The 141938-nt window shown below is 39.8% G+C and overlaps 13 protein-coding genes and 2 long non-coding RNA genes across 22 annotated transcripts in view; 6 read left to right on the forward strand and 9 right to left on the reverse strand.

The window, feature by feature from the left end:
• Window positions 1-979: 979 nt before the first annotated feature.
• LOC108150696 (tubulin glycylase 3B) lies at window positions 980-5858 on the forward strand. 2 transcript variants are annotated; one of them, XM_017278958.2, is made up of 5 exons: window positions 980-2581; window positions 3706-4511; window positions 5184-5367; window positions 5440-5584; window positions 5638-5858. In XM_017278958.2, the coding sequence occupies exons 1-3, from the start codon at window positions 1297-1299 to the stop codon at window positions 5313-5315; spliced, it is 2223 nt and encodes a 740-aa protein (XP_017134447.1). In that variant the 5' UTR covers window positions 980-1296; the 3' UTR covers window positions 5316-5367; window positions 5440-5584; window positions 5638-5858. The 2 variants fall into 2 exon arrangements, with proteins under 2 accessions (XP_017134447.1, XP_017134446.1); XM_017278957.2 differs by having other exon boundaries at window positions 981-2581; window positions 5458-5584.
• Window positions 5859-6887: 1029 nt separating this feature from the next.
• On the reverse strand, window positions 6888-13157 carry LOC108150697 (tubulin glycylase 3A). The gene is made up of 4 exons (XM_017278960.2): window positions 11771-13157; window positions 9584-9651; window positions 9074-9518; window positions 6888-8231 (listed from the first exon to the last, which is right to left on the reverse strand). The coding sequence occupies exons 1-4, from the start codon at window positions 13155-13157 to the stop codon at window positions 7141-7143; spliced, it is 2991 nt and encodes a 996-aa protein (XP_017134449.1). The 3' UTR covers window positions 6888-7140.
• A 3882-nt stretch (window positions 13158-17039) lies between these two features.
• On the forward strand, window positions 17040-33342 carry LOC108150726 (serine/threonine-protein kinase meng-po). Its single transcript, XM_017279023.2, has 2 exons — window positions 17040-17528; window positions 31134-33342. The coding sequence occupies exons 1-2, from the start codon at window positions 17516-17518 to the stop codon at window positions 32489-32491; spliced, it is 1371 nt and encodes a 456-aa protein (XP_017134512.1). The 5' UTR covers window positions 17040-17515; the 3' UTR covers window positions 32492-33342.
• LOC108150727 lies at window positions 20557-21554 on the reverse strand. Its single transcript, XM_017279024.2, has 2 exons — window positions 21069-21554; window positions 20557-20997 (listed from the first exon to the last, which is right to left on the reverse strand). Exons 1-2 carry the CDS (start codon window positions 21446-21448, stop codon window positions 20589-20591), a joined length of 789 nt encoding a protein of 262 aa, XP_017134513.1. The 5' UTR covers window positions 21449-21554; the 3' UTR covers window positions 20557-20588.
• On the reverse strand, window positions 23467-24025 carry LOC108150728. The gene is made up of 3 exons (XR_001774686.2): window positions 23995-24025; window positions 23872-23937; window positions 23467-23818 (listed from the first exon to the last, which is right to left on the reverse strand). It is a non-coding gene; the product is annotated as an uncharacterized LOC108150728 (long non-coding RNA).
• A 1867-nt stretch (window positions 33343-35209) lies between the features above and the next one.
• LOC108150720 (E3 ubiquitin-protein ligase lubel) lies at window positions 35210-51755 on the reverse strand. Its single transcript, XM_017279014.2, is given in 19 exon segments — window positions 35210-35542; window positions 35885-36053; window positions 36141-36512; window positions 37248-37705; window positions 38589-38855; window positions 38928-42901; window positions 42987-43542; window positions 44341-44598; window positions 44657-44826; window positions 45078-46289; window positions 46349-46643; window positions 47127-47408; window positions 48096-48446; window positions 48660-48788; window positions 48850-48986; window positions 49542-49680; window positions 49682-49741; window positions 49805-49932; window positions 51583-51755. Coding segments are annotated over 18 exon segments (8919 nt in total). The 5' UTR covers window positions 49859-49932; window positions 51583-51755; the 3' UTR covers window positions 35210-35506.
• A 1522-nt stretch (window positions 51756-53277) lies between these two features.
• LOC108150733 (uncharacterized protein KIAA0513) lies at window positions 53278-60303 on the forward strand. 2 transcript variants are annotated; one of them, XM_017279033.1, is made up of 7 exons: window positions 53278-54144; window positions 55968-56031; window positions 56097-56210; window positions 56752-58075; window positions 59306-59400; window positions 59463-59540; window positions 59599-60303. In XM_017279033.1, exons 1-6 carry the CDS (start codon window positions 53950-53952, stop codon window positions 59537-59539), a joined length of 1869 nt encoding a protein of 622 aa, XP_017134522.1. In that variant the 5' UTR covers window positions 53278-53949; the 3' UTR covers window position 59540; window positions 59599-60303. The 2 variants fall into 2 exon arrangements, with proteins under 2 accessions (XP_017134522.1, XP_017134523.1); XM_017279034.1 differs by having other exon boundaries at window positions 53278-53602; window positions 53689-54144; window positions 59463-59623.
• Window positions 60304-62043: 1740 nt separating this feature from the next.
• Window positions 62044-72454, reverse strand: LOC108150721 (sodium/potassium-transporting ATPase subunit beta-1). The gene is made up of 4 exons (XM_017279018.2): window positions 71861-72454; window positions 63542-63799; window positions 63217-63476; window positions 62044-63119 (listed from the first exon to the last, which is right to left on the reverse strand). Exons 1-4 carry the CDS (start codon window positions 71991-71993, stop codon window positions 62841-62843), a joined length of 930 nt encoding a protein of 309 aa, XP_017134507.1. The 5' UTR covers window positions 71994-72454; the 3' UTR covers window positions 62044-62840.
• Window positions 72455-79125: 6671 nt separating this feature from the next.
• Window positions 79126-90885, reverse strand: LOC108150717 (sodium/potassium-transporting ATPase subunit beta-2). 4 transcript variants are annotated; one of them, XM_017279007.2, is made up of 8 exons: window positions 90736-90885; window positions 89823-90138; window positions 87783-88261; window positions 80923-81063; window positions 80738-80857; window positions 79770-80062; window positions 79538-79706; window positions 79126-79471 (listed from the first exon to the last, which is right to left on the reverse strand). In XM_017279007.2, exons 3-8 carry the CDS (start codon window positions 87925-87927, stop codon window positions 79368-79370), a joined length of 972 nt encoding a protein of 323 aa, XP_017134496.1. In that variant the 5' UTR covers window positions 87928-88261; window positions 89823-90138; window positions 90736-90885; the 3' UTR covers window positions 79126-79367. The 4 variants fall into 4 exon arrangements, with proteins under 4 accessions (XP_017134496.1, XP_017134495.1, XP_017134497.1 ...); XM_017279006.2 differs by lacking the exons at window positions 89823-90138; window positions 90736-90885 and adding an exon at window positions 89253-89469; XM_017279008.2 differs by lacking the exons at window positions 87783-88261; window positions 89823-90138; window positions 90736-90885 and adding exons at window positions 83734-83910; window positions 84968-85088.
• Window positions 90886-96005: 5120 nt separating this feature from the next.
• LOC108150701 lies at window positions 96006-96563 on the forward strand. 2 transcript variants are annotated; one of them, XR_001774684.2, is made up of 2 exons: window positions 96006-96110; window positions 96165-96563. It is a non-coding gene; the product is annotated as an uncharacterized LOC108150701 (long non-coding RNA). The 2 variants fall into 2 exon arrangements; XR_005977489.1 differs by having other exon boundaries at window positions 96011-96106.
• A 2057-nt stretch (window positions 96564-98620) lies between these two features.
• Window positions 98621-99593, reverse strand: LOC108150698. 2 transcript variants are annotated; one of them, XM_017278961.2, is made up of 4 exons: window positions 99469-99593; window positions 99361-99408; window positions 98880-99041; window positions 98621-98823 (listed from the first exon to the last, which is right to left on the reverse strand). In XM_017278961.2, the coding sequence occupies exons 2-3, from the start codon at window positions 99389-99391 to the stop codon at window positions 98935-98937; spliced, it is 138 nt and encodes a 45-aa protein (XP_017134450.1). In that variant the 5' UTR covers window positions 99392-99408; window positions 99469-99593; the 3' UTR covers window positions 98621-98823; window positions 98880-98934. The 2 variants fall into 2 exon arrangements, with proteins under 2 accessions (XP_017134450.1, XP_017134451.1); XM_017278962.2 differs by having other exon boundaries at window positions 99361-99411; window positions 99469-99574.
• Window positions 98621-102844, reverse strand: LOC108150699 (keratin-associated protein 5-7). Its single transcript, XM_017278963.2, is given in 5 exon segments — window positions 98621-98823; window positions 99199-99374; window positions 102221-102561; window positions 102618-102661; window positions 102711-102844. Coding segments are annotated over 4 exon segments (555 nt in total). The 5' UTR covers window positions 102645-102661; window positions 102711-102844; the 3' UTR covers window positions 98621-98812.
• A 5125-nt stretch (window positions 102845-107969) lies between these two features.
• Window positions 107970-109483, forward strand: LOC108135187 (D-aspartate oxidase). Its single transcript, XM_017255808.2, has 4 exons — window positions 107970-108202; window positions 108253-108465; window positions 108573-108869; window positions 108928-109483. The coding sequence occupies exons 1-4, from the start codon at window positions 108000-108002 to the stop codon at window positions 109238-109240; spliced, it is 1026 nt and encodes a 341-aa protein (XP_017111297.1). The 5' UTR covers window positions 107970-107999; the 3' UTR covers window positions 109241-109483.
• Window positions 109484-109631: 148 nt separating this feature from the next.
• On the reverse strand, window positions 109632-111213 carry LOC108135207. The gene is made up of 4 exons (XM_017255831.2): window positions 111043-111213; window positions 110874-110984; window positions 110440-110553; window positions 109632-110368 (listed from the first exon to the last, which is right to left on the reverse strand). Exons 1-4 carry the CDS (start codon window positions 111120-111122, stop codon window positions 109867-109869), a joined length of 807 nt encoding a protein of 268 aa, XP_017111320.1. The 5' UTR covers window positions 111123-111213; the 3' UTR covers window positions 109632-109866.
• A 24640-nt stretch (window positions 111214-135853) lies between these two features.
• LOC108135259 (zinc finger protein sens) overlaps window positions 135854-141938 on the forward strand; it is a 20250-nt gene continuing 14165 nt past the window's right edge. The window contains 1 exon segment of the mRNA XM_017255927.2: window positions 135854-136837. Within this exon segment, the coding sequence (XP_017111416.2) occupies window positions 136492-136837 (346 nt within the window). The 5' untranslated portion in view covers window positions 135854-136491.

Here is a 141938-nt window from a genome sequence, read left to right on the forward strand (position 1 = left end):
CACTGGTCTGTTTCATTACGTTAGTCGTTTTGTTTAAATGCTGACATCGTTCAGCTTATCGGATTGTGTATATCCCATTTCTTCTAAGTGTTAAGCAATTCATAGTAAAGGAAAATATTGGCGCATATATTGCCAATCCTTGAAACTAATTTACATGGCTATTTTAGCTATCAAACAATCACTATTAATTCACTAAGATACTCTAGCCCACCCAAGAAAATAAAATTGCCAGATTTATATAATTTTTTTTTACAAAACAAAAATTTACATAACCAAGTAAGTGCCTAAGAATTTCTTCCGAGATCTGTCAGCATTGAGTGCAGAAAATGTCATTTTTCGAAATGTAAATTTCAAAAAAATTCCGACAACTTATATTGTGTTTGCGACCCATATTGAGATCCTACACACCCGAAAGACGTACTGGAATGGTGCTTACGAAACTTTATTAACAATACCTAAGTTAAATTGAAGTTGTTGGCCCAGATCCTTAATTTAGTATAAATTATTATTAGGTGTACGAATAATATTCTTACAAAATTATAAAAATGATTTTAAAATAATAAGCATTTGGTATAAAATATCAGCTTTATTTGGGTTATAGATTGTACCTCTAGAGTCGTTTTATATGTCTATGACAAAATTTCGTTAAAACTCTGCACACAGAAGACGCCGTTCCAAAATAAGTTTTATTTTGATAAAAAAAAAATTTCTTAAATAATGATTATTTTTGAATTTTATTTTTTTGATCAAAAATAATCATTATTCTTGATCAATACAAATAAATCTAAAAAATAATCATTATGATGTGCTTTAAAAAAAAAATTATAATGACTACTTTCCCTGATTTTTAACAGAGTATCTGGTTTTAATCCGATCGAATGGGACTATTTCGATCGGTGAGGTTTGTGCCATTCGGTACCTGATTAAATATTTCCACAATTTTGTTTACAGAGCTGTAAAAACAGCAAGCTTTGACTAAGTGGGTTTGTTTCAAATTTTCTTCCGTTTCGTTTTTGGTCTGAATTTCATTGTCTATGCTAAGAAATGTATTTTAAGTCAATCAAGACTTTTAGTAGTTAGTACATGCGACACTGTTAAAAACTGTTTGGCTCCTGCTTCAAAATTCCACGTTGATTGCTCGAAGCAATCGTCTGCTTTTGGAATCTTTTCGGGAGAAAGACACTCCAGGACACCTCAGGACACGGACACTCGAAGCAAAAGGCCGCAAAAAAACACAACCAAAGGGGTCACAGGTCACAGGTCACAGGGCGAAGAACAGGAGCAGCAGCCAGCAGTATGACGCAGAGCACCACGCCCACCGGCTTCACCGGGAACCGCAACCGCTACTACAACCCCGTCTCCAAGATCCAGTCGCTTATCCACAACCTGGACGCGGAGCTGGTCCAGCTGTGCAAGCAGTGCTCCGTGCCCAAGCCCCTGAGCAGCCACAACAACAACAACTATGCCTCGACCCTCGGATCGCTGGGTGGTGGTGGCTCGACCTCCCTGGGCAGCAGCCACTTCCGTCCCGAGGTCATTGGCAACCTGCTGTCCCGCACGCGTGCGGCACACCCGATCCCAACCAGTTCGTCCCTGGCGCCGGAAGCCCAGAAGCGCCAGATGCGCAACGTCTACCGCACGCGGGTGATCGACGCGTACCGCAACCGGCGGATCTTCACCGTGTACGGGAACTACCACACGGTGCGGCGGGCCCTGATGCGCCGCGGCTGGCTGGAGAAGCTGCCGGCCTCCCGGCACGCCAAGCTGCAGAGCATGTCCGAGGATGCCCTGCTGGAGCACGCGCGGCGCGGCAACGACTACGAGGCGGTGGTCCTGTCCAAGATGATCAACCACTTTCCGGCCTTCTTCATCTGGCAGGGCAAGGGGCAGCGCGACCTGTGCGCCGAGGTGAGGCCCTTCCGCAACCGGGTGCGACGCAGCCAGTTCCTGGACTTCTCCACCAAGGTGGGCCTGGTGGGCTGCGCCGAGCAGGAGCGCTGGTACCGCGAGGACGGCGTCTGCGGGATGAGCTACCCGCGCTTCTACCGTCTGGGCGGCAACAACCTGGAGGAGCGCATGGCCTTCATCGAGGACTACCAGCAGACGCAGGCCCGGTCGCTGCTGCTCTACGTGAGGGAGCACCAGCCGGCGGAGATGGTCTGCGAGCACGGCACTGTGCAGTTCACCACCCTGGACTTCGCCCTCGGCAAGGTGAAGAAGATGGTGCGCCACGCGGAGCACTACTCTCTGGACGACGCCAGCATCAAGCCGCCGACTCCCGCAGAGATCGTCGAGAACCAGACCTTCATGGTGCAGTCCACCGACGTGATCAAGTCCGGCGCCAAGTTCAAGGGCAGCGAGAAGGTGATGGCGGAGTACGCTCGTCTGGCGGGGCTCTACCTCGACCAGATCGAGTCGCTGCGGCCGGACTACCGCTGGGACGGCAGCCGCAACCTGTGGATCCTCAAGCCCGGCTACCAGTCGCGCGGCATCGGCATCGTCATACGCAGTTCCCTCGACGACATTCTGCAGTGGACGTCGAACAATCAGAACAAGAAATACATCGTCCAGAAGTACATTGGTGAGTCAGTTGTCCGAATATAATACTTTTGGATATTTTTTGGAGCGCTACAGAAAACTCTTCCAACTGTAATCCAACCCATTCTATATGGTTGTTAGGTTTTCTGTAGCACCTCGGATAGTTGGTTGAGTTGGACAAGGTAATTGTTCAAGGAGCGACCAAAAAATAATACCCTTTTACCAGTGTTTTGGTAAAGGGTGCATCACTGCATGATTTTGTAGATTAAAAAAAAGCCCCCAGAAAATAATCGGGTGGCGCAATCTTACAAACTGCAGAATCTGCTAAAGCAACCAAAATTTTCAAAAATTAAATAAGTTCTGTATACCCTAGCAAAGGGTATTATTATAGTTTCGGTCAAAAGTTTACAACGCAGTGATTAAGACACTTCCAAGTCTATATGTATAATGAGCATCACTAGGTGAGTCGATCTGATCATGTTCGTCTGTGCGTTTCAACGCAAACTAGTCTCTCAGTTGAACGAGAAGCCTCGGATCCAAGCAAATTTTGTGTCCTTCGACGCGTATTTTGAATAAAATTTAAACTGTGTTAAAAGTGTTATATTTTACCAACGCTTGAGCTTGGGTTGGTAAAATATTAATAATTAAATTTATTCAAAATACGCGTCGAATGACACTTCAAAAATGTTTAGTATGTCACTTTGACCAGTTAATTTTCCTTGTATGCAATCCATATTAATTTATTACTCGTTACGACCGAACCAATCTACGGATGTATATGTAGTCTTTTGTGTTTTTTTTTAGTAGCTGGTAAAGTAATTTTGATTTGCTTGCCTCTCAGAGTGAATTGACTGAATTTCCGGTTTATGGCCGATATTTTAAAATAAACTTGCGCTGTGTACGCATAAATAAAATCGCATGTTTAATACCAAACCCGACGGACAGATCGACTCGGCTATTGATCCTGATCAATAATGTATATACTTTATTTAAACTGAAAGGGTCAGATATGCCTTCATCACTGCGTTGCAAACTTTGACTGAAATTTTAAAAGCCTTTTCAAGGGTATAAAAAGCCAGTTAGCATACTCCTTGATCGCTTGCTCTCTGAATAGCGACTGCAGTGCTAATAAGACTTGCTTGACTTAATATATTTCTGTCCTGATAGAGCGACCCTTGCTGATCTACCGCACCAAGTTCGACATCCGTCAGTACATGCTGCTGACCATCACGGACACAAAGGTGAGCGTCTGGACGTACCGCGACTGCTATCTGCGCTTCAGCTCGCAGGAGTTCACAATGGACGACCTGCGCGAGTGCATCCACCTGACCAACAACTCGGTGCAGAAGCGGTACAAGAACAAGAGCAACCGGGACCCGAGGCTGCCCAAGAGCAACATGTGGTCGCTGGACCAGTTCAAGGACTACCTCCGCCACATGGGTGCTGCGGAGGGGGCGTGGTCAAAGACCTACAACGGATTCAAGCAGAACCTGGTGGCGGTGGTGATGGCCAGCCTGGACGAGACGGAGCTGTTGCAGAACGCCTTCGAGCTCTACGGATGTGACTTCATGCTCGACGAGCACTACAACCCCATCCTGATCGAGATCAACTCGACGCCGGATCTCTCGCCCTCCACCGAAATCACGGCCAGGATCTGTCCCATGGTCCTGAAGGACTGCATCCGCGTGGTGGTCGACCTGCCCAAGAACCCCACCGCCGGCACTGGGCTCTTTGAGCTGGCCTTCGAGGTTAACTACAGCATCGACAAGGGCGCGGACGGCAAGCCGCTGGAGCTGAATGGCAAGCAGATGACCCTCTTCGAGAACGTGCCCAAGATGCGGAGCAGCCCGCGGTCGCGGCTCTTGCGTAAGATTCTGAACAACGTGAAGCCTTCCACCAGCAGGAAAGTCGAGAAGGTCAAGGAGGCCCAAGCTAAAAATGAGAAAGCCGCTGCTAAGATCTCCAAAAAGAAGGTACTGTAAAATATGTATGTAAAATCGCAATACTTTTTAATGGACGTTTATGCAACGTGACCAGTAAAAGCAGTTCCTCATAAAAACAATTTACGGACGTACGACTTATTCTAAAGACAAGCTAATAATACAAATACAGTTTTCGTATTAGGCACAATAACATTGAAGTTTTTAGGACTGACAAACGCGACCCTTATTGATAAATTCAATTATAGATGCTGGAAATAGTTTGATTTTTAACGATTTAAAACAATTGAAATAAAGTTTCACACAGAAGTGTAGTCAGAAAATGTACGAGTTAAAGTAATACCAAGCATTTTTGGAAAATTAATCAGAAACTCCTCCTACAAGAGTTGATGGTGATCCAGTTACCACCCCGTAGAACACACTTTATCCTGTCTATTCGATGCTCTTGCGAAATTATTAGTCTTGGTTACCATCTTTTAATTTCTTGAACTGCTTTAAATTTTTATGATTTTTTAATTGTGCCCTTTAGAATTTTAAAAGTTAACATATTAAATATTCTATCATCATCAGCTGAGGCAATCCATAAAACGTTATCAGCCTTGTAAATAAGGTAAACTTTTAACTAAAATGAAAAATGGAATATTTCATTATTATTTATTCCTCCTACTAATTTTGTAATATATATGTTCCACGTTATCTTTATAGAGAATGGTGACCTCTGCTGGGAGTTTAAGTGAGGCCTCGGCCCAGCCATCAACGCAGATCTTGGCAACCAAGACCACACTAAATCAAACAACTCGTGAAAACCTGGCACTCCAATATACTGCTCCCAAGTAAAGCTGAACAGAAGGACAAGTATACTTGTTACACCTTCTTCAGTAAGCAGTTCGTGAGTATTAAGCATTGCACGAAAATATGTTAATTATTTTAGCGCATATCGAAAAACAATCAATTTAAATAGTAACAACAAAATTTACAGAACTGTGTCAGTATCTACTAAATATTTAAGGAAATAGAAATCGGCAATCTTAGTGGGGAAATATATTGAGGAAGTTTTCATTACCCAGAATTGATTGATCCCCGCAAAGTGCTCGCAAATATAAGAGGTAAGCTAAACATTTATAATTATTATTAGTAACTCAATATATTGAAATTTCAGAAATTACTTCTCAATGTGGCAAAGTTCCTTTGAAAAACAGTTCCTGGTAGTGAAAACACATAACTCTTAAATAACTCATCAGTTCCCAAATCAAATCAAGTTTTATTGAATTTGGTAGTCAATAACATATGCAAGTTTTGATAACAATATTTCTAATAAACTCGTCTCAAGAATTAATAAACATGTACATATATCATTGATTAGTCAGATGCCATTAAAAACGGTTTTTTCTTAAATGCTAATACATTGTTTTCAGAAACTTGGAACTAACAATAAATTAATATATATATTTTTTTAATATTAGCTGAACCGTTGATAGAGAAACAAATACATTGGCATTATTTATAAGGAAACAAAATTAATAACTTTTATAATATATTTGTAGACTAGTGAATTCATTGTAAATTATGTAATTGTATATCATTGAATGTTCGTCCTTCCATCCATCCGTATGAAAGCAAAAGTTTAAAAGCTAAAGAAAAAATATAGTTTTTAAATTTTGCTCAGTTATCTGTCTTCTCGTGCGTGAACTTTAAAAGAAAAAGCTCTTGACTTTATTTCATTAACTATTTAGAACAGTTTAAACATTTTTAGTTCAAGGGCCTAGTATCGTCGACAAAAACATTAATTAAAAAGCATGATGCATAATAATTTTCAGCGATAATAAATTTACATCTGTAAATATATTTTTTTATAATACGATCTTTTGTGCAGCTTTTTCACAGTGTATGTTAAAATCTGTTTCTAGGTCAGGTATAAAGTATTAATTTATTCGCTTGCCTAGGCTGGGCAAAAAGAATTACCTACACTGAGAAAAAAAGATGGCTATTCAAATATAAAATTTTAATATTATTTAATATTAAAATATTTGAATTAATGTGATAATTATTATATTGTAACATTGTTTTAAATGATATATATTTATGATTAGTTTGTATTAAATATAAATTTATTTTTTCTACAATAAAATCTATTCCGAAAACAGTCAATTGAAATATTATAACAAAGTTAATTTTTACATATTTAATATAATTAAAATCAGCAATGCACTTTTTTTTATACCAGTGTAAAGGTATAGTACTAAGTAACTTCTTAAAACTTTAAATAATAAAACTTTATTTAGAGCAGGGGTGCTAACGCCTATGCATGCTAAGCACATTTGTTTTTGAAAGGAAACAGGGTATAAGAAGAAAAGTAAAAATATCTGACCAATTTAAATATTAAATCATAATATATAATGTAGAAAATGTTATATTTAAAATAGTTCGTTGTTGATTTTAAAGCATAAATGGATAAAAACAAGATACACAATATTTGGTTTTACCATGTTTTTTTTTACCTGTGTAAGCTTGCTTCGTTTCTGCATTGATTTTTTGTATATCGATAATCCAAGTGATACTTGCTTTTTGACTTTTCTACACTGGCATTTGTAATTGTGTTGGTAAATGCACTGCCATAAGCAAGTTTTGCGCACCCCTGATTTCGAGCAGTGTCTAAAGGAGCCTAGCCAACTGGAAGTGCTGGCGTGGGTACGGTCAGCGTGGAGCTGTTCAGCTTGTTGGCCAGCGCCGTGCGGGGACTCATCATCTCGGCCTGGGAGAGCTGCAGCTCGCTGGTGGCCTGCTTCAGAGCCGCCACGATGGGCTCTCCGCGATGCAGTGCCTGCACGGACACACTTATGGGGAGTCTGGGACCGTTCGACTTCCGGCCAAAGGTCCTGCCGATGGCATGCATGCTGACCGTGCTCTCGATCTCGGACTTGGTGCGGGCGAATCGGCGCGGCGGCAAACTGGGAGCAGGAGCCACCACAGGGGCTCCCTTGGAGCGGGACGCGGAGTTGGAGGAGCCGCCCGTTGTGGCCGCAATGTTGCGCAGACTGCGCCACTTCCGCTCGCTCATGGCCGGAGCCGTGGAGGAGTTTAGCGCCTGCGGGCGCGCCTCCTGCAGCGACTCGTTTCCGGCTGCCGAATAGTTTTTGATCAGGATCTTAAACTTCTTTTCCGCTCCCTCCGCAGGATTAGTGGAGCTGAGCCTGGGTCCGCAGCTACGCTGGCGCTTGGGCGGCAGGGCGGTGCTCGGCATGGGTTCACCCGAGATGGAGCCTGCCGTGTTCCGCTTGTGGGAGGCACTGAGCAGCTGGGTCACGGAGCGGCCCGCCTGCTTGAGGAAATAGGGACTCAGGGATGCCGACGGCGGAGCCGTGAGAACTGGAGCCACGGAGGGCGACTTCTGCAGGGACTGGCTGCACAGGCTACTGCGACTGCTGCTCAGCGGCTCCACCATGTACTTCTCCATGTATTCGGTGGCATTGAAGGTGGGCATGGCGCGGTGGATCCGCGAAATACTCGCCGCCGGGTGAATGAGGGCCGACCGCTGGCGGTAGACGCTGCTGGTGGCCAGGGACCGCTCCTTTCGCTGCTGCTGGTAGTGACCATAACCATGACCGCCGCCGTGACTCACCTTCTGCAGCACCTGCTTGCCCTTCACGAACAGGTTGAGGCCCATGTAGGCGGGCGTGGGCGGAACAACCTGGCGGTAGGCCAGCTCAAAGTTGCCCATGTCCGCCTTGGGATCCGTACGACGATCGATGACAACTGCAATGATAAAAGCATTCAATCTTAATAAGTTTAAAGTATCATAAGTTGTATATATATTTTTATAGCCTTGCAGAGGAAATAATAACTTTGGTCGAAATTTTGAAACGCAATAAAGAAGCCATTTCAGACTTTTTCAGAACAATCGGTAAAAAAGGCAAAATAAATAATAACTTTGCTGTTTTTATAGTTTTTTTGATTATGGATTATTATTTTGGAATTACGGTTTAAATTTTGTCAAAATTGGAAGACTATATCATATAGCTTTTCATAGAGAACTTAAAATCTTCATAGTTTCAATGGTTTCTAATGGGTAATCATATAATTTAGGTGTTTAATTTTTGAAGTCCACGATAGCCTTATAACTTTATTTCAGGCAATGCAGTCCATGATTACCTTAAATTTTTTTCTGAGTGTGGGTCCAAAAGGGCGGAAAGACCGATTTGTTGAAAAATATCGTTAAGTACCGTTTTTGTTTGTGTTTTTGTCATTTTCTTCCAAAATATGACATTTAAAAAATATTTCGGAAAAAAGAAGATCTAGTTAAAATATACATTTTTGATAAAGGTCAAGTGTTGTCCACGCGAACGACTAGCGAGTCAGCGTGTTATTCTGCCGGCTCTCTGCCGACACCGACAGAGTAAACGGTCGTGTGGCTTCGGCAAGCGTCTTCGGTTTAACGCACACAAACGCAAGAAAACATGTCATTGTATTTGTGTGGACATCACTGTCGCCATTATATGAATATAACGTTATACTTGTATGCTCAATATAGCAACTTCATAATAATTTTGAATGCTTAAGTTTTAGCTTTGGCTCTGGCTCACGAGACATGTACTCACCCTTGACAACATCCTCCAAACACTGCGGACACATGCGGGCGGTCACGCTGGTGGTGGCTCCCAGGTCCGGACTGGAGTTGATCTCGATCAGCCAAGGGTAGAAGTTCTCGCAGATCATGAAGTCGGCGCCGAAGAGCTCGAAGGTGTTGGGCCGCCGGTCCATGTTCTCCTGGGAAGCCAGCATGCAGCCAACGATGGCCTTGCGCATTCCGGGGAAGATCCTTTCCAGCCACATGTTGTACTTGCCAATTTGGCGCAGATACGCCTGGAAGGAGTAGCAGTCCCACATGTTCTCGCTCGGCAGCCGCTTGTCCCGCTTTCCGTTGGTGTACTTCTTCTGGATCGCGTAGTTGGTCAGGTGCACCGATTCGTGGTGGTTGCTCAGGCTGTACTCCTGCGAGCTGAACCGCAGATAGCTCTCCCGGTAGAACCACACCACCAGGGGCTACGGATCCGGATAGGACAGGTCGTATTGAGATGGGCTTTTGGAGCGGGAGCAATTGAACTCACCTGGGTGTTGGTTATCAGAAACCACTGGCGAATGTCGAATTTGGTTTGGAACAGGATCAACGGCCGCTCTACAAATGTAAGTGAAATAATAAGAACCTTAATAAGTTCCCACAAAGCCACAAGCCAAAGTTAAATTAAAATTATTAAAAGTGCGTTGTTATAAAATTAAAAATGTTATACAAATTTCTCATAAATTGAAAACTGAATCTATTTTAGCCAAACGGCTTTTAAAAATTGCTGAGTATGTCGAAATGTCTTCAGTTTGTTTCTTCGTAAACTAGCCTCACAGTTTTACATCTATTTGTATTAAACTTTCTTTAAATGGGTTTTTTCTTTGGAAATAGTATATAAGTTAGATCTAGCCGGATTGCTTCCACAGGAGCAAAAGCAAATGAAAAAAAAATACAATGAATATACTCCGAGATAAAGTTCTGGCTTACTATTTTAGAGCAAAAGTAAAGAAATAGATAAATGGTCGTTTTATATTACACTTTAATTTAAGCTTTTTTTAAACAATTGTTTTTACTTATATTTTTAATTTCCCTTTCCATGTTTTTGTTATCACTAAGCCTTCAAGTCAAAAAATCCGGGTTATAGTTTTTCATTTCTTCTCTGCGCCCAGAAAAATGCGGTTACCTCTAAAACTCCCAATAAACTATTAATTAAAGTTAAACTAACTTTTCCATCAATAGTAATACAAGTGAATTCCCTTTAACTACACTTACATTTTCATATTGACAAACTTAATTCTGGCCAAACAAAAACCATTTTAGTGTGGACTAAAATGCTCCGTTCTCCGGCAAACCTGTTGCAATTCACGGGACAGACAAAAACCGTAAAGCAAATTATGACTGCTGCCAGCAAACGAGCACGACTACGACGGCAAAAGCAATGGCTGCGTTTTTAGGCCAAATATTTATGCATTTATGCAGGCCTGGGACCCAAAGGCTCTTGCAGGATACAGGAGAACCAATGTTCGTGCGTGTGAGCGTGGTACTCAACCGACGGTTGGAGCTCCCCCCAAAAATGGGGGCTCACAGTGCGGAGCAAAAACAGCAGCTCGAACAGCAACTTTGGCACCGTCCTGATTTACGACCTAGTTTCCATGTGTTTGTTTATATCGTTTACTCGCAGGACTTGAAATGTTTTGGGTCTGCGCTAAGATGCTTTACACGATATCGATTGGTAAATGGAAATTTTGCCTTCAGCTCAAGACAACACGTTTGGCCAGCGGTGTTTAGATAGGCATCGGAGTTAACTTTATACACAAATATAGAAATATTTTAATTTTTATTCCGAGTTTCTTTATGATAAAATCGTTGCTGTTTTATTTCTCATGCAAGATGCCCAGGTGCCATGACAGAAAACCCTAAACTGGCTTTTCCTTGCTCTAAACCCAGAGACTACACATATTTTCACTTTAAAATAAATATTTTTGGTACGGATTAAGTCCCGAGGGGTGTTTCTTTTTTAAATCCAAGTATGTAACACTTTTATTTTTATTTTTAATTATGAAAAAATTAAGATTTAAAATGAAAAAAAATATTGAAATCTAAAATTTTCCTATTGGATAAACCAATTAAATATTTTATTTTTTAGTTTATATTAAGTACGATTTATTTTGAAAAACAATGTTGAATTCAAACAATTGAATGTTTGATGTTATTGTGCCGTTTTTTTCTGGCTCTGAGTAAGTTCAACTTTCCCTTGATATGTTCTTGATTATATCCTTAGCAATATGAGCTGACTTTGTAACTATTTTATTTGAGAACATAAGAACCTAAGGTAAGGTTAAAGTTACACAATTTGTCAAGTTTCTAGGTAAGGCAAAAGGTACAAAAAGGCTAATAAAAATATTTGTTCTATTCTGGCAATTAAGTCTAGTTGTAGAAGCATGTATTGCATATCCGGTGGAATTTAACATCAAGTTGCAGTGAAATTATACTGCTTTTAGTAGCATATTGGCGAAAATAAAAGAAAATGACATTTAGTTGTATCAAGCTAATTTGAAAACAAAAATAAATAAAATTATTTCAGTAGCTATATAGCTAACATAGAAAATGTATCTAGGTAAGGTAAAAGTTAGCTTCACATTTTTTTCCCAGGTAAGGTATTAGTATTACAAATTGTACCTAGATGCGTGCCTAGGTACAAATATCTAGGTACACCCGAACACTGCATACTCACCTATGTACTTCTGCACCACATAGCGGCTCTTGGAGGCTATCGACGGGTTGACTACGGACAGGATTTTCTTGAGGTTGTCCATGAGGATGATGCCCCTGCCGCGGCACTTGTTGGCCGGCTTGACGATCCACAGGTTCTGGTAGCCGTCGAGGCTGTACTGCGGCCAGTGCGCCTTCATCTTGTCGAGCAGCGAGAGGCAGCTCTTGACCATCGGGTCCAGCCGCTGGCCGCCGTCGTGCTGGATGCGCGCGTCCTCGTTGACCAGCTGGTGGTGCTGGAACAGGAAGGCGTCCCAGTCGTGCTCCCATATCCGGGGCGGGTCCTCGAAGTCAATGTCGTTGTGCTGGCAGCTGTCGAGGAACTCCACCAGACGCTTGTGGGCAAAGTCTATCGCGGAGTAGGGGATCTTGCCGCTGCAGGAGAACACCGCCTCGGCGCCCTGCTTGTGGTACCGACAGAGCAGGGCCCGCAGGAAGGCCACGCAGGCGGTCAGCTTGAAGTTCTCGACGAACTCGCCCAGCTCCTCGGGACTCCAAACGTTGTAGCAGCGCGGGAAGCACATCTCGGCGGTGCCCTCCTCGAAGAACCAGTGGAAGTCGCGCAGCTGGTTGCACAGACCCTCCTTCGAGGTGAACGGCGCCCGATGGAACTTGTTGATGGTCATGCCGGGGTTCTTGGCCTGGTCAATGTAGTCGCACTTCTCCTTCCGGTTCGTCCACAGGAAATCAACGGGCATGTGCTCCAGGAAACGCGACATGATGTTCCTCTCGCACTTCTGCACGTACTGGCGCCGCGTCTCGCCCGCCTTCCGCTTGGGCAGGCGCTGGGTGAGGTCCTCGTAGGTCATCTGGCCCGTCGGCATCACCTTCCGGTGCACGTCCAGCTTCTCCACCCAGCCCCGCGTCAGCAGGGCGTTCCGCACCGAGTTGAAGCAGCCGCGTATGGTGAAGATCTTGTTCTGCTTGGCCGCCTCCTGTGCCTTCCGCCGCAGCTCGTTCATGCGCTCGGTGGTGATCCAGGTCCGCCTGGCCACGTAGTTGGTGGGCGCGCCCAGGGGGCATGACTTGCTGGGTGGCTGAGCCCTGGCGGGCTCCTTGTTCTCCTTGTTGCCGCTGTCGGGTAACACCTTCGGAGGAGCGACTGGCAGTCCCAGCCCCAGTCCCAGTCCCACCCTCACGGGACTCTCGCTCTGGGCGGGCGTGAGCTGGATCACTGGCACCGTCAGAGGGGCAGCCACGCGATTGGCCGGAGTGGGCGGTGGAGCCGCCGGCGGACTTACTGCTGGCTTCTTGGCCAGCGTGGCACTGGCGCACTTCTGGGGCCGGTCCACCTGATCCCTCGCTTGCTCCTTTCCGCGCTGCGGCTCACTGCTCGGACGCGTCTGCATGGCGGAAGCCTCGCCAGCCGACTGAGTGGGGCACTTGCTGCTCCGACTAACCGACTATCCGACTGGGCGACTGGGCCACTGGGTGAGTGGGTTGTTAATTCGCGGCGCTGCCTGGCAACCATTGAGCCAGAAATAAGTTCACAAGTTCACATCGGCAACGACTCTATTAATAGGAACATGCTCAACTCGGTTGCTTCCTGGGCCAGGCTTTGCCTCCACTCCGGACTTCCGCACTCGCTGAGACACTCAAAGTCATGTTCCGGGCTTAGCATTCGTGAAATTGTTTGTTAAGCATTGTTTTCTAAAACCATTAAATTGGCTTTGGCTTAATTTAAGACTACACGATCTTGTTCCAATATAATATTTCCTATTCCAAGTTAACATTTATTATTATCTATTATGGCGGAAGGTATGTGCGACAATTAAAGAGAAACCTAAAACTCAGCGTTAGCTTGTAGTTTAACTATGAGAAAGCATGCAATAACAACAATATCTATACATGCAAAAAATGTGTGAAATATGAATAACAATTAATTAATTAAAGCTGACTAGACTGAACTTTTTGTTTTTAAGGAATAACCGAAATTCTTTTAAAATAATTTTTTACTGATTTTTTTTGCCAATAATTTGAGAAAACTTTCAAGACAAATACTTTGAAATTTTGTTTGTATGATTTTGAAATTCGAATTAGAAATTATGGAAACCAGAACTAACGAGATAGATACCTTCGTGCTGTATGTTTGAAGCATACCTTTTGCACTTTTCACGTTGGGTTAGGTCGAATGAAAATGGATGTTTGTGTCGGTTACCTGGCGATGTTGGGTGACATAAAAATGACCTTCAAAATCATGAATAAGCTTTTTTTTTGTTAAAGGTGTGATAAGTAATTGGAAAAATTGGAAATTTTCAAAGATGGGTATAAAAGCACACTGCTTAAAACTAAGTACATTTTAATAGTTAGCTATCAACCAGGAAAACTAAACTAACTAAAACTAAACTAACTAAACTAAAGGTTTAAAAAATGCGTCTCAACGTTTATCGCAGGTATTTAAAATTGTGTATTATATTTGAAACAAAAAAATGACTCAACTTCGCCTTGCCGAAGTTTTGTATACAAAAATTGTATCCCAATATTTAAATGTTTCATAAGCCGATATTCGACATGAATATATGTCGATTTTAAATGCATTTTGTGATAGTTTCTGTGCCTATGTGCGATATGAATGCGCTTGGTTGTTTTAATAAAAAAAAAATCGTATTTCTGAATTGGGAAACTTATATATAAGCATATTCTTAAAAATGGACTAGTTTGCGTAGAAAGGCATGGATGGGAATTGCCTCCTTCATTGCATTGCAAACTTTTGAGTGAAATTATATTACCCTCTGCAATAACAAATTGTACACAAGTGCGATCAACCCAGTGCTTTCCTTCGGTATCGCTACCTAAATGAAACATATGCTCCTCGGCACCGAATAATCCTCGTCATGTGAATGGTGCTTTTGCACGATACCAGTTTGTTTCCTCGGTTTCAAGGAGCGGTGGGTGTCGTCGTCATCGCTGTTGTTTGGTGTTGGTGTCATCGCCGGCGTTGTCGTCACCGGGAAAAGAGTTGCCTACGTCAGGGGAAGTGGATCTGGATCCAGGGACCGGAAAAGTCGACGGAGCGACGTTGGCTGGGTGGTGGAGTGACAGCCAACTGGTGATGGATGGACTGCTGTTTGCCACGGCGGTCTTGTCTGCGCAATTTGTGCAATTCTCGCAGGGGCGTGGAAAAGGGAAACTTTTCAATTATTTGTAAAATAATCAAGTTAACTGCCACCACAATCAGAGCGGGGGCTGAGCGATTACTGGGCCAAGCTGGGGTTACCCGGCCCTTACGTCAGTGCCATGTGCTGCCTTCTATGGGAATCTAGGGGCTATCTGGTTCAAGGACAATTCAGCCGCCAAACTTGATTCGCAGCGGTTTCGGCACGAGCTTCTGCCGGAGTTGCGGCAAAATTGTTGGCGGTGGGACGACGAGCACACGGCAACACCTTCGACAGGAGCCGGATTCCAACTCCGGTGTCCTTGCGTGTCGACCAAGTTGAGGGGCCGCCTCTCATTTGTCTGCTTTATTTGCATTGCATTAAAAAACTGCCTGGTATTTAGCCTCTCGTTTGGTCGGCTGGTTTACTTGCCAAGACGGTTGTTCTTGCAACTGGAGCGGTAATTAATTTCGGTCGGGGCGGGGTGATGTTCGGAATGGTAATTTGAGGTAATGCACCAGATTAAGTTTGTTTACATTGAAGGCGGAACCGGTTAAGACTTCCAGCTGATTTGGGTCAGGGAGCTCGACAAGACAGAAGTGATAAGTTTGAGTTGCCAGCTAATAGCTTTAAGGCCCGAGTAGAGGGGGTTATTATAGAAGGAAATATAAAATTATATGGATGAGAACGTTGTTTTTCTAGATTCGAAATTAAATTGAAATTCAATCTAGGCCTAACACCAAATTTGTCCCTAAAAAAAGCAAAAGACAAGCAAACAACAGGAGAGTAACCATGAAACGTATTAAATCCAAATATTTTGTACTTCATTTAAATATTTTCACATTGGCGTTTTTAGTTATTTAAAATATGAAAATGTTAAAACATTGTTTAATATTTTATTTGATTGTTTACGGATTTGATTTAAATATCTGAACATGTTATTTAAATACTAACCATGTAAAATGCATTTAAGACAAATAGGAACAATTTAAAGCTAATATTTTGCACATTTTTTTAAGATTTTTAATATTAAATCATGAAGTTTAATAGGCATTGTTTTTAATACTATGATTTAAATTTAATGTTTATATATAATATACAATTTTATAAGTGTAGGTTTTCTAACACAGCATACCATAGATAAGCAAAATTAACGCTGAGTCTATGCATCCCGTCAGACGCATACGGAGTTGGTATTGGTAGGTAATACTCATGCGAAAGACAGTTTAAGTGTTTAGAATATGCTCCCTGAAAATATTTCATGCCGGAGTTGTTGTTCTTAAGCTCATGCCCTACATGGGCACTTAGGTATTAAAAACTTCTATTACTCATAAAATTAGAATAAAATTAAACAGCTATTAGCTGCCTTAGATTCGATAGAAAAATATAGCGTCATCATTGTTTTAAAATTTAAAAGCATTTAAAAGTCCTTTTAAATGGTAATATTTTTCTGTTATACTATTGCTTTCAGAAGTTACAATCCTAAATTAAATAAAAATGTATATTAGCACAGTTTTTAAAATAAAAATGTTTAATTAAAATGTAAAAATATCGCTATTTTTTAAAGCACACATATCCGGTTCGGAGAAAAATCAAAGGAGGTTTGCCAGGATGCGTTGAACTCTAGACGGCATCATTCACTTCTTGCGCGCGAATGAAAACTACTATGCCAGCAACAAAGATGAAAGCTTTCCCCATCAGTCGAAGAAGCTTTTCTCCAACATGGAAACCGGAGCAAAAGTTTAAGAGAGAGCGTTAAGGGACAAAGGCATTCTTTAAATATTTAAGAGACTTGTAAAAATGTAATAGTTCTTTTAATTTTTAAAACCATTTTATTAAGAAACAAGTATAAATGTTAAACGTAAACATTTTTTAATTATTTTTATATATTTTTTTTTTAATTTAAAAAATACGTATATCTTACCTGTTTAATTTGAATAAAATTTAGAAGATAGAATTTAATTTCCATCAAACATACATTTTGCGCAACAGATCTATTCTTCAAGGTATAATTAATTTTTAAAAGTGCTCTTTTAAGAGCTTAAAAGCTAAAGTTGCCGACGAACGCCTTCGGTTGTCCATGCCAATATAAAAACCGAACCGTCTGGGAAATGGGAAATCATTCATAACGGAAAACTCCTGACGTGTGGACGTGAAAGTGCCGTGATTTCTGCCGTTGATTTTTGTCGCGTCTTTCGCTGCTTGTGTTTTGTGTATTTATATTGTTGCCATTATTCTTTGCGACCAAACTGCCGCTACTACGTATCCGTTCGCAAAAATAAAGAAAATAATACCTAAAATATCCCATTCATCTTGTTCTGCCAACTTATTTCTAATTGTGAAGCAACCTTGAAATTTCCACCTCACGCTGGAAATTGCGAAACAAAAGCATAGCGGAAAATATTTTGTTTACCAATAACTAGTCAACTATCAGCGAACTTGGCTATTTGCAATGTGACTTTCTAAGTGTGATCGCAGCTTTTTTGACGTTTTGTTTGGCAAGAAAACACGCTCTGAAATCGGTGAAATCAGTACACAAAACCGACACATTAAAAGTACAAAAAGGATTAGATTATTTTGGATTACTGTTGAAGCAAACCAAACTGACAAAAATGGGCACTATCGGTGAGTAGAATACTTGCTTCCTTCTTTAAGGGGTTTTATACAAAAAAAAAAACGTTTTTTTTTCTTTTATTTTTCAAGTGTACATATATTTAAAATACATGTCGTTCTGGTGATATTTTCGAAGTAACACGCAAATTTTAAATGGCGTTTTCGAGTGCCTAAAAGTACAATTACAATCTAAAGCGCTTTTCTCAAAATGGTGTTTTCAAAGGCGGGCGAGCTTCTTAAATATATTTTTTAGTTTTAATCGATGGTTTTTTCCCACCGACAAATATTTTTTTATAAACTAGTTTATGATGAAACTATGGTCATAAATAAAATTTTTTTTTGAGAAACCACCAAAATATTTTTAAAATGTTTCTGTTACTGAAGTTACACATGTTCTTAACAAATTATGTGTCTAATATATTCTTTGAAGGTTATTAAATTCGCCATTTGTCTAGCAGTCCAAAAGTTTAATATATTAACTATAATATAATGTTCTTATCACCGCCGTCCTGCAAGTGATTCCTGGGGCAATCCAACCTGAGTACGGCAAGTGGTTACCAAAGAGTTGCACAATTTGATTCTTTGATTGCTTGGTGTCCAATCCGATCCGATCATCCTTTGTTTGTCCAGGCCAGCTTGACACGAGCCAACCCTATATTTATGTAAATAATCCTCTTCAGAGAGCTCAAACAACACGGACGAGATTCTTTTCAATCAAATAGGATGTTCTATGTGGGAGTCCGTCCCCTTGTCAACGCCCCCTTCATTTCCATTTGGCTCCTGCTGTTTTCTCTGTTGCTTGCTTTTCAATTATCCTGGCTAAAAATAAACCCAGAAGCCCACAGACCCAAGAGAGCAATCAACCCACACAGAATACCGCTTGGAGCTGCTATCAACACCAGCCCAAAAAATGGGAAAGGAACAGCAAGCGACAAATGACAACGACGTCATTATCATAAACATGGTCGGTCTGCACGGCCTGCCCGCTAAAATGCCATGAATTTTGTTTATCCAAAATGTATAATATAAATTAGGCGCGAGCGGGGCGGGCCAGCGGTTGGGGATAGACCCTAAACTCATAATCGAATGACGCACGAGATTCTGATTTTCCCCGCTCATAATAATGTGTGTGTGTGCGTGGTGGGTGTAGCCACCGCAGTAGCCGGTCATTAGCCAGGTGGCTTTGGGCTTTGGTTTTGGGCATCAGGCCGGTGTCCTTGGGCCTTGGGGCCATTCAGATCCAGTGTCCTTTCGGGCGCGACCACAAATGCCGTCTGATTGCCATCTCTTCTGCCTCAATGGGTTCATTGTGGCAGGCCCCACACGACAGTTGCATTCTCAAGTGCCACCTGCGGCCAGAGCTTCCTTTTTGAATGCCATCCTCGGGATGTGACTTCTGCATGAGCGCAGACTGGGCCCGTACCCACACCCAGTCGCATTAAACACGCTTCAGCTGGTGTGACACGCTGCTCAGCACTGAAACATCCTCGAAGCACTTTTCTTGCTGGCGTTTGCTAAAAGTTCAGGGGTGAATAAAACCATAGATAAACGAAGTGACACTGCCTCCATGGTAATGCCGAGCACAAAAAGTAACGATTGAGATAAGGTCACTTTGACAATGTCTTTCAGCCCAGCCCCTGAGGCCTTTTCAATTTCAGATTGGTAAGAAACACAATTTTTCTGGATCTTGGTTTCACATCTAAAATCAGTCCTCTTAAAATTGTAACTAAAAATGCCTTAAAAAAAATGTATATTTTATTCATTATTATTCAAATAAAAATGAATATATTATTCATTATTATATGCACTAGCAGAATATTTTCTAGTCTCTGATATTACATTTTGTTATTATTTTAAGCGTTGTTGAAGCAGTTATAAACATAAAAAGTCGAATCATACTGTGTTTATTTTTAAGCTAATTACTTTTATACGACAACTTAAAATTGGCAATAAAATATTTGCTTTAGGCAGCATGAACTTGTGATTCGAATACAGACGTAACAAAAATTATCTTGCGAAAACAGCACTTTCATATTTTACGAGTACCGGAGTACGTAGAGCAAAAAAAGTTTGTAAAAATCGAAAAACAACTGCATGCATATTTAAATGAATATGTATCACGTTCGGCAAAAATAGAAAAAAAAAGTATATTATAAAAAGCATTAAAATCCCCTTTTTAAACTTTTTATTTGATTTTGTTTAGTTAAGCTTTGGCAGTATTAATTCCGAATTCTTACAAAAGTACATAAAAATTTAGTCTATTATTTCATAAATATATATATATATATATATATATATAAGTGCTTCTTTGAGATACTTTCGAAAAGTATCAAAACGTTTAAGTCTTACATTCAATGTCACTAAATACTTTCGAATATTAAATTTACTCAAATATTCTTTAATATTTGAAGTGTGTTGAGTATAACATTGTCAGCACATGACATTTGCGAAGTCGCAGTACAGCTAACTTTTTCAAGAGAAACACAGATGGATGCAAAGCAATAAGTAAATGTTTCTTCCCAAGGGCACCCCCAATCTAAGCTAATAAAATGCCTCGCAGAGATGAGACCCACCGCCACATGGCATCACCTGCAGCGGTCGCCAGCGACACAATTTTCCATGCCGCCGGTTCCACTTTTGCCTGCACTCAAAAAAAAAAAAATAATAATAAGTGTGTCTTGAAAACTAACTACAGACAGTATTTTTTATACCCACTGTTTTTTTGGTGTATGCAACGGCTGCTATGCCCTTGAGTGCATTCATCAAGAAGGAGCTCATGGCCCTACTGCACGACAAATAACTTCAGTTTGGAGGAACTCGAGCGCCTTTTGAACGAGCGGCATCCCAGCGTGGATCCCGATTGCTATACTGTCATGAGCTGAACGTTTAGGGGAACTTATGTAGTCAATAATTGGAAACAATGGCAGGTTTTAGGGCTTCTATATGTTGTTCATTTCATTTTGGTAATAGAGCCCCACAAATGTCAATGGGACACTCATTATCGCACTCAATAAAGCGAGGAAATTAAAGGAATACAAAGTAATGTTAAAGGGCTTCCATTTATTGTCCTAATTATATGCGACTCACATACTTCAAATTTACAAGGTTTTGGTGGGAGCACTTGAGCTTCAGGATCGGGCAAGTTGGATACGGTTGCAGGCACTTGCAGTAGACGAAGTGCACCTTAAGGTACTCGTCGAACTCCTCCATCACGGACTCGTTCTGCAGCAACTCACGGTAATCCTCAACACTCTCCAGGTTCACGGGGTCCAGCTGATGCATGTAGCACTTCAGCTTCAGCACCAGTGCGTACAAATAGTTGAATATGTCGACGGCCATGATCTTATGGTACTTGATGCTTCTGTGGTGGCTGTCACCCATTAAGAACGGTGTTTCCCGGCTCTTGTCCAGTCGCTCGTATGCGGCATAGAACTTCTTGCAGTGCTGGTTTACTTCCAGTAGGGAGTTTTTCAAGGTGTTGCTAAGCGAATAGTAGTATTAGAACTTCCATCTACTCACGGGTTGTTACTACTAGTAGTCTACGTGACTTACTTGGAGGCTCGCACCACTTCCAACTTCTCCTCGTACTCGTTGACAATGGCCTCTTCGGTCGACAATGTGTACACCTCGGGATACCTGGTCTGCTCCGAGCTGATCAGAATGAGATAGCGCTGGGTTAACAGCCAAATTCGTTCGATAAGTATCTTTTGGGCCTGCACTTCACACTGGTATAGATCGTAGTACTGCCGATACCGGGTTTCCAGGTCCACGAGGAACCCCAAGACCTCCGCCTCTGTCTCGTAGTGCTTCTTGAGCTGGAGCGTCAGATGGGGCTCGTCATTCTCCGATTTGTGGTCAGCACTGTGATCCGATCTTCGTGCCAATTTGTGTTCCTCCTCTTGTTGCAACAATAACTCAACTCTGTGTTCCATTGTGTTTATTGACTACGTGTACGTTTTAATGTAATCTAACTGGCAAACTGTGTGTGTGTATGGTGTGGTGCTGCCCTCAAGGCAGACTAGATGTGTGTTCATCCCAGTGGGGGTTCCGCCCATCGATTTCAATTCTCATCTCCTTCGTCAGTGGCCAATAAGGTATTTGAGGTTGAACTAAGTTGATGGCAACGGCAGAAGAATCTTCCAAGAATCGATGAAAAATCCCTTTTAATTAAGATCAGATAGAGATCAATGTCTTCTTATAAATTAGTCAATTTAAAATAGATTTGTCTGCCAAAAACAAGTACGTAAAATGGGATTTAGCTCCTCAATCAATGAATAACATGTGATATGCAAATACATTATTTATAGAGCGGACAGAGGAAGCGATTAATTTCAACCAAGCGGCAAAAAATGTTTTGATTGATTCGAATTTTGAGCATTTTTGGTTTTCGGGATTCACTGAAACGAAAATTAAAATAAACGAATATGGCATTGCTGCTGATATTTCTGAGAGCCACCTAACTTGACTTTGAATGCCACCATACAAACAACAAAAAAAAAACGTCAATATATAGTTCTTTATAAATGCGTAATTTTTATTTCGTGTTTTCGTTTTGGCCATTAATGAAGTGCGAAGCCAATTGCCGCCTTTAACGATTTTGGCTACAGACAGAAAATTCTCATGCTCGTTCAAATAATATTAAATACGTCTGTATTGATATGGGTGGAAATTTGAACTCGAGCGCGTCAAGCAGCAGCGCAAACATTGCTCATGCCCAAGCAAATTTTCAATATTGCTCGGATAAACAAAATAAAACATGTGAACGCCGAGTGTGTCTAGGCTCACAAATTTAATGCTCCCTAATTGAAAAAATGTGTTGAAAATATTGACGGCTGTCAAAAATATGTAAATGGTTGGGGCGGAGAGTAAAAGTTTGAAAATAATTTTTTATGAAATATAATACCTGTAAGGATATTTAAGGATTTTTTGCATTTATTTTAATACAACTATTACCAATAGAATTATATTTACAACCTCACACAATTGTGAAAGTCAAACAATCCTGAAATATGAAAATTTTTTTTATTAATATACACAAATTACCAAAAAAAAATCTTAAAAAAATACCCACATTTCGCACTTTGCCGTTCATCGTTGTTTACGATTTCGGATTTTTAATTACCCCAGCGGCACACGCGTCGTATGCGCGATGTCTTCTTTGGTGTAATGTGTTTGGGCTATTTTGGACCAGCCAAGTGCTACTTGTGTGCCCTCAAGATGTGTTTTCTCAACACCGCTAGGCTAATGTGCAAATAATTCTCTCGAGATGTTGCAAATGATTTTTGATTGTGTTCAAATTGTGAGAAGGTGCAATGAACCTGTCGAGACAATCGCGAACAGCAAATGGGCAAGAAGGCGATTGAAATATTATCGATAATTATAGTCAACTGATATGGGGAGTGCATAAAGATTATCCAAACCTGTTTAATACAATCACACAATACTTAAGGGGGTCAAATAAAAGGTAAGACCACTTGTATTCTTAACAATTATAATTAATGTATAATAATATGTAATTAAACTAAAATGTTTTATATCGCCAAGGTTATAATTCCCTTTTGTCCTTTTAATAATAATGTAGAGGTAGTTTTTCTTTCGCTTTCTACGCGTTGATCCGTGGGACAAGGTCGTGCCGTCGGCTGTCGGCTCGAGAAATATTGTGGCTGACCAAAAGATGAGATATATAAGTGTTCCCCGCAGAAGATACATCCATCAGAGTCGGTGCGAGAAGGCGGACTGCACAGAATTTCTGTGCTCCGTGCGTTTGTGACGCGCTTTTTGCCATTGACACGCAATAAAAATATGTACTTAAGCATTGTAAATACTCATAATAAGCACGTTAAAGATATATAAATAATTTCTCTACTGGCGCGACTCATTATGTTGTTTTAATTTGGCGTCTAGTGCAACGCCATACCGACCCAGCTAATAGAAGAAACAACATCATAACTTGGCGATTGTGGCATTTAATATCGGTGAGAAAACAATAAAAAATGTTTGAACCGAGTCAAATTTTGCAACAAAAAACGGTGCCTTGGAATTAGCACAATACACGTTGCACTCTGGTCACTTCTGTCTGGCAACGGGGGCACAAAGGGCTTTCTTGCAAGGCGTTGGTCAGACATCCCTGGCAAAACAAATGGCCGCAGTTGGTGGCCACTTTCTTCACCAGGGGCTTTTGGCAAATGGGGCATCTGCAGATTTTCCCGTTTTCATCGATAAGGTATTTCTCTTTGCGAGGCTCAAACCCGTCGTCTGCACGTTGTGGGAGTCCCATCTTTATTGGTTTCCAGCTTATTAGTCTGCGGCAGGAAATTTATAAATTAGTTGTATAACTAAAAAACCCTGTTCTTACATGAGAATACGATGACAGTACGACGACAGTACGATGACAGTATGATGACAGTACGATGACAGTACGCTGAAATGGTTTGAAACTTGATTCAAGGGTAACTTAGTTACATGAGGTTACACTTACTGTGTACAAATTTAATAGATTTACAGTGTTGAACTGGCTGGATAGTATAACAAAACACTGCAATTGCAGAATATAAAAAACGAAAGACAGAGGAAGATAATGGTTGTTTTTTTGAGGAGAAAGCTCAGTTAAATGCGTGGGAAGCACTGTGAATGCTTTTTCCTCTCATCTCCTGACGCTGAAGAAAGCATTTTTTTAATTTGTACGAATATACGTACGTATATAAGTGTGTAGTATTTAATAAATTATTAATTTTTGCTTCGCTTTAGCCGCTGAAACATCACATGAATCGTCTATTTGGTCTGGCCAATAAATGTCTATTATATAAATGGAATTTATTTTACGCAGATTGAACTTTATCAGTGTGTGTAGGTGTGATCGAGAAGGTAGTCTAACATCTTGATTGAACACACATACTATTTTTCTAATTAATTTTTCTTTTTAAAGAAAATGATTCAATCTTTTTTTATTTTGGAACTTGAACCAAGTATCATTATTTAACGATGAGAGAACATTTCGAAAGCAATGCAGTGGTCAATGGTTCCAAAAACACTTTCAAATAGGCCAGTTTAAACCAGTTTTTGGATATAGTCTAGACGCGGTGTTTTTGTTATACTAGACACACGTGATGATGTTTTTGCCATTGAGTTTTCTTTTAAATGTTTTGTTTTTGTCTCGTCCGTTTCGAAAATTTTTTTCTTTTATTTTATTTTACTTTTCTTGGATTTTTTACTTATATCATTGAAAACAACAATATATTGCGAGTGCATATTACATTGTCATGGTAAATGTTTACGGACTGTCTGAATGCGTTTTGTAGAATATCGATATTGAGTGTGACCACTCTTCTGTGTAATTATATTACGAAAATAAAGCAACTTAAGTGCATGGAAAAAATATTTGTTGAAAACCGGGAGGGTAAGCATTTGTACTTCTCTTAATATTACACAAATTACGTACACAATTACTTTTAACGACAAGTACATTTATCGATTTTGGTCATGTTAAATGTTTACCGACTGTCTGAATGCGTTTTGTAGAATATCGATATTGAGTGTGACCACTCTTCTGTCTAATTATATTACGAAAATTAAGCAATTTGATTGCATGGAAAGAATATTTGTTTGAAAACCGGGAGGGTAATTATGTTGACTTCTCTAAATGTTACGCAAATTACGTACACAATTACTTTTAACGACAGGACATGAGAACATTTATCAATTCCTTATAGGTGAAATTTAAATCCTTCTAATCAGTAAAATTGATTACTCTTCTTTTGGGTAAACAAGTCACCAATCAATTATCCAATCCAATTAATTTCCATTTTACATATCCGCATCCCCGCAACAAAACCGTTCTAATTATTTCACTCATCGCAACTTGAAGTTGACGTCAGGTCTCCATCCAAGTGAATTTCCCTCGTTCAGTTTGCCATGCAAATATTATTATTAGCATTACTTACAATTATTTACGAGCGTTTTGAGTGTTCCGCGAACACATATTACAAGCGCAGGACCACATGAGAGATATAGAACAGCAATTGTTTAGCCCAAAGCCACCTCCGCAAAATATTTCCGAAACGTATTTTTCCCATTTTCGCACTGCAGTGACCCCTCATGAATAGCCCACTTAATTTATCGGTTCAATCTATATTGCATCACCTTCGGCAGGGGCAAACTATTCAGATATTATTTATAGGGTTTGCTCAGTTGGACATTATTCATTTTCCAACATTTTTTCAAAATTTTTTTATCAACGAGAGGCTTGATAAATGATTTTACGTCGACACTTACCTTGACCTTACCTTGAAAATAGTCAGCTACATGATTTTTTTACAAGACACTCTCAGTTTTTCTTGGTGTCGATCTTCATTCACGTTCGCTTCACAGGAGGCTATTTATAAGCATTTATTTGCGCAAAAAATACATGCTTTCGGATATAGTATTAAATAAAGGCGAGCAAATTAAATAAATCGTAAAGGCGGAACTATTAAAATAAATTATGGAAACGGTGTCGTGGGCGGCGACTTTGGTCACTCACTGTGCAGCCAGAAAGGCCTCTACGGCTCGTGGGTTCCACTTTGTATTCGCGGTGGCCCTGGCATGCGAGCCCGTCAAGCGGCACTCAGAAGAAGGTATTATGGAGGACCGGCTTTCGTCCTGGCCAACCCCATTGGCATCCTCGATTGCCACCTGCCGGCTCGTGATGGTCATGTGTGCCATCTTCCAAGAGCAGCTGTTGGTAGTCTTTCTGAGTGCTGCCATATATCAATATTTCGGGGTCTGGGCAGGGGCAGGTACACGCCTACTATTCTATTAATATACTCCGTGGCCGAAAGATAGGGAAAGCAAATTGTACAGATCCAAACGTGTTTTATAAATACAACAAAAATATACAAAATTCGCATTTGGCCTGCCCTCATATCAAAACTCATCCGTTCTCTAAAACGTAGGATCAATGCATAAAAAGATCTCTTAATATTATTTATTTAAATTTGGTTTTGTTGTTTCGTGTATACCTACACCTAAAGACCCATATATATTTAATTTTATTTCTTTTTGTTTATTTTGGTTTTGGTTGCCTTAGCTCTGGTTTGTGAGCGCAGCGGAAATTTTCTTTCAAGTCGTTAATTTTTATTGAATTGTTGTATAATATGTTATATTCTGTTTACGAAAACTTGTTCGACAGGGAGTGAGCAACGCGATATAAAATGTTGGGCAAGCCTTGAAATAAAATGTACGAGAAATAACTAATTTCGATCCGAAAATGTTAAAATTATTCATTGAACAACAATAACTTTAGTAGATTACGATTTCCATTTCAGTTGGTCTATTTTTTTGTATTGTTTTCATCTTTGAGATAGTAAACAGGCAGGGGATATCCAAAACTTTTGTATTATAATTACCTTGTAAAAATAAAATCCAAGCACATCGTACACACTTCTTGTGCTAAAAAGCCATTACATTTTCCAAATCCTCCTAGAACTTATTGACCCAAATCCAATTTAATGTAAACAGTCACGGTGTATCCAAAAGTGTACTGCATACGCAGAATTATCGAGGAGTGTAATTTTCTTTCCATCGGAAATGAAGGCACGGCAACAGATTGTCGTAGGTCTCCATCCTACACGAGCAGCACGTAGAAGCCATTCCGACTTTTTCGAGTTGGCGTAGGTCCTGATAGCCAACTTAAGTTCCCCGCCCACATCAAAGAGTCGGACATCGAGTGAACCAGTGCCCCTGATTGGGCAATCAGAGCGGATCAATTGTTTAAAATACTCGACTGGTGCTGATGGTGCTCGATACTAGGGGGGATTGGACGGTCGATGGTCCCTGGACGATGGTCTCTGGTCTCCAGACTGCGGGTGACGGGTGGCGGAGCCCGGGCAATTCGTCTTGGCCGGGCTAAAAGTGTTTGCATTTGTTTTGTAATAATAGGAAACTTACAATGCGATGGAGACCCAGAGGCAGCATCGCTGGTTGGGTGAGTGGGGCCACAGCCGTAGCTATATCTGTGCCTGTATGTGGCACACCGACCGACAACGACTCGCCGATTGACGTCAGCAATGCCCCCAAAGTCGTGCACAGTGTCGGGCGGGTTGCCAAGCAGGCGGGAACCGGGACACAACGCTGGTGGAGACCCACCCGTGAGGCGACTGTGGAGGGCGGGCAGCGGCGGCTCTTTTTGTCAGTCACTCATACAAAAGTTGGACGGCCAGGGCGAGCGTATCGGTTCTTGGGAAATCTGCGAGTGCTCCCTGAGAGCTTTAGCCACTGGCTTATCAATAATCTTTAATTAATTAAAGATTCATTTAACTGTTTCCCAAGAATAAATGATGAATATGTACTTGTGTTTACTATAAGAATCAAGTTGGAAATCTGCGACATGATAAGTGCTAAGAAACCTGCACGTGCTGTTCAATGAAGCTTACACCGAATTTATTACTATAAACCTAAGAAATACACTAGATAATAATTACATTTATTCAATACAATTATTTTGCCCTAGATATTGACACAATTATTTCTTTTCAGATCTTTTCATTGGTAAAGCCTTTGTAATTTAATTCTCTTCGAAATTAACGAATATATTTAAGTTTTACTTTTTTTAAGCATCTAATAAAACAGTGTATTAAAGTAAAAACTGGAAAAATAAGTGTCTTTTACTACCAATCATAAGTTACGTATGTTTTTGCAAAAGAAAAGAAAATCAATAAATTTTAAATCTTTTAATATTATAACAGATAACTTTACCTAACCACATGCATTGGTAAAATATTTCAAGCGACTTTTTTATCACACAAATTTAACTATGTTTACGAAGGACAATAAAATCAACCAAATGTAACTGAAATCTCACCTTTCGAGTGCATCTGTAGGTCGCCCATTCATCAAAAGAATTTTTTTCCTTTGACAGGTCGTTTCTCCTGGCGCCTTTGTTGCAATTGCATTTCACATTTCACTTCGGGGTTTGTTTATTTTCACCCTCTGTTTACACGACCCAACTTGGCTGAGAGGGCATATGATTTTCACGGAAATTCAGACTTTCAATTTATATTTAGAGCGCCGCAATGCATCTTTGAGAATGCCTGCTGACCCTTTTTTGGCTCATTTGTTTGTTCTGCTATTTTTGGCATGCAAAGTGTTTCTGCCGCAATTGAGAATATCAAGATGAAATGGCCAAGATGAATTGAGTGTGGCAGGAGGGACTGATGGTTAGCTGAACGAGAGGAAAGTGAAAGTTTGATTTATGGCCACTTGCTGTTTGGTGTTCTAACGAGTCAAAATTAGTTTCCCTACGTTGTGTAGCAGGAGCTCTCCGTTTACTTAGCGGCTGGGCCCTGTTCACCTCTGGCCACACGCCAATATCTTCTGGAACGGAAATAGAAATGCTCGAAAGAATACGAGCAAAAACCGCAAGACTTGGACTTCATGATGACAAGTCCACCCCCCAAACTGATGGGACCTTTTTATCCGGGGTTAATGGGGTACAATTAAAATCACATTTGGCCTATCATAATGGTCTCTGTTTTGAGATTGAAGGCGCTGTGAATAACAAATAAAGAAAATAGAATGTGTAAGTAAAACACTAAAAAAAGAAAAAAAAATTATTGAGTACATATTAAAACAAGAGAAACATAACTATACAGACTCGAACGCTTATCGATTTAGAATATATATAGGTACTTAACTTAATTAAATACCTATTTTTAGCTGTAACTTAAATTTAAATCTACCATAGGTAAAGAGTAATTAAAATAATCTATAATTAGTAAGACAAACCAAAAAAAGGTAAACTATATAAACTATATGCTGTCCCTAACTATTTTAAGTATACTATATACATAGATACCTACCTTGGGGAGCATGCATGTATTGTATATGCTGTCCCTAACTATTTTAAGTATACTATATAGATACCTACCTTGGGGAGCATGCATGTATTGTACAAACTTGAATGCTTTTTTCGCTCGTTTAAACTTTATCTAATCAGAAAATATTTTTGAAAAGATGTAATTCGGTAGCCTTTGGTCTGCTTTCCAATACCATTAAATGAAATATGAGCACAAGATGATTGTGAAGTCTATCGCCAAAAATAAGTGTCAAAACCAATTCGCGGTAAAATCGTGAGAAAATCAGGAGAATCACATCACGCCCTATAAATGTTTTGCTAAAATTTTGTTTGCCTTGCGTTGGTGCGATTTTCCAGCTAACGCATTATATATACATCTGTCTAGCTGTGTCCCATTCGGCAGCAAATCAAATGATTTTCGCGATTTCCTAGGCTATAAATGAGACCGAATGTAGGAAGGGGTGTTGGGGCTGGCACTACGCAGATTGCGGATTCCCAAAATCGGAGCAATCGTCAGTCAGTGACTAAATGCTGACGTCTTTGCTGCGCGGCCCCTATATAATTCATGCTGAAGATGGCCCAGCACGCCCCGGGGATCTACGCAAATTCTGCACTAACTTTGGCACAGACAATTCGGCGACAACATAGTCTATTTCGCTGTCTTGGGCGTGGGCGGTTCTCCTCACGCCCATTTCGATATGGAGGGCTGTAAAACGCTTTTCTATGTTCGCCGCTGGCTGATAAATTAATAATTCGCATTGTGGAACAACAAATGGACACATAAAAGCAACCGAAGCAGCACATCAAACGCTGTCCATAAATCATAGCAAACAAAACCAAAAATACACCCAATTAAAGCCGCCCAGAGTGACACGAAATGGTGTTTGGCTTGTGGTCAGTCCGTGTGAGGTGTGAATAGGTGAAATCTATGTTGCCATGGGTTGCCAAGGGTCAATGCTAATGTTCTTTTTTTATTCAGGTTTAGATTTGTAATCGAAATTTCTTTCATAACCATAACCTTAACTTTTACTGAATACATTCGAACTGCTTTATAAGAAGCTTCATTGTTAGATTTATTAAAAAAGGCAACTCTGAAAAGTGCTCCCTTTGCTTTAACTTTGAATTGGGAAGGCTTTAAGTAACTTTAAAATAGTACAAGTTATTTAGTGTTTTACCAAGTTTCCTAAGATGGGAGACTCATTTAGGAAAAAATCTTTTTAAGTTAATGTTCCGAGGAAACAAAAAACAAATAATAGGTAACAATTTTATGTAAGCTAGTTTTTGATGTTACCTACACCCTTTCAACTTTCGCATTTACAAAAATATTATTGGTTTTTTGAGACGGTGAATGAGGTATTACTGACCCCATTATTATCATAGTTTTAAATTATATTTTCTTTATCACGATATTATATAGCTGCCCTAGGAATAATCGAATAATTAAGCTGAAAATCATCATAGCTTCAACAGTTTTAAATGTATACGTCTTTAAATCGAATGTTTAATATTTAATTTTTGAAATAGTTGCAAAGCTTTGAATACTTCGGCTGGCCGAAATTTATTTATTTTCAATAAAAAAAAAATTGTTGAAAAATATCCAAAAAATTTGGTTTACCATATTTTAAACTGAGCTTTAAGTGAATTGAAAATGGGACAAACGATGTGATTTAGCCGCCTAAGGAATAGGAATTCAGAGTTAAATCGCCATAGATAAATTTGTTTATATATTGCTTCATTTCTTGTTTGTTTTGTGTCGCCTAACCTGTGCCTCCTTCTGTGTCTTGCAGAGAAACGCTCGTTCTCCTTCCGACTGCGCCGCTCCTTCGGCGACGGCGGCAGCACGAACAGCCGGAACAGCAACAACAACAGCAGCACCTGCACCAACCACAACAACCAGAAGCGATGCAGCACGCCGCTGACGCCGACGAGCACCAGCACCGGGCGGTTGGAGGTGCCCGGGGCCGCCTCCGTGAGCCGCCGGAGCAGCATCTACAAGAAGCCGGACAAGAACGACGGCGGGCAGATCCACCTGATCCCGGACGTGGAGCTGCCGCTGATGACGTTCGCCGACCAGTACAACATCGAGAAGACGCTGGCCGAGGGCTGCTTCGCGAAGATCCTGCTGTGCCGGCACAAACCCACCAGCACACTGGTCGTCCTGAAGGCGGTGCACGCCGAGCTGACCACGATCAAGGAGTTCCAGAAGGAGTTCCACTACAACTACGAGCTGTCGCACCACCATCACATCCTGAGCGCCTACGCGGTGGCCTTCCAGACGATGGACTACTACGTGTTCGCCATGGAGCACGCCCCCTACGGCGACCTGGCCTCGAACATCGGACCCAACGGGCTGCACGAGAACGCCTGCAAACTGATCTCGGAGCAGCTGAGCTCGGCCCTCGGCTTCATGCACTCGAAGAGTCTGGTGCACCGCGACCTGAAGATCGAGAACATATTGGTCTTCACGCCGGACTTTGCGCGCGTCAAGCTCTGCGACTTCGGGGCCACCACCAAGAAGGGTCTGCTGGTGCACAAGGTGAAGCACACGTGGACCAGCTGCGTGCCGCCAGAGCAGCTGGAGCTGATCAAGAACGAGCGCTTCCAGTGCCTGCCCGTTAGCGACTCCTGGCAGTTCGGCATCCTGCTGTACAACATCCTCACAGGCAACCCGCCGTGGCAGTCGGCCGACTGGGTCAAGGACCAGTCCTATGCCAACTTCATGAAGTACGAGCAGCGCAAGACGACCAAGGTGCCGGACAACTTCCGGCGCTTCTCGCCGCGCCTGATGCGCTGCTTCCGCAAGTACCTCAGCCACGATCCCGAGGACCGCTGCAAGATCACCGAGGTGGCCAAGTACATGAAGGACCGCTGGGTGGAGTGCCGCATCTCCACCTCCAAGTCGGCCACGCTCATCTCGCCCACCAACCACGACCAGGACTCGTGCATCTACCTCAACCAGCGGGAGGGACGTCTATCCGGGGACGAGAACAAGCTGCGCTTCAAGCGCATGATGTCCACCTACGGCCTGGACATACCCATCGACCAGGCGATGGTGCGGCGGCGGGTCTGGGACTGGCTCTCCACCTGCGACGCCAACTTCGATCCGGACGTGGAGAGTCTGCACGCCCTGGACCTGATGCAGTAGGATGCAGCGGTTGTCCCCTGCTCCCTGAAATCAATTCCAACCCAGAAATCTATTGTAAGTCGTTAAGAGAAGTGAACCACCAACAGCAACTCGAGCCGAAATTTGGATTTATCGACTAAATCAACTTGTAAATAAGCCAATATCGCCCGATTTAATCACGTTTGATCACGTTTGAATTTGTGGATCTAAAAGATCGTTTATGTGACACAGCGCAGAGAAGACACTTCTCGGCGGTTCTTTTCTGTTGTTCTGCGAGTGCAAAATCCCAGAACTGAAATTTAGCATAGATTTTTATAGATCAAATTTGGTAAAGCTAAGTAGTAAGAATTTGTAGGATAATGAAACCCAGTTTGGGGAAAAACACTTCAACGGATAACTTTCCAGTAGTGTTACCTTTCTAGTCTTCCGCTACGATGATTTTCTATGTACTCTATACCCCATACATGTATGTAGTCCTATGATTAAGTTAATGAATGTACTATACATATAATGTGTGATTTACGCGTTACTTACTTTATGTGTACGGAATACAAAATAATGCAAATGTCTAGACCTAGACCTTAAAGAGATGTATATGTAAGGAGTGCCCCTGGTGCATTCACGACCAATTATATGACGACTAAGCTTGTTTTATATATATGAATAGACTATAAAAACATATTTATTTAGCTATCATTGATGAGAACCCATGGATGTGTGGATGCCATTGATGAGTATGAAACCTTTTTGTATATACTACTATTATTACAACTGACTTTTTAAAACATAATTTGCATGTAATCATGAGTTAATACCCTATGTAAACCTACAAAATGCAAAAATATAGAACCATAAACTGAGTTTACCTAAAACGGGAGTTCTTTTTATAAAAACTGTAGTCAAACAATCGTTTCATAGCCCCATACGAGATCTGCAAAGTAATAAGGGGAATAACATTTCTACAACCAAAGGTAAATGTTTATTATTTTGAATATAAATTATTTGTTGTTGTTCAGGTACACTGGTGTTATATACCGCATTGGTGCCTGGCTAATTGTTTTGTGTTGTTTCCGGAGGTCGCTCCGGTGATTTTCTGTAGTTGCTTCGACATTGGATGTCATGGCTTTCAGCGGCCAAATGGACGAAGAGCCGGCGAAAAACAATCTTGTTGTTTGCAGTGCACAGGATGTGACGCCGCTGCCCGTAATTCTGTCTCTAATAAACAATCGCTAAGGTTAATTCAACAAAGGTGAGGTTACGCCGTGTGTTCGGTGGGCGGACATATTGTTTGCATTACGCGTTCCCTCTTGCTCTACATAATGCTATTAAATTGTATAATTCTGGCAGCCATGAATCAAAGGACGGTCGGAGGCGATCGATTGGCAAAAGTGATTGATTAATGTCTTCGGTTAACCTGTAATTGACTGGCGCGGTAAGGTCAATGTCGCTTTACCTTGACTTTGTGTTATAAAACAACCGAATTGGACGCTTTGTTTTACGAGGCACGGGCCAACACACTTAAATGTGTTTAATGTCTAAGCCCATGGACAGCATGCCATAATGCCGGCTAGACGAAGAATGTGAAAGTTTTTTATAACACCTGAAAATACAACAAATTTATGTTGTTCTTAAAATTTGTATAGCGAGGCAGAGAGGATGTGGCACGTTTTTTATTAACTGTTTATTCTTCTATTGAAAATATATTTTAAATATAGCTTTTGCAATATCAATTTCTCACACTTTCCCATACGAAATAATAGCGACATTTCTAAATGAGAAAATGATTTCTTTTAAACAAACAAATAAAATTTATCTATTTAGCTAGTTGTTAATATTAATTTGATCTTTGAGTTTCTACGAGTTTGTAGAAAAGTGCTCCGGTAACGACCTTACTATTACTAACTATATATATTTATTTATATAATTTCGTTAGAAAAATGATTCCGAACCAAACAAAGTATTCGATGAATTCCGAAGTGACTTTGTCTTTGATATACGAAATAAATAACTTAACAACCAAACTGGCTGGATGATCATGACCAACATAGGCCATATGATCTGGTTATGTCCATGCCACACTCATATCTGCCGTGAACTAAAAGCGCGGCATGCAAGTTGTGCAGCTTGAGACTCAATGCCCATTGTTAATGGATCAATAAATATACAATTTATCCCATTTAATTAGTTGCTACTGGTGTAAAACTGTCCGAATATCAAAACATGTTGTGCCGCGCGCATAAATTCATTTCAATCGCTACGAAAATAGGTTTTTACGATGCCTCCCCCGGCGCCCCTCGTCTCATCTCGTTCCCTGGTGTCCACGAGTAACTTTGTCCCGTCGCGTCGGCGAATTTTGAATGTCCCCCACTTACTGTATGGGTCTATTTTCTGCTGATGTGGTTGCTGTTTTTGTGACTTTTCTTGTTGTCGCGGGACATAATTTATGGGTCGCATTTGCCTTTTTGGCAATATCGCAAACGGTCAAGGGGAAGAGTCCGTTTCTCTGTGGAATTACGACTTTCAAGGCATTCAAAGCTATCAATTTGTGCTTTGCTTTGATGGACTAGGCAAGCTCGAAAGTATACAATGGTATTGCAGGTTGCTCGGTACAATTTGTCTTGGGCACCGCCCACTTTTAGCCACTACTTACGCGCTTATTATTTATATTCCCCAACGGCACCACCTGCGCATTGTTACTCGGCGGCTCAAAATGAATAAATAATTTTAAAAACGATGGCATTGTATTTCACATGTTCGGTTTATTGATGCACTTTGTTACACGTGCGGATTGTTGGTCTGTTCTGGACTTTCATCTCTTAGTAACTAAACAAAGTGGGAAAGACTACTGGGCGATGAGTGGCTGTCGATGAAGGGGTGCAATGCCTAGTGTCTCAAGAACTGCCTAAGACTGGAGTTCGCTTCGTGGGCATGTAGGTGTATAAAAATGTCTATAAAAGTGTTTGCCATAAATCATGAAAACCAATGAAGAATTGCAACAGTCGACCGCTTTCCAGGCATCCCATCTTCTGCTGCCGCTTATGCCGACTTCAGGGGAATATGCTGTTTAATTACCTATAAGAAAGATCGAGATTGAGAGATATGGGTACAGCCATAAACATCTGCGGTTCGGCCGCCCGAACTGTTTACAATTAAATAATAATAAAGCGAATATCAATTAAGACGCGCGTGAAATACGTCAGACGGCACATCCAAATTTAGTTAGCGGCTAAACGATCTCATTTTCTTTATTTGCTTTTTTCCGCCTCGATCAATCGACGGGGGCGTAGACTGAATCACCCGGCGAAAACAAATCGCCCCGGCTGCAGGAAACTCGATTTCCTCGATTTTCTTGATTTCCTCGATTTCCTTGATTTCAGCAAAGCCATGCCAAACAAATAAAGGGAAAGAACGCACCTCGGAGCACATGGTCTTGTAGATCTCGTCGGTGTCCCAGGGTCCGCGCTCTGGCAGGGCGATGCCACGCCTACGCAACTCCTGGACGCAGTCCGTCAGATCGAAGATGGGCAGCGGATCGATGCCGGCCTTGGCAACCTTGCCAGCCAAATACTCTACGTAGTGAGTGCTGAAAAGTATGCAGGTTGAGGGGAAGAGACACTTGGTTTATATACATTCAATGACAACGGCCCTGCAATGCAATGCTTGAACCTACCGACACATGCCAGCGTGCTTATCCGGAACTTCGGTGTTGCACACCGTATCGACGAGGCCCTGCGGCGTCTCCTTCTGCAGCGGGATGGGGCAGCGGGCCTGGGCACGGGCCTTGGAGGAGCTGCTGGACTCGTCCTGGCTCTGAATGGGCTCCGTGTCGAATTTGACCTTCTGCTCCTTGAGCAGGAACTGCAGCTGCATGGGGATCTTGTCCCTCAGGTAGAAGAGGCAGTTGCGCGGGTGATGGGCATGCAGACCGAGTTTGGCGCAGTACGGGGACACCGTGCACTTGGCGCCCATCATGAAGGGTCGGGCGCAGCCGTAACAGAACTCGAACTTGCACTGGGTGCAGGTAAAATGCATGCAACCTCCCCTGGAAAAAAGGAATATTTAAATTATCTATGACAACAGTTTTTAAGCAATTCATAAATTAATAGTAAAAAGGAATAATTTATATATACCTTTTCGTAGGAATTTAAAAACATTAAGGGTTTATGGGTTTGCCTAAAATAAGTATGTCCTGTGTGTTTCAAAGTTCAAAGTTATGCTGCTCAACATATACATTTTGCTTTGCAACACGACATTTTTGTAATAGTTTTGACCCCATGAAATTTAACATCGAAAATAAGTCTATAGACAGTGAGGACTTTTTTAATTATATCAATGATTTTACGCTTAATATTAAACTCAACTGTACGTCCCGGCATCTGTTTTAGATTTTTTAGCCAAATTTATTTCTTATCCTTGTGTAAGGTTAAATATACCATTGAGGACTTTTGTTATTTTTTCTGCACAAAAAAAAAAATAGTTCAATTGTATATTTATATTTTATTTCGATCAGAATAAAACTTAAAAATTATTTGCGATATTATTATTCTAAGCAAAAAAATAAAAATCAGTTCATTATTTGGTTTGTTCAGATAAAAAACAACATTCCTTAAGTGCAAAAAGTGCTTCATAAATTTTCTCTATGCAGCAAAAATGACTATTGGAATAGTTTCATCCGAATTACTTTAAAACTTAGAGCATAGTTTGCGTAGAAACGGATAGACAAAGAGATGGACATGCCCAGATTTCTAGTGGCAAGGGACCAACTGCCTTTACATACCTGGCCAACGAGTAGCGGAACTTGCACTTGGGGCAGTCGATGCCGTTCTGGGCCAAATGCTCCTGGACGCCCTGGGCCTGCAGCTCGGGGTCGTTTTGGCGCTTCCACTCCAGGTACGCCTCGCAGCTGCTGCCCTCGTGCTGGCGCTCCCAGGGCTTCCGGCACTGGGCACACGTGACAGATCCGCAGTCCGGGCAGATCAGACGCTTCTGCTTGGGCCTGGCGAAGAACCCGGAGGAGCACTGGATGCACCACTTGAAGTTGGGGTCCTGCAGCAGGGTGCGGTCGCGCAGCTTGCGCTGGAAGAGCTCGTGCACGTCGCTGTCCAGGATGCTCTTTAGGAAGATGTCCAGGTTGGAGAAGTACTCCAGGTGCTCGTCCTCATGATGGGCCTCGTTACTCAGTTCGGGCAACTTGCAGAACGGGCAACTGCAGTCGTTGATACTGCGATCGGTTATCTGAGCAAAAAACAAAGTTTTGGAAACATTTAAAGGTTAAACTAGCTGAATTATTTCGGAAGACTACTCCTTAAATCTTTTAATCTGCGATCGGTTATCTGAGGAAAGAGGGATGCTTTCAGCGTTGAATAGGAAAATACTTTTAAAAGTAGATCTTGGCTAGTAGCTAGTACTAACAGAGTGCAACATGTAACTACAATTTGGATTTTACATTTTTAAAGTTACTCAAAGTTAATCTTCTTTTGAGGTCCTTCCGCTTTGAAATTATATCGAATTGTAGTAAAGCTAAAGACACAACGAAGAAAAAAGGTACAATCCTTTTTTCAAAATAGAGAATTACAAATGTAAAATGAAATTAGTATTCGGTATTACATTCATTCATTAAATACATTTTAAGACATAGTTCATGGTGGATGTACTTTATTATTTATAGATAGAAAATATTTAAAAATTTCCAAAAAATTGGTTTGGTAGATTTTGCGCTGGAATTTTCACCGCCTTCAGAAATGGCATTCGGGGAAAAATCAACGTGAAGTTTTTCTCACTCGAAAATCCGCTGTAACTTTGTCAGTTTTACTCGAATTTAATTGGGACATCCATTTCAAGATATTATAAATTAAACAAAAATTTGTTTGATAGCAATCCGAAATCCAAATTGCAGTTACACTCTAAAGCACATAATATTTAGCACAGTGAATTTTAATTGTATGAATTGTTGTGTAAAGGTAGAGAAGGTGAGGTTAAACTAAAATAACTGTTTCGTTAGCAAATCAACGTTTTGTTTTCTAATAGTAAAGTAGCCTTGAGGTTTAACAATAATAATTGTTACCAGATCAGCATTTTCTTGAGGCCTGCTCAACACACCCCCAAGGGTATAATTTACCTGCACGGTAAAGTAGCTCTTGGCACACTGTTTGCAGCACTTGTGGAGGCATTTGAGCATGGAGACGATCTGGTTCATGGGAAAACTGTTCATGCACAGCTCGCACTCCTGCTGGAGCATGGCGATGGCCTGGTCCAGGTCCGAGCACTCCCTGGCCGCCCACAGGGCCACGTCCTCCGTAAACTTCATGCTCACCAAGGTGGCGGCTATCTGGGCCTCAGCGATGTTGGCCACCAGTTCCTGGTCCACATACTTCCGTGCCAGGATCTAAAAAGAAAGTGAGCAAACGTACCGGAATGTTTACGGAACTAGCTTGGCTACTTCTCGGCTAGTACACACCGCTGGGTCCTCAATAACAGGCTCTTGAACACTAGGATATGCCCGGAAGACGGGCATACTCAGCTTACGCTTTAGCAGTTCTGCTTTCAGGGGTTCGTCGAGGCCGGTCTGGTCCTCCTGCTCCTCCTCCGTGGCCGAGGTCTCGTAGTCGTCGTCGGAGAAGCAGGTCTCGTGGTACTTCTTCTTGGGAATCCGGGGCTGGGATCGCGGCTTCAGCAAGGCCGCTGCAGCCGCCGCCGCCGCCGCTCCACTGGTGCTGGGTCCTTCGGCGTGGTTAGAGTTGAACCTGCTGATGGCATCGTTGATGGACTTCTTGGTGGTCGGACTGCTCTTCAGCGGCACTCGACTGGCCCCAATCGATGAGCTCTGCTTTTGCAGATAGACCTCCTGAATGCGCTTCACCGAGGAAATGCCCATGGGCGCCGAGAAGGACTTGGAGCGCATCGGAACCTTCTTGTTTGGGGTTGTGGTGCTACTCGAGCTGTTAGTGGGTTCGTTGGTGGGCTTGGGGATTTTACTGACTGTGGACTTTGCTGTTTTGGTTCCGTTGGCCCCAGTTTTGCCTTTCACGCTCGGGGTTACCTTTTTGGGCTCTTCCAGTACTGATTCGACGGGCAGTTCCACGGGTCGGGACTCGGAATCGACAATGGGGGGTCCGGGTGTTATGGGCAGGGCAGTAGGTTCTTCCACAGGTTCCAATTCAATGGGTTCTTCTACTTCTAAGGGAATTTCCAGCACAGGTTCAGTAGGTTGTTCCGCAGGTCGGCTTTCGGACTCAATCACGACAGGTGGTACTTCCACCTCCTCTTGACCAGTACGAGGGACAGGGCTCAGCTCCACTTCAGAAGTCTGCGACTGAGGAGCCTCCAGGCTCCTGCTTCCTGTGGAGGAAACAACCTCAGCGAGTGCGATCGAATCAGTTTCTGTGTTGGTGGGCGTGACTGATACAGTAGGCGATATGACTGGCTCAATGACTTGTGCGATTTGTGTGGATTGCGGCTCGACTTCATCCGGCTGATCCTCGTCCTCCTCCATGATGTCCTCGATCTCGGTGCCCTCGTCTCCGGTGGAGGCATCCTCTATATGGGAAGGGTGCTCGCCATAAGTATTGCCCCCCTCCCCATCGAAGTCGCCTTCCTCTTCGCCCTCGCTGTCGTACCACTCCTCCTCTTCGCCCTCGTCGTACTCATCCGAGTACTCGTCGGAGTACTCGTCTTCATCGGTGGACTCGAACTCATCCATGCTGATCTCATCGCGCATTTGTTTGATCAGCCGCTGAGTGTCTTCGACCAGTTCGCTGAGGTTTTGCTTGGCCGGATCTCCGGACGGAATAAACTCCTTGAGGACAACCTTGGACGTTTCCGATTGGGTTGACTGCGAACCAATGCTAGCGTCGCTGCTGGACTTGACAATTAGGGATTGCTCCTCCAGCAAGAGCAGCACTTCGTTCTCCGGGGACTTGGTATCTGCCCGCTGACCATCGCTGTCCAGGCTATAGAGCTCTGCATCAGAAGCGCCTTCGTCGTGGGGTCTGGTTCCTTCACTGCTGCTGAACTCGGGTGCATCCTCGAATACTTCATCGGAGTCTGTGGGAGTAAGGGCTATAGCTGTTGCACTTGGAGTAGGCACTTCTTGTTCTGAAGTTTTTGGTTGGACAGCACTTTCTGCGACTTCCTTTTCAGACTGATTATCCTGGCTGACAACAGAGTTGTCGCTTTCCTTAACGTGATCTTCACTGGTGGTCTCCTCCGATTCGATCTCATCAGTTGCTGTTGGAGTACGGTTGCTTGCTCTGCTCTCACTTCGCAGACTGTTGCTGCTCAAGGTTCTCACGGGAATCCTTGAAAAACGCTTCGGACTTCGCTTGTACTCGTTGGCTGTTGATGTGGTACTAGGTGCTATATCTACACTATCAGTTACTAGTGTTTCGTTTGTGGTAGAGGAGGAAAGGATTGTGGAAGCGAGAGTTTCTTCCACAGTAACTTCATTGGTCTTGACGGATTCAAATGAACTATCGTTTTCAGGTAAATTGCTTGATGAAGACACATTCTCTATACTTGATCCTTCTTGAGGTTGTGTAACAGCTTTAGTTACCTCCGTTATGTTGGTAGTCTCTACAGATTGTTCCGAAATGATAAGGTTGCTTGGCAGAGAAACGTGTTCAATACTGGATTCATTGGGTACCTGTACTTCATTCGGGCCTGAAGATCCAGCAATCCCTTGGTCCTTTTCTGGTTGTCCCTGAACAGTTGATACCTCACTTTGTATCAATATATTTTCGGACTCATCTGAGGGTGGTGGAGGTATGTTGTCTTGCGAGGAAATATCCAAAATGTGATTGGGAACCAATTCCTTTGCTATTTTTTCAGATTGAATGTCGTTTTTAGGGGACAAGAGAGCTTCAGCACTAGTTGCTGTCACAGCAGACTGAATATCAGTTAAACTAGGTTTTGTATCAGTGAATACATCATCTTCTTTGGATTCCTTTTTCTCAATTATTTCAGCTGACGTATGATGTTCTTTTTGCTCTTTTTTAGGTTCTGGTTCCTTCGGTTCCTTATCTTTTGGTAGTTTTACGCGGTTAGTTGGCTTTTGACTTTGATCCCGCGATCTGGCTTTTTTCGATTGCTGGGATCGGTTATTTCTTCTATTGGCTTCCCTACTTGTGCTGGGCCGTTCATCGATTTGGCTTTGTAATTCTGATTTATTTTCCCGAATTTGCAAATTATTTTTATCAGGTATCTGTTCACCGTTTTCTGTTGCTGGTTGTGTGATTGATTCATTAACAATCTTTTCTGCAGTTATAGATGATGTTTGTGTTTCTAGATTGGTGAGTTGTGCAAGGTTTTCACCAATCTGAGCTTGTGATTCTGACAAATTTAGCTCAACTTTCATGCTAGTTTCATTAGATTTATCATTTTTCTTTACTGGCTGTGCGGTTTCTTCTTTAACGATCATTTCTGCAGTTCCTGAAGGTGCTGAAGTTTCTAGATTTGTGTGTAGTGAAAGTTTTTCGTTAACCACCTCCTTTTCCAATTGTGGGGAAGCTTTAATTTGTGGGCTTGTTACTTCGCTAGTTTCAGTCTTTTGTGGGTTGATTAAGATTTCTGTAGCAGATTCCTCCTGTATTTTCGCAGCTGGCAGCAAGTTAGCTGATCCTTTTACAGCTACCTCTTGAACCTCATCTTTATTTGGCTCTTTTGGAGCCATATAGCTTTTGTATACTATACGTTCTGCATCCTTAAGATCCTTGCTTTCCCACTCCGCCTCGTGCCATCGTTCAGTGCCACGATCAAACTCCAACTTGAAGTTGGCTATCTCTGTGGCATAAATAAAACTTGGTGGGAGCTCTTCGCGTATGCTGGCTTCCCTTAAATTCGGCTTAATAAATTCCTCCATGATGTAGACCGCTGGATCTACACTGGGTGTGGGCTCCGTCTCCGTCTCCGGTTCAGGCTCAAGATCTGGTTCAGGCTCCACTAACTTTGGCCGGCTTTCCTGAACCGAAACAGTAACCTCCGGCTTCTCCATGAGCTCTTGTTCAACCTGCTGCACCAGATTGGGCACAATGTCCTGAATGTGCTGCCACACGAAGTTCTTCACGTCCTCGGTGGACTTATCCTCAAGAGGTCCAGCAGGCTTCAGCGTGCTGATGGGGCTCTTTGTGAGGATACGCATTATCTCCGGATCCGTTTCGTACTCCAGCTCCGGCTTGCCCTTGAAGGTGTCCAGCATGCTCTCGATTGATCGCAGCACCTCCTGGTTTTGCTTGGCCTGGTTCTGTTCCATGTTGCCGATGAGTATCTCCAAGTTTTTCAGGGTGCTGTCCTCCATTTGATAGGGACTGGGCGTGGCGTAGGTGGACTTGACAGGGCTGTCGTCAGGGCGCAGTGGGTCAAAGGGATTGGGACTCTCCCCGGCCAACGGGGGCTGCAGGCAGTCCAGGGCATGGGTGTTGAGGAAGTCATGGATATCTGTGTTGGCAAATGAATTCGGGGAGAGAGAGAAGATGGGACATTATGGCATGGCGACTGACTGATGCACGATCTACAAACTAACCCGACTTGGTGTCAATGGCCGCGCCACTCTCATTCTCAACGCCATTCGGAGAGCCCCAGATGCGCATTAGAAATGGCTTGAGTTGCGTGCGATTCAGCTCCACCAGCGCCTGATCCACATTACCTTGGTGCGCCGTCAGCGCATTTACGATGTCGTCCCGCAGGAAGTTGCCTTTGGCCGCCAGTTTCCTGTACTTCTGCTGTCGTTGCTGGATGCAGTCTGCCACCGCCTGCCACACATTGCCCCCGGAATTTCGCAGGGCCTCGCGGGCCTCCATTTGGGACACGCTCCCGATCGTGTTCTCGCCCCTTTCCTGACCGTACTTAGTGGACAGACTCTGCACCGTCTGCACCAGTTTCTGCCAGTTGTCGCGTAACCACTGAATGGGATGCGTGTCGGGGGAGCAGTACTTCAGGGCCGCCTCCAGTTCCTCCACCGAGAACTTGTACAGCTCCAGCTCCTTCAGTATGATGTGCATCTCCGTTTCCGGGTCTCTGGCCGGTTCGTGCTTTACGCCGAATGTCTCAAGGGGCATGTCGAAGGGTGAAGAGGTTTGCTGAAACAATTTTGTAAAGAATACAGAGATCAGCTTACCACTAGGATATCAATACATGCCTTAGCTTAATAACATATAAACCCAATCCCTGACAAACAAGTTTCTTTCCTGAAATCATCAAGAATTCAATTCATTTAAAATGTACTCGCTAAAGAGACAATGTTTATTTTTTAATGCTTGATTGTAGTTATTTGATATCATTCGACGGATACAACTGTTGATAGCACATAACTCTTTATAAAATTAAAAAAAAATCAGGAAAGGAAGCTAACTGTGGCAGGCCGAAGCTTGTATATCCTTGCAGTTATAGCATAAATTAAATGTTCTTTAAAGCATCTAAATTTCTATTCAAAATTTACAAATTACAATTTATCGTAGTTCTAAAATAATAAACCATTACTATAATTCGAAGAACTAAAACACAAATTTAAAATTAGTAAAGTTATAATTTTTGTTAACTTTGTAAAAATATATATATATATATTTTATAGGGCCGGAAATGCCCCTTCACTGCGTTGCAAGCTTTTGACTGAAATTATAAAACCTTCTGATAGTATATATAAAAATAACCTTAAACCTTAGCTAAAAAGGTTTTTTTTATGTCCACCAAGTTGACCAAAACACATTTTTCAAAATTGGCTAAAACAATTCAGTTTAAAAGTGCATAATAACACCATTTCAAAGCGTTCCAAGAAAATGTTGTAATAAGAGTCAGAAGAATGGTGATGCACACCTTTGATTTTTAAATTTTTTCATGCACGTATTTTATTGGTGAATTTGACCGATTTTCCAACTTACATGTTGCAGCATGCGCAGCTCGTTAATAAAATTGGGCCGTCTGGTGACAAGACCGGCACTGTAGGGATCCAAGCCAATGCCATCGTGGTACCTCAGGTCATTGGCACTGCGATACCGCTCGTTTTCCTGCGGTAGCTGGGAGTTGCTGCGATAGTGTGGGCGTGGCTCCATCTTACTCGGTTCTGGGGTCCTAAAGCGATCTAAGCCACCTGTCGAGGTCTCCTCGGGCTTTGAGTTAAAGGGCAGGGCGTCGTAGGTCTGCAATGAAGCAGTGGATTAAGCCGAAGCTTGTGTGAACATGAGAGCATTCATTTACTTGTGTGGAAATACTCTGAGGAGGCGGCGAGGTCCCCATTTCCACGCCTGCTATTTCCCGGGGCGGAGTTCCCCCGCACCCGGTGGAGACCTTCTGGGCCTTCTTGAGTACCTTCTCTGCCTGCGCCTGTATGCTCTCATCCAGAGTATTCCAAATGTTTTCAACGGACTCTGGAACGATACGGACGAGAGCATTAGCTTTGGGGGGTATGGGATCGATCGCCAGAGGATTTAAATTAAACAAACTGGGTGCGGCTTGGGTTGTGGTCATGTTCTGTATTTGGTTTCCATAAATGCGTTCATTGTAGGCTTTTTGATTACATTTGATTAGTGTACTAACTAGGTGTGCCTGGTCTTGGGTGGTGGTCTTGGGGTCTAGGCCTTGGTGCCCTCGAAAAATGAGATTCTCTTTTGTATCCTACCTTTGTGCAATAGGCTCTTGGCCAGTGAGTTATCAGATTCGTTCTCCGACGAAGTCTTCAGTGTTGACTTCGCGGGTGTCTTGACGGGAATACTCGAGGCGTTCTTGGAGTTAATAGTGGGTGATATTTTTGAGCTTCTGCTGGTGACGTGGTTCGACTTGGTCGCACTACTTGCGGTGCAATTAGGTTTTTCGCTGGACTGTTGGGTCTTCAGGACAGGCTTTTGCGTTTGCTTGACTTCCGGCTTGGAGACCACCCTAATGGCACTGGGTTTTGCAGCTTGCGGCTGTGGTTTTTCCTCCACCAGCTTGGCCTTGGTGGGTTGCACCGGAGGTTTGCTGGGGGTCTTGCAGCAAATGGAGCAGATCTTGATGTTGGGCTCGTTCACGAACGTGCAGAACTCGCATTCCCACTCGTGATCTGGCGTGGAAGGCGGCGGGCCCAGTTCGTCGGACTCAATCTCCTGCGGGACCTCTTGGGGATCGGGGGCTTGAGTTGGAGCCTCGACCTCACTCTCTGAGGCGGTCACCTCTTCGACCACTTCCTCGTATTCGGAGGCACTCTCCTCCTGCGCTGCGGTGGTCACCTTGTGCACCACCGCCGCGGCCTGTGTGTTCTCGTCCTTCATCTCGGGCTTTCGTCTTTGGTCGACCTTTTTGGCGGACCTGTGCTGATCGGCCTCCTGCAGCTTCTGCTGGATCTTGGCCTGCACCAGGGCACGGGCACCCGAGCCCTCCGACTCCAGGTCGGAGTAAATGCGACTGGTCCGGGCCGAGTCTGGCTGGGCTGGCTTGCTTCTGGTGAGGGTTCCGTCGTTGGTGTCACGTCTCTCCGGCAGCCACTCGCTCTGCACGGACTTGGCCACGGATCCCCGGCGGTCCCGCACCTTGTGCTGCCTCAGCCCGTGCCTCTGGTCGCCGTCCAACTCACCGCCGACCATCAACTGGGAGGCACTCGAGAGGCGCCGCTGACGGGGCTGGTGGCTCTGGTGGTGCTGCTGGGAGCGCGAGGCACTCGTCATGCCCGAACGATTGGAGACCAAGGACCTGCGGTCATCCTGGTCGGAGTCCTCGTCGTCCGTCAGCTCGTCATCCACGTAGCTGTTGCGCTTGCGTCGCAGGGACATGGACTTGCGGCTGGGCGTCGGGGAGGCGGCATACCGAGAACGGGAAGCGGCTCTGGAGGCGGCTGACGGCGGCATGCCCATGACACCTGAGGAGGAACACACTTCAAGTCACTGTTTATGCGTATTCGGGGGCACCTGATCTTACCTGGATGTATCATGGGGTAGCCGGGCCCACCCGGGTACATGTTGGGCATCATTCCCCGCTGGGTCATGAACACGGGCGGCGGGTAGTGCGGATGATGCTGCTGCGACATGTAGCCCGGTCCCACGTTGAGCGACAGGTTGGAGTTGTTGAACTGCTGCTGGGAGCCGAACTGTGAACCCCATTGGTCGGGATGCTGGTGCTGCGGATGATGGTGGTGCTGGTGGTGCTGGGCCCAGCCAGGATGCTGCTGGCTCTGCTGACAGCCGGCGCAGTTTAGCTGCGCCAACGATTGCGCCTGCAACGGGAGATGGAGACTTTTGTGTTTAATACTCAAAGAAAAACATATTAAAGCCTATTTCAGACTGACAATGTGGTTTTGTCAATAAATCGAATTAAATTATCTTGTAGGAAAATTCTTCTTTATTGCACTAGGCGATATTGCATGCACCTGCAGAAATGGTAAGATATATTCTATATTGAGCTCGTTGAAATTTGATAGATCTTGCATCAATATTAACAGTGAACTGTTTCTGCCGATGTCTCAAAATCAGACCCAATGCATTAAGTTTTGTTTATTACTCTATTGCTTTGCTATTGGTTTTTAATAAATTTTCCGAAATTTATCTAAATACAATATATTTTGATGTTTGTTCTCGAAGCGTAGAGCTTACAAATACTATGCCAAATTAGAAATGTAATTTATCCTAATTTATGTAAGCTACAAGTTAGCAAGCATTAATATATAAATTGCTTTAATAAGTCTTTTTCATCCACTCACCTGCTGGATGCGCTGGTTGGTGAGCCATGCGCTGCCGTTCTGGGTTTCGGCCAATGTTCGTCGGGGGTTGGTGTTCAGGTTGAACACTGAGGTGCTCATCTGCCGCCGCTGGGCGCCTGCTGCCTGTCGTTGTTGGAGCAGCAAGGAATTGTGAAATTGTGAGTCATCCGAGAGATCGAAATGGGATGAGTTCAAACCGGATGACATGCTGCCGGAACGAAAATGCGAGGGCGATGGTGAAATGTTTGACCAGTGCTCGAAGCCGGCTCCATTCGACAAATGCTGCGGTGGGGAAATGACCAACGAGAAACAGAGAAAGAGAGAGAGAGGGAAGGGAGAAACGACACATGACGAGACGAGACAGCGACGATACGAGGTGTACAGGAAAAATAACATCAAGGATCAAAATATTTTTTTACAATTTGTCAAATGAACCAATTTGCAAATACAATCCTTTAACTCGTTTAATACAAATTTTCTTGAAACAATAAACTCAATATAACAAAATTTACGAAACGAACATTTTGTTTGCCAGTCCGGAATTTTTTTGTCCGCTACTGTATTCCATATTTGAAATAAATTTATTTAAATTAATTACTAGGATTTCTTTCAGTGTAGTCAATGGTGTAAATACTTTATTTTAAATTTGACCACACAATTCGCTAATTGAATCGTCTAGAAAATTCTATAGGATACTGTAAAATCTAACTTATTATCTTGTTTAAAACGTGCTCTAAAATATGCAAAGTTTCATATAAATGTTAAAACTTGGATTGGATCAAATAGGCACTTGTCATGAGTGGCAAAAATAAAACTGAACAAGAAAGTCTGTCCATCCGCATAAGCTAGTTACATGAAAAGCCAAAGGACCTGATTCTTGATATCATTTTTCCCAAACAAAGACAATACGAGACACTCGATGATGAGGGAATTCGTTTTATTGTGAACTGGAGTCGGGCGGTTTCTCACCTGCTCGCTGTTGGCACTCAGGTCCTGTCGCGCCTTCTGCTGGCGGTACCGCTGCTGCAGGATGGCCATGCGGTCCAGGGTGGCGCTGGCCTTGCTCTTGATCTTCTCCAGCTGCACCGACGGCGGCCGCTGGATGGTGTCGAACACGGACTTGGGGGTACCAGACCTGGAAGATCCCCCGCCTTCGCTGCGTGGTGGATCCGGAAGCGGTCGGTTGTTCATCTGGTTGGTGATGGTGGTGGTAGTGGCGTTTGCAATTGGTGGTAATGGGGGCGTGGCTCCGCCCCCAAACGATCCCCGCCAGCCGCTCAGCGATTTGTGAGAGGGCGTGGGCGAGGGCGGTGGCAGCATCTGGAAAGAGTCGGGTTGGGTGCCATTGCGGTTTCGGTAGTCGAAAAAATAATGGAAAAAATGTATCTAGTTTTGGTACGACTCTGGGCGGGCGCTCTGCTTTCAAGGACTGTTTTTATTGAAGCATTCAAATAGAAGATTACAAAACTTGGTTTTCTAATGGCCCATCACGGGTCGTTTCTTACGGGTCTAGGAGATCGTGCAGTGGCGTACCTGATCCTTGCGGCCCAGGAACGGAGTCAGCAGGCCGCGTTTGCTGCGACGTGGTGGAGCCACAGGGGCAGGTGCCCCGCCACCCGGCTGCACCTTGGGGGGAATCGGAGGCGTTCCCTGTTCCACGGCCTGCAATGTCATCTTAACACATTAATCATACAGTCCTTCTGGATCGGAGAACAACACATACCTTTCGCACATGCTGCTTGCGCTTCGGGTGCTTATGGAACATGTCGTCGCAGGAGGCACAAAATATCTGACCCGCGCACTCGGCACAGGTCACCCAGGGATTCTGGGAACCACACAGCGTGCACTTAAGTTTGTTGTCTGCAAGTGAAGACACAAAATTTAGTATATAAACTAGACAACGTCCCCAAAAAGAATGACCAATACGGTAACTAATGACAGACATATTTAAAAATGAAAAGAATATTTTTTCTGCAAGCTTATCTAAAGCAGAATTTATGGAACGAGTTGACATTATAGAAATTAAGGGCTGTGTCTGAAGCCAAGAAAACCAATGTTTGTTTACATATTTCTTCTTTTTTAATTTTGAAAATTAGTTAAAGTTAAGTTCGTTCCATCAATAGATATGCAGAAGTAGTTTCGAGAAAATGTCCTGATGGAAGGCACTTTCTAATCTACAAAATGATTTATCCATTGAAATTTGGGGTATTTGCTTTTAGACATTAAACTGATTTAAAAATTATTACTTAAGTCAATTTATATTTCAGGATTACCAATTATAGACAAATTAATTTAATTTGGTCTTCTTGACTTCAAAAATGTTAAAACTATTCCGTCCATTTCAACTATATAAAATCTTAAATTCAAACGTTAAGCTTAACGTTGTATAAGCTGGCATGTTCTTTTTTAAGTCACCTGGTGTCTTGGTCCTAATCACTGTGGTCTTCATCGGTTCGTTGGAGTACTGCTGGTTTGAGAACTCGATGATCTCGTAATCGGGCTCGGGCGTGTTTTTTGCCTTGGGCGGCAGGACAGGAGCCTTGGGAAGACCCCCCAGCCACTCCGTTTGGAGGCGTGGGCGGTGGCTTCGGTCCAATGCGGTCATTCGCTTCGGTCTGAAATGGGTAATTAATGCCACTTGATATGAAGTGGGAGGGCGGGGCACGGTAGGTACTTACCACCCATGAGGGCATAGAGCGAACATTCTTGTTAAGCAAATGTGAGGTCGACATCTTTGTTTATTTTTTCGCAGTGTAGTTGCCGTCTCGTTGTAATTTCGATAATCCTTATTTGTTTCTTCTCTTATCTGAATACGTAAGTAATAAATCAAATTTTGTTTGTATAACTGCCGAAGTTGAGTTGCGTATTACGCTCAGAAACAAAACGGTTTTATACTATTTTCGTAGTTTTATTTTTGTTAAACTTATTCCCTGTTCTATATTTCCGCCCATTAACAGCCACTTTGAACGACTTCAAATTCAATTAAGCTGTCTGCCAAAAAATGCGAATTATGAATGTATATTTTTAGCGTTCTCACCCAAATTCCGGAGGCAACGAATGCGGAAGGTGCACAGAAAATGCAATTTCGTGGATGCTGTGCACACAACTAAACGCAGCCAGAGTTCCATCGAGAATAAAACTGCTAAATTTAGGCTAAAACATCTCTCTGTGCATAAAATAAGATCAAAAATATTTTTTGGCAAAACATTTTCGGGCTTGTTTATTTATGAAAAAATGCCAAAGAGGGATGCTGTCAACGCGGCAAAGTGGCTGAGATGCCATGCCAGGAATAAAAAGAGAAAATGAGAAAAGAGAACAGGTGCAATGTGAAGAGGTCGGATAAGAAATCGAATTTAAAATTTCTACTTGAAGAGAATTTTTCGTAAATTCTTAAAAATAAAAGCAAATAAGCAAAAGTAAAAGAGAGAGGAGGGAGAGAGAATAATGTTTTGTAATGACGCAGGTGGCCAAAGTTTAAATTTGAAATATGTCCATCTGTGATTAATCTTTATTTAATTTCAACACAACACAACGTCAGTTACAACAGGTAAAACATATGGTGTGTTTTGGTTCACTTGCGTTTCCCTTGTTTATGCTCTATTACTTGAATAAAAATTAATAAATATACATACAAAAAAATTTGATTAGCTCGGGTGAAAAGTCTTCTACCACTTTTATTAAAATAGTTTGCGATAATGCTTGTTCTTACATATTGTTTATACGCTCTAATTGTGGGCTTTACGCTCCATTGGAATTGACTATGCATTTAAGCTACGAAAGGTCTTTCACAAACAATACACATTTTTATCTCATTTATTGCGTATACGCAACGTGGTCTCTCTGTGCCTGAACTCCCGAGTCTCTCGTGCTATTTTTAAAAACCTTCTGCAACTATTCCATATTATTTGGCCCAAATTGTGTCACACTGCGCAGCAGAATTTATGAAAGCCGCCTGCAGTGGTTGGACGAGCATGAGCCAGTTCCACCTTACGAAGATCCGGCTCCGCCGTCATCTCCATCTCCAAGAGGCAAATGCCCTGGGAGGCAGCCACCGAGGCGAACGCAACGCTGACTCACAGACACAGTCTCACGCCGCGAAAGAAACAGCTTTTATTTTTACGGGAGAACGGTGGGAACTATTTTTAAACATTTCTTTGGCTTGCCTATTCTTGCGTTTATTTAATGCACGGTTTTTAATATTTTAATTTGGCGGATTGACTAAAACAAATTTATAATATTTGGCATGTTTGTATACTTGATTGCCCGTGTGATTGTTTACTCTGCGAAATGCCTTGAACTTTCACATGGAGCGTTCTGTGTTTAAATTTAGCCGAGGTTTATATTTAGAACACTTCAAATCGATTTAATTGCGATGCGAACTTATTTTTGTTGTTGAACTTTTTGGCTTGTTTGGATCGAACGGCGATCGGGCTGCGAGAATGCAGAGGTCACTTACATAATTCGATTTCACTTGACGCGTCTTGCCGCACTCAAAACTGCCACTGCCAGCTGGTAGCACATGAATATATATAGGAATATATATATTTCTTATGTCTGGCCACAGCGCGACATGAAAACTCAGCTACGGTCTCGTTCGGCGATCGTCTCCCAGCGAACTGAAATCTCAATCAGATTCTAAACAGCATTTTTACTGCAGTCCTCGGTCCCCAGTCGTCGCACGAGTAGGAAGAAGTCAACGCAGATCTACAAATATTCTCATTTTGCTGGCTTCCCTTCCATTTCCTTTAGTCTGCGCCTTGTCTCATCTCTATTTCCTATTTTCAGCATTTTCGCGTTGTTTTATAAATACATCGTTTTCGAACGGAGCGGTTTGACTGCGAGACGCCGTCGCGTGTGTGAATAACATTAATTATTGAATATTCTTTGTCATACACTTCTTGTTGTTAAACATTTTGCAGAACACCGTGTGTTATTCTCAATTTATTACTTGTTGCGTTTCCTGCATTTGGCTCGATTTAATGAATGAAAATAAGAAAAGTGTAAAGCTCATAATATAAAAGACCATTTTTGTTTACACTGGCCACTTTTTAATGTTTTTTAACATATTCGATTATTAAATAATTAATAAACATTAATAACATTAATAACTTTATAAAATCCTGAAAAACTAAAGAATTGGTTAGATTTATAATTATGTTTTCTTTAGAGAAAATATTTTGGAAGGCGTCTTTGGTTTTATCAAATCGTACCAATTGAATTGAAAGCTCTTACCATTAATATTTATATTAAACTTAATAAGGTTAAAGTTCCCTCAGGAAAGGAGCTTAAAAAGGTTTAACTTTTAGATATATTATTATTTGTAAGTTGTGAAAGTGTGATTGTTACTGTAAAAACTCAACTAATACCGGCATTAATTTTTAGAAACGTATTTATCCAAAGTCTTTGGCGCCCAGAAAAAACTGTGAATCGTTCATCGGGATAGCGAAAACAGCCAGGCAATAATTATGATTTATGACAAACAAATATAATTGGGGATCTCCTGCGAGCTAACCTTGAACAATTTCTGCACATTAAACGGGAGTAATAAAAAAGAACATCTATATCTTTCGGATCGGACAAATGGGATCAGCAATAAACGTATCGGCAGGGGCCACCTGCTGGCTGCCGGAGGTGCAAATCAAAAGGCAATTTCAATAGATGGGAGATATTGGGTACTGCGGGAATTATGGAATTAAAGCCACCCGTCGCTGGGTTCGCGTGGGGTCCGTTCGATAACCGCTAGCTGGTCCAAAAATAGCTGCAATGCATACTAAATTGGCTGCGACAGAGTCAAAGTTCGTTAACTGCAGACACGCACATTTTTGGGTGGTCCCACCCCCGAATCAGAACACCCACGTTTTGACCTTGCCTCAGCTGTTTGTCAGCTGAACGTAGGTAGGTGTGAAAGTGCCGGAACTCCTCTTAGGCCGTGGTCGAGCTTTCAAAAGCTTTCCTAAGAGTGCTTGTGTAGAAAGCTTGGAGGTTTTCGGTCAAAGCTTTTAGCGCGCAAAATTCGACTCAATCGAATGACATGTAGATAGTATGTAAATAACCTTGCAATCGATATCAGCTGCGAACGAAAAGCCCAACAAATGTTAACGGAACTTCGACTCTGGCCAGCATTTTCCGGCTGCATTCGCGCAATGTTCGCTGCAGGCAAAGGACGCGAGTGGGAAACTCAGAGGAAAATATATACCGCTAGCCGCCCGCCTCCCCATTGCGTGTACGTGTGCCAAAGGGGCGTGTGCCTGCGCTAGTGTGTGTGTGTGTGTGCCAGGGGGAATCGGAAATGTAGTATCCCACTTGGGCGCCCAAGGAGTACATGCAAAATACTACGAGTTGAAGAAGTGCCTTTATAGTTTACCGATTTTCCTGACAATACCGCGCCCAATATTAGTTTAGTCGTCCTCGGCCAACGGATTTAAGCTACCAATCTACTCAACTACCAGAAACACAAGGCTCAGGGCCAATAAAATGTGTGTTTCACATAAAATTACATAAATTTGCACTTAAAGTGCCCCATATGAAAATCATTATATTTAATAATGAAAAACTGTTGCAGACTGCGCCTTAAATAAATAAATGCTTGCAACTCTGAATAGTTTCTTTTGAGATTTGAGAAGAACACGGAATGCGCCAAAAAATTCTGCAGCTGAGTACGAAGTTCACCTTCACGCGCGGTGAACGACATGCAAGCATATGAAAAATCGATACCAGAAGCATCAGCAGTTGGCCGCTCCCACTTGTCCACGAAAGTCCGCAACACCCAGGGGGCCGAGCTATAGGCCCAGACCTCAGACAGCTCGAAAAGGGAGTCCGGGACATGGTGGATGCCAAGCCGCAGCCACCCACTCCGGGAGCGATGCCGGGAACGGGAACGCCGCCGGCTGGCTTCGCCGGCGAGCGGTCGAAAATCAAACTTTTCATGGAGCGGACGCCCAGCATCGGGGCCCTCAAGTCCAAGTTTCTCACAGTGCTGGGCAACAGCAACGAACTGCTCAACGGAATATCGAACAAGGTATGCAAACTAGGGCGGGTAGCGTGAGTGACTGCGTTCATGGCAGCCACATGTACCATTCTAATGAAAGTAGTTTGTTGGTAGTAAAAGCAGGTTATGGGAATGGGAATAGCCTTAGTGGCTTAGTTTTAGGTGGTCAGTTACTTAAAATACTGAATATTTAAATCATAAATTTCATTTCATTTCGAATTTCTTTATACGAAAGTGGTAATATAATCAGAGATGAAATCCATAAGAGAGAGTTTAAATATTTATTTTGTTCAATTTCGGTGTGCATTATGATTACTATAACATTTTCGCCTAAGCAGGCATTCAATTATGCTCATAATGAGACGTTGGCTTAGTGTTTAAATCACGACTGCAATGAATCACGCACTTCTCTAGGGTTGAGCTGGGTAGCCTTGGTAATGAACGCGAAAGGAGGTGTTTGGGGTGGTGCTGGGCTGACAGATTGTGTGTGGGTTGTGTCTATGCTGCAAAAGCAACTGACACTTTGATACTTTTGTTGTGCTGTTTGTTCTTGCTGTTTCCGCTTTGCTGCTGCACTCGTTTGACCTTCGCTTGGAGGCCCCAATCTGCGTTCGCGGGAGGAGGGTCAGGGGCTGGAATTGAAAATGAAAATGAAAATGGAAAAGGGGGTATATTCTGTGCTGTTCCCTTTGTACTTGACTTTCTTTAGCTTTGAGCGCTGCACTATCGTCCTTGATTGAAATTAATTATATTTGCACCAGCCGAGAAGAAAGAGGAGAGTGTACAATATTCGATTTTTCGTTAGCCTTCGTTGTTTTGGATTATCAATCATCGAGATTGTTTCCTTAACTGTTCATCGTTTGTTCATGTTTGTTTTATAAAGACAATTTATGTATCAACTAACTTTCTTTTTATTTTACAATAGCATTATATATAAGCAGGGACTGCAAATAATAATGTTTTTTAAATCATGGAATCAATCACTATAAATCGTCAAACAAAAAAAGAGAGAATCGCCATGTTGATCACATTTGGTCAATTTGTCTATTTCAAACGTTCTTTTAAAATAATAATTATTATACCCGTGTAGAGGATACTATAATTTCAGTCAGAAAATTGCAACTCAGTCAAAGGACATTTCAGATTCATAAAGTAAATTTATTATTGATCAAAGAATATTTAATTTTTGGCGAAGTTTGCTTCCCTTATTGTTTATATATTCTTTCATCACAAACAGAGCTTTAAAAAAGAGAATATAAAGGAAAACAAAATGTTCAATATAAATGTTCAAAACGTATCTGTCGCACTTATTCGACTTTTACTTTAAATATTTCAAAATGAGTTATGAGAAAATGTAAAACTAGCTTATATTACTAAAATTTTGAAGATTCCTTTGGAAATATGTTAATTTTACCCATATACTCTTAAAAGACTAAAGACGACAGTTTTTTTTAATGGTTTCTGAAATCGGGTTAAACATGTTGATCTAAAGTTTAACTTATATGCTAGCCCCGCGCTGCGGAACGAAATGTCTATATATAAATTCGTCCAAGAAACAATTTGTTCAAGATTTCATAATTCGTTGAACCGCTTAGGAAAAAATTTGTTATTGAAAATGGCAAATAGTGCAATGTATAGATAAACCGTACAAGCTAAGCCTCATATTCCCTCCATAAATATGTCTGTTCTTTAAAGTTAGGTGCTACTATGTGACTATGAGTTTGAAGTCAAAACAATAGTTCTTTAGTCTTAAAATACACCTACAAAGAAGGGTTCACCTATGAAGCATTTTCAGTACAACGCAGATGGTCGAGTTCCTTCTCAAATGTGCCTTTTACTTTGCTTACTTGCAGCTGACCTTGAGTAGCAGCAGCAGCGACTCCGACTACTGCGATGACGACGAGGACATACCCAAATGTGAGTACGCCAGAACACTAAATATACGGAATTGGTATATCATATATATATATATTACTCCGAAGTTGACGAGACCATTGATTACACCAAGATCGACTTCGAAGGGCGCCGTGTGAAAGCTCGACGCGCTCATGAAGAGATCATCTCCGGACGATACCGTCAGCCCAATTTGGCGCCACGTAAGTACTTTACAAAATATATTTTTTAAATATTTTAATTTTCAACTTGTTATACATTTGTTGTCGATAAGATGTTACTACATACATGGTACACTAGTATAAAAACTTAGTAAATCCAAATATTTTGTACTCAATTTAAATGTTTTCCTTTTGATTTTCATCCATTGCGGCTTTTAGTTATTTTAAATATGAAATTGTTAAAACTTTTTCAAATTTGTATTTTAAATTTATATTTAAAACATACTTATAAAATGTATTTAAACCAAATTAAAACTATTTTAAGGCTAATGATTGTATTTATGATTTAATATTTAATTTAACTATTAAGTTTACAATTTTAAATAGTCCACTTTTCCAATTTTCCATTTTTATCAGTGTAGAGTTATAGGCCAGTGACACTTTCAACCTAATGTTTTGGCGCGCCTTTTACCTGAGGCATACATATTTTAAAGGGAATGTAAAAGTCACACATATTGCACATATTTACCATGTCTAACTAAAGAAAACTCTTATAAATGTAATATTTGTGACCCTTTTTTAGGTCCTCGGTTGGAACCATCGCGTGGTCGACACACGGCCAGCAAGCTGGGCGGAGGAAATCTCCGCTCGAGTTCCGGCTCGTCGAGCAGCTCCACCAGCGACGACGACAGCAGCTCGATGTCCCTGCCCGAGCACATGGCCAACCGGTCGCACGAGGTGAGCAGCACCACCCACTCGGACTCCATTGAGTCGCGTCACTCCGGCGGATACGAGCGGGCCAGGGCCATAGCCGGAGCCCGGCGCAGCGAGATGGACATGCAGCGGGATGTGCAGAGGACAGGCGAGGGAGTGCCGGAGGCCTTGCCGCCGCACATCGACGTGCAGCCGCCCACGGAGGGCGGAGGGGGAGGGGGAGGGGGGTCCGGAGGAAGGCAGCAATGGGCCGCCGGGGGCAGCAATTCGATGCGCCTGCCGTCGCGCAGTCGGGCCTCCAACAGCAGCACTCTGACCAGCCTGCGGGACGAGCCGGACCAGCTGCTGGCCAGCCCCAGCATGGAGTCCACCGACTGGCGGCACTTCATCCGCTCGGAGTCGCAGAACTCCGTGCCGTCGTGGGCCTCCTCCATCAGCCTGGACTGCCGGGCGGGCGAGGAGCCGGTCAAGGAGTTCATGAAGCACTTTACCGCCCTGCTGTTCGGCGGATCCCCGGCGTCCGTCGACCTGGAGCTAAAGTCCGAATTCGGGGTGCTGCTGCGGCTGGAGATCGGACGTCTGTGGTTTACCCGCTTCCTCACCGAGCAGCGTCACAAGTCCAAGCGGCTGGACTCGGTCACCTTCGGCAGTCTGGCCCAGTACTTCGCCCTGGCCCTCTTCGAGTGCAGCGAGTGCGAGGACTACGGTCCGGCGGCGGTCCTCATGAACCTCTGTTTTCTCTTCTACCACGAGGTCGAGGTGCCCGGCTGTGATCCCTACCGCGAGTACCTGTTCTCCTCGCTGCGCCAGCAGCCCATTTGGCAGCAGGCACGCTTCTGGAACGCCATCTTCCACGACGCCCTGCAGGCGGAGCGGGAGCACAAGGGTCAGAGCCAGCTGAGGCGCCAGCAGCGCCGCCAGCAGAAGCAGCTAGCCCAGCAGAGCCAGCAGAACCAGCAAAACCAGCCAAACCAGCAGGGAGCGGAAGCACCAGCTTCCAAATCGCAGCGAAAGCACGGCGGCGGCGACTCCTCATCCAGCTCCTCGCACCAGGCGGTTCAACCTCAACCACCCACTCCGGGGACTCCGGCGACCACTGGCCCCATTGCGGCCAACCGGAGGCAGAGCAAGACCAGCCTCACCCAGCCACAGTCGGTCAGGGAGCAGGAGGACATTGCATTTCGACAACTCGGGTGAGTCCTTGCTGGCTAAAATTGCCCGATTCTCTACATTTCACAACTTTAGAAAGGTTTTTGTTCCCTAATCAAAAAAAAAATTTGCAAAGGAGGAGACCTTGCAGATAATACAAAATTTAAGTAAAACGAATTTATTTCGATTTTATAGGTTTTTGTCAATTGCGTATTTGATTAAAAATAATGCTTTGTCGATTTGTCGATGAACTTTAAGATCGTTGCCAATGCTTGTAAAATTAAGATCGTAGTTCATGAATAGTTATATTATTAAATTCAAACTATATTTATACCCTTGCAGTGAGCATTATACTTTCAGTCAGAAGAGACAAATCCGACCCTATAAAGTATATATATTCATGATCAGCATCACTAGGACAGTCGATCTAGCCATGTCCATCTGTCCGTCCTTTTCTACGCAAACTAGGCTCCCAGTTTAAAAGCTATCTGCATGAAACTTTCCCAAAAGTTGTCTTTCTATTGTAGTTAAATCAAACAGATTTCGTTAAAGTATTGTCTAATCAAGGATTTAATCGAAGGAATTAGCAAAACAAAGTTTTTTGACCAAAAATTGATTTTTGATCGAATTTTCGGCTTCAAATTGCATATAAAAAATGTATTTATCGTAAAAAAACCGGCTTTTAAAGATTGAGTGTAACTTCGGAAATATTCACCGGAAGAATATAACATTTTCAGTGTGTATTCTTTAATATACTTTACCAAAAATAAAATAAAATACATTTTTTTTTAATTCTAACTGTATATTCCCGCTTAAAAAGCCTTTCTCTAAAAAAAAGTTTTTAAATCAAAAAGAGCTTTAAAAAATTGTTTTTTCTTTTACGTTTTGAAGAATTACACAAATAACCACGGTTACGTCACAAATTGTATAAGTTTTTATATATAATGAGCATTTTTAAATACTCCAAACGTAGTTTCGAGAATAAATGACATTAAATTTTGTATACTGTAGTGCAAATATGGTGAGACTTCCATGTCTAAACAATTCGCATTTTTTTGTATCCCTATGTAATATATTCGCATTGACTAATAATATCTGTTTTATTTTTATAAAAAAGGCGTGTAAAACTGTTTTTATATTTATATTTCTTTAAATTACAAAATAATTTTAATACAAATTCAGTTGCAATTTGGTTGGAAAAGACTTCGCAAAAAATACCTACACAGATGACACAAAGACTTAATTCTTTTTCACCTAATATTTAATATTTACAGAGCCTTGACGTGCAATATGCACTCGCTGGGTACATCTCAAGAATTGTGCCTCGACTTCCTTAAAAAGAACGTGGTGGCCCTCAACCTACCCAAGGGTAAGAACCCACTTACCAAGTCTAGTTTACGAAAATTAATTCTTTATTTTAATACCTTAAAGATAAAGCCAAGCTGATAAGAGACAATATATATCGGATGTATCATGAGACACAACTTTGGGGAGCCCGACACGCCTGAGGTGATCTTTGCGGTCTTGTTTCGCAACTACTGTCTTAACTTAATCTTATTTTTAACAGCAGTAACAATTGAAAAAGTACCTAACGAAATCGTGTTTCAATCTTCGTCTCAACTAAAGTAAAACTTTTGTTTAAGTCAGCCGACAACTCCAAACTAATCTTTACCTAAAGTAGCAGATCAATGAATTTTTATGTGAAATCTGATGTTTTTACTCGCGTTGTTGTAACCTTAAAGATATTACTGAGTTAGACATTCTTGTAAGTGGGTTTGGTGTGCCCTGAAGTTACATAGAAACTTGCCGATCAATGAATCATAAAGCGTTATAATTAGAAGATATCATTTTAAAGATACAAATTTAATGCATAGAAAAAACATATTTTATTTTTAACCTAAATTGGAATTCATTGGCCAACTTATTGTTGAAGAGACTTAAAAGTTTTTTTTATAGCTAAACAAATTTGAATCGCATATCAAATTATGCTTTAAATCAAAGTCAGTTACAAGAATATCAGTACTCCGAAATGTAGGATGACATTTAAGCAAATACTGATATGTACATGTATCCACAAATTGTGATAATAATATTTTGTGATTACTTTATATAGACCTATATATTTACGTGAACCGAAGTTATGCAATGCAAATAGCTTAAATATCGCAGATTAATTTGTTACAAATCAATATCAATATCTATGCAATGTATTTTAATAATACATAAGAAATAATAATATTTCGCAATTGTTTAATACATTCAAATTAATAAAAGTCCGAACAAAATTTAAAATGTTTCAACAAATTATTTCCAGCGCTGTTCAGTTAGAATGCCCACCACGTAAGAGTATATGCCGACAAAGAAAGGGTACTTCGAAATGCCCAAGTTCTTTTAACCATGCTGATTCTATATCTAAAAATTTATTTATATTTAAATCAATAATCAATCTTTACTTTGTACAGTATACAAAAAAGAGGTAAAAACCCGTTTTAAGTAACTAACGTAAATCGGAACTGGTTTAGGTGTTATGACAGCTTGTGATTTAAAATTACCAAAATTTTCATATTTGCTGATATATGAACCGGTAAAAAATTTTAAATTTTGGAACTCTCGGGACAATAATACTATAACATTATTATTTAACAAAATAGAAGCAAACTTCGGCAAGCCGATGTTTATATACCTTGAAGCTATTGAGAAAATTAAATATTCTTAAAACATATACATTTCTATTTATGGCGTATATGTTTAAAAACGCTGAAACTATGTTCCTATGACGGCTATATGATATCATTTTTCAATTTCTAAAAAAATTAAAAGCGTACTTCTTTACTTTTATACCAATAAGAAAGAATTTCTTATATTTTTTTTTGCCTTTTATTTTCTGGTAACTTGCAGCCGAGGTATGGTGAACACCGCCAGTTGTTTTTTATCCCAAACGTTCTGGGAGAAGCTCTGTTACCGGTTTATGCGTCAATATTTGTGCATAAAAAAATGGCCCTATATTGTCAAAAGTATAATAATACTATAAGAAACAAATGCGCAAAAAAAGTTTTTTATTTTTGAAAACCTGAACCTAACAAGAAAGCAAGCAAACTTCGGCAATCAAGTTTTAGAGACTCTTGCAGCTATTCCAAAAGTTAAATATTTTTTAGACAATAACCTATAACATATTTTTATATTATATATATTTTTATATAACATATTTTTAAGACAACAGAGTAGAAACGGATGGACAAACTGACGGACAAAGCGATGGGGTCAGGTATGCAGGATATACAAATTAAGGCGAAAGCTGTCTGTCTCCCAATATAACATTAATATGTCTTCGTATATATATATGCATATTTATAATTTCTAATAATCTTACTTGAATTAAGAATAGTATTCAATTTAATTTTTTAAAAAGTAATTAATGTTTTACAAAACATTTTCCTCGCCACATTGGTGATGCATACTTTTAAGAGCAAATTCTTGCCCATTTAGCGCGCTGCAGCGTTAACTGCTCTGAACTGAGAAATGTTGCCGTTTTTGCTGCTAAATAACTTTGGAAAACGTTCCTTCAGAATAATAGAATTGTCAAAAAATAATACAAGACTATGAACCCAGAGCCACTAAGTGAACTAGATTAGCGAAACGAGCTGAGCCTATTTGATATACTTCGTATGCTTGATTGAGCTGATCTAAGGTGAATCCTTTAAAATTTATTGAGTAGAGAATTTTAATCGGTTTTAAATAATTATACTTTATCATATTACTCAATAAAAAATTTATTATTATTTTCATCAAGTACTATGACTACGCAGCTCACCAAAAAGTTGCATACGGTTTTTTAGAAAAAGACAATCCTCTTTTGTTGAGTGAAATTAAGGTAGACGTATCCAGCAACATTTTATGAATTTGGGTAAAAACACACTTCCAATATATTTAAATTAACTAAAACTTTTGACGAATATTGGAAAAGTTAGCCTAAAATGAAATCATGTTCTAAAACCAAAAGTCAATTTTAATATTAATTTTTTGTCTCTTTATTAAATTGATGCACCAAAATAACATTATTCGCTTAACTTCTTTTTTATTTGTTGGGGTGAATGAATACATGTTTAAAATAAATAAGAAATGTGGTTTTGTAAGTTGCATAATTATGGCTGGAATTTCGTTTTTCTGCGGTTCATGTTTTAAAAATTGGACTACATAGAGGTTTTTTAATACTATCCAGCTCGAAAAAGATAATCAATATTTAGCTTAGGGTAAAATGTTTAGTTTCCCAAGATGTATATAAGTTTAACAATTACAATTTATTTAGTTACTTCTTTGTACAAACTGAACAAGCCTGAGCCTTGTGCAGAAAACAAAGAACTTTCGGGCATGTTATAACATTTATAATTAAAAACTAAATACAACTGACAGAAAATATTGATCGTAATTACAAGAATTTATAATGAAATAATAAGATAAATATTACTAGTAATAATTTATAGCAATAGACAAGCTGAAAGCTATAACAACAATTGCGTGTGTACGATTTGAACTTTATTTTGAAGATTTTCAACTTTTCTATTTTCATGTCGGGCCAGATGCTTAGAATTCAATTGACGGTCGGATCATTCCTCTCATATAAATATATACAATACACTTGAAACCTAAGGTCGCTTGCTCTTTCCATATATATCATCAATATATGCATTTGTGTATATCTCTTTTCGTAAGGTAGGTGGTAGTTGGTCTCCGATGCGGCTGCCATGTCCTTGCCCAGCATGCGGCTAGTGTTTGTTGTTGCGATCACAAGTTGGCGACACGACACCCGACCTAATCCACGATGATCTGGAAGGTCACTGACCCCATCCGGTCGCGGGCACTGCCGCTGTAATGGATGTTCTTGGCCCAGGCACGGCACTCAACGTCCAGCATTTGGCCCTTGGGCGGCGAGTTGAACTGCACGGCGACCAGAGGACTCAGGTATCCCCCCTGGTTCAAGAACGGGTAGTAGTAGCTTGGGAATCCCTGGCTGGGGAAGTACTTGATGTTCTGGAAGTTCTCCTTATCCTTGCCCAAGTGTCCGTTGCAGCTCACCCAGATTTGCTGGCGCTGAAACACAGAATAGCGTTACTCTTATGTTCTAACGCTTTTAAATGGGTTGCAGGGATCGAGAACTCCTTGGTCCTTAATCCTTGGGTCCACTTACCTCCTCCTTCTTCGTCTCGTTGATCACCGTCCTCAGATCTTCTGGCATACCCTTCTGCGGCTCGTCGAACACTTCCGGAACCCAGCCATAGATTTTGTTCAGCTTCAGGAATATGCAGGGCTGGTTCGTCTTGTAGCCGTAGTTGTTGGCCCGCGAGCAGCTGCCAAACAACTCCGTGTTGACCACGCACACATCAGTGGGATCGTGGGTCTGTCCGAAGCCGCAGTGTTTCATCTCCCGACCCTCGGTGTGGTTGTAGTCTGCAGTGCGCAGAATTCCAGAATGATTAGTACCCGCTCCATCTACACAAAACCAGTAAGCTTACCCCGGAGGAAGTCATCAATCAGCTCGATCCAGTAGTCGCTCTCGGCCTGCTTCCTGCCATCGAAGGAGATCACCGATCCACGCTCGGTCTGCTCGCTCAAGGGACGGAATCCCAGGCCAGGATTAGTGCCTATCAGGGAGTCGTGCAGCTTCCACTTGGGCTCCGTATCGCTGACGCTGGACAAAAGACCCTGCATGCAAATGGTGAACAGGGCGGCCAGCACGATGTAGAAGATCGTGTAGAACAGCAGCAGCTGACCTGTGGCAATGACAGACACTCGAATGATCAGACAAGTAAATGGAATACAGAATGTGTTATACAAAATAGAACATATAATAGTTCTTCATTATCAAACATTTTACATTTCTACACCAAAAAAAATTAAAGTTTAATGTGTCTTAAGCACAGAAGCTTTATTTTTAAACATTCGTGGTATTAATTTAAAACTCATTTCACTGAGTATAATTTTTGCATAACCAATTGTTTTAAATTCATGTTATAATAGTTTGGTATCTATGACAAATTTTTTTATTGTACTATTTTGTTTTCCTTTTTCCCTCGCTTAAATAAACTAATTTTATAAGACATATTTTATATTTAGAACAAAAAGTAGGAAACCCTGCAGGGTGTGCATAGTTATATTGGTTGTGTATGTGTATAAGCTCTCCTATGAGGGATACAGCTTACTTCGAACTCTAAAGTAAAACCGCGCAAAATCGGCGGATGATTTTGGAAGTTAATTGATCAAAGAACTTGTTTTTAAAGGAATCACTTCAAGTATTACTATGCGAAATAATGCCTTATTTCTTAAAGTTCTTCTCAATTCTTATGAACTGAATAAGAAATTAAGCTAAATTAAAAAATGGACTTGTTATGTTTTTCAATTCCGTCGGGCTTACAAGCATTTTATCCTTAAAAATATCCCAAAAAAAACGATGCAACGACCAACGAAATGTTGGCATAATTTAGATTGATGTATATTAAAAAGGGTCCCATAATAATTTTATAAATTTCCTTAAAAAACGCTTTTTTGCTCAAAACTCGGGTCCGCTGGCCCTGTGTGGTAATGGAAAACTAAAGTTGTGTTGAGATAAGAAATGTTTCTGTCCCTGCTATTTGGCTAAGAGTTCATAGAGATCATCACAAGTTTATTATAAAAGATACAACTGCGAAATGAATCTCTACATCGGTCTCTGTCTCTTCTTTCTGTGGCGCAAACGATTACGATTTGATTGTTTCTGACACTTGCGAAAATGGGGGCTCTATGAATCTGTGGAACTGGATGAATGGGGGATCTAAGAATGGAAATGGTAATGAAAACGAGAATGGGGACAGGGGCAGGGCTTATGCAATCCTAACGAGCACGCACCTAATCGAACGCTTACGACGAGTGCAGTAAATAAGACCAGAAACAACAAACTGAATGCCGGGACTCGAGCGCGGGACCGGCGTTTTTCAGTATTTCAATGTCATTAACATTGACGACTCAGCTAGAATTCAGTGGGTTGTTTGCTACTTTCCCTGCGTCCACCGGCCACCGGATACAGAACACCGGACATCGGGCGCCCGACTCGGCCAAGCCCCATCCCATAGCAATTGCATAAATAAGCGACAACATCGACAAACCGAAATTGACAGCGCCCCCGAGAAAAAAACGACCACTAGAGCTCAAATTTCCAAACAAATTAATCGTATGAATGAATATCGAATACAATGCACGGCCCCAGAGTACAGTAGGCAACAAAGGCAATAGAAAATGGCTCGGTACGGGGTCGATATAGACCTCATCACCGAACTATCAGTGGGCCTTGGTAAAGTCTTTTCCAAATACTTGTTGTGTCGATTGAAAACTGGTTTGGGCCGGCAAATCACATTTTTGTTCTTTCATATTTAAGTACCCATTAATTAATGACTGTGCAATCGATTGCATTTCTTTCTGCTTGGTAATGGCGTACGTAAGTTTTAATGGAACTGTGCATTGTTAGAAAATATAAGAGTTTATTGCTACTTCGTTTAAGAAAGCACAGCCCTTAGAATAGTTCAAGAGGGATTTGCCTAAAATTCCGATTCACTTCCCCTTAATTGGACTTGCAAAAACTAACGTATCAACAGGTAGTCATGTTGATGTTCTTAGCTATTAGATACAATTAAATATATATATTTGTTTTCCCCTTTTATATATCTGGTCTTGGCCGGTTCGAACATTCTGTGACAGGAGCTATCAATTGGTAATCGATGGCCTTTGCCGTCGGTTGGTAACGACTTTTCCGTATTTGAGTTTCCAGTTGCTCATCAAAGTTTCAGTCCGCCAAATGGCTGGGCTGCTTGTTGCCAAGTCCAAATGGGAAATAATTGCGTTCAAGTACAAGGAAACAAGTTTGGCAATGACCAGAGCGGACCCAGCCATAGACAAGCCCCGGGGGCAGACTATCACACTGCTGGTGTGACGCCAGTCGTCCGCCGCACCACCGCCACCCACCCACCGGCCCATTACCAGTCCCCATAGCCGCCTGGCAAGGTGGGGCGACGCGACGGCCTGTGGCGCTGGCTACTAATATCCGATGTGAAAGGAATTCTGGTCTACACGCCTACGATTACATGACGGCAGAGTCCCCAAACATTCTTATGTCTTCGCTGAATGAGGCATTACAAAAACTCGCACAAGGAGGGACCGCCATTGCCTTTCCCTCTCAAATCGATCGAAGTCTACTCCACTTTAATGGATAATAGAACGAAAATATAAAACGTATTGATAGCCATTTTTATATGTCTATTGCAGACCATGTTCCTCTAACTACGTATGCAGCAAATCTATTTGAAATAGTGACACATTTATTACTTTTTCATGCCCCAGGCGGCGTGGCTGCATTAGTGGCAACATCGTAAAAATATGGTTTCTCGTAATTTACTTTTTATTATTTAAAAAAAAAACTTGATGACGTTTATGGCAAATGACGATTTTCAGTGATGACAATGAGAATGACACCATGATAGAGATAAGTAATTTGACCCAAATGAATATTTCAAACCCACCAGTCAACAGTGGTGGAACCTATAGGAAAACATCAGAAAAATCTAATTTGGCCTCTGTGCAAAATCATAGATACTGTCTTGCTTATGTAAGTGGAAAATTTAATTTTATTTATGGATATTTCAAGCAAGTTCGATTGCCGATTGACGACTCATGAGTTTTCTTTGCCTTGAAATGTATTTCATTTTTGGAAATACGCAGGCAAACCCAAACAAACTTGAGATCTGGCAAATATAATTATATGATTATCTGGCTTGCAAAGAACTCTGATAGCCAACTAAAAAAAGGCGAAAACTCATTTTACACAACTCAATTTTAAAAAGGAAATCCTTTATCCCGAAGGACAACTGATGGCGAAACGTCTTGCTCCGGCTCAAAACTTACTCAACACTTATGTAAAAGTAAAAAAAGATGTCGGCGGGCGGTATCAAGTTTATGCACAACAGTAAATGGGACTCATAAAGGAAACTTATACGGCATACCCCCTTTGTGGTGAATTGTGCAACCAGTAATAGAGGTGGAGTGGTGCAACTCAGTGTCCAAGTTCTTATAATAACACTGAGGAATCATTGTGAGGACGAAGGCGTCGCTTATCCTCCGTCGTTCGTCCGTCCGCTGGTGCGGTAAACAAACGTAAAGGACCCGTGACCCATATAAAAAGTGCCACTCCCACCCAACCACTAGCAGTGCCATCCCCACTCCCACTCCCATCCCCATTTCAATCCCCTTCCCCGGAAAACCCAACCCAAAATTGCTGGAAACGCTAGTCGGTTTGCATGACCAACTGCTGATAACCTCGCTTCGATCTAGACGAGGCCCTAGGCGTCAACCAAGTAAAGCCACCAAGGCCGACTAAGCTTAATAATTTAGTTACGTGTTGGACGCACATATGGCCAAAATCCAGGACACCGCGGCACTCACTAAAAACTACTCGCCGAGTGGCTTAATTTGCACACTTGACCGACCAGTAAGTTGTGGGAAATCTGCTAACGGCCTGCACATTTATGTAGCACATTTGTGTGACAATTTGGCTTTGGAATGTTTCACAAGGATTAATAAATAAAAAAAACAATCTGAAAAATCTAGTGATGTATTTTACTATAAATTAAAGTAAAATTGTAATGGTGACTTTAAATTTTGGAAACTACACAATCGAGAATTATAAGTAAAATCTTGGCTGTACTTGTTTGAGGTCATTGAACACGTTGGTTTCACTTAAAAAAGGCCTTTGACATAAGCTAGACATAATTCACAAAAAGTATATCTTTTCACTGTCATTTCATGCCCTTGCAGAGAGATTGCAACGCAGTGAAAGAGACATTCCCGAATTTGTAAAGCATATATCCTCTTGATCAGCATCATCTGCAGTAAACTTTATCAAAAGTATATAAGTCGGAACAAGCCGGATCGGACGACTATATCAGTTAGCTCCCGTAGAAACAATCGGAAAACTAAATCTTTGCAAGCAATTTAACTTTACTATTTTTCAATTTTTTTATGTTTTTAGTTTTTTTTTGTTTGCACTTTACACTTTACACTTTAATACTTTAATTGCAAAAATATTGTATATTTATTTTTATCCTGAAAATGTGATTTGTAAGAGCTAAAGTTCATTGTTTATCATTTTTAATAATGTGTATTATTTTGGTTTTATTATATATACATAATAAATTCAGATTCTTCAAATCTTAAAAAAAAAAAAATTATTTTTCTCGGTGTTTTTGGGCACGGGTTGTTAATCGGAACTAAAGGGAAGCAACAATTATGACGCCACCGATACGAAATTCTTGCCAAGGAGAGGCGAAGCGTAATGAAGGAATACCAAGGATGCAACTTGTTGGTGTCTGTCTGTCATCATAATATTATACTCATTACCCCCGGACCACATCCAGCCAGATAAAGTGGGTCACGTCACCTCTCGCCCCTTTCCGTTCCGTCCCGTCCCGTGCCGGCCCATTCCCATTCCCATTGCCAATAAGCTTGTCCCAAATGAGAGCGACGTCCGTCTTCGTGGCGCCGTTCCATTTGTTGCTGTTCGCCGCACCCTTTGTCCATGCGTCACCACCACCACAGACACAGGCATAGACAAGCGGACACACAGACACAGTGGCACACTAGCGCACCCAGGATCCTTTGGCCATCTTTCTTTTTGCTGTCTGTGTGCTTAGGGCCTATAGCATACTTTGCGGCATTTTAAGTGAATTAATTTCACATGCTAACGAGCGGAATGATCCAAATGCCCTGCCCATGGCAAACATTGCAAACGTTTAGTTTGCTGATTATTTGTGGGCCAGAATGCGAGTTAGACTGGCTTTTCGCTTTCATCCTACACTGTGTTTTTATTCGGTTCAGCCCAAATAGAAAACAGCCGAATTATTCAAAGCGGGCAATTAAACCCAGTAATATATTGACAACGCGAAAAGTTCAGTTCCAATTGGATCATTGTGTTTGATTAAAAAAGGTAGTTTGCTTAATTTAGTTTTTTAACTTGGAACAATGTTTACTTTACCCTTTTTACATAACAATTAAAGAAAATTAGAAGTTCACTTTTATACATTAAAATAAATAAATGAGAACCCCTAAAAAAAAGAAACGCCGAAATATAACTTAAACGGATACATTTTGATTTTAAGCATAAACTTTAAGACTTTACTTTAGCCTCTAAACATGACGATTAAATAAGTACTTATTTGTACTTAAAAATATATGGTGTTTCTTTTGTCAAAAACAACTTGATATCCAAATCCGAATATTTATTATTAAGACAAGGGCTATAAGAAGCAAAGAAATAATTAAACAATTGTTCAATTTAAATGAATATTGTTTTGTGAAAATTAATTTTATTTTCAAATCAGCAAATTTGGCTAATTTCCTGGGCTATAATTGAATTGTGTAGCTTATCGTAGACTTTGTCACTATTGTGACAATTAGTTAGCAGCATGTCAATGTAACCAGACAGCGGGGCGTGGTGGGGGCGATTAATGGGGCAATCAGATTCAACCGGGGAAATGCGGTTTTAGCCGGTTTGAGCCCGATTTAGAAACTGGCTAGGGCAATGGTTTGTCTGTTCGTTCTGATGCATTGTGGTTGCATTGATCTAATATCCGTCACAAGACAAAAAGGTTTTTCAATATTATCATTAATGAACTATCTTGGTACATTTCAAACAGACATAATTTTGAATCAAAATGAAATCAGAAACTTCAATAACAAAATATAGATCATCGCATGCTAACAACATGTTTTTAATTGGAGTTTTAAATATTTGTAATGAGCAGTTATATATTAAAATTTGATTTTGTTTCTGTAATTGTAATTGCGGTGTAGAGAAAATGTGTAACATTTCCAAAAAAAAAAAAATAAAACATAAACCCGCTGAACCGGTTCTACGAGTGGGTTCATCCCCACCTAAAAAACAACCAGCACGAACCTAAACAAGTTCTCATTGCGTTAATTAATGGAAATCAAAGCTTAGACTTCGCTTAAAATCAGAATTAAATCAAAGTTTGTTTGGCGATCGTAAATCAAATTGGATTTTTTGGATCTTGTTGTGCGTTTGTTTGCCTCTGTACGCCCTTTATGACTTTTGTTAAAGGGATAGTATCTACATTAATCTGCTTCACTGATTGACACTATTTTCCCGGGGGCCGCTGACATTTAATTCTCCCACTAATGCATTGCACATGACAAAAATTGGCTGGCATTAACCAGTGCAAAGCCAAAGGACATGCACCACGAACAGGATTTAATGATAGGCATTAGCTGGAGCCAATCCAAGCAATTTAACCCAGCTGCATATTTACATACATACTAAATATATAGTATGTTTAACCAATACATTTTGTTAAGTGGACATTTGACATCTGCTGTCTAAAGCAGGTGTGTCAACAGAGGAATACATTTTTTAAGGCCTGGCTAAAACGAAAAACAATTCAAGAACTAGTCGCACAATTTAGAATTAATATTTTAAGCAATTAAAGCTTTTCGGGGGTATACCTAGAGCGTCAATTTGGCTAATAAATTATACATCATTTAAACATTTCGATAAAACTTGCCCAACTTAATTAATTGCAAACAAACGACGTCAATCGAATTTTTCAGCGTGTTCCCTGATAAGAGGTTCAAAAAACTGTCCCCTTACGTGCCCCATTTACCCAATGCAAAACAATTCAGAAATTCTAGTGTTTCAGCAATTCGCATAGCGATCGACAGCTGTCTGAAATATTGGTTTCTGAGAGCGTGAAAACTTGCACTGCCTCTCTCTGTGAAACCTTGAATTTGCTTACAGAACCCATTATAAGAAGGCAAATATTATAGGCGATAAAAGCGATCTGCTCTCTGCCTCTCACGTTTTCCCCGATTCCCTGCTTTGTGAACGTGGTTCCGTGTCCATTTTCGAAAATCAAGAATTCGCATTATCGTTAAAATTAGCTTTGCTTTGTGGATAACGAGAATCGGGAGATGGGCAAGCAAATTAAAAAAGGCAATTTAAGAAAGATATAAGCAAACGAAAATAAGCAAGTGTACATCTGTTTAGTCTCAGTATTTTAGTAGGCGGTTGAGATAATCGTTGTTTAGTCCCTAGACAAAGCAAGAATAATTCTTTAAATTTTTAATGACTGCCCGTAAAACCCCCCTTTTTTCTTATTGGCTGGCAGTGTTTTTATCTACTTTATGGCGACTCAACATTCTAAAGCCCTCGCATCGGAGATCTCTGAAGCAGCTTCTCTACCTCATCTCACTTCCCTAATATGACTCGCTAAATCAACTGATAAGCCGTATTTACAAGCACACACGCTTCTCGTATATAGTTTCCCTAACCAAATGACGAACATGAGGCTGGTTAAATGTATGCAGTAAGCAATCGCATTTTTGTTTCTATGTACAGAACGATTGTGAATATCTCATGTGGTTTTTACACAAAACAATTTTGTGCAGATTAGTTGTAGAATGCGTAAAAAGAAGAGTCAGAAGTCGAGTCATTGCATGAAAATCTTCTTTAAATTTAATCAAAAATTAGATGGATTGTAAAATAATTAAACCCTTAAATGGTTTGTTGTTATAAGCTGGATTGTTTTAAGTATCTAAAAGCCACAATTTCAAATGGTTAAATAACGTTTATTGAGAAATCGACTTATTTATTTTCAAATATTTCAACTACTTTGAGAATTTTTAAAGAGTAATCACTTTATTTCATCGAAAAATGGCCTAATCTTAATTTTTTATATAGATTTTGGAAGTTGTTTCAAACCTCTTGAAGTTATATTTTCACCACCATCTTTACTTACTCCAATTTTTGCCGGTTCGACCGAAAAAGGTTCCATCCTGGGGATCGTAGATCATTTGCGAGAAGGTTTGCTTCTTCGCTGGCTGCGGGAATTCGAATTCGCCTTTGCCGCCCTTTGCGTTATTCTTTGACATTTTTGGCGTTGTTCTTTCGCACTTTTAACGGTTAACTTTTTTATTTTTCGCTTGGACTCCAAAATTTGGTTAATGTTTTTCGATGATGACGTGGGCAGCGCGAAGGCTGTGAAAACTGATTTATGTATACGAAAAGCTGTGTATATGCGATGATTCAGCAGACTCGGAAATAAATTTTTCTTTTTTTTCGCACTCGCAGCACTCTTGAATATATTTTGAAAAACTTGTAATTATGCAATTGTTTGCGGTTCGAATACTCGGATGGTTGAAACGATGTAGAGTGAGTTAGAAACGACTGTGGTTCGCGCAAGAAGCCGGAACAGAAGCGCCCACAAACGGTCTGGGAGATACGAGAAGTTGCTGCCAACTCTAGAATCACTGCTTCCTGCGACTGCGAAAGGCGTTGCGTGCTGAGTGCTGCGTGCTGCGCTCTCGGCGAAAGATCACCAACTAACCGAACGCCACAGTCAAAGCAAAGCTAAAAACAGCGTTCAAGCAGCGTTCTTCGCCCCTCAACACTCACACAGCCACGAGCTCTCGCTCTCCCGCCAACAAAAGCTTTAAGATAAGAGTGCTGGTGCACTGAAAACAAGAACTTTGCGTGTTGACCAACTTGAGCAAGTCAGTTTTTCTGCTTGTATAGCCAAAATTTATTAATTACATCTGATAAGTCATTATAATCGTAAACAACAGGATTCAGTTTAAGAATCGAATTGAGAACTGCGTTGCTGCTAGCTTAAATAGTTTTTGTTACGGTACCGTTAGTAATTAAAGTCCCTGAATTTTATATATGTACATTTTGCTAAGAAATTGCGCCAAAGCCATGTTTAGCGTACAAAAACGTTGATTCTTACGAAAACCCACTTTGGGCCTATAAATGTGTTTTTGTCGTGATCAAAAGTTATCTTCAGTCCCTGTTTAGGTTACTGTCTCAAATCGAGCAAAGTGGCTTAATACCGGTTAGGAAGAATTCTGGATATCGTTAGTTGTGTAAAGTGAAGTGGGGTTAAAATGAAAATTATTAATTTCTCATATTATAAATGGTAAATCGTGGGCTTCAACTATTTTTGTTGACAAATATTTGATATTTGATTTTTTCAACAATATTTTAATCAAATTTATTTCTGATTTTATCAAAATAAAACTTGCGATCAAATAAATAAGTATATTGCATCGCAAACTTTTGACTGAAATTATAACACCCTCTGCATGGGTATGAAACAGACTTTTAAGAAAATAATACTCATCTGCGGGCAGAGTTGAGTAGAATATGTATTAACAGATTAACGTTACCTGTATGGCTGATTACCTTAAGCTTAACCACAACATCGTGTTATTCCACGCAGTGCATATTTCTCACAGTGTAACGTCGACAGCTGTTGAACGTTTTCGAAACTTTGCCAAGCAACATGAGAAAAGGCCAAAGCAAAAGCTTGTTGGCCAGGGGGCAGTGAGGGGTTGCCCAAGGTGTGTGTGTGTATGAGCTTGTGGTTTCGTGTGTGCCTTACCTTGTCTTTCTCTCTTTCTCTCCACCACTCTTTCTTTTGCTGGCTATGCAAATAGAATAAATGATTGAGTGCAGACAGCGGGCAGACAACAACACACCCGAGGGTGGTTGTTTGGGTTAAGCTGTTTCTGCTAGTGCTAAAAGTTTAGTACTTAAAATCAGTGGGGCCCACTCATCCCTCAAAGAATGCGATGCGCCCCTGCTTTATAAATATTAAAAAACACAGAGCACAAAGAAAATCGCACGCACACTAGTTCAGGCCTCTCCTGCTCTCCCAATCTTCCGTTCTCCCAGTCAATCGCACCGACATGCGCCGAGAGTTGAGTACATTGGCTCCATTAATCTCCACCCCCACCCTCACCCATGCCCCTCTACCCACCCCCACCACTGCTGCGCTCATTATGCTTGCGTGTTGTTGAAGTTCCTAGCACTCGCATTGTTTTGCTTTTCCACGCTCTCCCAAAACGGTTGGATCAGTTTTTTGGCTGCTTTGGGCTTCGGAAATTTCCATGCGGAAAACGGGAAAACTTTCTTTGTTATTGTTCCTCAATCATTATTCGTGGCCATCAGCATCTGCATAATGTGAATGCTGCACTGAAACAAATTTACTTTGCTTAGGTTCTCAATTCTGGTTTTCATGTATATTATATACTATTTGGAACCTTTTTTTTACATTGCGACAAAGGAAATTAATTATTATTTATTATAATTAATTATTTTTATTTTATTAGGACCATTGTACATATATACCTAAAACAAAAAGGTACGATAAAATAACATTTTTTTAATCCGTATTTAATGGGGTTTACCATTAATAAGAAGTACATATGTACTTCTTAAACTTGGAGTGGGATGGACAATTTTGTAGAGTGTAAGATTGATTGATTAATTCCCACAAATGTGCACTTCCTCCTGCTCGGCAACCCCTTGCAGCACCGAATGCCAACTCCCCCAACAATAGGTTGCCATTGCCAATTGCCTCCTTCTTGAACTGTTGCTGCTGATTAAGGGTACATTTGTGCACGGATAAATGGTCACGGTATTATGTTTACGTATCTCGGTGCTTCACTGTTGTAATCTTCACAAGTTGATTAAATTACACTTGACAACGGCAGGCACATAATGTCGACAACTCAATTGTAAGGCGCAATTCCTGCATCTGAGTTTATTGGGTTCTCAGACTAGAGGCAGGAGCTGTTTATCAGTCACTTATGTAAATACTGTGATATATTGGCTGGCTGGGATTTCGATAACTGCACCACAATGTCGAATGTTAACTATACCTGTTTGCCAAAATCATATACACCCCATTGGCTGTGAAACCCATGAAAATACCTTTTCAATTGCGTACATATGTACATAAATTGTCACACATTCGAAGGTTGGGACCATCATGAGTAACTTTCTCGGTTTTGTCCGGTTATATCCACACAATAGTTGTCACTGAAAGAAGCTCCCGCTTCTGTTCAACTGAACAGAACTCCAGATTAAGCAAATGTAATTACACATGGAAGGCCTCGCTTTGCTCCCGGGAATATCTTCGGCCTACCAGTCTATCTGAATTATCTGGTCCAAACCGACTTTCCAGCGATTCCTGTGTGCGTGAGCGTGTCAATCTTTCAATCTTAAAGAGCTTCCTTATTAGAGATTTACTTTGATTTTTCTATTTAGCGAAATATCTGTGCGACTATTTGCTTTAGGTTCTGTGGACAATGTTCTGTCACTCAGCTAATTAGCTGTCAATTAGCGGGTAAGAGTTGTTGCATGTACATATGCATTCAATAAGCTGACCAGATAAATGCAAGTATAGATCCACTTAATTACTTCAAAGACAAGTGGTCATTTCAAACAATGATCAATGAGTCAAAAAAGTGTTTGAACCCTGAACTCAAATTTCAAAATTACACTTTAATTAATTAAAAACTCCAAGTTTTGTAATTCAAATAATATTGATTGTGTAAAAAGGAAAAAAATTTACAAGCAAAAATATATAGCAATATTTAGATTTTCAAAATAAAAGTTTGATTATTTGGTAACCTAATAAAATGGAAAAGAGGCTAAAAAGTTTGTAAATTAAAATTAAAGCTCAGTTTCTAACTGTTCGTGCACGAATACTTGTCGAAAAAAAGAAATAGAAGCTAACTTCGTCAGGCCCTTGCAGATAGTCAAAAAGTTTAATATTCTTTAAAACTGCAATATTCAAATTTTATGCCTATATGATTAACAACAGTGAAGCTGTGATTATTTTCCTTTAAATTATTCGATCGCTCCTATGGCAGCTATATGACATAGTTGTCCGATTTTAATAAAACTAAAATAGTAAGCCATTGCTATGTATCGAGGTATATTCAAATCAAATAAAAAGTAGCCAAGATATACTTATTTGTGTATTTTTTGGATTGTTCCCATGGGAGCTTTATGATATAGTCGTCCGATTTTAATGACATTAGAGCCGTAATTTTTAAATATTATTCTTAATCTATATTTCTGAAATATTATTCTTTAACTATATCTCAAAGAATATTAAAAAAAAAATAAAAAAAAATAGAAGTAATTACTTGTTTTTTTTATTCATATAGCTTTAAAACAGTAGTCGGCTAAGACCAACATATCGCCGGAAAGAACAACTCGGCAGAGCAACAGCAGCGCTGCGGCAGAAGCTGACACGATCAGTATAAAACCGCACACACACTGACACACAAAAAAGTGCGAGCACGTTATACACCCAGAAAAATCAATGCAACCCAAATATTTTCTTTTTAAATTAAATATTTTCGGTACTGATTAAATCAAAGTGTGTGACACTTTCAGTTTTGGACCTTTGCAGAGGTTATTATAATCTTCATCTGAAGTTTGAAGGATACATTTCCGTCCCTATAATATATATATATTTTTCATCAGCGTCTATATGAGAGTCGATCCAGCCATGTATGTCAGTCCCACGACCACGCAAACTAGTCTCTCAGTTTAAAAGCTATCTGTATGAAACTTTCCTAAAATCTGTCTTCCTATTGCAGGTAGTATATAAGTCGGAACGAGCCGGATCAGACGACTATCGAAAAATGAAACAAAAAAGAATTATAACTTTGCTGTTTTTTATTTTTTTTTTAGTTCTTCGACATATAGTAATAGTTAAAAATTTCCGAATTACGGTTTAAATTTCATCAAAATCATATAGCTCCCACAGAAATAATAAAAATATATAAAATAACTATCTAATAATTGAGCTGCAAATCATCGTAGCTTCAATGTTTTTCAGCATATACTCAAGTAAATCATAATTTAATTGTTTTCAAAAGTATTTAATTCATGCAATAGCTGCAAGGGTATATGAACTTCGGCTTGCCGAAGTTTGCTTTCTTTCTTGTTTATATAGATTTCGAAAGTTGTTTCAAACCTCTTGAAGTTATATTTTCACCACCATCTTTACTTACTCCAATTTTTACCGGTTCGACCGAATAAGGTTCCATCCTGGCGATGAATGAAATTTAAACCGTAATTCGGAAACATTTAACTATTACTATATGTCGAAGAACTAACTCGTTCCGACTTATATACTACCTGCAATAGAAAGACAACTTTTGGGAAAGTTTCATGCAGATAGCTTTAAAACTGAGAGACTAGTTTGCGTAGAAACGGACGGACAGACGGACATGGCTAGATCGTCTCTCCTAGTGATGCTGATCAAGAATATATATACTTTATAGGGTCGGAGATGTCCGCTTCACTGCGTTGCAAGCTTCTGACTGAATTTATAATACCTTTTTGCAAGGGTATAAAAACAATGTTACATTAATGTTTAATTTTAGTATGGGATTTTACTCTGGGTGCATTATGTGGGCCGACCACTACATTCAAACTGAGAGACTAGTTTGCAGAGAGACTAACATAACGGAAGACGGACGGACAGACGGAATTGGCTAGATCTACGCTTTTCGTAATGAAGGATCAAAAATATACGGTCGAATAATAATAATTCAATATACAAATACCCTAATACAACTGCTTCTACTTTTTTGTATGTGCTCCAGGCAATTGAATTTTTTCCACATCTGCTTATGTATACTTTTTGACCGTCAAGTTATAAATAAACTTAATATCAAAAAACAAACAGAATCGATTCGTTAATGAATTTTAATGACGCAATTGGCCGACTTATTATTTGGCTGATAAAAAAATGATCTACAGTTTACATATGTATGTAAGATGTATATAAAAGTGGTTGATTCCGGTGTACTTGTATTCAAAAACCAACAAATATTTTTATTTTATGGACCTAAAATCACGTCGCAAAATAGTAACATTAGTTTATTAAGGAAAATTGCTTTGAAGCCATTTAACTGAGTCGATTTGCATGTACACACCCAATGTGGCACGTACGATATAACTTTGATTTCTTAATGCATATGTATGTCTATGACTATTTTTGTCTAAATAAAAAAAATAAATTAATAAATGGACAAAAGCCAATCGATCTGGCTCAAGTTTATTAATCAGTCACAGGGGCTGACCAGTATCAGATGACGGCAGAGATTTGTGATATCGCATTATCAACTTTATCATTATCTTATCATAGCAGGGCAACTCCAACGTTTAAGTAAATCCGAAAGTATGTCATATGGCCAACAGAAATTTGTTTGTTAACAGCCTAGCAGAGCTGTGCCTTTAGCATTAGCGTTGATTTTGACTTATTATTAAAAAACGAATGGAAGATTGTCAAGAAAGTAATGCTACTAAAAAAATATCAAAATAAATGCTATTGAAAAAACATTTGATATTTTAAAAGTAATGCTATTGCAACAGTAATTATTTCATTTCATTTTCAAAAAGGTATGCTAAAATGCTTATGAAAAATTTAGTTAAATACATTTAGTTACCATTGACTTTTAATAAACCTATTTTGTTGTCGATTAATGCTTTCATTTATTTTCTCTGCAAAGATTTTTTTAAACAAAATAAAAATACGCTCCATTTGTATCCTTGACAGGAATTTGTAGTTTTCTGGAAATCATACCCAGCCCTTAAATAAAAAAAACATTAATTTTATCTGACTACTTTCATTTTTATTTTTATTAAAAAGATTTGAAAGTGATTCTTCTCAGCCGTTTTAGTTCAAGTAATATTCATAAATTTCATTTTTTGCAATTATGTTATATTATAAACTTACAAATTATCCGAAGTTACGCGTTTCTGGTGGCCAAAAAGAATTGTCGTTATAAAAATGTGATGTATAGAGATTTCACTTTTGCCTAAGTTATTTATAAATATGGTATATCCTGAAGCTAGCTGTAAATGTTAAATTTGTTTTTTTTGGTTGACAAAATTGGTCTGTTTTGGTTACAGGTATAGCAGACTCAAAAATTGAAATCCATAAATTTTCTTTAAAAGTTTGTATATCTAAGGTTTCGTTTGTTGATTTATTGGAAATGGCAGTTTGGATTAATTGCTGTAAATTTGTTGCATTTGCTTGATTTAGTGGTCAGCGTTAAATAAGATTCAGGCTTGGCTATTACAATCCTGTTCACTGATTTCTCATCTTGCTTTTATAATCTGATGTGAAACTTTCATCGTAAAGTGCATACAAAGTACTTTAAATTTAAAAATGTATATTTTAGGCGTCGCAAATCTTGGTTATAACTTGTATTTATATGTCAGGAAAAAATACAATTAAACAATTTTGAGTTTTAAATTACAAACTGAAATCTGAACCTTTCACAATTTTCACTACAACAAACATCAGGTGGTTTGCCTCTGGTAGGATTGTCTTAGACGATATTGAACGACGTCCTCACCCCTCGGGTCCGAGATTCTTGCTCAACGGAGATTCTTCTGTTTTACAATGTGTTATAGGTAATATTCGATAAACTTTAATCGATGAGGAGCTCATAGTGGACCGAACCGATCCTTTCCTTGCGATCGTGCACAATGTTGCGAGCCCAAGCCTTGCACTCGACGTTGATGATGATTCCGCCTGCAAAGTGGCCAATAAGCGATTACTCAGGAGACTGTGGACTCGCGGGATGCAAGGACTACTCACGTTTGGGCCGCTGGAAGTGTACGGCCACCAAGGGACTCAAGTAGCCCTCGGAGTTCTGGTAGGGATAGAAGTAGCCGGGAAAGCCCCTGATTGGCAGGTAGTTGACGGCTCCAATGTTCTCCTGATCGGCTGGATTCTCGCCCTCGCACGACACCCAGATGGTGTTTAGCTGGAGTAATTCGAATGTTGAATACAATGGGTTAAAGTTCATAGTCCGAGTCACTTCACTCACCTTGTGTGGCTGCGTCTTCTGGACCTCCCCGATGTACGTCTTCAAACTCAAAGGCATGGATTCGGGCAAGTCCTGCGAATCATTGTAATACTCCGGTATCCACCCATAGATTTTGTTGAGCTTGAGGAAAATACAGGGGGCACTCTTGTGGTAACTGTAGTTGTTCTCCTTGGTGCAGGGAGACCACGACTTGATGTCCACGTCGCACACCTGACCCTTCGGCGGCGGCTGGTTGTAGTCGCAGTTGTAGATGTTCTGGCCACGACCGGGAGTCAATCCAGGTACTTTGTAAACTGGAATGGTAAATAGAATATTAAATATAATTACGGACTTTATTTATCAACCCTTATCGCTTTAGGGGTTGATCTAACCCAAAAAAATAAAACTACGCATATTTAGAAATTTCAAAAGGCTGATATGGTTGTGAAGCTTGAACCTTTTGTTTTTTTTTTTTTTTTTAATTAAGTTTCATGACATTTCGCATGTGTAATGCATGGGGCTGAAAAATCATGTGCTCTGTGTGTTCTTTGTTCAACGTACATTTTCTTACTGTGTTCGATTTAGACATGATATATTTTGTTTAAAAAAGCGTGCCCGTACACATCTTAGCAAAGGCAGGAGTGATACACAGTAAAAATCTATGCAAAATACAATGGAAGTGCTTACCCATTCAAGGAACAGAGCTTGCTTTGAAGAATTTTTAACATTCTGATGGCAAAAGTGAGTCATTTAACCACACGCTATTATTGAAATAGTTGTGATCGTAACAAAAAAAAAACAAACCAGCACGACAATCCCCCATAGGGTTAGATCGACCCCAAATCACGGCAATGTGTTTAAATTTATGTGCACGGGTCTAAGGTTAAACTAGCTGGACTGATTGACGTAAGCTGCTACTTTTATCCTAAAACGGCGTGTCTGTCTATGAGAAAAGTTCTCACTAGATAGTGCAAACTATTGGTACTTACCCGCAAGGAAGTCATCGAGGGAGTCCGTCCAGTGCTTGTAGTTCTCATGCTGAGTGCCCTTGTACCAGATCAAGGTGCTTTCCACGTTGTCAACGGGTGGCAGGGGGCGGAAACCCAAACCTAGGATGGCAAGGCTCGGTTAGGGGGGAAATTGGCGGGGGTTGCTATGAGCGGCGGCGACTGACCTGGGTTTGTGCCGATCAGGGAGCGGTCCAGTGTCCACTTGGGAATGCGAGGGTCGAGGGTTTGGAAGAAGGCCCACATGCAGATGGCCACCAGGGCGGCGAGGACTCCGTAGAAGGCCACATAGAAGATTCCAATTTTGGCTGCGAAAGGAGGATAACGGTTAATACTTATTGAATTACACCGATTAGAGTCAGCCCCTTGGCGATCACCAGTCAATTGAAGCGATTGAATTAATTAATTGTCGCTGGCCCCTCGGTCAGCATGGGTTAAACCGATAATTGGCGACAGCCGGCGCAAGTGGGCTGCATAAACAAATGGAAATGGAAATGGGAATGGGAATGGGAAGAATCCCCCAAGCTGTGCTGCTTCTCAAGTTCGGAGTAGACGGCGAACTGACGCCGAGCTTCTCCGCTGAATCATCATTGCCATCCGAACACTCGTATAAGTCTACATATTCTGCGGAACGACACTCTTAGACTTCGGAAGAGAGCCGCCTCGTGAGTCGACTACGCTCAAGAGCCAACTGGTTATGACCCGGTCCAAGGGTGTGTGTGTGTGTGCAGCGATCGCTCTTAACTCTCACAGGCACTCGCACTTCCCATCTGACATAACCTCAATTGGTCTAAGAAGTTGGATCGCAAGAGAACAATCAGCTAAGAGAGAACCGAAGCCAAACCGGAGTTGGGTCAATTGGGTATGCTATGTGCAAGAAGGTTAGCACATTTTACATCACCTTATTTACTTGATGCTTAAAACCATGCGTTGGCAGAAGAAATGGAAAGCTACTTTCCTACAGTTGCGATTTAATAAAACTGTTTAAAACTCCTAAATTGCAACTATTTTAAATATATATTTAATTAATTTACCTTAGTGATTTTTGGGATCAATTATTCATATTAAAAATCAAGTGTAATTTAAATTTTCAGAAATGGATGGAATAGTAAAAAATAAATTTAAATTTTTATACTTAATTTTTAAATTAAATATTAAATCATAATTTTAAATACAATGCGTATTAAATTTCATTGTTTAACATTAAATAATTAAATTGAAATTATTAGATTTAAAATAGTTCCCATTTTACATATAGCTAAATTAAATTAAATTTAAATTAAATTCAGTCTTTGCCGAAATTGCTAGAATTGCAAAAGTAGCGAGAAGAATAACAGAAGTGTAACAAGGTATGCGTAGATAAATACGACTTTGAAAAATTGATGCCAATAGCTTATACACTGCGCGAAATATTTTAAAACACATAAAATTTTGATCGATTACACCCTATTATTCCTATGAGAGCTATAGGATATAAACGTCTGATCGGTACGCCCTTTTACCCTGATCAGACATGGCTATATCGACTCCCCTATATATATATTTTATGGGGTCTGAAAAGTCTCTTTCTTCTGACCAAAGTTATATTACCCTCTGCCAGGGTATAAAAATAATCAAAAGAAAAATTTTAAAACATATTAATGTTTTCAAATTTAAAATAAATAAAAACTGTAACGGGTGAAAATTAAATTAAAAATTAAATATTTTAAATTGAGTACAAAATATCTGGAATATTTAAATTGAGTACAAAATATTTGGATTTACTTCGTTTTTTTACCACTAATCGCATTTATGACTACCTCTTGCATGTAGTTTATACATCAAAATATATTAGCCTATTAACTTTTCTATTTCACTTTTTTTTATTTCTTTTGGATGAAGAATGGTTTAATAATTCAAAATTACGCTTTTATTTTAATTGAATTGGAAAACGAAACCATATAGCTGTCATAGCACGATCGAATAATTGATCTAAAATCAGCATAGCTTTAATTTTTTTAAAAATACACAGACGACTAAATACATTTTACATTCTTAACTTTTCTAATAACTTGTTTGAACAAAATGGAATTGCAGTTAACAGATGAAAAAGTTAAATTGTTTAAATTTATTTTGCAGTTAATAGAAAATTACAGTTTGCAGGGTAGAGCAATTAAAAGAGATTTAAAAATATTAACAGCATGGACATTGATGTACTCACTTCGGCTGGCCGAAGTTTGCTTTCATTTTAGTTTAAATTGAATTTTGATAATTAATTTCTTCTTTTTCCTCTTCAGATAATAGCAAGCCTTCGGCATCAACCAATTAGTTTTTTTTGGGTGTATTATTAAATATACTCGGTTTGGCATTTGCACTTTCGTGAAGGCACCTTTAGTTCTTAACGTACATATTCTTTTCTCTGCCAATATCTGGCCAATGTAATTAGTACTTATTTCCATTTTCATATATTTTCAGCTTTGCTTTGCCCATTTCAGCATAATTGCGATGTGCACTTGTCTATATACATACATATGTATGTATGAATATATGTACACGTATAGAGGGCCTTGGGCTTGCCAACTTTTAAATGCCACTATTGGCGTGCTGGGAAAACCTTTCCGGTGCAATTGATGATAAACGCTGCAGCGGACAGCTTAACTAGCGGTAATTGATGGCGAACAAAAATAAGATGCCGCATTTCCCCACCCTAATTTGACCCCATTGCCGAGCATCGTTACATGCAGACGTTAATTTGCTCGCCGCTTCCACAAGCCACTACTCTACTTTTTACGAGTGAGTGCAACTCTCGACACTTCAGGCGGTGCAATAGATGACACGTTCGCAGTGCCGTGTTATTATATTTGAATAAATTCCGAAGCACGGTTCCAATTGGCGACAGGCCCTGATTTACAGCAGGCATATGCGAACGCGAGCAAAAAGTCCGTCAACTCCGTCAGTTTTATGGCAGGAGAATGCAATAAACACGGCAACACACTTACCCCATGACGTTCGATTTCGGCCCATAACAGTGCCGTCCTCGGAGTTGTATAAGAATTGGCCGAAGTTGAACGGTTTGGGCTTCCTCAAGTTGTGCAGATCCTCGTCCGCGAAGGACGGACTCATCGGTACGGGCTTCGACATGTTTGTTTCGGTGGGTTTTCTTTAAATCTAAAGGCCTGTAGACGGTTCAGTTTCGGGTTTGAAGTGGACTAATAAATCATATACTACGTTTATACGCCTGCTTTTATACACTTGCTTTTTATACGTTATTTAAACTCCGTAGTATTAAATTATTAGAAAGCAATTATCTCCTGCAATATATACAGTTAAGTCGTGCATATAAACGTAGTAGTTTATTACGAAAAAAAAAAACCCTGCAACTGAACTAAAAATTTGGCCAGCACTGATGTTTTTATATCGTAAATATTCGTTGACCGCCAAACAGTTGTACAGATGTACGCAAATAGTACGCGCTCAATGACACACACGTTCTGTTGTTCTTTTTTGTAACAATCCAGGTCCTTTGCTCTTAATTTCTCTCGACTCTCTCGCTCGCCGTTTCACCCCTCTTGCGGTGCAGAAAATATGGCGCCTTTTTTGGCTCTCCTGGCCGAAGCGAGAGGGCATCCGTCGGATGCGAATACAATCTGCAACTGGTAGGGCTGGAATGGGCCAAAGTGGACCGAAGTGGGCCAAAAGTGGGCCAAAGTGGGCCAATGTGGGCCGAAATGGGGCGAAATGGGGCGAATTAGTCGGTCGGCGACACAGTCGCATTTCCGCGTCTGCTGTGGGGCTCTCAATGCCACATTGGCTTTGACCCGGCATTGGGCATTGGCAAAACAAAAGTGTCAGATACAAAAGTATCTCGGCATCGGTTCTTTATTTAAGCACATATCCACTGCTGTGCATTCCTTTTATTTTCGCCTCGCAACCACCACAACAAACCGTGCCCTCTGCCCGCTGCCGCTCTTTGCAAACGAGCGAGCGAAGTGTGCATTGTATGTGCTTCTCTTAGCTGGCGCTCTTAGCGCTTGGCCACATACAAACAACCACACCTTTTTGAAGAAATTATGGAGCGTTCTTAAAGACGGCCCTTGGAATTATTTATTATCTTTCACTAATTGCCCGCTTAATGGGGGCTGTGTGTGCGCAACAGAATGTTGAACTATTTGCAAGGACTCTTTTTTTGGTAATTTCCTGTGAGGAAAGCAGGGGAAACTTCACTGTACGGACCACAAACTCTTTTTATTTGTTGTTTGCAAACGAGACGCGTCTCGACCACGTTACGAGTTCTCCGTGACACGTTTGGTCGCCGCTCAAAACAAATTTCAGACTGAAACCCGAATCTGAAGTCTGTCGATTCGCAGCCAAACAACAGACTTGGCTTGAGCCGTTTTTCGTTGGCCGCTCTCTCGAGCCGAGTTTGTTTTGAGTGAAAAGCGCTTTTGACAGCATTGCCGCACTTAAGCGTTTCCCATTCGAGTGGAATCGGATCTGGGATCGGTCGGGTTTTCCGGACTGAGATTGAGTTGCGTTCTAATTGCCGTGGAAACGCTGTCTCCTTGTGCACTCGCTTTAATTAGGCGATGCAATGCGGTGCGGTGCCGGCGATTGTCCATGCCACTGCAGCGCATTTAGTGCCAATTGCCCGGGGTTCGATTCCGGACCCATGGGCACACTGAGAGAAACACCAGGTACCAGATGGCTGGCTTCAATGCACAGTCCAAACGTTAAATTCCTCCATATGTTCTTTTGGTAATACCATATTGATTTATTGATCTATTTCTTAAAAGTTTAGGGCTACTCAAGAGAGATTTTCTAAGGTCGCTTTGCTTTGAAACGAAAAATTGCGCATTTAAATATGTTTTGCACGCCAACATTAGCATTCAAGCCGTATTTCTCTTGTCGTCGAACTGGGGAAGGAACTGGTTTAAATACGGCCACAGGACATGGGTATTCAGATATGCAGGGAAGTGGGCCAAGCTGAGAGTTGCTATACATACACGCACAGGGGTGGGTTTCATAGAGCCCTCTGTTCCACTGGCAACTGCTCCGCTGGAGTTGTATTCAAGGACCAAACTACGGCGTGCGTACGATTGCGGGCAACACGATAGGACCACGTTGAGGATACAAAACTTTTTTAAGGAAGTTGGACCTTGCTCGATAAAATCAACGATAAATGCAACATTTTCTAACAGTATGGTTATACAATAACGTTCTAATGGATATACAAGTGCAGTGGATTTGTTTAATTGGGCATGCCCAATTCCGCAGATCGGGGCGTGGAAAAATTAGTAGACTAATATGATGTATTTAACATGAATCGCATGCAATATACCTGACTGCCCCAATAATTTGCTTTTATTTAATTAAATTTATTCAATACTCAGAAAATTTCATATCGTTCCGGTGAATATTTTTTGATGTCATGTAAATTTTAAAAGGCGTTTGAGAGTACTTAAAAAGTACAAACTTTACACACGTTTTTCTCAGAATGTCGTTTTTAAAGTCGGTGACCGATTAGTCTCAAATTTAAACACAAGCTTCTTAAATATACTTTTTAGTTATTAAATTAAAGATTTTTTCCCACCGAAAATTTTTTTTTTAAATTTTTGTCAAAATTCTTTTTTTTTTAAACCGCCATTGTGTTAAAAGAAAAATACACTCTTCCTTCTTTAAGGTTATATACAGTTAGAATTTAAAGCAAATCAAATTTGTTTTATTTTATTTTCTTAGTGAACACATATTTAACAATACACCCAGAAAATTTTTAAATTTCAGAGAGCTCAAAAGTGCCAGTACGAAATTTAAACGCGTTCTTCTCAAAATGGTATTTTCAAAGCCGGTTTCAAACATTACTCGAAAACGGATTAGTGTCAAATTTAAAACGAGCTTCTTATATATATATTTTCTAGTAATAAATCGAAGATTTTTTCTCATTTAAGCCCGAATTTTTAGTCCAATTTTTTTTTGGAGTTAACGCCATTTCGTCAAAAAATTAATTTTTGCTTGTTCTTTTTTAATTACTGTATACTAACCCCTAAAGCACCCACACATGCATCTGGCAGATACTTTTTGAAGATAAAAATCGAAATTTAACAAATTTTAATAAAATTGTTGAAAATTTTCATTAAGAACAAGGCCTAACGTTTATATCTTCAGGGAGATCGGCTTTGAATTAACATAAGTTCTCGTTATTATTTATTTCTATGTGCATATTCTGTTTGTATTTCAATGTCTGCCTTAAACACCCTTGCAGAGGAAAAGCAGTGAAGAATTTTGGACACTTTCTTAAAGGTTGACTTAAGGATTCCAAAAATGGGATGAAGAAATTTTCGGAATACCTAGAGGCTAATGGCTGTATCCTATATAAGTTAGCTAAAACGTTTTACGAGAGTTTCTTTGGTCATTCTGAGCGAAAGCTAACAGGCATGAAGAAATATCTTTGCTATCGGTATAAGAGCAAGGTAAGACAAACTCAGGCTTTGTTAAATCTCTTCAATCCAAACGATTGTTTTTGAAGGTCAATGCTCAATCAGTGGCAATTGACCTTTTGAGCCGGGCCTAAACGCAGCCTTAGTCAGGGTTCTCCTGAACAGCCCTTACCACCTGCTCCTTGGTCCCCCCGCTGTCCTACGACCCTCCGTCGAGATCAGCGACGGTTCTGGGGAACGGTCGCGGGTTCACCAGCGCCTGATTGCATAATGGCATAATTGACCGATATTGCGACACAAGTGCCCCCCAGCGGCACACCGATCTGTTCGCGCCGGGGTCGCCGCAGCGCAAACGCCATTGGGCGGCCAATCAAAACGGACACGGACTCAAGCTTGAGCTCGAGCTCGGCGGGAGGCCGGTAAATGGATACATCCACCCACATCCACAGTAATATGTAGCGCGGCCGCGCTAATGCGACGACAAAGAGATTCGGATAACCAGAGATTCAGAGATTTAGAGATTCAGAGACTCGGTTGATTAAGGTCAGACCTCTATCAAGAGCGTCTATCAAGACAGTCACTTACGCAACCGCAGGCTCTGGGCCCAGACTCACCCCAGCTGTCGATGGAGCGACCGAAGTAGGAGTTGTCCTCCGAGTCGTAGACCATCTGCTTCAGCGACTTCTTCTTGGGCCTCTCCGGCGGCCGCGAGTAGTACTGCTGGAAGCCATCGATGCAGTCCTCCGTGATGGTCGGCATTCTTCCGCGCTTCGGCAGCTGGCGCTTCCTCAGTTCGGGTTTTGGTTCGGGTTAGGGCTTGGTACTTGGGATTTGGAATGTCGTTGGCTTGGCTACTGAAGGATCGGTTTGAGTGCAAGTCCAGATGAGCTCCTGTTTGATCTTGGCCTGGGACTACGCTGTGTTATACTGGCACTATAACTATCACTGGTACTGGTACTGATACTGGGACTGGGAATTTGCGCTGCACACGACAAGTTGACACCGCTGAGCGCCGCGCGACACTGATCCGAATTTGACAAGAAAGACCTAGCCACGCCGACCGGGGGTGATGATGTGTCCGAGTCTGAAAAATCTGGAATACGCAAGAGTCGGGCTTAATCAAGTGCTTTGTGTGTGGGCATGTGTGTGCGGAAATACGCGCCATCGCCATCGGTGTCGAAACGGGATGGCAACCAAAGCTGGTGGCTCTGGATGGCTGGCATCTCCAGTTCCAAGTCGTGGAAGACGCGAGTCGCGGCGCGTGACACAATTTTCATTTAATTGAAGTGTAAAATCGCGGGGACAACCATCACGGACCGGGACCGGGCAGTCGGACAGATCCCAACGAAAATTAGGCATGTACGATGAGCGTTGCACTAATTGCCGAATGAAATATGGCTTCCTTTGGCACTGAACGCTTTTCCCAATTGAAGTTCGGCCCGACCGAGCTGGCAGATTGCATTCCGGCAGGTGAACAACAGATCGGAAGGGATTGAACTGGCAACGCAGCGGATTTGAGCTTCTGAAGTCAGAGCGTTGATCAGTCTTCATTAATGACCGCAAATAAGCACTTCCGTTGTACGCCCACTAAAATTCGTAGACAGAGAGCAGTGTGCATGAATTAGGCGGTGTCGCGAAGTGAATCTTCAAAAGACAGAATATTATTCACACCTGGCATACCACAGTGGGCGTTAAACTTTAAATGAGGAACTGCCAAAAAGAATGGAAGAAGGGAACAAATTCGAATTTAAATTTAAGCCATCGATAATTAAGAACGTTTATTATCGGTTGGCGTTTTCGGTGGCGCCACCTTGTCGGGTTGCGGCGGTACATGAAGAAGCGGTTAACGTCTCCGCTCAATGAGTTTCGACTGCGCCGCTAGGTGTCGGTAAAAAAAAACAATGTAGACGCGGACCTATATGCACGAGGGAACTGCCCAGCGGTACACTGCTTGCCTATGTAAGGAAAACTGTCGTGCGGTACACTGCTTATAACATTAGCAAAATGGCGGTTTTGAAATTTAATTTAAAGGCGGGCCTACACCCACGAGAAAATATTTTAATATTTTACCAGACAATACTTACTATTAGGACCTAAAGAGGGATGATTTACCCCTCCTGCCCCTGAAGAAAGCCATGGGAATTAGTATCAGCATTAACGTCACCAGAAACACCGTTATGACGAGGAAAATTGTGACGAGCGTCGATTTTTCTACCATGGCGCGATACTGGTGTTAATATCCCAAATTCGAAAATTTTTTACGGAGAGCTAGTTAGAATTGGCTTGTTAGAATATAAACAAAAATTGGCAACTGTGTCGACGCCGCCTGCTGTTTACCAAAACCAATTATAAGGACCCCGGGTAGTACTAACGCGATCGAAATTTAAAAATACGTAAAACACAATCATAAGCAAGAAAAACAGAATAACTATAACGAGAGTTAGAATTAATATTAAAAATTTCGTGTCCATAACTTCTTACGTGTTATTTGTCACGGAATTTTGAGATACGTTATATGTTTAACACGACGAAGGCAGTATTGGAATTGAAACCGATCTAAGTTTCAGGACAACCAACTGGAAAACTAAGTCAGAGCACGGCTGATGCCTAAATTCAAACATTTGAACGATCGGACGCACTTAGGTGGCACTTACAGTTTTTAGCCTTCTGCGGCCGGTGCTTCGCCGCCTTCTCCGGGACCCTCTGCCGCCTCCGGAGGTTCATTTATCTCTTCTTCTGTCACTGGTTCTTCGGTAGTGGTTGGCGCCTCGGTTGTTTTAATTTTCTTAGTAGACATTTGGTAAGGATTGTCGATTATAAAGTATATAAAGAGTATGTTCAAAATGATCAGGCACAGAATTACTGTTATGCCGATCGCAGCTAGTACTATTTGTTGATTCATTCTGAGGAAGGTATAAACCACCAACCGTCACGACGTATTGGAATTTGCCTTGGTTGTATTGCAGGATCCTAGAAAAAAAATATTTCTGTTGATTTTGCGAGAAAAACGAATTTGTGTATTCTAAATAAGGTTCAAAAATTATTTGACAAGCATTTCGATATAAAACTCAAAGCACTCTTTGGAAATATATTTTTTTTAAATTAAATTAAACAAGATAGAACGCTTTAGTCGAGTTCCCCGACTATTAGATACCCGTTACTCAGCCAAAAAACGTTCGCCTACAAAACTGTTTATGTTTAGGTGGCGCCATCTGTCCAACTGCATAGCCAACACCAGAAGCTAAGAGCGTGCAGCACTGCTTGCACTTGCTTGCAGTTCTTTCGTTTTGAGGGGCAGCAGAGGTGCGGCAGAGCGGCGGCAGAGGACTTCATAACTTTCATAACTTTTAAAATAAAGGAGTTGTGCCTACCGAAACACACACAGAAACCAACACCTACTTTCTAGCATGTCAAATGCCGATTTGTGGGCAACAAACAGTTATCTAATATTCGGGGAACTCTACTAAAGCGATATTTCTTTTTTTTTCAATATTCCCAGTACAAGTATTTACGAATATGTGATCAAAAAGTGCATAACATAAAGTAAATATTTAGTTAATAGCTTACCGGACGCATCGCATTAGCATACACCTGTTCCTTATACCAGCAGTCCATTGCAATATAGGCGATGAGAAGAATGTTTATAATAACAATCAGTGTAATAATAATCGCAAAAATTATCACGATACCCTTAGTTTCCATTTTCCCGCAAAGTAATGCGTTCAAATATCAATAATTTTGAAGTGAATTTAACTTGATGTTTTTCAATAATTTAACTTGTGTTGTTTGACTATTTATCAATGACTAAACTGATTTTGGCAGTAAATTCAAAAACTATTTTATATGGTAGACTATTGCTGCATGTTATATTTCGATAAAAACTTGAGAAACAGTTCTAATCTTTAGTCATGCAAATGATTTTGAAAAGTGATTTGTGCGTGTTTCTTAATTCCAAACCTTTTATACCTTAGTAGGCGAGCTTAGTTAAGTGCCCCGAATATAAGAATCCCCGTACTCAGCTAATTTCAAAATAAATGATCCCCAAAAACAACCTGTTTTAGTTGCCACCTTCTTCCTTTCTACCGATTATTAACTTTATTTTCATTTAATTAATTCCGTAATCGGCACGCTGCTTTGGAATTCTTAAGTAACGGGGCTGATTTTATTGTGCAGCCTTAATTCGATTACGAAACTAATTACATAAAAATAAAGTAAAACAGGAAGTCTCACATTTGTTTACCTAGATAAGGTTTTAGGTACCAAAAAATATACCTCGGTCCAAGTATCTATGAATACCACAACACTGCTTGGCTATTGAACAAACCAAAGAACACAGTTCTGACAATGCGTGGAACTTTTACAGATAAAATGGTTGTCCTCTGGTCAGCAAGCAGTATCAAAGCAAGTTGCTGAGGAACGTATTAATCATTAAAGCAGAGTCTTAACATACGAAGCGTTCACTGTTAGTTAGTTATAATTTCTGAGTATGCAAAAACTCTTACTTTTTTCTTGGAACTTTCCCAAAAATTATTGCAGGTAAGTTGAATCGGACGACTATATCATACACCTCCCATAGAAACATTTAGGCAACATTTATTGAAAATTATTACTTTGTTATTTTTTAATTTTTGCTTAGTTCCTTGTATACTATTTAATATATTAGAGTTGCGGTTTTAATTTTGTTAAAATTGTTCAACTGTATCGTAAAAAAAGTACTTATAAGTTCGTGTTTATACCCTTGCAGAGGGTATTGTAATCTATAAATTATTAGCATCTTTAGGAGAGTCGATCTAGCCATGTTCTACGCAAACTAGCCTCTCAGTTTTAAAGAAGTCTGCATTAAACTTTCTCAAAAGTTGTCTTTCTATTGCAGGTAGTACATAAGTCGGAACGAGCCTGATCGATAGCATATAGCTCCCATAGGAACAACCGGAAAAAGAAATGAAATAAAATTATAACCTTTATCTTTTTAAATTATTATTTTTAGTTTCTCGACATATTGTATTGGTAAATAAATATATATATATATCAAAATGTCGGTTTAAATTTAGTTACCTAATTTAATATTTTGACAGTTCAGAATTACGCTTTTAATTTTATTAAAATTGGAAAACGATATCATATAGCTGCCATAGGAACTATCGAATAATTGAGCTGCAAATCATCATAGCTTTCATATTTTTAAACGCAACTTAATCATAATGTTAATGTTAATGTTTTCAGGAATATTTAATTTTTGCAATAGCTACAAGGGTATATAAACTTCGGCTTGCCGAAGTTTGCTTTCTTTCTTGTTTATATATGAAATAATGTGAAGAAAAACTGGGATGATGCTGAAATGGATTGTGTTCATGGGGGAGGTCATCTAGCGGCCTTCCAAATTTTGCCAGTTAGATGTCTAAAACGACACAACATTCTCAACTTTGTCATTTTACTAAAAAAAAGAACGCAATAATATTGAAAAACACCAAGTCGTTAGTATAAATACCTTCCTAATTTAAATTTATAACAATTAAAAATAAAATTTTATGGCTACTGGTAAAAGTTTTAGCAGGTCTTACAATTTATTTAAAACGGCAAAAACATCTATTTAAATTCTGTTAACGTCTGTATTACTTAATTATATTATTTAAACTCCTTTAAAATCATCATGAAAAAAGGCTTCGATTTTCCGTTACTGATTTAATTGAATGGCCATAAATATTGGTAATAAATATTGGAATTTCTTGGTATTTGAAACGTTTGAGACTTGTATTTTAAATTTAAAAAATGTTGATTACAAGAATTATATAATATACTTGAATTAAGATATATATCAAACTTTGTACCCTTATTCCACCATTGGAGCAAAAACCGGAAATAAATTCAAATGACTACTCAGTGAACAGGCTACAAATGGGCGTACAAAGTGTTAACGAAATGGACCAACATATCGTGAAAAACTTGATAAAATCGTTCTCAAGTGGAATGGGTGCAATGGGAATTGGTCGCCCCAAATTTTTGATAAGAATGCCCAAATTATTAGAGACAAATAGAAACATTAAAAATAGGTTTCTTATACCCTTGCAGAGGGTATTTTCAGTCAGAAGTTTGCAACGCAGTGAAGGAGACATTTCCGACCCTATAAAGTATATATATTCTTTATCAAGTGTGATGAGTGTGTTAAAAAAAAATTACGAATTCCTGTCGATTTTCCTGTGATTTTCCTTTTTATTTTTGGATGGAAGCTATATGACATAGTCCTGAAACTTTCAAGAGAGTAGAATAGAGTTCGAACGAAGAGTAGAACACAAATTTGAATTCCCTTTATATCTACTATTGTTCCTTTTACCGATAAAGTTCTTTCTTCAGAATTATTTGTGCCAGGGGAATTGGTCGACTTCAATCGGGTATATATATTATATATTAGAAGTGCCTACGCTCAGTGTTTATATGTTTCCAAATGATTTCATATTTCGGCACTGTAAAAGTCAGCTGCGAGCACCAATGATCGAGATAAAAATCTTTGGCAGCTTGAGAACTGGCTCAGTTTTTCTGCTGTTGATTTAAAAACTAGGCACTCTGCAATCGAGGGTCAGTCGAATTTGGCACTTCGTATAGAAGGTTGTATATTTTACACAATGTGGAATTGGTTATTAATCGGTAAAGCTTATATTCAATAAATCAGTTTTCTTCATGTTTCCAAACTTGTGTGGATTGTCCAGTCCAAGTTTAGAACTGGATTAAAGCAGGCAGTCAAAGAAATCGTATCTCGCTATACAACTTATCTTGTTACGTTTCCTTCTCCTTTTTTATTATTTTTAGGCGATTTGATATCCGTGATTTGCGCTGTCCCAACAATTGCAGTGTATCTTTACGTGGAAAAACTTCGAAATGTGCTCGGAAAGTGCATTGTCAGCAACCTTTGCTGTCTGATCATCAATAGTCTGTATTGGTCAGCTGATATGATTAATTTAATCGACAAATATCCTATATTAGGTTTGTTGTTGTTTGCAGAGATTTTTGAAACTTTTGCTAAGATTGAATTTTAATTTACATTGATCGTTTTCAGTTCTCATTCCCATTGCCTTTAGATGCGCTTACAATCTCTGGCATTCTGTCGTTAGCTATCACTTGTGGAAATTGCTAACGTCACTAAGTTGCAATGAAGATCCTAATCAGTTCCGGATCTACAGCATCTTTGTCTGGTTCACAACTTCTATTTATGTGTCAGCCTATATTATAATGCTATTCTATTTAGACATCAGTTATGGTGATTTTATAAAGCTTTCATAGCTTGAGATATACATAGAAATATGCAATGTTTTATCACTTTTTCATGACTATTCGTTCTAAATAACTCTAAGTTAAAACCTGAAATGACGAAAAGTCATGAAAAACTGACAAAACATTGTAAAATCTAGTCGCCAAAAGCACATTCCACTCGATATGAAATATTTTAGAAACGTTCGTTCGAGCTTTGGACCGATCGACTATATTTAAAAAGGTTACACTGTATCTAAACACCTATTATTTCTTTTCACAGAAACAGAAAATTTCATAATGTGGTTTCCTGTAATTTTCACACATTGCTTCAGTGTTATTATGTTTATCCTAACGGCTTATTACATTATCAAAGTGAAAAGAGAACTGAACCGGTTTAAAGTACAGGAGGAGACGACGGTGACCTGCCTTAATTTCGACAGTCAGACGTAAGATCTTTTACTTTGTAAAATAGTAACCAAGCGTAATAATTATTCCGTATTTGAATTATAGATATCTACAGTTTCTGCGAATATCTGCCTTGATGGGCGTTTTTTATATAATTTTTTCAATTTTATACATTTTTAGACAAAGCTATTTTTATAAACCGCTAATTAGGGTTGCCAAGTGTTTCGAACGCTTTTATGGTGCTTTCGTTTTTTTTATGCTCATTCCAAGGCGCAGCACACTTAGCCTGCTAGTGGATAGGTAAATCCTTAATAATTGAGATAGTCCTTAAAATTACTTGATTCTCGTACTTTCAGCTATCGGAAGAAGAAGAGAGACAAAAGGGTCGGCGATGCCTGTGCAGCGCAAGCTTAAAAGTTCCACCGAAATGCTCCGCAGTCCTAATTTTATTATTTGCAGAATATCAAAAAAGAATTATTGTCTATGTTTTATCAAAAAAAAAATCGTACTTAAAAAAAATGTTGTATATTTTAATATTTAAAATGTATTTAATTTATTTATTTATTTTTATACCCTTGCAGAGGGTATTATAATTTAAGTCAGAAGTTTGCAAAGCAGTGAAGGAGACGTTTCCGACCCTATAACTAGGAATTAAATATTGCTTTCAGAATTACGGCTTAAATTTCATCAAAATCGGACGACTATAACGACTATCTTTGTTTTGACAGTTCAGAATTACGCTTTTAATTGCTGCCATAGGAACTATCGAGTAATTGAGATGCAAATCATCATAGCTTCAATGTTTTTAAACATATACGCAAGTAAATCATAATTTTAATGTTTTCAAGAATGATTAATTTTTGCAAAATGATATTTTGATATGATATTTTTTAAGTAATGAAAGAAGACTTTATTTCCGATTCAGATAGATAACTGAGAGGCTAGCGTCGAAACAGGCGGAGAGGCGCACGTAGAGTCCTAAATGTCTCTTCAGTGCGTTGCAAACTTTTTCCCAAAATTTTAATACATTCTGCAAGGGTATAATAACACACTCGCTGCTTCGATGCTTCTGGACCCGTAAACCGCAAACAATTGTGTTTTTGGGCACAACCTTATTATTGTAGTTTTTACAACTGTCACTTAACCTAAAAGCGCAAAGTAGTGTTCATATCTTTCACATTTATCAGTATGTCTATGCCTTAACATTCAAAGGGTTATACTTAATCAAAACTGTAAATAAAGAATTTATTTGAGTGTATAATAAGAACGTTGACATTTCGAAAAAATTGTTGGTAAGTTTAAAATCTGTTTGGGGAATGCTTGCGAATGATTTCTTCATTATACAGGTGCTGGTAACGTTAACCATTCAGAAATGACGGGTCCACAGACAATTGTACTTTATGGCTTGATTGGAGTTCTGATAATCGTTATCGTAATCATTTCCATCATTCTTATCGTCGGATTGTACATTAATGATCCAAATCGTAGCACGACTGCAAATGCTACCACAACTGAGCAAAGCTGGTAAAACGTGGTGAAAGAAGAGTGACCGGAAGTAAAGTGGCTGGATCTGTTCAATATTTTTGGATTAAATAAATAATTAACCATTGATTGAATTTGCACAAAGCATATTCTCAATATAAGTCAAATTTAAGCGCGTTACAAAGGTATCGTCAGTTTTATTAGTTGAAAATCCTGCGAATGTAAGCCTCTTTAACGCAATTAAAACGAATATTGAGTTGTAATTCATTGCGTTTAGTCCAGTTTAGCCGTAAAGGATCACTATTGTCAGTATGGTACAAAAATGGCTTTTACAAGAGTGTTAGTTTACTTACAAAAAAAATTTTTACTAAAGAGCCAAGCTATCTTTTTTCGCGAAGATAAGGCATAGATCCCTGCTTTCTAAACGGCAATACTTTATTTATGCAATAAGGTAATGGAACCAATTACAAAACTATAAATACTATGAGTATAGCAGCGCAGTTTAAGGCAAAATTAATATCACACTTTCAAGAGACTAACATGACGTAAACTAAACATAGCGACGCTAGCTTTAGCTTTAATATAAGTACACCCAGAGAAAAACCCCATAGTAAAATTAACATTGTTTTTCCAAATATAAACTTTATTCAAAAAAACTTAAATTAAATAAATACATAAAAAAACATGATAGTGTTATTATTAACATATTTAATTCTTTTTTTAATAAAAAACTAAATTGTTCAATATTAAAAAATAACAATAAAAATGTGACACACTTTGATTTAAACAAAACACCCCTCGGGGCTAAACCAGTACCGAAAATATTTAACTCAAAGTGAAAATATTTGGATTTACAATGATTTTTCTCTGGGTGTAAAATTACAATTTTTTTGTAGCGTTAAATTTATATTATGACTGCAAATTAACTTTTCTAGTGGGACTAGATCATTAAATTATAACTAATATACCTGTAGCGTTTAGAAAAACGTTTTAAATAAATTAAATTTAATTTAAAAAAAAACAAGAAAGGAAGCAAACTTCGTCAAGCAAATACCCTTGCAGCTTTGGAAAAATTAAATATTCTTGAAAACAATAAAATTATGATCAACTGCGTATATGTTTAAAAACATTGAAGCTATGATGATTTGCTGCTCAATTATTCAATAGTTCCTATTGCAGCTATTTGATATCGTTTTCCGATTTTTATAAAATTAAAAGAGTAAATGTAAACTTTAAAAAATTACAACATTTATTACATTTATTAAAAATTTTTTTTTAATATTTTTATTGTTCCCATGGGAGTTTTATGTTATAGTCGTCTGAAATGGTGAAATTTGAACCGTTATTCTAAAATATTTAATCATTACTATGTGTCGAAAAATTAAAAAAACAGGAAACTTACAATTTTTTTCTTCATTCTTTTTCCGATTGTTTCTATGGAAGCTATATGCTTTAGTAGTAAATTTTAATATTTTGTATTCAATTTAAATATTTTGCGCTTTGATTTTCATCCATTGCGATTTATATTTACTGCACCATATTAATTTTATTTTCGTATTTAATTTAAATATGTACATAGTAATTTTTAATATTTTAAATATTTCATTTAAAATTAAACACGATGCGTATTTGTTTTAATTATTAAAACATTTAATTTAACTAGAAATCGTATTTTTAGTTTAATTTTTAAATTTCTTTTTAATTTTTAGTTTTTGTACTATAATTAAATATGTCATTCTTAATTTGACTGTTTTTTTAATTCTGAAAATTTTCAATTTTAATATGATAAAATTTAAAACAAATCGCCCAAAATGTAAACTCAATATTTACATTTATTTAAATATTTTAATATTAAATTATGGAATTTAATATGATTTTTATTTTATTTAAATATTTTTATATTTATTTTAAATATGAGATATGCACATATTTTTTTTGCCAGCGTAGACTGACAGACGAACATGGCTAGATCGACTCTCCTAGTGACGCTGGTCAATATATATACTTTATAGGGTCCAAAATGTCTCCTCCACTGCGTTGCAAACTTCTGACTAAAATTATAATACCCTCTGCGAGGGTATAAATTTTACGAATTCCTGTAGATTTTCTTGTGACACTCTGCAAGGGTATAAAAAAAATACGGAAAAACCAATTACCGAACGCTTCACAGACGACGACTAGTCTAACAAAATCGTCTGTTTAATGGATTTATTGGTAAAGGGAAGGGGTATCGGCCATGCCCAAATTTCCATTACTGCGCTTTTTGGGAATGGACTTTTTGTCAAGAGAAGTGGCAGATCGATTGAAACTGCGGTAGGGCTGCTAAAAGATTCAATGCATTTCAATTTATTGCCTAAAACAGTCCAAAACAGATGCCGAAAATGGGAAGCTTAAATCAAGAAGGCTGACGGGAAATCAGCTGCTCGGCATTCTGAGTCTTGATTGAAGCCAGTTTCGATCGAATCTCCAACCAAAATGGCAGCATCCCAACTGAAGAGCTTTCCAGAGCCACTTAAAATCCACCTGCAAATAGAAATCAATAAAAATCGGTGAGAATGGCAGCTACTAGCACTACTTACACGCGAGGCAAGGCGAAGGGCGGAAAGAATTCGGATCAGGACAGGTTGCGAGACCCTAGCAACAGCATTTGGGTGGGGTGTTGTAGCAGTGGGCCTTGCACGGCCCGCACCAAACACAGGGCATGTTGTCCTTGTTCACAAGGTAGCGTTTGGGGCAGGGAGCTTCGGGAGAAGGCAAGGCGTCACACCAAGGTCCGATCGCAAGGATCGAGTTCGAGACGCTGTGGCACGCACGTTGACCGTACGTATCCGTGCTCTCCCTAACGAACGGACGGACGGACGGACAGACGGGGGCTTACATGAACGGAACCGGACTTACATGGATACGTAGGGGGTGTGTTATAGTAGTTCCAGACACGCGGATCGGGAATGCCACCTTCGGGCAGAGGAGGACAGCACATGCCCGGAGCTGGAGAGCACGGAATGGGCGACGGAGCACCGCACGGCGGACTGTGTGGGCCACAGCAGGGCGTTTCATTACAGGGTCCGCAGCATCCACATCCGTTGCACATGTTGAGTCCTTTTAGCGCTGCTGGCGACAGATAAAACAGGTTAAACCGATAATTTTACACATCTGATACAGGCTTACTATTTTAGTTGAATTTTCTTCGAAAAAAATTTAGAATTTTAAGAATTTTGTGAATTTTAGAGGCCGAAACGACTGCTCAGAGGGTTTTGTATGGAATGAGAATAGCTTCCCACAGCCTTTGCCTCGTTCGGTTGAAGTTTCGGGTTCGGTTCCAGCTGAAAGTCATGGCCAACTTTATCCAATCTCCTGGCCTACTAATCCTCAAAGGAAAACACAAACTTTTTTGCGCAAAAATACCCTGTGTAGCTGAAAATGATTGTTTGCGACTAGTGTATGCAGAGGCTTGCTTTAATATTTATATATTTAAAAAGCTTTATTTTTACTTTCGTTCACCGAATTACGAGAAACTCTCGCAAGTTTGATGAGCAAGTTAATTGAAGGGTTGGGTCGTTGAATTTGTGAAGTGAGTACAAGCATTTCATAAAAGAACAAGAAAGGAAGCAAACTATGGCAAGCCGAAGTTCATATACCATTGCAGCTATTTCAGAAATTAAATATTCTTGAAAACATTAAAATTATGATTTACTTGCGTGTATGTTTACATTGAAGCTATTTGAACTTATTTGATAATTCCTATGGCAGCTATTTGATATCGTATATTATTGTTCCCATGGGAGCTTTATGTTATAGTCGTCCGATTTTGATGAAATTTAAACCGTAATTCTGAAATATTTAGCCATTACTAATCTCCAATTTTATTTAATTTATTTTTTCGATCGTTCCCATGGGAGCTATATGCTATAGTCGTCCGATCTGGCTCGTTCCGACTTATATACTACCTGCAATAGAAAGACAACTTTTGGAAAAGTTTCAGACGGACAGACGGACATGGACACGAACATATGTAATTCATAGGGTCGGAGATGTCTCCTTCACTGCGTTGCAAACTTCTGATTGAAATTATATTACCCTCTGCAAGCGTATAAAAAGATAAACTGCATGGTCTAGTCTTGGAGGCCTGTTCCTACACCTACACTACTAAATGAAAAATCACATAAAAAAAATAATAATATAAGACATTTACACACAATTTAGACACAATATATATGTCTATGATCAGAAACATTGAAGCTATGATGCTTTCCAGCCCAAATATTCGATTGGTCTTTTGGCAGCTATATGATTCTGAGTTAATTAACCATTACTATGCCCTAAAAAAAGAAGTAACATTAAAACAAAAAAATGTTATAAAGCTATAAGCAATAGTCGATTTAAACCGTAATTTTAAAATAACAATCAATAGTCGTCCGATCCGGCTCGTTTTGACCATTTATACTTTTTGACCCTGGAAATGTTTTTTTCACTGCGTTGCAAACTTCTGACTTAAATTATAATACCCTCTGCAAGCGCATTAAAACGATACCGACCTTATAATGTAACATTATAAATTCTTCAGCATGAATTAGAATTGAAATGTTTTTGTTTTTTATATAAAAGTTAATTAATTGTGTGGGAGTTCCGGCATCCGGCATAATCGTTTATTAACTGATTGTACTAACGCTTTGTATTTACTTTAACAAGAACTGAAGCAAATTTCGGCAAGCCAAAGATTATATTTCACTTTCATTTATTACAAAAAATTAAATATTCCTTAAAACAACAATATTATATAAAAAACAGTGAAACATTTTAATTTATTTTATCATTCCTTTGGTAATAGAAACCGTTATTCGCAAATATTAAATCATTACATTACATTTTTGCTTGTAAATAATAAATTATTACAATTATTATTAATTATTAATTGTTCTCATGAGAGCTTTATAATATAGTCTTCCGATCTGGCTGGTTCCGACTTATTTGCTACCTGGTTGAGAATGATGGATGGTTTTATAAATTTTGATTCATATCCTGCCATATCCATATAACTGCGCTGTTTTCGAATCTACATAATAGATCGGAGTTCCTTAAGTAAATCTTTCGCTTGCCAGAGTCTAAATATCTGATTAGTAAGATTAAATACAGACAGTCAAACAAGCGAAACATTATGCAAAAGATTGCACTACAGCCGCATGTTCAAAAAATTAAGTAGGCTGAGGCGTAGCTCTTAGAAAACAAAAAAATTAAATATGTCTGAACTTTGTTCTATCAGCTAATTTATTGATTATAAAAGAACAAATAACTTTTCATCAACTTTATATAATTTAATGCCAAAATTAGAGTCCAACAACCTACAAAAGTTTGGTGGTTAAATCAAGACAGACAGACGGTTTTTTACATGGTTTTCCAACAAGTTCTCGACCTTTCGAAGGTTCGGCAGCGAGCACCATCTTGATTTAAGCCGCCTTCAATTTAGTACCAGCCAAAAGTGCGCCACTCGACAATATGGCCCGGCAAGATCCACATGGAAACCACCTGCTAGAGAAAAACTATAACTCGTGAATTGGCCAGCCACGAAAACTACTTACCCGGAGCCTAGCATTTGGTTGGCGTATTGTGCCAGTGATCCTGCTTGTTGGCGTAGTGGTGTGATGGGCATGGAGCTTCTGTAAAACGACAAAGGGTCTGGTCACTCAATCTGGTGCTCAAAACGTCATGGCCCGCACAGTCGCCGGACAATTCTACAATTCTCTACGATTCTCTACGGACGGACGGGAAAGGAAACTGGGACTGGGGACACGGACGCACACCTAGGCCGGACCTTAATGGGTACGTCACAGGCGAGCTAAAATAGTTGTGCCAGACACGCGGATCGGGAATGCCGGCTTCGGGAATGGGGAGCACGGAATGGGCGACGGGGCACCTCTCTGTGGGCGGACTGTGGGGGCCTCAGCAGGGCGGTGGTTCCTTACAGCAGCAGGGACCGCAGCCGCCACAGCAGCCGCCAGCAACTCGTCCGCCGCATCCTGCGCCGCCGTTCGGCGCTCCCGTGGCGGCACAGCGCATCCGCTTGTTGTTTACGCCCATCATCATGTTGGCGTAACGCAGCGGAAAGGCCGCAGGACCGCAGGTGGGGAACGGGAAGCACAGACAGGCCGGCCTGCCCTGGCAGGCGGAGCGCGGACACTTGTCCTGCAGACCGTTCCGCTTCACGCACTCGCAGGTGGTGTACATGATGCCGCAGCGCAGCTCCCTGCTGCGGCATCCTCGCGGCTGAAACGGAACTTGTGGGTTAGCAGGTCAGGTGGTCTGGAGGAGGCTCCACTTACCTCCAACGATCCACATCCGTCACACATGCTGGGTCCTTCGAGCGCTGCAGAAGAACGGGTTAAGCAAACACCACATATCCTGGCCACACTTACTATATTTTTTAGCAACTTCACTTGCGAATGAAAATTTTGAATTTTGGAAATTTAGGAGAGGGCCGAAACGAGATGTCCGAGAGTCTGATAACGAATGGGGCTAACTTCTCAAATCCTCCTCCATATCCGGTTCCGTTTGAGCTTACATCCAAGGCAATCTTGTTGTTAAAACACAAATACATTGGTGCGATTGTTTTTATACCCCTGCAGAGGGTATTATAATTTCAATCTATCCATAACCGTTTGTCCGTCCGTCCGTCCGTCCGTTTCTACGCAAACTAGTCCCTCAGTTTTAAAGATTTCTGCATGAAAATATATAAGTCGGAACTAACCGGATGGGACGACTTATCATATAGCTCCAAAAGGAACAATACGAAAAATAAATGAAACAAGAAAGAAAGCAAACTTCGGCAAGCCGAAGTTCATATACCCTTGCAGCTATTGCAAGAATTAAACATTTTTGAAAACATTCAAATTATGATTTACTTTCGTATATGTTTAAAAACATTGAAGCTATGATGATTTGCAGCTCAATTATTTGAAAGTTATTTTATATATTTTTATTATTTCTATATGATATAGACGTCCGATTTTGATAAAATTTAAACTATAATTCTGAAATATTTAACCATTGCTATATGTCGAAGAACTAAACAAAAAATTAATAAACAGAAAAGTTATAATTTTTTTCATTTATTTTTCCGATTGTTCCTATGGAAGCTATATGATATAGTCGTCCGACTTTGATGAAATTTAAACCGTAAATCGGAAATATGTAACCATTACTAAATGTCGAAGAACTAAACAAAAAATTGAAAAACAGCAAAGTTATAATTTTTTTCATTTATTTTTCCGATTGTTCCTATGGGAGCTATATGCTATAGTCGTCCGATTTTGATGAAATTTAAACCGTAAATCGGAAATATTTAACCATTACTAAATGTCGAAGAACTAAACAAAAAATTAAAAAACATCAAAGTTATAATTTTTTTCATTTATTTTTCCGATTGTTCCTATGGGAGCTATATGCTATAGTCGTCCGATTTTGATGAAATTTAAACCGTAATTCTGAAATATTTAACCATTACTAAATGTCGAAGAACTAAACAAAAACTTAAAAGAAAGCAAAGTTATAATTTTTTCATTTATTTTTCCGATTGTTCCTATGGGAGCTATATGCTATAGTCGTCCGATCCGGCTCGTTCCGACTTATATACTACCTGCAATAGAAAGACAACTTTTGGGAAAGTTTCATGCAGATAGCTTTAAAACTGAGAGACTAGTTTGCGTAGAAACGGACGGACAGACTAACGGACAGACGGATGGACAGACGGACATGGCTAGATCGACTCTGCTAGTGATGCTGATCAAGAATATATATACTTTATAGGGTCGGAGATGTCTCCTTCACTGCGTTGCAAACTTCTGACTGAAATTATAATGCCCTCTGCAAGGGTATAAAAATTATAACTTTGATGATCCGGCTCGTTCCGACTTATATACTACCTGCAATAGAAAGACAACTTTTTGGAAAGTTTCATGCAGATAGCTTTAAAACTGAGAGACTAGTTTGCGTAGAAACGGACGGACAGAGGGACATGGCTAGATCGACTCGCCTAGTGATGCTGATCAAGAGTATATATACTTTATAGGGTCGGAGATGTCTCCTTCACTGCGTTGCAAACTTCTGACTGAAATTATAATACCCTCTGCAAGGGTATAAAAACAGCAAAGTTATAATTTTTTTCATTTATTTTTCCGATTGTTCCTATGGGAGCTATATGCTATAGTCGTCCGATTTTGATATAATTTAAACCGTTAATCGAAAATATTTAACCATTACTAAGTGTCGAAGGAATAAACAAAAAATTAAAAAACATCAAAGTTATAATTTTTTTCATTTATTTTTCCGATTGTTCCTATGGGAGCTATATGCTATAGTCGTCCGATTTTGATGAAATTTAAACCGTAATTCTGAAATATTTAACCATTACTAAATGTCGAAGAACTAAACAAAAACTTAAAAGAAAGCAAAGTTATAATTTTTTTTCATTTATTTTTCCGATTGTTCCTATGGGAGCTATATGCTATAGTCGTCCGATCCGGCTCGTTTCGACTTATATACTACCTGCAATAGAAAGACAACTTTTGGGAAAGTTTCATGCAGCTAGCTTTAAAACTGAGAGACTAGTTTGCATATAAACGGACGGACAGACGGACAGACTGACAGACGGACAGACGGACGGACAGACGGACATGGCTAGATCGACTCTACTAGTGATGCTGATCAAGAATATATATACTTTATAGGGTCGGAGATGTCTCCTTCACTGCGTTGCAAACTTCTGACTGAAATTATAATACCCTCTGCAAGGGTATCGTCCGATTTTGATAAAATTTAAACTATAATTCTGAAATATTTAACCATTGCTATATGTCGAAGAACTAAACAAAAAATTAATAAACAGAAAAGTTATAATTTTTTTCATTTATTTTTCCGATTGTTCCTATGGAAGCTATATGATATAGTCGTCCGACTTTGATGAAATTTAAACCGTAAATCGGAAATATGTAACCATTACTAAATGTCGAAGAACTAAACAAAAAATTGAAAAACAGCAAAGTTATAATTTTTTTCATTTATTTTTCCGATTGTTCCTATGGGAGCTATATGCTATAGTCGTCCGATTTTGATGAAATTTAAACCGTAAATCGGAAATATTTAACCATTACTAAATGTCGAAGAACTAAACAAAAAATTAAAAAACATCAAAGTTATAATTTTTTTCATTTATTTTTCCGATTGTTCCTATGGGAGCTATATGCTATAGTCGTCCGATTTTGATGAAATTTAAACCGTAATTCTGAAATATTTAACCATTACTAAATGTCGAAGAACTAAACAAAAACTTAAAAGAAAGCAAAGTTATAATTTTTTCATTTATTTTTCCGATTGTTCCTATGGGAGCTATATGCTATAGTCGTCCGATCCGGCTCGTTCCGACTTATATACTACCTGCAATAGAAAGACAACTTTTGGGAAAGTTTCATGCAGATAGCTTTAAAACTGAGAGACTAGTTTGCGTAGAAACGGACGGACAGACTAACGGACAGACGGATGGACAGACGGACATGGCTAGATCGACTCTGCTAGTGATGCTGATCAAGAATATATATACTTTATAGGGTCGGAGATGTCTCCTTCACTGCGTTGCAAACTTCTGACTGAAATTATAATGCCCTCTGCAAGGGTATAAAAATTATAACTTTGATGATCCGGCTCGTTCCGACTTATATACTACCTGCAATAGAAAGACAACTTTTTGGAAAGTTTCATGCAGATAGCTTTAAAACTGAGAGACTAGTTTGCGTAGAAACGGACGGACAGAGGGACATGGCTAGATCGACTCGCCTAGTGATGCTGATCAAGAGTATATATACTTTATAGGGTCGGAGATGTCTCCTTCACTGCGTTGCAAACTTCTGACTGAAATTATAATACCCTCTGCAAGGGTATAAAAACAGCAAAGTTATAATTTTTTTCATTTATTTTTCCGATTGTTCCTATGGGAGCTATATGCTATAGTCGTCCGATTTTGATATAATTTAAACCGTTAATCGAAAATATTTAACCATTACTAAGTGTCGAAGGAATAAACAAAAAATTAAAAAACATCAAAGTTATAATTTTTTTCATTTATTTTTCCGATTGTTCCTATGGGAGCTATATGCTATAGTCGTCCGATTTTGATGAAATTTAAACCGTAATTCTGAAATATTTAACCATTACTAAATGTCGAAGAACTAAACAAAAACTTAAAAGAAAGCAAAGTTATAATTTTTTTTCATTTATTTTTCCGATTGTTCCTATGGGAGCTATATGCTATAGTCGTCCGATCCGGCTCGTTCCGACTTATATACTACCTGCAATAGAAAGACAACTTTTGGGAAAGTTTCATGCAGCTAGCTTTAAAACTGAGAGACTAGTTTGCATATAAACGGACGGACAGACGGACAGACTGACAGACGGACAGACGGACAGACGGACAGACGGACGGACAGACGGACATGGCTAGATCGACTCTACTAGTGATGCTGATCAAGAATATATATACTTTATAGGGTCGGAGATGTCTCCTTCACTGCGTTGCAAACTTCTGACTGAAATTATAATACCCTCTGCAAGGGTATAAATATATAAAATAACTATCTAATAATTGAGCTGCAAATCATCATAGCTTCACTGTTTTTCAGTATATACTGAAGTAAATCATAATTTAAATGTTTTCAAAAGTATTTAATTCATGCAATAGCTGCAAGGGTATATGAACTTCGGCTTGCCGAAGTTTGCTTTCTTTCTTGTTTTTTTTAAGTTCTTACACTAATAGTAATAGTTTAACATATCAGAATTACGGTTTTAGTTTTATTTAAATGGACCGACTATATAATATTGCATTCATTTTCGTTTTACCTTTCTTTTTTTTGAATTTTTTTTTTTAAATTCATTTGTTTTAACAATTCTGAGTTACGCTTTAAATTTTATTCGAATCGGAAAAGGATATAATAGCTGCCATAAAAATGATCGAATAATTGAGCTGAAATTTATCATAACCTACGCTTATAAATCGAAATTTAGATGTTTGAAGGATTATTTAATTGGAATATATACTTTGGCTTGCTGAAGTTTGTTTCCTTTATTTTAAAACATTATCTTTTGTATTTAAATGGCTCTGAAGGGAATGTAATGCAATTTTTAAGAGTCCTGCATGTTATTGACAAGGTCAATACCTCCTGGACACAAAACTTTATTTTTATGAAAACATTTTTAAAAGCTTAGATTCGTTGACTAGATTTTAATTTGTTTAAGATTTATAATAAATTGATTACAAGATATTTGTTGTATATATCCCAAAGCTTGAACTTTCCCAGCCCAGTAAAAAACTGAATTTTTATTGCTTAAAATCGCTGTACTCAAAATTTCTATAAGTAATACCATGGTCTAAATTAATTATGATATTATTGTTATATATTTTGTAAGGGAGAAGACGATAAAAAAGATCAACACGGAAATTGAGCTTTTTCACTGGACATCACTTAAGTCAACCATATGCATTTTCCAGTCATAACACCGATAATTCCTGTGCAATCATTTACGAAGCTTAATCGTTGTCGCGAAAGCTCTGTTATCAGTAACTATGAGTGCGCTAACCAGATCAAGCTAGAGCCTGATAAGCAGTCCGCTCTTCAGTTCGGTCCGAGTTCCCAAGCCGATCAGATCGGATCGCAGCCATGCCGAACATCGCAGTTATCGGGGCCGGGGTGAACGGCTTGGCCAGTGCCATCAAGATACTGGAGCACTACGTAAGCGAGGGGAAGTGGCCGATCAGGGTGACCATTATTTCGGAGGACTTCACGCCCAACACAACGGGAGATGGGTCAGCGGGACTCTGGGGCCCCTATCTGCTGGGCGGCACTGCGCAATCGAAGGTCTAGTAAGTGCTTCCCATCACCGTCTTGTGCCCTATAACTTTATTTCGAGCAGCAAGTGGTCGAAGAGTATGCACCAGTTTCTGGAGAAGATCTGGCTGAGTGAGGACGCCGGAGAGGCTGGGGTCTGCCTGCTGCCCTGCACTCGTCTGAGCACCTCCACGGTGGACACCGTCGAAGACTTCTGGCGCGACATTGTCTATGGAGCACAGGATTTGTCCGAGGAACAGCTGGCCGCCTACAATCGAGGACGCAGCGTAAAGTTCACGTAAGGACAGGGACCGGCTCAACTACGTTAAAAGTCATTACACCTTTGCTTTGAACTCCCTAACCTTATTAAAGACCAATGTTTGAGCTAAGATTGAATTATTTCAGGTCAGGATTGTCCTTCGTTACCTACACTTCGGAGCCCGTTAAGCTGCTCCCGTACTTGATGAAGCGGTTCGCCCGCAGCGGCGGTGCAGTCGTTCGTAGAAGGATTACCGACCTGGAGGCTTTCATCGCCGACTCAGAGTACGATGTGGTGGTCAACTGCTCCGGCTTGGGCTCCCGCACGCTCCTGAACGACGACCACATGTACGCAGTACGTGGACAGGTGTGCCGCGTGAAGGCAAACTGGATTTTCTCGGCCGTTTTGGACGAGAGCGACGATGGAAACTACATCATTCCAAAGTGAGTATAGGACACGGTCCGCTGACTTACTGGCACTCTAAAGCCATCGCATTCAAAGCACCGAGAGCGTCGTCCTGGGCGGAACTCACCAGGAGCGGGACTACAACACTCAGGTCTGTCAGCAGGACAAGCGGCTGATTGTGGGTGGCTGTCGGCGTTTTGTCCCGGGTCTGGAGCACACGGACACCCTCTTCGACTGGGTGGGTCTGCGGCCGGGTCGCACTCAACTCCGGCTGGAGGCCGAGCGCCGCGGCCGAAAGCTCCTCATCCACAACTACGGACACGGCGGCAGCGGGGTCACTTTGTGCTGGGGTTGTGCGGACGATGTCCTAGAAATCCTATTGGCATCCCAGAACTGTTCCAAGTTGTAGTCCGCATTAGGGATGTGTAGCTCAGGTTATATACAAAATACAGAATTAAACCTACGTCTCTTTACCCTACCTAGATCTACCCTACTTCAGCTCAGCTTCATCATAAATATGCTTATAAAATGATTATAGTTTGTTACTTATCAAAATGTTTTCTTAGCCAAATGAGTTTTTCCCTTGTCAGGGAGTATAAAAACGAACTGCAACTTCGAGCCATATGCAAATACAACAAATTGAAGATATAAATTTTTTGTTTTATTTATTTTGTGTACCTTTTGCCTTACTTAGATTCTTGAACATTTATTTGTCTTGCCAACGCTCGCTATGCATCAGAATTACCACAAATAAAATCTTAATTTGTGATCCAATCTGGCTAATAAACTGATCGATTACCTTCGGTGAGATCTATACGATTTTATTGTCTAAGCACATTTTAAAGTGTAATCAGAATCATTATCGCACTGGCATGGGGATCGTACTGATAGGCTTATCACCGCCTGCTCCAAACATCGCCCTCTATGATTGTGCCCGCAAGTAAGCACTCGTAGAAGGGAGGCTGGGGGGGGATTTCGAGGGCGAAGCCCAAAAGTAGGCAGACATGTGGTGAAGGGTGGCGCCACAGAGAGATCTCACAAGTCGTCATCGTGCCGCTTTTCGGCCTCCTCCTTGGCCAACTTGGCATCCAGGGCCTCGTGGAACTCCTCGAAGCCGGACATGTCGCCGTACTTCAGAAGCGGGCTGACGGGCAGCTCGAAGAGCAGCGCGTACATCTCGTCCAGCTCGCGCAGGATGTCGAAGGGCCGGGTGTTGCCCACCTTGTAGATCGAGTAGATGGTCCGTCCGATCTCGTCGTACTCGATCAGACTGACGGCCTCCTGATCCACGGAGCTCAGGGCGATGAAGCTCACGCGGGGCATGTGCATGTGCTGGGCCACGAAGCCGAACACATCGAAGATGGTCATTAGGAAGTCCTTGTTGAAGTACAGCTCGTCCGGAAAGGCAATCTCGTGCACGACCAGCGAGTCGTAGGTGGAGATGCCCAGCTTCTCCTTGGTCGCATCGATGAGCTCCTTCTTCATTATTATGATCTGCTGGAAGAGGTTCCTGGGCATCGACGACGGGAAGAACACCCTGCGGGAAATGGGGAATGACATGTAAATTTCGATTGACTAGGCAGTTCGAAGTGGACCGTATAATCGTACCAGGAGTGCCATTCCTCGGTCATCCATTCGAGCAGGCCCACTGCCTTTATCTGGGTTTCGTCCTCGCTAATCATCATCACCGAGCATTCGTTTCGCAGGATGTGGCGCACATACCTTTAAATACATACGATTACGATTAAGCTGTCAAGTTGAACATCTATAATTTCACATCAGTAATATTGTCATTGTCAGTGCATAGGATCACATACCAAATTTACAAAAGAAATACATAGCTTAACCTCGAGCATTTGACGTAAAATATATTCTTTTACTTCTCTTAGCTTGTATGCATACGTTTTTAATAAATTATATATTTCAATAAATACATTTAGTCTACGGTTTATTATTGCTTTGGAACAATAAAAAAGAGATTGAAATCATAAACTAGACATGTTTCAAAACTATTAACATAAATTAAGAACAATAATCTTTACCTAGAATATGTCTCCTTCATGTCCGGCAGATCGAATAGACCGAGACTCTCGTATACCAGGCTTTTTAAAAATGATTGCGACCACATAAACTCAATCACCATGTCGTAGTACCTGCAAAGGTTTGTCAAGATTAGACTCTAGTCTTATACTTATCTTGGGCTGCACATGCTTTGAGTTTATGTCAACTATTAGCATCCCCTCGAAAACATCCCACTGGATGTCGTACCGCAAGGTCCGGACATCTTCCATTGTAGGTTTTTACTTCGAATTTTTGTAAGCACAAATGATTTAATTGGTTAATGAGTCGAAAACACCAAGTAACATCTAAAAGTAAAACATTATTATGAGTTCATAAAATACAGAAAAGCATAGCATACTTTCTGGGTGTCTCTACGGGGAATAATTTACTTTTCTTTACGTTGCGTTTTTAAACGTAATTACAGTGAAAGGTGCTTTGGATAATATATATATAGTATCAAACGCCATGTCAATACTTACAAAAAGAAATAAAATCGAATAAGCTAAAGCATATTTCTTGGATGTCATCCACTTAGCTGGTAAAACTGGTTAGCATATTGTTTCCCAAACACGGTGATGTGCTCTTGGATTCCAATTGGATTTTTTATATCCAAAACAAATAACGGTGAATGTTTATTTGTACAATAAAATGCTAATTTTCTGTTCTGAATAAGGTCATAATTACACAGGCGGCAACAATCAAGGGGTATACGTGTAAATTTAATTTGTCTAATGTCTCAATTTGAATAAATTGCCACCAACATAAAAGCAAATGCAGCCCAAAAGAATGTAAATAACAATCGCACCCATTTGTGGGTGAAGCTCAGTGGACGACTGAGGAAGTACAATGGGCCTGGGGTGAAAACCAAACCAAATCCACCCTCGCCAAAAATTTTCGAAGTGGGAACACGTCCTGAGAAACACCTTGGATTCCTTATTTTAAAATTCAAAGACCATCGGGTGTCATTTACTAGGCAACAAACCAATTGAATAACCGAATTTGGCTCGGATGCTCGGATCTTTGACAGGGGCTTTGTATTTGGAAGACAGCGCATTTTTTAATGTTTCACATCCTTGTCCGTGAGACAATTGGATATTTAAATACAAGCGACAGTTTTAATGCCTGGCGTCGAGTGTCGGTTGGACCGCTGCCATTTGTGGCATACACATTCCGGACACGTATGCAGCCGTCTCATGTCGCTGTCGCCCTGATAAATTCAATATTGAAAAGAAATAATTTAATTTTTGACATCTCTGGGCTGGGGAGTTGGGCTGGGGACTGTGGAAGAGCACTTCATTTTTGGGAGCAACTAAGGAGAGCTAAAGAGCTAGCCATCACCGACATTAAGCAGCGGTTTAGAAAACAGCGTAATACCGCTAAGTCCGCAGTGGACTTTATGATGTTGCATAAAGTGTGTCGGACATAAAAACGTCTCATCTGGGACTCATTTAATCCGCCAAATTGTTTGCACACACTCGCTTTCGCGCCACACCTACCCACCGTCGGGCATCCTTTCCGCCACAAAAAGTAAACGATTCGGGCAGCAACAATAGCGAATTTGAATTCATTCGAAAATCGCTTAACGTCTGCCGGGTGGTTTAGCCTGTTTTCCAGCACACACCTGCGCATTCCCTTGGATTCGCGACCTGGGTGGTGCCATTGTTGGCCGTGACTTGCATTCGCCAGCGACATTCTGCCGGCGCTTTCATTTAAATCGAAAATGCGAAAATACAAAATGAAATGAAAGGCAGTCATTAATGGAAAGGAGTAGAGAGGCAAAAGCGGATCACAACGAAGTTGAAATGTTCTTGGTCCTTTACCAGCAGGATGCACTTACTTTCTTATGAAGAGATACAGTCCCATAACTGGACTACACATTAACACCACTCAAATGATGTATAAGTAATTTATCGGCGTAATGAAGTTTACATGCTAGCAGTTATTTTTTAATGACTACCCTCAGCAGTAACATTTTTTTAAAGTCATTTTGTAAACCACTACTGAAATGGTCAAAATTTTATCACATTTTAAATCAAACTTATTTTTTATGTTTTATATTCTATTCCGATGGTTGAGTTTAATATGTTATATATCTGAATAAAAATTCACTGTTTCACATACAGCTAACCCTTAAAAGAGTATGCCAACGAACACGCCATTTGATTGTGATGGCTGAAAAAGCCGGTTGACAGTGGATGGCATCGATGATTGAGATGGACTGGGCTGGTTTGGATTCTGGTGGAATAGGAAGGGCTGGGAGAAGTGCACTTGTTAGCCGCAAGGTGTTTGCTACCTCATCATCAGCACCCCATATCCCTATTTGGGTGGAGTTTCGCGGTTGTTGAAATGCAAACAAATAAACAAACAAGCCATCAACAAGGGTTCAACAAAAGCAAAGTGCTTAAAGTAATTCAAAATACAGAAAAAAGGGAAGGAGTTGAATAATCTCTCTATATCCCGTGTAGGGTTTTCATTGTTTGATTATTTAGCATTTAAATAGCGCTTAATTAACGTTATACAGATAGACATTTTTCTGATTCAGCGCTCCCCAGATGTTAATGTACATCTAATCCTTACTGGAAAACTTTTGCCAGCAATGATTTTCTCGCTCTCTTTGGGAAAAAGCTGCCCATGCGAAGTGATCAAAGTTCATAATTATGCTTGTAAAACAAATGTAACTTCAAGTTTCTTACCGCCTTGCCTCAGCATGGCCTTGGTTGTTTGCCGGCTAATTTCGGGTCCTCAAATAACTTCTCCAGGGAACAAGCGAGGAGCACATGCTTGAGTCGAAGTAACAGTGTTGGTAACGAAGCTAATTTTAACCCAATCTCTACTAGTTATATGTATATTTACTTTATTATACACTCAGCAAAAAAAAATTCACTTGATTTAAGAAAATGGGGACTTAAATATAATATGAGGAAAGCCTTTCTAGAAAACGTTACAAAGTTTTCTTAAGTGCATGGCAAATTAAGAAAAATATTTCTTCAATTTAACAAAATCTTTTCTGAAAGCATGAACGTTTTTTCCTTAATTTGACTACCAGCCTTTCATATTTCAATGTTAAATATTGGCTATTTAAAATTTTAACTTATTAAATATGAGTATTTTTACAATTTAAATCTTTACAGAAAAATCTTTTAGTATACATACAAATTTTATTAATTAAACACTTTCACCCCGACCTCTTTTTTAACTCGCGACCGTTGCTGTACTTTAGAGAAACGCTCTTAGCCACTCGACATTGCCTTCTTCTATAACGCGGTGCCCTAAGAATACTTTTATTCTCAACTAATCGGAACGCATACCAAGTACATTTTATTCTATTTAAACGATATATCAAAGCGGGATAAGATACTAAATTAATAGATTAATTAAAACAAAAACCAAAAACTATAGTGAAATTAATTTCATTTTAGATATTGCCGCGGCGAGGACTTGAATTGCGCTTAAAAGCTTAGAGTACAAATTCTTTTACCATCTAGACCACGCAATTTTCTGAAACCAAAGTCGGTTTCGCCCTAAAACTAAGAAACTAAATAAAAATAAATCGCTCATAATTTTAGAAAAATAGCATGAGTTATTCTTTCGCCAGCGCAGTTTTTTTTTTGCCAGGTTGTTTAATGGTTAAATTTACATTTTCTGGATTCTATATAATTTTAAAATCACTGAAATTTTCTTAAATCCATTGTGGTTAATTTTTTCGTGTAGTGTGTCCCAAAATTAACCAAAATATTCCACTTCTTACGTGCAAAATAGGTGGTAATGTTTTTAGAAACCAGGACTATTTCGCCGGTTTTTTTTAAAGTTAAATCTTATAAAAAAATCAATTGACTTTAAATTGCCAAAATCCCTTTAAAAAAAAAACCTTTAAGCCCCAGCCCTCTTGTTAATTTTAGGACGATTTTATTTATACTAAATATAAGTAAATTTATATCAAAATTTTTTTTTGATACAGATATAATTAAAAAAAAGCTATGAGTATATGAAGGGATTTGTGTTTTATTAAGCTAAGTAATCGGCGCGAATTTTTTAGATTTAAACTAGCTTTTAAGGCTGCCAATTCATAACTACGCTGACGTTACTGCTGAATTATTATTATTATCGAACACTGAAGTAGTAAACTTCTTATTTTGATTAGCAAGCAAGAATATAATAAGAATCCTTTAAAAAAAACTATAGATTTTTCCTAACGTTTTTCATTTAGCTATTGTTTTTGCAGTTCTCAGTTGTCATCGCTGCTCAGCATCTCTTCCTTTAAGAAATACGTTAAGGAACTTCCGCTTGGGTTTTAACTCACTTAGGTCGCTTGCGACTTATGCAAAAGTTTTCAATTGCCTCTTATTACTGTTTATATTGCTGTTGCCGCGCGCTTTTTATTGTTGCGCCGGCTTAAGAGAAATGCAAATTTATTCAAAATGGAGGATAATGGGAAAGTTAGCCGTGTCTGCAAAGTCTGAATGGAACGGCTACAGCCATAATTAAATATCATTTTTTCGCGTTTATATTTGCATTCTAGCGAACCATTTCCTTTTATTCCGTTCTTAATTTGTTTTGCCTAGATAATTCCCTTAAAGTCAGAGGGAATGGAATAAGCTTGTGTTTTAAGGAAGAATTCCAACGATTGGTATACAAAAAATAGATTTTTTCCATTAGCTGCACGCAATTGTCCAATAAAAATCTAATGGACAAATCAAATTCTTTGAAAAGAGTTGGCTGACTAGCAGCGGCAGAAATCAGTTACAACTATGGACAGTTATCTCAGCGGGTCATCTCCACGGAAGGACAATTATCAGCGGACATGCTAATTTGTGCGTGGCCAAAGGACTCTGCGAACGAAAAAAGTGGCTAAAGCAGAATTCCTCAATATTTGTAGACGGAACGTGATTTGGCGCATTTGCCTTCGCCGGTCAAGAACGGAGACGCCAACGACATGCGACCGCGCCCAACATGAGCACATCGAGGAGGGGAGTGCCGCACCCACCTAGAACTGCCCTCACACACTTACAGATACACCAAGAAAAAAAGTGGCCTCAATGTCCATACTTGAACTATTTACCCAAGCTTTAAGGTTCAAGTTCCAGCTAAGTTGATCGAAAGGTAATCCAGAGTAAAGAATAAAAACAAGGCAATTACCTTCAATCTTATATTTAATACATATTTATACAGTTGAAGAGAGCATTATTTATTTATTTATTTCCATATTTTGCAGCGCTTCAAAAATACATTTTTAACAATGTAATAAGTATGTCATTAAATCGATTTGTTAAATGTAGTATGATGGGACAGAAAGGGACGAAAATATAGTTTATTATCGAAAATGAATACTTTAAAAAATAAACGCAAACTCTCCGAGATATAGTTATTGTACACAATTTTAGAAACACAGCTTTTAAATAAATAAAAGATCGGACTAGTATTAGGAAAATATTAGGAACAATTAATTCTCGAGCTTTAGGTATTTTTAACAATTTAAGAAATAAATTGCTAGTATTTCAAATTCAACCGACTATACAATATACATAGTTGCATTGTTGCGATCGATCGATTATCGAAAACTCCAGATCTGAAATCGTTGGTCATGACTTATATTATAGTCTTTGAATAGAACAATATATCTTTTTATAACTTCGGCTACAATTTCTTGTCTTAAATACGCTACTCAAAGATTTTCTAAATTAGCACAATGCACAGCCACTTTGGTTTGATAATCATTCTCTTAAATTGAACGCGAATATGATAAAGTTTTTCTGAGCTAAAATTATGAATTGAAAACATTTTTTTAGGACGTGTTAGCCAGATTTCGGTCCCTTTAGTTAAACCAAAAAAGCACCAAACCCACAAGTTCCTTAAAGTCAATATTTGAAAATTAATTAAAAATAACAATAATAATAAAATTAAAAATAAAGTTAAGAAAATTTAGGTATACGAAAGCCAGCAAAAAAATAAACAGCAATGCAGGAGTTTTCGCGCTTCATCTTTTATTTCACTGTACACTTGGCAATATCCCGCGGTGCGTTTTTCGTGAAGTATGCAATACGTTTTGTCCGAGCTAAGCAAACAGGCGCTTGACCGGAACCGTCCTGAAAAAACCAGAGGAAGGAACCACGAAGCGTATCCGCTGAACACGCAAGTCTAAAGGGTTAATTAATTTAATGCCTTAACGCGACTCACAGAAATGGAGCCTTCTAACTAGACTATTGAAGCGCCATCAAGTCAAGGTAAATACTAAACATATTTATGCGAAACGGAAACTAAAGGTATCTGCAACCACTCAAGAACAGCCACCATCTCTGGCACAATCCTTCTCGAGACTCCGCCTCCAAAGACGCGGAAAGACCACACCCTCTGTTTTCCCAGGAAGTTCAACGTCTTTGATGTAAACTTTGATAAAAAGAAGTTGTCGACCAGGAGGAGGGGCTACGGTGATCCTGGCCCCAAGCCATTCCTTTTCAATTTTCCTCCACGAAATAGACTTTATTTCCTGGGTACGCCCTAATGGAGTCTGATCCGAATCTTAGTCTCTGGGGTTTCGTAAGAACGAATAAAATGATTCTCTGATGAGGCCAATTAAACTCATTTGTCTGCTAATTATAAACTCATTTTTAATTAGTCAAGCCACCAGTAAGGAAATGCCAATACTTGGTCCTTTTGGGGGCGGAATAAGGAGTGCGGGGCAACCGCGCTGTCAACGCCAATTGATTGCTGACTCTGACATTCGCCCATAAATAATTTATCAGGACATTGCCGGTGTCGTTGATTTCAATGGACAGCGAAGTAGCAAGAGGTCCTTCGTGCTTCGTGCCCACTAAATTATTCCACAAAAAAACATCGATGGGAATCGCTTGGGGACACCATCCTGATCATCATCAACAGCCTATCCACCTGCCATTAAGTACGCTTAACCTGGCAACATCTTCCTGCGGCTGCGGCCCAGTACACCTATAAACATTAACTTGTCAATAAAGGTAATTCATTATGTCGCACTCGAATACTCGGGGGAGCAACTCTGCGGCTCCGCCTCCGAAGGACACGAATCCCCGACATCTTTTCATCGTTCTTCCGCCTTCAACTTCCACACTCGACGATGGTTAAATATTTCCTTGGATAGGTAATAAAAACACTTATCGCTCAACGTTAGCCGCAGCCAAACACCTTGAGGTAACTGTTGCAAAAGAACTCATAAGGAGCTTTTATTGGCACTGCCATGATGTGGTTTTCCCGGAGCCAACGATATAGAACCGCTGCTGAGTAAAAAACATCATGAGCTAAGGACAGTTTAAAAACCAATTTTATTTATTTTAAAATTAAAATTAATTTATTAAATTTGTAAATATTATAATGACAATAAGAATTATTGTTTTAAGTATTTTCCCAACAAATTTATTTAAACATAAATATATCCTTTCAAGTTGGTTTTTTATACATATTTGCATACAATATTTAATGATTACCCTGGCCCCGAAAGATATTGATAGATTGTTAATTTTAAAAATGATTAAATTTAAATATTTTGCTCCAATTTTTGGAAAATGTGTTAGTAAATAAAAAAACAACTTAAAAACAAATTAGTTTTGCATTATTTAACAGAATGTTTAACAAATGTACATGTATATTCATTCTACCATTTAAGCGGTACAAATTTGTATTGAAATTTTAAGGTCTTGCATTCGCTTTTGCTATTGGCTCAGGATAATTTATTTTTAGGGTCTGCGCATTTTCTTTAGAGTTTTCTCACTTTGATTAAATAATTTGTTTCGAATGTATAAAGCATTAGGAAACGCCGAGAACTAGAATTTGTATATTCTGAATAAATTTATTGACATGAAAATCAATTACGCTGATCGGTAAGAGTGAGGATATTTTTTGACAACCCCAGAGTTTGTATATATAGAATGACCCATTGATATCGATATAACTCAAGCCCAATTTCAGTTTAGAGGATTCCACACCAGGGAACGTGAACTCGGTTCCTTATGGCTAGATGCTGGCTCTCGGCACTCGCGTGACACGTCAGATCAATTTTTCGAAATATATTTTCTTCGAAATTTATTTGCCTGTCATTAGAGTTTTTGCGGAACGTGCTTTGGTCGCATTTGCAAGTGCTCCGCTGGGGACGACTATGTGCGACATGGAAAGCTACCGCCCAGTGGTTGGAGCGAGGGTGGACGTGGACCGGAGTGGAGTGGAGTGGAGTGGCTATGCCACGGATGGAAAACCAATATAGGTAGATACAGTCGCTGCCATTGACTTCTCCGTCGGTTAGAGAGCCCGGGAAGCTGCTGGGAGGACACTTTTGTATCTCACGGATACGTGTAGCTGGCGAATACACCGACACACACGTGTGTGTTTTATGAAAATTGCATTTCAATTGACAAACACGGGCGAGTGGAGCATAAAATATGGCAATTTGCCTCCATCGTGCTCAACTCTTTCGTGCTTTATGCCTCCACGCCATATTACGTTGATGAAATTGTTTTCGTTTCGACAATTTTGGTGTGGTGCACGTGGAGTGGTGGCTGAGTAGCAGGATGGATGGGGCAACGACTGGCCAGGATATTTATTATTTTATTAGCGACGTGTGTTGCCTCAGTGGCGGGCCGTCGTTCTTGGGAGTGGCGCAATTTCCACGGACGTGGATATGCCTGTCCGCCGATAAACCCCTTTTGCAGTTGGCCAAAACCCAGTGTCTAGGTGGTTATGATAATTAAGTAATGGCTTCGCCGGGCGGCACATGGACACATCCGGACATTCGTAAGTGTTGCCCACTCGACCGTCCCACTTATGCAAACATTATTCTGTATACTTTGACTTGTTTATATTTGTTTAATATTCGTTGCCCTTCTTGGTGTATGAATAATTGCTTCAAACAGTTGGGGGCATTTCAGGAAGCTTAAGTTGACACATTGGCAATGATTTTGAGTTACATTGATACAATAAAGATTATAGATTTTTTAAAAATTATGTTCAATTAGCATCCCAAAAGTATTTGAGAGTTAGCCTGAAAAAAAGGAACTCTTCAACCAGGTATTGGAACAAATAGTCACTGTGGGCACTTATATGTGCCTCCTCAAATAATTATTGTTTACTACTAGCATTTATTGTTAAATCTTAAGACTGGAAAAACTTCGGTTGTTTAGATTGTTTATCATATCGTTCGCGGTATCCGCTTAACCAAAAACACCTTGAGTACATTTCAAACAATTCATTGGGCAATTAGAAGCGTTTTCAATGGCCACAAAACGATTTGTTAAACGATTTTTATTTATGAATTTATGTGCACATGCCACCTCAACAATCACCAGCTAGCCACCAATCAATGATAAAAGACTTGCGCCCCGATAAACCCGCAGAAGTTTGGCATTCGGCAATCGGCTTCAGGTGATGGTGATGGTGATGGTGATGGTGATTGTGGGTGCCCCGTGTGTGTAGGTGTGGACTCTGATCTGTCCTGTTGGTTCCCATTGATTGGCTTTGCCTGTAATCGCACTGCGCTATCACTTTAGCTTAACGCCTTGCGTAAGTTCGTAAGTAAGCTGGCCAACGTGTTTATCACCATATCGGGACAGCTCAGTCGAAAGTCGGGGAGTGAGGGGAGTGAGGGGACTAGAGGGTAAAGTTCAAAGCGCGGCAAGGAACACAAAAGACCTTAGTGCTTCCTAATTGCGCACTAAATTAACAGAAACCAACAGCAAAACAACAAAACAACAAAAAGCTGCAAGAATAAATAATAATGAATGGAAGGCGAACTGGACTCGAATCCGATCGTAAAGCCGTCAGCGCACATGGAACATGAAATAAACCGCCAATCAAAAAGGCGCACATAAAAATTACCCACTAAATTGCCGAAAAGAAATTAACTCCAAGCACACACACTCTCCCTCGCCCCAATAAATGGGTATAATCTACGTACTCTTTAAAATTGAAATTCGGCATTGGTGTCTGCCATATCTGCTGGCACCGCCTCTTGTGTCACAACTGCGGCTGCTGATTTTGAGCGGGTTCCGAGTCGAGGAGTGAAACAATTCAATTCGCCTCGATGGCAATTATGAATAAATGAGCATTTGGTAGAGTATAATGCTATATTATTTGTTCGGCAATATGATGATAAGCCAGCCTCTTGGTGACACCTATATTTTTGGGGCAATATTGCCGGAGGATACTGAACATGACAGCTTAAAAAAATCAATTAATCAAAACATACAATCTGATGAAAATTTAGGTAAAGAGAAAAACTGTTGACTTTTGTCAAAATAAAATCTAGTTGTATGTACATGTAGCATGTAACGGGTAAAACTTATAGACAATAAAATGTTTGTTAAACGAACATTTAAAACCAATTTACTGTTTTGTTATATAAGCCACAAAACTAGTCATTTATACTTATCATTTTGTCTTAATACTTTCTTGTTCCTGACTTTTACATTATTTAATTTTGTTTGTTTGATTAATGTCACTTATTAATAAGTAACTATGAAAATTTCAGCATCATATATTTTTCGAATTGTTTTTGGTGTTTTAAATGTAAAATTAGTAACGATACATTTATTATTAAACATACAAAACTTCGCATTAAATGTAGTAAAGAAAATATATAAAAACTATATAAGGAATAACGATAATGTTTTATGAAATATATTTAGTGAGTTGGGAGCAGGGCATCACAAATATTAATATCAAATGGATTAAATTAAAACATACAAAATTGGTAAACCAAAGATACCCCCCTACTGTCTGGCATACTTGACCAGGGGCGATTCATATGGATGGAGATCTTATGGGGCACCCAACCCCTGCCACACCCCCATTAAGCAGCTCAAAAACTACGGCCGCAATGTCATTGAGAAAACATTTCGACAGCGACTCAGCGCTATCAATTAAAATTAAGCCGAAGATTTTGTTTTAATTAAAAATCTTCAAATACGCTTAATGACAATTAATTGGTCAACATCAGCCAGTCATCGCCATCGAAACCGTCGCCCTCTCATCGATGGGTCCCAAGCGGTGTAAATGGGGCTGGGGATGGATCTGAAGGGCAAGGTTTGGAGGAGGACGGGAGGATCTCCGGCCAGATGGCCAGAAGTCACGCAACCTTCATAAAGCGATCGGAATCGGGGCTTCTGCTCTTTGAAGTTACAGCTGCTGCTGCGTGTTGCGAATGGAGATTTCTTCGCCGATTTTAGTTCAATTAAAACAAATCGAAACAGAGTGAATGCAAAGGGCGCCACCCTATAAGAATTCGTTTTCTTGTCTTAACGGAGTTTTCTACTCTCGAGTTATCAAAAATCGTACTCGGCCAAACATAGCGGAATGCTTTGAGCAGTTTGAAAAAAAAATGATTAAAATCGGACTAGTTGTTCTATTAAAAGTCGTACTCTGCAGCTAAAAAGCTACTTTCGGGAAAACGCGTTATGGTGTATAACTTGATAGAAATAGGTGTCTACCGGTTAGAAGGAACATGCAAAAAAATTTTATTTCGAGGAGTCCTTTTTGCAGCGCATTTCCAGACACATATAGATTAAAATAATGAATTAAAATAAAAATCGATGTTTGAAACGAGAGAAGAAGGCCCCTTAACTTCCGTACTATGGCGTAATGGCCACCCTTAAAAAGCGTGTTTTCTAGTAGGAATTACTAACCTTGTTAAGTTGATTAATGACTTCGAAGCTTATTATTAAGTTTAGTACCTCAAAACCCACATACAAAGTAGTTATACTGTGTGTGTGGGTTTTAATTAAGCCAAGAAAGGTTGCTCTAATGACTAGTTATGCACTCTGTGGGCCAATTGGAGAAATGCACACGATAATCTCTGAACTTTACACTCGACAATGGGCTAGGTGCCATCACCCAATTCCATTCCCCCACTCCTTGCAGGATAGCTGACCAGCTGGCAGTCCCCAAAGACGACACAACTGATGGACTGCTGATGACATAATATGCAAATAGAGTACCACAAACCACAACCAACAACAGCACATAAACTACATCCCTGCCGCCCCCGGAAATCGGGGGTGATACACCTTCTTAGTCTGACCTGTAAATAGTTTTTAGCTTGATTTCTTCAGGGAATTTTATATCTAGAGCTTGGGCCGAGCTGACAAAATGAAGGAGTTGTTCTGCTCACAGCCCAGCTAGAGAAGGGAAAGCCAAACAACATGTATTTATAGGTTGTACTTCGTGAGTGGTGGATATACTATACTATGCATATAGTATAAAATGTAAATTATTTTGCATCAATGGCCAAGTTCCCAGTGTCAAGTTAAAGATCTTGTTTTTAATCTGTGGGAGAAAGTTAAAATTATGAAAACTTGTTTGAAAACATAAAATAGCTCTCTCAGTGTGATTCGTCAATCGTCAAGAAACATATGTTTCTTTGCAATTTTCGATTTGACGAATGAATAATGTTAACTAGAAGTTAACTAGGTGAGTCTTAAGTCATAATAAATGTTTCTAATGCAGTAAATTAACCTAAAGGCAACTAACTGAAATATTGCATATTTTTTTAGAAAATCATATGCAGTCTGAAAAATCGAATCTGAACGTTTAATTTGAGGTCACGCCACCATCCCTAACCATACAGAAAGGGTCATGCATTTCGTTTGTCTCCATTTCGCTTTCACGTTCCCGTGGCCTTAGTAATTTGCTTAATTACTTTAACTTGTAAATAGAGCTGTGAGTGGGAGTCGTAGTCGGAGTCGGAGGATAACGACTGCTGCTAAGCGTGCAATCAGAAGGAAGGTGCGGGCTAATCGCACCGCTGAATTAACGAGTCTGTCGGCGAGCTGGGCGACTAGCGGTGTTATTAGGTGACAGTCTTGCATAAGCGGAGCGTTTTGGCTGTAATTAAAATAATTACCCCTTCCGATTAACCCAGTTTCGAGGCTGGCTGCTCAATTTTCTGCATTTCTGTCAGTCTGTTCAGTCAGTCTGCTCCGTTTCCATTAGCCGGGCGCTGTGACCGCCCCGAGCTGTTTCTATTATGTTGTCACATGTGAACTGAGGCATGAGCGAAGCGATTACGGAAGACTGAAGGGGTAAATGCAAACAGGAACCGGAACTGACGAACTGAGGAAACAGTGGCACCCGGATAAGGACATCACGCCTTGCGGCGCTGATTGTTCCTTTTGTTGGCCTTGCCTTGTTGCCTTGTCGTAGACTGCCGAACGTTGAGACTTACCCTTTGATCCCGGTAGCACCGCTTGGAAGAGTGAGAGTCAACCCCCCTTGGCAGTGCGACATTATCCTATAATTATAGGGCAACCGTATGCTGGGCTGGGACACGTGCGCCTTCTGTTCACTTGAGCCAATATTTATGCAACAATTTAACCGCAAAATTTATTAATGCGTTGCCAAATTGTTTTAAAGCTTTGTTCCGCCTGAATGTAGCTGGCGAACCCTTTTTCCGGTCTATGATGTGTTGCCATTATGTTGTGGGTAATTTTCAGATTATCAGATTGTTGTTTTGCCTTAAACGGTTTCAATGAGTCGTTTTGGACCTTTGAAAGTAATATGAAGCTTGAAACGAAATCAGTTTCAATTCTAAAACGTTTGATATAAGCTATGGTAATACTCTAGTTTAAATTACTTACCCCCAAAGCGAAGATTGGTCCCAGCCGTAAGGCATGGCATAGTTCTCTTTTAATCGAATTTCATAGTTGCGTCTTTTGCTATAAAAACCAAGTAGGCTTTTCTTCAAGTTCCGATTAAAATTCATATAGGCTTTCATTCGTTGTCAAATAAATAATATCATTATTAAATTCGCGAAAAATTGGAAATTTCCATGAACTGAAATTGTAATTACACTTGAAGCTTCTGCTCCCAATTGTTCGTCTGCCTTCTTTTCAGTTCCACAAAAAAGCAAATAAAACAGTTAAGAACAATTAAGTTTTTGAAATCATGCAAAAGTTCGAAAATGTCAAACTCCGAAGCGTGAGAAACATTTTTGCAGTGCTGTTGAATCAAAACCCCCGAGAAGGATAGCTATATTTTTTACAATTAACGAATGCGACCCAGCTTGGGGAATTATGGGAGACAAAAAATTGCATTGCACTGAAAGAAACCATTTGCCAAATAGTGTGAGGAAAACATACCAACTAAATTTGATATTTATAAATACTATTATTATCAAAACTTCGTTTTCTGTCACAAGAGACTTTCAAAATTGCGCAGAGAATACTTCATCATCTTTGGGAATTCTGAATAATGTTTCTTGTAGTGAACATTGTCAAGCTCAAATCGTTTCAGTCATGCGATTTTTTGCCTCAATCAAACCCAGCTCGACTCCGTCTCCAGTCCGATCCGGTCCGGCCTGGCATTGGTGTCCGGAACGTCATGTATCCGTTGCCGTAGGCAAACAGTTTCGATGTATCTGTATCTGTATCTGTATCTGTAGCTGTATCTGGATGTGGATCTGTAGTCGCATCGCAGTCATGTCACCCTTTTCATTACGTTCCATTAAGAGTGTTGGGGGATTAATTGAATTTAATTGATTTGCCAAAGCAGACTAAATTGGCCACACTGTCTAGATTCCGGGGGCAGCACCGCAACAGATACTCGGCCCAGACAATTATCCATGAGATACGTCGCTACATAGATACATTACACCCGGAGCGAAGGAGACTTCGGCATTGGCTTCCATCTCTGTGTTGGTTGGCTGGATAAATTAATGAGCACATGAGTTTGGATTCCCACTTTGGGTGCTACAATAACATCAGCAGTTGATCATCTAACAGTGGTTGCAAATAGTACACACACTCCGGCACACTGAGACGTGGCCTATGCACATATGACATCATCGCCAGCTTGGCTTTTGTGCGGGTGCCTCAGTCTGTCCTCGTATTTGTTGTTGTGGTTGTCTTAATTACACAACGAGCTCACAGTTTGAGGTTCAGATACTTTACTCCTCGGCAGATACTCGTCGAGTTCCCTGCGGAGGCGTGAGATCCGACCAAACGGAGCTGGAGTTGGAGCTGGTTGGCTTTTTAAGTAACCGCGTTGACACTTTTGACAATGGAACTTGTTAATTATCTAGATTGTGGTGCTGCTTGGCCAATTAATGCATGCAATCAACTTTCAGAGTCTAAATATAGATCCTAATAATAACATTGGGAGTCAGTTCTCAAAGTATTTGACTGACAAGACCCTCATTGGGGATTTCTTTCAATCGTTTGAACCAATCTTCAAATTTTCAACATGAAACATGGTTTAATGGTTTTTAAAATTAGTAACTTAAATTACAGTTTTGCTAAATCAAAATCTGAATGAAGATGAATAAAAAAACACCCAACCATTTAATTTGGTTGTCTATAGTTTTTTTTTTTATTTCGAGCTTCTTACAACAGTAGGTGAATTGTTAAATTTTATATTGTCAAACTGGTTGTTTGAATAAATGTCTATCAGCCAAAGAACCTAAAAATTTTTAATTGTCAGCATTTTCGGTTGTTAAAACCAAATTGGTTTGAAGAAATGTTTAACAAAACTTCCAAGTTGAAATAGATAAAGTATAACAAATACCAAACATAGCAATACAAAATCTGGCAAAAATCAAAGAACTGTTAAATAAAAAAAATTATAAAATAGGTTCCAAAATAATCCTTGTTGCTCTATACAAGCCCTATTACGGGAGATACAAGACTGCTTTTCGTATGAAAATATTTTTATACCCGTTCCTCGAACTCGTACTCGACTTCTTTAAATAATGATTAATATTTTGTTTTACTATACTATTTATTGTACATTATATTTATATTATATATAAATTACCATTGAGGATGATATTTTATGGAAGTCTTCGTATTTTTCTAGTACTATTCTTTTAAGCAGGGACACGGCAAAGATTTTAATAAGCTTAAGTTTTTTTTGTTAAGTATACAACAACTATAATTCAAATCAATCGCTTTTAAATTTAAATTTTGTTCACTTTCTTTCTTTAACATTTCTTATTTTTTAATTTACGGGGACTGTGGTTCTTTTAGAAAAAAAAATTTAAGAATTATTGAAATATTTTCATGGATTTAGGTTTATTGTAAGTATGGACATAAGAATATGAACTATAAAAAAGTGCTTCCATCGGGAACTATGATAAAAATAGCCCTAATATTCGTTTTATTGGGAACTTAATTTATATAAAAGCTGCAAAGGCTTGCTTTGCTTCCTTACTTGTTAATAGTTGTCCTGAAAATGGCCGATTGTCAGAAATCCGTGAGTCTCTAAGGACAAATAATGTCAAAAATGTTTCTTTTAAGCTTGTGATGTTTGTGATATTAAATTGATTTTTGCGCCTTAAATGTTGTAAATAAACTAAACAAGGTGGTGGCATATCTGTTTGTTTAGCTTGCTTCAAAAGCCTTCAGTAATGGGAAAAAAAATCAATTTAAGACCATATGAAAAAATAATACGTCTTCACGTTCATGCTCTTACTTTTGGTTCGGGTAACTAAATATATTTAAGACCGCTCTTACCATTGAATTTTATTCGGGAGTTCTGAACCCGTACAAAGCACGTAAAATATTTACATTAAAATCACTATTTAATTATTTAAAAGCTCGTCGGATAGTGTGAAAAGGATGGACAGGAATAGCGTGCACATTGCACAATGTACATACACACATTTCTATGTATTTTTTGTTCGCTTAAAAAAATAAAGCTGTATAAGAGCAAATATTTTTGTTCGATTTGTATTTGTTTTACCTTGATTTGCACTGCGAGGTCCCAGGCCGTTGGCTCCGCCCAGAACATGGCTCTGGAGTGTGTGTTATCACCGGAGTCTTCCTCTTTTTGCCATATGGCTGCGCTCCTTCCGCACACACGAATCGGCGTGGGCGCGCCCCACCACCCCCGCAGAGGGGCCTTGGTCGGGGCCACCAATTGGGGGTTCACCGAGGGGCAGCTCCTCCCACTCGACAGTGGGGCAACCCAATCACCGTCGACTCGCCACTGCGCATGGTGGGAAGGGGGAGGGGCGGATGGGCGGGTGGGCAACTGCGATTGCGCCTCTGTTTTCAGTGATAACAAATCTTTATCGAGGCAATGGTTGCTTATCTGGACACGAATGGAAAATCAATCGATTCAATCGAGTTTCGTTTGTTTGGTAATTAGCTTTTGGACAATGTTGTTTTTTCTTCTTCGGTGCTCTTTCGTTGTTTTTGGTGTGTATTTGCATTAAATATCTCTGCCTTTGTTGGTCCTATGCGGTTAGAAAAACACACACTTTTTAAAAATACACAGAAACTAGAGCAGTAAGTTGCATTAACAATAAATGACCAAGAAGAAAGTAGAACAGTTGGTGTCATTTAATTTAAATCCAGACTGCTATTTTTGATGAAATAAAAACCAAAAAAAAAAAAGAATTTCTTTGGTAATCTGAAGTTTATATACCATCATAATCTTCAAAATACATTCATGCTTTTATGAAAAAAATGTTGTTTGAGAAGAATATACAATATTGTTTTTAAATTGAACAAATTGGTGTTATGTTAATTGTGGTTTTTTTGGTATTTATTATATTATTTATCTATTTATTTGGAAGACATTGGCAGATAATATAAAAAATTAAAATGCAAAAATTGTATATACCAATTGGTTGATGCTCAGATTTTACCATTTGCTTATCTTATTCAAATCGGTCCAATTTCCATTTCACCAGATGTAGTTTTTTGGATTCAAGGGATATCTTTAAAATTATAGTTTTTATTAATACTTTAAGAGAATTTGTTTATTGCTTCATTACTTTTGAATTGTAAGTAAAAAACCAGAAAGGAAGCAAACTTCAGCAAGCTTAAGATTATATACCCTTGCAGCCATTGACAAATGTAATATTTTTTTAAAACAACTACGTTTTGAATTTTATGCTTACATGTTTAAAAACAGTGAAGCTTTTATGATTTTCCGTTGAATTACTCGATCGTTCCCTATCGTTGTCCGATTTCAATAAAATTAAAGCCACAATTCTGAAATAATAAACCAAAATGTCTCCTGTACCGCATTGCAAATTTCTGTCTGAAATTATAATACGCGAAGTAAAATATGATCACTCGCTACGTCTTCACCGATCTCTGCCAGAAGAACTATCCCACTCAGAATGATGACCATTGCAACCGTATAAACTTACATTATATCTAAAAGTTTATCTGTATCGATAGCCAAAGGTAGTCCAAGCAAACAGACGTAAACCATAAACATAATTACAACTTATCAATAAAAAGCGAGCACTAACCCGGTAGACTCCGTGTCGCCACAAACTCATTCTACCACTCTTTTTATCAGGCCCAAACTATTTGCTTTGTGCTTGCTTGGTTCCACGTCGATTGAGCCGCGTTTACATGTTGTAAATTATACAAATACCGATCAACAAAGGTGCAAACAGAAACTCCAGCCAAGTTGGATGTTGGAATGATCTGCGCGATCGTTTGTCAGCACGTACTGTTCTAGTCAATAGAAAATCGCATACCTTGTTGGCCGAACTCAATAGCACTTTAACACAGCAAACAAATTTGGTTAATAATAATATTTCCGATTGTCTTAAGAAACATTTTCATCTGCCAAAGACATTTAGTTTCGGTAAATTAAACTTTACTTCTACTAAAGAAAACCTAAAATCAAATCTAATCCGGTTAACTATTATTGTATTGAAATTCTAATGATTTCACTCAACTTATCAATTATGTGCAAGTACATCAATGATCCCAATTGCTGTCAAAAGTTACAATAAAAATTGCTGTTTTGGTAAATCGTGTTACCATAAACATGGTAAACATTTCCATCCTATTTCACCGATCTGTGCGTTCTAGTACTACTTAACCGATATGCTGCAATGATTCCGACGGGCGGGGGGTGTTATAAAACCGGAGTTTTATTTCAATCTGCCGCCCCAGGTTAAATATATGGGCCTATCGACGGAAAAGCGCAATCGATCTGTGACCCACCATCGGACGCGGCTCCCCCGATTAGATAAGGGCACCACCACCAACACCACCACCACCACCACCACCCCCACGCCCATCGAAGGCCCACAAAGCTGGTTCAAAGTCAGAGCCGGTAGACCCAGGGGCAGCAGCAGTAACCATCAAGTCATTGGGCCAAGCGCGTCCTGTTTGTGCATCCCCGATCCAGAGGCAACCACAGCCGTATCCGAGCCGAGTGGAGCCCACACGAGCAGCAAGAACCATCGATCTATAAAGAGGCACTAAATCAACAATAACACCGCCGCAACACTGAGTGGAGTAAGAGCTATAAATAAATTATTTATAGCTTCGGTGGTGGAATATTGCCACCACACAGAGGTAATAGATGGATCGCCTGGCGGTATCGGTTTGGGCCCGGTACGCCTCGGAAATCGTTTGGAATACGGCTGCATATAGTGGACGGAGGTGTAGCACCGTCTACCCACTGAATTGCACTGCTCTTGGATTTTCTTTCTCCCCGCTTGTACACAGTAACATTTTTGTATAATTTCGGGTTGAAATATACAAGGTTATGATATTATCATGAACAAGATGTAAATTTTATGAAACATTTTTAAAGGTTAATAGCTTCTGGAACCCTATATATTTATTCTTAACTTACAACCAGATGGCAGAACGTGCAGTCTTTGAAATTTGTAATATGATAATATCAGAAACAGGGAGTTGCAAGCAGTTTTGAATATTTGTATCTAAATATTAATTTAAGCATTAATTAAGCATTATATATTGTTGCCTGTTCTCAATAAAGATATTGACGTTTTTTATAGAGTTAAACGTTTTAAAAATAAACCGGCTTTCGAGATATTTTTGACTGTGTACGAGAATGGAGCGAGCAGACGAAAATTACTTTGATAACCGATTGTGTGCGTTGATAACTGATAGCCATGTTATTATTAAGGGTTATTAAAATTCTGATTGAAAATTCATGTCAAAAATATATTTTATTGTCCACTGTAAAACTTCATTTCATTTCGGTTCTTGATTACAACCGAGCAATATAGAATCCAATCGATTCGAATTGTTTAGAAACGATTGCTTACACTGCTATGCTGATATGGCAATGTGAGTGCACAGATAGCGTTTTCAAATAAAAGCCGGTAAAGATATCAGACTACTATATACGATGTCTGGCTTTAATACTCCTCCTCCTTGTAAGTTCCCTACTAGTTACGCCTTTTAAATTATTGTATATGGTTTGGGCTTACTAAATGTTTTAATACCCTTGCAGTAGGTAATTTAAATTCTGTCAGAAGTTTGCAACGCAACGAAGGAGACATTTCCGATCCAGTAATATATATATGTCCTTCCGTCCTACCGTCCGTTTATACGCAAACTAGTCTCTCAATTTTTAAGCTAAGTTGTGTTTCTGTTGCAGGTAGTATATAAGTCTGAAAGAGTTGGATCGAATGACCATATCATATAGCTCCCTTGGGAACAATTTAATAGCTTGGCTAATTTTTATTTTTTTTTTGTTAATTTTCCGAGTCATAGCAAGATATTTCAGAAAAACGGTGGTAATTTTATTAAAATATAATAGCCGTATCTTATGCAGAGCAGCAGCAGAGCACACACGAACAGTATAGAACCACTGTCGGCAGACACACACTGCGAGCAGTTTTTAGTATGTGCGCTCTGCGCTACTCTTCATGCTTGACTCGACTATTGATCCTGATCAAGAATAAATGTTCTTTACATGGTCGGAAACTCTTTGAACAAAAATAAAACATACTTTAAATCTACAAGTAACGGGTGTACAAAATATTTGTAACTGTTATTCAACATAAATGTTAAATCGCAAAAATAAAAGATGGTAATGATGATAAATGGTTAAATGTTTCAGAATTATTGTACAATTTTAATTTTATTTACATAGAATAAATAGCATCCAAAGAAACGTTCTTGTTCAATTTAAGCATCAGTGAGCGAACGAACTTTTCATACAAAATCCAATTTTAAGTCTTCTCCGAGTGTCCAGCACCTCGTTTAGTATGGCGCACTCCATCGGATTTAAATGGACGCACGTCACTATTGTCTGCGTATCTGTCAGATTTTTACATGGCTCTCTAATTGGATCTGGGGCAGAAAGGAAGTTTGATGGGAATTGGAGCAGAGAAAACTCTACTTGTTCACACTCCATCCTCGACGCTCTAAATTTGGTGTATAATTCTTTAAATCGTTCCCATGTGTTGAAGAATCATTGGTAAAGCCAAGTGACACAAATAATTTTGAAGCTGGGATCTGGGGCGCCCAGAAATATTCAAATCTGTGACGAAGACTGGCGGGAAAACGGGGGCTCATAACACTTATTTATGCGGCCGATGAAATGGGAATATTAGCTCTTTGTGTTTTGTAAATATTTGTCATAATTTCGAGGGGACTCCAACGACATGTGCGCTTTACCAGAAAACCAGACGATATTTAATTTTGAGGGAATTTAAACATGTCCCCCTTACCAGAGCATACTTGTTTTCAGAGTTGTGCTTTTAATGTCGCAATTAAACGCATGAGTTTTTAAAAATTAGATGCCTGTCAAAATTGTCTAATTTATGGTTCACAAAAAGCTTTGCTCCAAAGACGCACCCCAAATTAAGATGTATTTGGAGAACCATATTCTGCGGAATATCCCGTTGAAATCTCAGACTGCAAGTGTTACAATTTGTATACTCATTACACGTAGAGAAACTATAAAAGGGTTTAAAGATACAGAAGCGTTGTTTTATTTTGTTTCTATTGCAAATATTTACCATATCTAAGAATGTTACCTATACAATAAACATATAACGCCTACTGGCAGGCAAAATTTTCTGTTGCGAGTAGCGTCTTGAAGGCTGAGTAACAGTTTATTTCATATCCGGAAAATCAACAAGTGTTCCATCTAGATTATCATAATACAGGCAAATAAAATAATAAATCTAGAATATTTTCACAGTTACAAATGCTTAATTTTGTCTAAAATGTAAACTCTTACAAAAATCGTTACAGAATTCTGAAATGTTGTCTAAAATGTAAACTTTCACAAAAAGCGTTTCAGAATGCTGGAGAAAAGAGTTGAAAAGATTTTTATTTTTTCGTGGCATGATAAGTTGTAAGTGGGTCAAAACTTGTAAGTATCAAACAGGAGAAAAAATTCCAAATTATTGAACAATTTTCATATAAGTCTTGTTTGTCATATAAGGGATTCAATGTCATATCAATTTCTGTATTTTCTTCAAAACTGGTGTTATTGGAATCTTCATGGGGTCATCACATTCGCTAATTTTACTTGACCAACATTCTTCTGCGAGCAAAGCATCCAGTTTTTGTTGCTTAATAACTTTCGAAAACATTCATGTAGAATTAAGATTTCAATTTCATTAAAATCGGCCGACTTAGCATGACCATGAAAACAATCGGAATATTATATCATAAATAAATATTTAAAAAAAAATATGAAAAAAAATGTAATTTATTTTTTAATTCTTTTGCACACTCTAATGGCTTATAAACTTCATTAAAATCGGGTTTTAAAGATTTTTATGTTTCCAATAGCTGCAATTGTATATAAACTTCGGCTTGCCGAATTTCTAAACTTTTTAAAAATATAAACAAAATAAGATTTAAGAATTTAAAAAAATGCGTTGCAGTGACAGGCTATAATAATTTTTACGGTCTTAATTAGTTTTGATTTTTAAGAAATTAAAAAATTATTAAGTTTAAAAAGTGGTTAGCTTTGAAGTAATAAATGCAAAATAAATAAAGTCGATCTGCAGCCGAAGATATAACACTTTATTCAAAGGGTGTTTTACGAAATGTGTGGTAATTTTCAAAATGTAGTAACATAAATAAAACGAGGACGGAAGCTAACTTCGGCAATCCGAAGTTTTAAAACCCTTGCAGACTTTGCCGAAATAGGTTATACACTGCGCGAAATATTCTGAAAAACATAAAACTTTAACTGATTTCACCGTTGTTCCCATATGAGCTTTAGACGTCCGATCGGAGCTTTTCAAACTTGATCTGCGTATGTTTTGGGAAGACTGTGAAAGTTCTGACCAAAATTATTATACCTTCAAGGGTGTCAAATGGTTTCGGGTTGTAAAAGAATGACCCAAATAGTTCCTGTCATTCTCACCTAATTTGAGCGGAGTTCAGATTTTAAAATCATGATCCTTAAAAGATTTTTCAAAATTCGAATTATTTTAGAAGATATAGTCGATTTTGTGACTGGCATCCGAACCATTTTAAATGTTTCCTAAGCTTTGAACTTTTTTAAGTGGTTCAAGTTCTACGGAACCGATTCCTTTGAAATTTGGTGTATATCTTGTTTAAGGCGTCTGCCTCAGACTTAAACAAATTTTGATTATAAGTATTTTAAAAATATTTGAAAGAGTTGAAATAATTGGTTAAGAAACATTTTTTTTAAAGTGGTCAAGCCGATATTGACATCTTTACTAATAAAGATTTTGATTGATTTTTTCTGATCTCTACAAGGGCTGAAATCATGTCAACCAGGAGAAGCGATTTTTTGAGGATCAAATTCAGGCTTCTATACCAGAATACCCCCTTAATAAATAGCAACAAATTTCCCGAACCATTTCCACTTCATTTACATTAAAAATTGTGTAAAAGTCCCATAGAAACTTATGTTTCATTAGCTACAGGTTCCGCGGAACAACAAAGAACAAAATAAGACGATTGACGACATAAGTTATATCTTAGCTGTTTATCAATTTTTGTACCCTTGGGTATTATAATTTCCTTTAAAAGTTTGCACCGCAGTGGAAGAGACGTTTCCGGCCCTATAAAGTATTTATATCGTTGATTAGCATCACTAGGAGAGTCGATCTAGTCGCATCGAACAATTAAGCTTAAAATCATTAAAACTTCAATGTTTTTAAACATATACGCATATAAATCAAAATTAAAATGTTCAAGGGTATATAAGCTTCGGCTTGTCGAAGTTTGCTTTCTTTCTTGTTTTCTATATTTTCCAGAGATTGGTTGCAATTAAAAATACTACTTTCTTAAGTGCTCAAAGAAGTGGCTATAGCCTTTAGAGTCTATAAAATGCAAGGATCCAAACTAACAGACTTGTTTATTTACCACTCCTTTTAATTTAATAAAGGTTTATTAGGTCAAAATGCTTATCTCTATTAATACTGGCTCATAGGCTTAGCAACTAATTGGTATTAAACTAAAAATAAATAAATATAAGCTTAAACGATTAAAACAACAATCAATTAGCCATGGAATAGAATGGAAAATCCTTTTGGCTCAGCAAAGTCGTTCAAATACCATACTGTTTGCAACTAACTCTTACCCCAGGAAATCACTTAGCCACCGTTCCCCAAAGCAGAAACCATTTGAAGTCAATGGCGCAAAAACCAATCGCGAATGCCAAGTCAAAGCTGGAAAAGGCGATTGGGGGATAGTCAAGTGTGAAGCATGCCGCATTAGGGCTTGCAATGTGGTGCCAGGCACCACTTGAAATTAAATGGCGGGGCACTTCAAACGCCAAAGACAACAGCGATTACCAAATCGATGGCGGTTCGAGCTGGGCTAGAAAACAAAAAATACAAAAAGGAAGGGGGAAAAACCGAAGAGCCCGCCTCCAAAGCAGAGCAGGTAAACCAAAGGCCAGCAAACACGCGCCCCGCACACGCACACGCACCACCCCCTGCCCCCCGCCACCAACCACTCTCCACCCACCACCCACTCGACCATTGTTCGCTGGCCGCATTGATTTGAACGAATCAAAGCGGTATGCGCACTAAAAATACCAACAACAAGCTACCAAAAAATCCAGATTAACCATGGCCAGCTGGAAGGGGGCGTGGCCAAGAGCGGGACGGCCTGAGCGGCAAATGGTGGTGGCTGTTCCGATTCCACTCGGTCGCCGCCGTTCCAATTGGAGCAGCCGTCGTCCCGCTCGCACTCGCAGTGGTTGCGGCCGCGGTGGTGAGAGCGTTTCCGCCGAGTCTTCCACTCAGTGCCGCTCCGCTCGTCAGTCGCCTTCAGACGCTCGCTGGCAGCGGTAAAATCGGAGCACTCCGAACGGGAAAACAGTTGGGGAAAAGCAACGAGAACCGTTCTCTCGCTGACGTCGCTGCCTGCGTCGACGTCGCTGCCAAATCTAGGCGAAAATCGCAACACTTGGCGCGGCACATAGCCGCACTCCGTATCCGGCTAAAAGTCAAGTGCAGGAGGCAGAGCACGGCAGCTGCGACAACTGCGGCAACTGCGGCAGCAGAGTTTTCCAAGCTCGGCGGCAGAGATTCACTCTCGGCCGGGCGCCGGCGTCAGCGTTCCACGGGATCCGTGATTAGGTTTTACGGTTTCAGTCCGCTCGATGACGCCGAAGCCAGCAGTTATGCGCCCAGCAGCAGCAGCAGCAGCCAACGCAGCAGCAGCAGCAGCACTAAAGCCCTAAATCTGTGACACTTCCTTCCGGTACCCACGTTGCGTATACGCCACCGTAACCGCATTCGCATGCCGTCGCGCAAAAACCAAACAGTTTCAGTGCCAAATCCAAATCCAAGCCCAAAGAACCAGAAACAGCTAGGCAAAGCTTAAGTTTACCAAAACATAAAACATAAAACACAAAACACAAAACACAAAACCTAAAACTAATCGAAACCAAATCAGTGCTTAATCCGAAATGGACGTGGCCAAAATACAATCCACTTCCGGCCAGCATCTGCTGCATCCGGCCGCACCGCCCGCCCACCAGCACCACCTGCCCCTCGACTATAGCTTGGGCAACTTCAAGCCAGCAATTGCGGCGGACTTTCCTGGGTCCTTCCTCACCAGCCAACAGTCCTCGTCGGCCTCGAATCCCGCCTCCTCTTCCGCTTCCGCCTCCGCATCCGCCTCGCTGCAGGTGAGGGATCTCAGCGCCCTGACGGCCATGGCCACGATACCCTCGATACCCTCCACGTCGCCGCACGAGTTCGCGCCCATGTCCGCCTTCAAAGCAGTGCTGCCCAAGAAGCGAAACTCCGACGGTAAGCCGAAAACACTCACTAGTTTCCATGTGTCTGTCATCTATTGCATATTTTGGTCCTACTAAAAATCATACAAATAAATGTTATTTTATGTTACTCAGTGTACATAAATAGGTTTTTATCAAGTGGAAATCAATATTTAAAGTGATATATCATAGAGCGGCAGTTGGCACGCAGTATGACAAGCTCGCTCTTTTTGTGTGAATAATTTGCACGGCGATACTTGTTAATGTGTGTGTGTGTCGACTGAGGTTTTATTCTGCTCGTGTCGTGCTTTGCCGGTGCTCTGCCGGTGCCGACACTGATATAAATATTAAAAAAAAACTATCACAAAGACATATGGTATTTTGCGGTATTGCATGCATTACTTTTATTTTTCAATGAGACCACCTATTCCGTATTTTATTCCCATTAAAAAATTCAATAAAGTAGCTATTGTTACGATATGTTCAGACATTGTTCTTGTACATTGGTTAATAGAGTGCAAATCAACATTTAAATTAAAATCATCTATATAATATGTTTTAAAAACATATTTATGGGAGACAAACAAAAATAGCGGTGTTAAACAAACGATTTGACTATATATAAGTATATAAACCCTCAGCATTTGCAAAAGAATATTTTTTTTATAACATCATAAAAGTTTGTTATGTACGTTATTTTTTAAAAAAATATTAATGTTACTTTTGAATGGCAAAAGATAAATATTGTTTATTGCCGAAAAATATATATGCAGCTTTTTAAAATGTATAACCTAATTGAATTATGTTCAAAAACGTTATATTTTCTTTTATTTTGACAGCGCGGATTTGTGAATCGGGATTTTGGACTTATAGTTTTATTATCAAAAAAAATAATTATTAACAATAAATATAATAGAGGAATTTCAAACTAATATGTTATACACGCCAAAAATGTTTGAATTGCGCTTTTCAAGTGACATGAAAAATTTCCAAAACGACTCCTACAATTTTTGCAAATCTGCTAAAAAATTTAAAAACAACTCTATTTGTATATAATTGATCAATTGTCATAACTAAGAAGCTCACTTCTTCAATCAATTCCTCTAAAGCAACGTTCGTAAAATTAAATTTTTATGCAGCCTGCGAACAGATTGGCACAAACCCTTGCTCCCCACCACATTTCATATTCCCCAAGTTAATTAAAAAAAGAAAACAAAAAGAGAATGAAATCAACAACACAGAAGCCGTGAAACACGAATCCGCGCCGAGCAGCGACAAATCCCCCAAAGGCAGGTCAGCAGGCAATGTAGGAATTTTTAAAAAATGTATTTGAATAATGTGTGATTTTAAAATATCGCACTGGCCATGTCCAAGCAGAGCCCAAAGGATGCACGGTGTCAGTTTAATTGGAAAAAACCCGAGTTCGGTTCGGGGAAAGCGTGGAAATGTGGAAAACAAAAATTGTTCAGGGGCAGCAGGAGCAGATATTCATTATTCCGTTTGTGTGTGTGTGCGCGGCGCTTAATGGGCAAATCTTCTGTGCGGACATGGGGCGGAAAAATGGATATCGGGGATTGAAAAATCCATAGCTGGACCACAGATACACAGATACGGATACGGGTGCGAACGGCAAACAAACGTATGTACACAGTCCACTTCAGTCCAGTCCAGATACACAAACACAAACGCATGTGGATGTGGATGGCCGTGGGTCTGTGTATCTTGTATCTGTGTGCAGACGCCGTTGTCATCGCCATCGCTGTTGAATTCCAAATATGAGCGTTGAATGAATGAATGAGTGTTTGCACGAGAGTTTTCGGCTTTAGTGTTGCCGGATATCAACCTCAAAACATAGCTTAATGAGGACTTTAAATAATCATTATTATAAAAAAAAAACGAATTTACTAGATAGCTTTAAAAATTATAGCAGGAATCAACTACAACAGTTTCTCAGCTTACGTTTTTAACACCTAAAGCAGTTTTTCTATGTTTGATAAAATAAACGTTTAACATAAATTCAATTGTTAACTTTATATTTCATTTTTAATATCATATAGCTACAATACAACAAATTGTTATCCTTTAAATGTAAACATAAAACTTTAATTGTTGTATAATTTTATATTACTTAAAACTTGTGTTTAATAAATACAAATCTAAAATATGTACAAACATGTGGCAAAACAAAAACACACTTCATAAACCTGCCATTAAAATAGGATATTTTCTAGAGCAGACATTGTCCTGAATTTTTAAAATATTATATATTTTCGAGATACCGTAAATAAAAAAGTGAAAAGCACAATTACGGGAAAAGATCGACCAAAAATGTTAGTGTTTCAATTCAAAAGTACTCTGTTTTTGAAGAAAAAAGCTAAGTTGACAACACAGCCCGACACAAGTGTGAGTGTATCTCTCTCTCAGTCTCCCATCCGTCCTACGTTTTCCCACTCGCTCGCACACAGGGAGAATGGCAGCGACAAGCGGATTTCATTTACCGGCATTACATGTATCCAACGGATATGTTTTTAGCTCTCCACCGCTTCCAACACAGACATGGATATGCGGAAAAAGCACACACACACACACACGCAGATACATTCGCACACTGAATTTTCAATTCCGTTTGCCGCGACAAGCGCACTCCCCCATTTCCCTGCCCCTTTCCCTCCGCCAGAGAAAATGAATTTCGCTTTGTTTGTTGGAATATTTGCTCGGTTTTTGGTGGGACAATATATTGGTTGATGTGGCCGAAGCTCGCAGCGCTCTGTGGTGACTGATTGACCCCTCCTGTTGACGGGACAGGCACTTTGTTGAAATCTGTAGGGCATAATAGTTCAATTCTTAAAACTTAAAAGATTTAAAGGATCTTTACTTTTGTCCCGGAATGAGGCTTCATTGTTGTGTTCCTAATACAAAATTGCAGTGTAAAACTGATCACTTTAGTCACAGCTTTGCCCCGAAAGATCAGGCTGTAGCATCGTCTCCATTTACCATTATATCGCCCACCCACCGATGAATGGATGATCTTAATTTTTTGTCATACGCCACCGCCGTATGACTCAATTAATGATGCCCACTGTCGTTTCTCGATCTAATTTGTGGTCAGCGAAAAAAAACGAAGAACTTTGACACCGCCACTTGTGAGTCACGAATTAAGTTAAATTGTAAATATTTCTCGGCCCAGACTAGACGACTAATGGTCTGAAAGGGTGCATGGGTTAAATGGCAGCCAGCACTCAAATTACTTGCGCAGAGACCTCGGAGCAGCATTGATTCATTTTTAGCCACTGAAAGACGTGCGCCCCCGCAGAGACATAGTTTTGCAGTGATATCAGCCCAAAAATCAGAACGGTTGCCAGCGTTCGACATATAAATTACAATTTCTGATTTATGTGCAAGGCCTATCGGATTGTATACGATTCTCCGAGAACGTCGATATAAATTTATTAACAAATTTGTTAAGTCGTTTTCAATCACACCTAACAATTGAACAATTAAAAAAGCAATCGACATATCACAACGAATAAATAATAAGCTGACAATCGCTGGGCGGTTGACTCAAGAGTTTGGCTTATCTCAAAGATTTATAGGACGTTTTGGAATAGTCAACCCAGAACTGATTGGTTTAGGAACGTTGAAAGTTATTCTCAGGAATAATAAAGCAAGTAACACAAATCTAGGGCAACTAATCTAAGGCAAAAACGAACTAACAGATTTCTTGGATTTGTCGCTCTGCTTTATCCATTTGGTTTCTCTTATTATTGTTATTGCACTGCATTCGACGCCATACCCCTTTCACGATGGCAAAGTACATTATTGATCAATAACAAATTGTCGCAACGAAAATCAGAGCAATATTTATGAAATATTTACGACTCACGTCGTAATCATTGGCAACTCATCGCCTGTCATATATTTTTCAACTTCTCACAAGTAGACGAAAATTGGGCATTGTAAATCTATAAAGATATTTAAGTCAGCCGAGCAGCCAGTCAGCCAGTCAGCCAAATAAAAGGAAAGCCACATCCACACCCTGTGTATCTGTATCTGCGAGATACAAAACAGACAGCCCGAGGGTGAGAGATAGTTAACTACGCACACACACCGCACACGCGTTATGATTTACGATCCGAGGTAAATACATAACGACATCTAAACATGTCAATATCCTCCGTGGCCAGGGCCAGTTGTAAAATCGAAAGAGTAAAAGTATCATAAAGTAAGCGAGCGACCGATAAGTAAACAAAGGCCAACCAGCCACAGACCACAGACCTAGTTCGTGCAACATCAAGAAAGTACTCACAACAGGGCAGTTCCTCCGTTCCCTTTTTTCCATAAATTGTTTCCATTTTGCTGTTATTTATGCCCTCGATTGCAGTCCAGTTCGGTTTATCGTCGCCCGAATGTTTGACAAAGAAAAATCCATTGGCAGTGCAAAGGAGTCACGTCCGTTGTTTGAATATTGAAATTAGAAATGCCCCGATCGATTCCCGTCGCTGATAGTATGAAGAGCTGCGATTTTCGATACCGAATTTGTACTGTCATAAAAGCTACCAGAGTAGTAGTAATAAACCGCTCGCCGTCTGCATATCTGATATCAGCTTAATTTGTCCCATGGACAATGGGAGTCATTCGAGACTTTGAACCTAAAGTCAAAACGAACCGATTCAGTCAAGTTGACGCACAAACTTTTTGAAAGTACAACTTTAAGAAACGAACACTGAAAAAAAACACGCTTTAATAGAAATTATATTGCCACAATAGTTTCGAAATTAAACATCACCGCAGAAAAACAATTGAACATTTAAGGACAGACTTTTGGCATTACATTATTTTGTATTAAACTTAACTTTTTACTACGTATTATTTTATACTCTCGGTATTATCAGTTTAATATAAGCTATGGGTTTTTTTGTACGTTTTAGCATACCTCCATTAAAACAATATAATAATTTTTATGTGCATTGATTTATGGATTCTTGCTTAAGTAGTTTGATCATCTTTTACTTAGTATCGACGAGGAAAAGAGAAAAAAGTCGGCTGGCTGGGACCACCACTTAAGTGAAATATATCAGCGAAAGGAAAAAGGTACAAAATTGAAGTCTAAAGTTTAGATAGCCTTCTGATTTATT

This window comes from Drosophila elegans, unplaced genomic scaffold (genome assembly GCF_018152505.1).
Source record: "Drosophila elegans isolate 14027-0461.03 unplaced genomic scaffold, ASM1815250v1 contig_397, whole genome shotgun sequence".
Lineage (NCBI taxonomy): Eukaryota > Metazoa > Arthropoda > Insecta > Diptera > Drosophilidae > Drosophila > Drosophila elegans.

Excerpts from the sequence above, each read along its gene's own strand:
- LOC108150696 (XM_017278958.2), top strand. The coding sequence starts at position 1,297 with ATGACGCAGAGCACCACGCCCACCGGCTTCACCGGGAACCGCAACCGC. Across the intron at positions 2,582-3,705 it reads CATCGTCCAGAAGTACATTG|AGCGACCCTTGCTGATCTAC; the intron begins GTGAGTCAGTTG and ends CTGTCCTGATAG. Across the intron at positions 4,512-5,183 it reads CTAAGATCTCCAAAAAGAAG|AGAATGGTGACCTCTGCTGG; the intron begins GTACTGTAAAAT and ends TTATCTTTATAG.
- LOC108150697 (XM_017278960.2), bottom strand. The coding sequence starts at position 13,157 with ATGCAGACGCGTCCGAGCAGTGAGCCGCAGCGCGGAAAGGAGCAAGCG. Across the intron at positions 9,652-11,770 it reads TGTGGTGCAGAAGTACATAG|AGCGGCCGTTGATCCTGTTC; the intron begins GTGAGTATGCAG and ends TTACATTTGTAG. Across the intron at positions 9,519-9,583 it reads TTCTGATAACCAACACCCAG|CCCCTGGTGGTGTGGTTCTA; the intron begins GTGAGTTCAATT and ends CCGGATCCGTAG.
- LOC108150727 (XM_017279024.2), bottom strand. The coding sequence starts at position 21,448 with ATGGAACACAGAGTTGAGTTATTGTTGCAACAAGAGGAGGAACACAAA. Across the intron at positions 20,998-21,068 it reads GAAGTGGTGCGAGCCTCCAA|CAACACCTTGAAAAACTCCC; the intron begins GTAAGTCACGTA and ends CTATTCGCTTAG.
- LOC108150733 (XM_017279033.1), top strand. The coding sequence starts at position 53,950 with ATGGTGGATGCCAAGCCGCAGCCACCCACTCCGGGAGCGATGCCGGGA. Across the intron at positions 56,032-56,096 it reads CGACGAGGACATACCCAAAT|TTGACGAGACCATTGATTAC; the intron begins GTGAGTACGCCA and ends ATTACTCCGAAG. Across the intron at positions 58,076-59,305 it reads ATTGCATTTCGACAACTCGG|AGCCTTGACGTGCAATATGC; the intron begins GTGAGTCCTTGC and ends TAATATTTACAG.
- LOC108150721 (XM_017279018.2), bottom strand. The coding sequence starts at position 71,993 with ATGTCAAAGAATAACGCAAAGGGCGGCAAAGGCGAATTCGAATTCCCG. Across the intron at positions 63,800-71,860 it reads TCGAACCGGCAAAAATTGGA|GTCAGCTGCTGCTGTTCTAC; the intron begins GTAAGTAAAGAT and ends TCATTGCCACAG. Across the intron at positions 63,120-63,216 it reads ACGAGACGAAGAAGGAGGAG|CGCCAGCAAATCTGGGTGAG; the intron begins GTAAGTGGACCC and ends TCTGTGTTTCAG.
- LOC108150717 (XM_017279007.2), bottom strand. The coding sequence starts at position 87,927 with ATGCCGACCATCACGGAGGACTGCATCGATGGCTTCCAGCAGTACTAC. Across the intron at positions 81,064-87,782 it reads TCGCTCCATCGACAGCTGGG|CCAAAATTGGAATCTTCTAT; the intron begins GTGAGTCTGGGC and ends CTCCTTTCGCAG. Across the intron at positions 79,472-79,537 it reads ACACTTCCAGCGGCCCAAAC|GCGGAATCATCATCAACGTC; the intron begins GTGAGTAGTCCT and ends GCCACTTTGCAG.
- LOC108150698 (XM_017278961.2), bottom strand. The coding sequence starts at position 99,391 with ATGTGCAACGGATGTGGATGCTGCGGACCCT. Across the intron at positions 99,042-99,360 it reads ATGTGGATGCTGCGGACCCT|CTCCCTGCCCCAAACGCTAC; the intron begins GTAATGAAACGC and ends CTTCTCCCGAAG.
- LOC108135187 (XM_017255808.2), top strand. The coding sequence starts at position 108,000 with ATGCCGAACATCGCAGTTATCGGGGCCGGGGTGAACGGCTTGGCCAGT. Across the intron at positions 108,203-108,252 it reads ACTGCGCAATCGAAGGTCTA|CAAGTGGTCGAAGAGTATGC; the intron begins GTAAGTGCTTCC and ends TATTTCGAGCAG. Across the intron at positions 108,466-108,572 it reads GGACGCAGCGTAAAGTTCAC|GTCAGGATTGTCCTTCGTTA; the intron begins GTAAGGACAGGG and ends GAATTATTTCAG.
- LOC108135207 (XM_017255831.2), bottom strand. The coding sequence starts at position 111,122 with ATGGAAGATGTCCGGACCTTGCGGTACGACATCCAGTGGGATGTTTTC. Across the intron at positions 110,554-110,873 it reads ATGAAGGAGACATATTCTAG|GTATGTGCGCCACATCCTGC; the intron begins GTAAAGATTATT and ends ATGTATTTAAAG. Across the intron at positions 110,369-110,439 it reads ACCGAGGAATGGCACTCCTG|GGTGTTCTTCCCGTCGTCGA; the intron begins GTACGATTATAC and ends CATTTCCCGCAG.